This window comes from Patiria miniata, unplaced genomic scaffold (genome assembly GCF_015706575.1).
Source record: "Patiria miniata isolate m_02_andy unplaced genomic scaffold, ASM1570657v1 HiC_scaffold_14, whole genome shotgun sequence".
Lineage (NCBI taxonomy): Eukaryota > Metazoa > Echinodermata > Asteroidea > Valvatida > Asterinidae > Patiria > Patiria miniata.
The window spans coordinates 3,291,211-3,435,389 of NW_024037052.1; the positions used below are offsets into that span (position 1 = coordinate 3,291,211).

At 40.7% G+C, this 144,179-nt stretch overlaps 10 protein-coding genes and 1 long non-coding RNA gene across 14 annotated transcripts; 9 read left to right on the top strand and 2 right to left on the bottom strand.

Moving 5' to 3' along the window:
• Positions 1 to 3,045: 3,045 nt before the first annotated feature.
• On the top strand, positions 3,046 to 4,194 carry LOC119722217 (neuropeptides capa receptor-like). Its single transcript, XM_038192262.1, has one exon. It carries the CDS (start codon positions 3,046 to 3,048, stop codon positions 4,192 to 4,194), a length of 1,149 nt encoding a protein of 382 aa, XP_038048190.1.
• A 7,437-nt stretch (positions 4,195 to 11,631) lies between these two features.
• Positions 11,632 to 12,774, top strand: LOC119722218 (neuropeptides capa receptor-like). The gene has a single exon (XM_038192263.1). It carries the CDS (start codon positions 11,632 to 11,634, stop codon positions 12,772 to 12,774), a length of 1,143 nt encoding a protein of 380 aa, XP_038048191.1.
• Positions 12,775 to 33,241: 20,467 nt separating this feature from the next.
• On the top strand, positions 33,242 to 34,390 carry LOC119722176 (delta-type opioid receptor-like). The gene has a single exon (XM_038192222.1). It carries the CDS (start codon positions 33,242 to 33,244, stop codon positions 34,388 to 34,390), a length of 1,149 nt encoding a protein of 382 aa, XP_038048150.1.
• A 12,230-nt stretch (positions 34,391 to 46,620) lies between these two features.
• LOC119722177 (neuropeptides capa receptor-like) lies at positions 46,621 to 47,763 on the top strand. The gene has a single exon (XM_038192224.1). The coding sequence runs from the start codon at positions 46,621 to 46,623 to the stop codon at positions 47,761 to 47,763; it is 1,143 nt and encodes a 380-aa protein (XP_038048152.1).
• A 2,798-nt stretch (positions 47,764 to 50,561) lies between these two features.
• On the top strand, positions 50,562 to 51,686 carry LOC119722219 (neuropeptides capa receptor-like). Its single transcript, XM_038192264.1, has one exon. The coding sequence runs from the start codon at positions 50,562 to 50,564 to the stop codon at positions 51,684 to 51,686; it is 1,125 nt and encodes a 374-aa protein (XP_038048192.1).
• A 3,659-nt stretch (positions 51,687 to 55,345) lies between these two features.
• On the top strand, positions 55,346 to 56,488 carry LOC119722220 (neuropeptides capa receptor-like). Its single transcript, XM_038192266.1, has one exon. The coding sequence runs from the start codon at positions 55,346 to 55,348 to the stop codon at positions 56,486 to 56,488; it is 1,143 nt and encodes a 380-aa protein (XP_038048194.1).
• A 7,749-nt stretch (positions 56,489 to 64,237) lies between these two features.
• On the top strand, positions 64,238 to 65,380 carry LOC119721778 (neuropeptides capa receptor-like). Its single transcript, XM_038191737.1, has one exon. The coding sequence runs from the start codon at positions 64,238 to 64,240 to the stop codon at positions 65,378 to 65,380; it is 1,143 nt and encodes a 380-aa protein (XP_038047665.1).
• A 5,567-nt stretch (positions 65,381 to 70,947) lies between these two features.
• Positions 70,948 to 72,090, top strand: LOC119722221 (delta-type opioid receptor-like). Its single transcript, XM_038192267.1, has one exon. It carries the CDS (start codon positions 70,948 to 70,950, stop codon positions 72,088 to 72,090), a length of 1,143 nt encoding a protein of 380 aa, XP_038048195.1.
• Positions 72,091 to 78,839: 6,749 nt separating this feature from the next.
• Positions 78,840 to 87,269, bottom strand: LOC119721904. The gene is made up of 4 exons (XR_005270345.1): positions 87,124 to 87,269; positions 82,551 to 82,681; positions 82,078 to 82,159; positions 78,840 to 78,917 (listed from the first exon to the last, which is right to left on the bottom strand). It is a non-coding gene; the product is annotated as an uncharacterized LOC119721904 (long non-coding RNA).
• A 258-nt stretch (positions 87,270 to 87,527) lies between these two features.
• Positions 87,528 to 102,218, top strand: LOC119721903 (EF-hand calcium-binding domain-containing protein 12-like). 4 transcript variants are annotated; one of them, XM_038191844.1, is made up of 9 exons: positions 87,528 to 87,600; positions 89,434 to 89,975; positions 90,569 to 90,601; positions 92,595 to 92,804; positions 94,413 to 94,560; positions 95,691 to 95,950; positions 97,074 to 97,281; positions 100,238 to 100,547; positions 101,802 to 102,218. In XM_038191844.1, exons 2-9 carry the CDS (start codon positions 89,460 to 89,462, stop codon positions 102,070 to 102,072), a joined length of 1,956 nt encoding a protein of 651 aa, XP_038047772.1. In that variant the 5' UTR covers positions 87,528 to 87,600; positions 89,434 to 89,459; the 3' UTR covers positions 102,073 to 102,218. The 4 variants fall into 4 exon arrangements, with proteins under 4 accessions (XP_038047772.1, XP_038047773.1, XP_038047770.1 ...); XM_038191842.1 differs by having other exon boundaries at positions 87,549 to 87,673; positions 101,802 to 102,072; XM_038191843.1 differs by lacking the exon at positions 87,528 to 87,600 and adding an exon at positions 87,693 to 87,773 and having other exon boundaries at positions 101,802 to 102,072.
• A 4,820-nt stretch (positions 102,219 to 107,038) lies between these two features.
• LOC119721905 (N-alpha-acetyltransferase daf-31-like) lies at positions 107,039 to 113,947 on the bottom strand. Its single transcript, XM_038191847.1, has 6 exons — positions 113,789 to 113,947; positions 112,964 to 113,009; positions 112,488 to 112,603; positions 111,421 to 111,465; positions 109,592 to 109,679; positions 107,039 to 108,020 (listed from the first exon to the last, which is right to left on the bottom strand). The coding sequence occupies exons 1-6, from the start codon at positions 113,926 to 113,928 to the stop codon at positions 107,688 to 107,690; spliced, it is 768 nt and encodes a 255-aa protein (XP_038047775.1). The 5' UTR covers positions 113,929 to 113,947; the 3' UTR covers positions 107,039 to 107,687.
• Positions 113,948 to 144,179: the final 30,232 nt, after the last annotated feature.

Genomic DNA, 144,179 nt, shown 5'->3' on the forward strand with positions numbered 1-144,179 from the left:
TCATACCAGACATAGTCCTGTGAGGTTTTCATATATCTTTAGAAAAGGTCAAAGTGGGCAATAAAGACTACCTACACTACTAACCCCCGCCGTTGTATTACGAAAGAAATGCAGTCTACAGCTATGTCCATAATTGCGTCTGATCGAAATGACGTCGTAGTTCTAAAGTGCCAACTTTCACTTCAATTCTACAAACAAATGCTGGGTTGTTTATGAAACATAGGTCGAGAATACTTTTTCCACCGCAGATTGGGAGGAATCAAGGTGAAGTCAACCATAACTTTACTATGACCAGCGTATCTTCTGCCGGACAACATGCTGTTCGACTCCCAATCAGAATTTTGCATGATAATATGCCCCATAAAACAGTAAAGGCGTTCTTATAGATTTTCTCAATGGATTTTTCGAGTTGACACATATCAATAACCTGTCTTTTGAGAGCTGTAAAAGCTTCAATATAGACAGGCGATACCCTTTACACAAACACTGTACTTATCCATTCCAACTGACGATACGGCTATAAAGGGCGGACGAGATATGTGTGAAATATGGGGTTATTTGGATGGTTTGGTGGAAGGGTCACGGGGATTCGTTGTCTAAATTGCGAGCGAGAATCTCTCTCCCTAGTCCTTAATGCCAAGTTGTATCCCGAACAAATTGGTGGTGCAAATAGATTACAAAATGCCCTGACATAGCGCCGGTCCTTGTCTCGCCAAGTGCCTAATCAACGTAGGACTAATGGGTCATATTTCGAAAACTCCGAAAATGTTAAGTTAATCTACTGAGTGGCATAGGGCCTACTTCTGATTATTTAAATCTCTACCATTGTTAAATACTAATTGGATCAACTGACGACAATTATAAATAATAATGAAGGGGCAGCGGAACGCTTTTCAACCGGGGGGGGGGGGGCCAACACCAAAAAGGGCAACTTGCTCAGAAAAAGGGGCACCTTCCGTCCGTGTGAAAGCTGTGGAAAAGAATATGACGAGGAGAACAAATAATATGACCATGAACAAATGGTGAAAAGTTGTCCATGTTACTCTTTGTGTTTCTTTTACCTACTTTTTTGTTGAAATACTATTTTTTTTTTATTGCGAGAGGGGCACTGTTGCTTTCGATGGCCAATTCAGTGACCATTTCACTCGCGTGAGAGCATTATAATTATTAAGGGGACAGTTTTTCCAACTTTAGAGAAGGCGACATTTGAATGTTGTGAGTGAAGCAATAATTGCGCTTTCGAGGGGCAGTGTTTCATCTCGAGAAGATATCATGAGAGGAGCGCGTTTTTTTGAAGGACAATTTCCATCTCTAAGGGGCGCAATTTTATTAATGCGAGAGGAGTTTTGGTTTTTTCAAGGGGCAGGTTTCCATCTCGAGAAAGCTGCACAATCTTGTGATTTTGAGGGACTTTTTTGCGTAAAAGAGGAGACAATTTTATTTGTAACACGATCATATGATTCCATACGTTTGCGTTTGAGGGTCACTTTTGTTTTCATATAAGGGGGTACATTTATCTCTGCGTGGGGGGCAGATTTCATGTGTAGGGATATAAGTGTGCCGATGTTTCCCCCGTGAAGTGGAGGAGGCGGCGAATGTCTGTTGAGTGGATTATTGCCTCTATTTGCATTACTACGAATCATACATGGATGATCAACCAATGACAAATTTCGGTGAAGGCTACTGTCTTTCCTGATGTATTATATATTGTTAGTTTTTTTTCTGATAATATTGAGAAGTGCTGTATCAATCTTGCTGTCGAATTTCACTGGAGACAAATATGACCACTGCTGTTTGCATAATCTGATTAATTCCATATTCTTTCATATTTGCTCTTTCAACGTACTCCAGGTTGATGAATTCGTGTCATCACCCACAATATAGCTGGTGATTGATCATAATATTAATACACTTCCACGACTGAACAAACCGATCAAATCGTCACCGACACCACGAACTGACACCCGGTGGCCAGCGTTGCAGAAATACAAATCGGAGAAAAACGCTTTGAAAGGTTTGACACGAATTTACTCAGTAAAATAATCCATCTATCTTAAAGGTTTTAGTATCACTTAACGTGAAAATGCTTTACTTACTCAATTATAAACGTTAAATTGTGAAAATATGCTTAGTTAATTAGCAATTAAATGATTAAAATGGGTGTCAGTTCGTGAAAACCAAAATTGATGTGTTTTCGGAGAGTGCGCGCACACACGCACATGCGTCAAGAGCACGTCAATTTTCGTTTTCACGAACTGACACGCCCTAACGCTATTGCATGCGTGCACTCTCCGAAAACACATCAATTTTGGTTTTCACGAACTGACACCCTGTGCAGAGTCACTTCGTGGCAACAAAAAAACACAAGAATTGACCAATTTCTTGAAAATTCATTATTGAAATTTGCTTATTTTAGATGGTTTCAGCAATTTTAACTTCGTCATGTTAAACTTCATGATACAAACTGCTAATATCGGCAATAAAAAAAATTGAATTTTTATTTTTTTTTGTACACATGTGATGCAGAGGGTGTCAGTTCATGGTGTCGGTGACGAAATGTCTGGCTTATTATCTGCGCACTACGAGTCCATTGATTAAAGACACAATTTCAACCACCACTGAACAAGATCAACAATCCATATTAAACAAGAGCTTTCGTTGACATGGAAACCATTACGTTCACCGTTCCGCGACGGAAGATACGTCAAAGATGACAGTGACTGCAATTAGTTTCAATAGATACAAATAAGTACTGGACAAGCACTCCACATGACAGTCAATGAAAGGAGTGTATATTAACAACGCCATGAATTTAAATTTAAACGGAAAATAACGAGCAGACACACCGGGTAGCTGGAACCTCTATGCTCAACATGTAACTATTATTAAAGAAAGGATTCTTTTAATGTCTGGTACGTTAATGTCAAGACGTCTACGTACCAGGAGAATATCGTGAAGATGTTCATGTTCCGGGGTCTCTTTTGGTGAACCGATTTACTAAGAAGATAGAGGTATGAGCTTGCTAGTAACTGTGCCTGTATAAGCATGGGAGCAGGTATAACATCAGGTGAGTGCAGTGAACAGGATACTGTCAATATCAGTCAGGAGGCAGTTTCGTCGTGGCTACACACTCCCTTGGATGTCTGTTTTAAGGCCATCGTCGTTCCTATCATCTGGTGCCTTGGTATCGTCACTAACTTGACTTTTCTATTTGTAATTGTCCGCGTGCGCAAACTGAGATCAGATACCAACATATACTTGGCACATTTGTCACTTGCTGATCTTCTCTACTTGAGTCTGGGGTCCATATACGACATAAGGAGTTACACTGCATCTGTCGTGGCATTTCACTATCCCTTTGCGAATTCTGCCCAGTGTGTCAGTTTTTTTACCGTGATAAATACTGGCTACTTTGCATCCGTTGCTTTAGTTACCATGGTATCTTTCGAGAGATTCCTCGCCCTGTGCCATCCTATGAAACATCTCAAAATCCGCGGACGCAGACGCACCCATAGAATGATTGCAATCTGCTGGCTGGTGGGATTATTGTTTTCCGCTTCCACCGTTCCGAGAGTTCTAGTTCTCAACGTAGTCTGTCTCCAATGGCCCGATGTCGACGCCTTTCTGGACTACCCATCCAGCTATGCATACTGTGGTCCTGTGTCACCTTGGGTAAACTACTTCATTCCGCCCCTACTGAATCTTCCCTGGATTACGGCAATGGTAGCCAACGTTTTAATGTACGTAAGAATCTTACAAATGCTCAACAAACGTACCTCCAACAAAAACATTAGGCGTACAGTAAAGAAAGATCACAATGCAACTCATATCCGAAATCAAGTGGCAAAAATGCTGGTCGCAAACGGCACTGTGTTCTTCTTATGCCAGGCCCCATATCGCATCTTCAGCCTGTCTAGATGGATCTGTCTTCTTGCTCAGATTCCTGATCCATTTTTGGCTGCATTAGGATCAGGAACCATATGGATATCCATTGTTCCCCAGAACATCAATGCAATGATTAATCCGTTGATCTACGGAGCCGTGAACCCAGCGTACCGGTCTGCGATTAGAGTGGCGTTCAAGTGCAAAGGCCAAGCCAGAAGGCAAAATACATCTGTCTCTGTAGTGCGAGGACCAGAACAGAATAACACAACAGCTTTAGCCATTGACGAGGACATCGAAACTAGACTGTGATCAATGAGGTCAGTTGAAAAATCAATATGTGAATGCAAGCAAACTTTGTAAATACCATGATGTGCAAAACTAAATACCATAATGTACAAAACTAAAAAAAAAAAAATTGCCTTCAGAAGGATGGAATTAGCAGGACATTGCCACCGTCATCCTCAGCTACCCACGAGCCAGCTAATACTCTGGGAGCCGACACATGAACGAAGACACAGAGGTAGACCAAAGACAACATACATCAATGCACTGAAGAGGGACACAGGGGTGGAAGAGACAAATGAACTAGATGCATAGATGAGGAATCGTGACGAATGGAGGATCCGTGCCCGGGCTCGGCTGTGGCCGACTTAGTGAGTGAGTGAGTGTACAAAACTAAAGGATTTTCAACCACATGCCTACTAAACTGGGTAGCACGTGGTCGATTTGTGTATTAAAGAAGGAGGAATTATCATATTGAGATGTAGCCTACATATCAAAAGCTTTACTTGTAATTTCAATAGGCCTAAAGGTGAAAAAATGGTGCAATATTCGCGAAATATGTGCTTGGTCAGTTAAAAAGAAATACATGTACGTTTAAAACCGGATTGGGACCCGGACCTTGATAATGCCCCGAGCCGAAGGTGAGGGGCATTATCAGCGACCAGGCCCCAAGCTGGTTTTAAACGTATACTTGTTGCAAGTTTTCATGTACAAGCCATATGGGACCTATAACAAAGTAAAAAGAATACAAATATAGAAGGAAACATTGGCAAACGGAGGTAAAATATAAAATTATAGTATTATTTGTGTGTTCAACAGTTGTTCACCGGTTGTCTTTTATGCAAACCAGGCTAACCGGTTTGATGTGTGGGGCTATAAGTGTGCCGATTAAAGAGGTTTGCCCCGCCCCCAGCCCTCCGTGGAGCGGTCGATGCGGATAATTTATGTTGTTCATTGTTCATTTATTCATTGTTTATTTATTTCCACAGTGTAACATATTTTGATTATAGTAAAAATATATAGTAAAAGCTTAGTTCGGACAAGATTCTGATTGTCTTAAGTATTTAGTTTCTTTTAGTGGGGATTTACTGTCCAGTGTCTGTATTATGCAGCTTTATCCATACCAAATCATCTTAATCTCAGCTTAGCTGGTACACACCACTTACGGAGCCTACTGAGCGTGGCTGCGGTCATCTTGCGATCGATTCCCGACGATATATTTGTTCCGCCAAATGCCAGTGATATATCTGGCGGGCAAGAGAGCTTGGAAAGACGAGACGGTGCACGTGAGGTGAAAACAGGCCAGAACTATTATGGGAACGCAGCTTAAAGTTGAAGACCTAATTCAGCAAATATTACCGCTTTCAGGCAAACAAATGCATGGGAAATATCAACACAAGTGCGAGTGCACAAAAAGCTCTGGCCGTCTTGCATAAAAGTCTTGCATGAATCTATCAAAATGATCCGTGCAAGAGCTTAATGATGCTACGCCCAAAACTGCGACGCCGGGCTCCTTTCCGCACCAGTGCCAAGAAATAACCAAGTGCTTCTGGGTACCATCCACGACGGCACAAATGATTTCACCGTGCAACGGACGGTAACGTTTTCGGTCAGTTTTTGGGGACAGACGTGATGCAAAATAGACGCGCATGCGCATCGATCGAAACAAAGCCAGTGCGAGTTCCGAAAACTTTCGGCAAGAGTTTTTGGCATAAGTGTGGCGTGAAAAACGAGGAATTCAGCTGATCCGAGGACAAAGTACATGCCTGCGCTTAGGAGACACCCCGAAGTGGTGTATAATTTTGTACCTTTTCCACCTGTATGATGTGTGTTCAGAAGGTGACTGGTTAATTAAATACTAGCATACTCAAGAACGATGAACCACTGAATTAACATACAGCGTTACAGACATACGAAACTAAAATAATCAAAAACACTTGACCGTTTTCTGGCGTCCCCTGCGTATATATTTTCATGCATGCTACTGAGCTGTTTCCCAGTGATCACGAACATTCTCAATTTCTACGACAAGTTATCTCTCGTCATATCAACATGATAAAACATTCCAATCTGTCAGAAAGACGGGCCTTTTCCATATGAAAACATGACCTAGCGTAAAATCTAAAAAATGGTACATGGTACTAGCGGGCGATTTGTGCTAAGGGATTATAGTTAAAGTCAACCAGTACCCGTAGGTATTTATAGGTCCATCCATGTGTAGCAGCTTACTTGGTTGGTAATGTTCTATGAATGCAAGACACTGAAGTAAGCCTCTGCGTCCCGTACGGAAATTATTCGGATATGTTTGCAGCACCATTAATGCTGTCACAGGTGTGCATTACGAGATTATAATGATCTGGTGTACTGTGCACTTTTATTGCTGCACTGGAACTTGGCGTGTGTCGATGAGGCGACGTACGCACGCGCGCGTGATTACATGAGAAGAAATCTACGATAAACCAACTTGACCTGGATTAGATACAGCCGTCTTACAAAACCCCAGAATAATCTATTTCAAATATTCATGGTATTGTTCCTTACTATTTCAAACATACCCGCGTTTCTTCTTTTTTAATCATGTCAAATGAGGCAGCCCGTTTACAGCTTGAAATGTCTGTTGACAGACATAGCAAAGAACAGGGACGGGAGAACGTTAATAAAAGAAGGCCTTTGTTACCCGGAATTGCCGTTTTTGTAAAACTACATAAAAGAGTCAATTCCTACTTCTGGAGCAGAAGATGAGACAAGGACAATTTATTGAATTTCGGACAATTAGAGCAGCCTTGCAGAATATTGGGTCGTATGTATAAAAACAAGCATTTGCTTTTACTACCTATTTTCCTATGGCGGTGTGAAACACGCCGTGGGCTTGAGCTGCAATATGTTGGTTGGTTGGTGATTTGGTTGGTTGGGGAACTGGTTGGTTGGTTGGTTGGTGAGTTGGTTGGTTGGTTGGTTGGTGGACACTTTACTCGGCCCGTTATACTGTTTCCAAGCCAAGCGTATATCACAGGTTTTCGTCTAATTCGCATATTAGATCAATCCCCATTGTATTGCAAAATTTGCGGTTGGACGGTTGGTGGAACCGCCGTGGGTTGTACCACTTAGTACTTATTAAGCATTTACTTTGTATGAATACAAAATGAACCTAATGCTTTTAGTGGAAAGCATTCGCTAAAAACTAAAATGAATAAAAAGGAGTAAATGCTTCAGATTTCAAGTAATTACTGGTAGTTTTTCAAGGTTGGGTTGGGGCTACCTTGAGAATATACAGAAAATTGCTGCATTTATTAGTAGTAATCGCGCCAAAATTAAACAAAACGTTAATAAACTATACTTATAATACCATACAGTTTATTTTGAATAACATTTATGCAAAATTTACATATTTGTTATAATTAATTCCCTGCGTAGTGTAACCGTAAGTTCAATGCGGGATCGATGGAGAAAACTTATACAATGGCGTCACAGACGTGTTAAAGCGGGTAAAATCATACCAAAATTCAATGCACAAAGGTTTTTGTTTATTGAAATATTAAAAAAAAATAGTTTGCAAAGAGTGGGGACCTAATACGCTAAACAATGATTTCATTTTGTTTATTTGGTTCAGTTGGACAAAGTTTATCCTTAGTCATTCTATGCCGCACTGAATTTTACGCTCACACTTCGCATATCGTGAACAAAATGCAAACTTATCGTTTCTTCTAATAATTGAATTACTAATACAAAATAATTTAGAGTTAGCATAAATGTTATTCAAAAAAACTGTATGGTATTATATGTATTTTTTTTAACGTTTTGTGTTAATTTTGGCACGATTAATATTAATAAATGAAGCAATTCTTGCGCAGAAGTATTTGCTTTATATTCTCTAGGTAGCCCCAACCCAGCCTTGAAAAATGACCAGTAAATACTTGAAATCTGAAGCATGTACTCCTTTTTATTCATACGAAACGAAATGCAGCATCAACTTCTAGTCTAACAAAAGCTAAAAAGTCAAAAACTTTTAGCAAATGCTTTCCATTTTGCTTCATTTTTATTCATACAATTTTCAACTTTCACTCGGGAGGTAACACACTGAGTATACAGTGTTTAAACGTCGGTGAAGGGCAAAACCTAATTTGATTTATATCACCCGACGCAAAATTGCATCTAATAATAAGGTAGTAAAAGCAAATGCTAGCTTTTATCCACACGACCCATTACGGTAGGCAAATTGTGATCGTTGAGTCACGGGGCCTGATCAAGGCAGAGAGCGTGGCAAACTCGCATCGTCGGGTAAATTACAATCTCACGACCCATTTCGCGGCGATAATTCAGGGACAGGAGCCGAGCCGAGAGCGGCATTGTTTTCCAATTTACAGACATTGGCGTAGGGGGTTGGCATACAGACGGCCTTCACAAAACGGCTTCCCATTTGGTGAGATATTACCGCGTGGAAAATCGAGAAAAGAGCAATAATTCTGCAATTTCACAAATAATGAGAGCGAAGGCGTCATTTTACACCCGTTTTCACAATTCAATAATGTAACGCCCGAATTGGCACTACCGTTCCGTAAACATGGATTACAATAGATGGTGACACGTTTGTCGCAGGAGTTGATACTTGTACGACAGCTGAATTTCAATTATAAAGTAAACATGATAATGGAGTGATAACGATAATATTTTTGATATGTTTAATATTGGTACTTTTTCAGCTCGAATGTCTTCCAAACCTTTGTCAAAACTAACGTGTTCTCGAAAATTGGGACTGGATACGCGTTTGGAGAGGTTTTGGAAGGCTTCGTTCAATCTGAATCAAGTATACTTCTTGTTTTGATTCCAGTCATAACCCTGACCGGGTAGAGACCGTTCAGGGTGACAACGGACAATTTTAGTTCGAATTCAACCGGGCCGACTGTATATCGACACCGGTTTACAAAAGGCCAACTCCCATATTGACGTTGGCTTAACTCAGGGTCGGCAACGGGCCAACTGCAGGTCGACAGTGGGCCAATTTCGTGTCGACACTGCAGTCCCAGGTCAAATAGCATTAAAACTTAAGAGATGACGTTCGATAACATAGGCTTGTAAGTTAACCTTTGCGAAGTTGCATGATAATTATGAGACGCGATTCCGTCTTGCCCACAGGGCACCAGACTAATTGGCGTACAGTCATACATGGGTCGTATGTATAAAAACTAGCAAATGCTTGGACGTTTAAGCAAACAGTTTTACTATGGAGTAAAAGCATTAAGGAAAAGCAAATGCTTGAATCCGTATGAATAAAAGTTTCCTTTACTGTTCAGCATTTACTAGACAACGGGTAGCAAATTCTTCACTGTTGGATTGTTTTCATGGACGAATGGTTATCGACGATAATATTTCAAATCAAGGTGATGCATACAATACACGCAGTAGTTCATGTTTATTTGACCCTCAAATCCAGCCAAAATGATTAAGACATTTTTCGCCATTTGCAGAATACAGAAAGTATACTTTCATCATTCATGAAAATTGTAAAGGTCCACAGTGTCCTGTAGACGTCACAATTGCACAAAAAAATCACAGACGTATTGAAGAGACTAAAATGACACCAAAACTCAATACACAAAGTTTTTTGTTTATTGACATATTAAGAAAATAATAATTTGCAAAGATGGGTGACCTAATAAACTAAACAATGCTTTTCATTTCGTTTAGTCCCCAGCGTGCCGTTGGATACAATTTCTACTATTGGGACTATCCAATCGAGAGTGTTTTCCCAAAGAAAAAACGAACAAATACCTCTTCAAATAACTTGGGCCCTAGAGATTTCTGCCGTCTTTCCTCGTGTAGGAAAGTTCCTGTTTTGGCAGATCGCAAATCTAAATCATTATTCCATATTGGTCGAAAGTTGATTGCTTTACCTTAATCGTGTGAGATAAGACGCCGTTAAGGCCTTGTCCATCAGATTAGACCTTTTTTTGTCGGTGCAAGATGTGAGTGCGTTGAACGGGATATGGACACAAAGTCAGATCCCATTAGAACTTAAGGCGAGAGTGTTGTTACAACTGATAATGTTGTAACCCACGGATAATGTATCACTAACCGATAATGTAACAGAAATTGACCGATAGTGTAATAAATGTTACTACACTATCGGTCAATAATTGTTACATTATCGGTTAAGACCGATGATGTAACAACAATCTACCGACAGTGTAGTAAATTTTACTACACTATCGGTTAATTTCTGTTACATTATCGGTTAGTGATACAGTATCGGTCAATTTGTGTGACATTATCAGTTGGTGATACATTATCCGTTGGTTACTATTATCAGTTGTAACAAGTGTTTATAAGCAAATTGGTTCAGGCGCTAAGACACAGAAGGATGGTGAACAAAATGCTTTTTTTCTCTCTGGGTAGCTAAATAGGCTTATCGTACGGTGGGAGATGGACTTCTTTCCATTTGAAGTTGACTAGAAGTAGTGTAAATTATCGAACAAATTTAATGCAAAATCTTAATTCTAGAAGACAATGTTGTACCTAAACTGCGACCCTTTCTTTAATTTGAAATTTCGGAAATACCCCAATGTTGTAACCATGTGTTAAAGGTCAATGACCTGTAATACCTAACAACAAACAAACAACTTCAGTGGTACTCGGAAAGTACTCGACTAAAACTCTGCAAATGTCTGGCTTATATCTGCAAACTACAGCAATTAAGTGCCTCATGCATTTAAAAAAAAAAAATGAAAGGTCCATTGTATGGACACGTAGTTCAAAATCGACAATCCATATTGAACAAGAGCTTTCGCTGACATGGAAACCATTACTGTCACCGTTCCGCGATGGCAGATACGTCAAAGATGACAGTAACTGCAATCAGCTAAATGCAGACAAGGACTTTCCAGATAAGGCCAAGGAAAAAAGTCTCCAGCTTCTCGTCTGTGCGCGCATCATCGTGGCTATGCGCGTTGGCAAAATTGAAACAGAAAATCAATGTCAGATTGATTTGACTCACTGATTTGACTAGAATCCTGCTGCTGCATAATTTTAACGTGTTTGAAGAAAGGGTTACGATCGATTGTAAGCTGGATTTTAAGGGACCAAAGCGTCATCTGCAACATCAGCTGATATTTGGGGCAAGCTCCATACCACAACCGGAAACTTTTTTCGCCTGATAAATACTGCTGGCTTTTCCACATGACAGGCAATGCAAGGAGTGAATTAACAACGCCGTGAATTTAGACTCGAACAGAAAATAACGAGCACACACACTGGGTGGCTCGAACCTTCATGCTTAACATGCAACTACATGTACCCTTAAAGAAGGGATTCTTTTAGTGTCAACAGGTCTCTGTATCTCTATGTCAGTAGAATGTCGTAAAGATCTTCATTTCCCAGGATGTCTTTTGATGAACTGAATTACTGATAAGATAGATTAACGATCGTTCTGAATTGTGCCTGTATAAACTTCACGTACGTACAGCCATCATGGGAGCAGGAATAACATCAGGTGAGTGCAGTGAACAGGATACTGTTAATATCAGTCAAGAGGCAGTTTCTTCGTGGCTACACACTCCCTTGGATGTCTGTTTTAAGGCCGTCGTCGTACCTATCATCTGGGGCCTTGGTATCATCACTAACTTGACTTTTCTATTTGTCATTGTCCGCGTTCGCAAATTGAGATCAGATACCAACATATACTTGGCACACTTAGCAATTGCTGATCTTCTCTTTCTGAGTCTGGTGACCGCATACGATATAAGGAGATACACTGCATCCGTCGTGGCATTTCACCATACCTTTGTGAATTCTTCCCAGTGTGTCAGTTTTTTCACCGTGGTAAATACTGGCTACTTTGCATCCATTGCTTTAGTTACCATGGTATCTTTCGAGAGATTCCTCGCCCTATGCCATCCTATGAAACATCTCAAAGTCCGCGGACGAAGACGCACCAATAGAATGATTGCAATCTGCTGGCTGGTGGGATTACTGTTTTCCGCTTCAACAGTTCCGAGAGTTCTAGTTATCAACGTACTTTGTCTCCAATGGCCCGATGTGGACGCCTTTCTGGACTACCCATCCAGCTATGCATACTGTGGTCCTGTGTCACCTTGGGTAGACTACTTCATTCCGCCCCTACTGAATCTTCCCTGGATTACGGCAATAGTAGCCAACGTTTTCATGTATGTAAGAATCTTACAAATGCTCAACAAACGAACCTCCAACAAAAACATTACGGTAAGGAAAGATCATGATGCAACTCATATCCGAAATCAAGTTGCAAAAATGCTGGTCGCTAACGGCACTGTGTTCTTCTTATGTCAGGCCCCATACCGCATCTTCAGCCTGTCTAAATGGATCTGTCTTCTTGCTCAGATTCCTGATCCATTTTTGCTTGCATTAGGATCCGAAATCAGATGGATATCCTCTGTTCCCCAGTTCATCAATGCAATGATTAATCCATTGATCTACGGTGCCGTGAACCCAGCGTACCGTTCTGCGATCAGAGTGGCGTTCAAGTGCAAAGGCCATGTCAGAAGGCGAAAAACTTCTCTCTTTGTAGTGCGAGGACCAGAACAGAATAACGCAACAGCCTCAGCCATTGGCGAGGACATCGAAACTAGACTGTGATCAATGAGGTTAGTTGAAAAATCAATATGTGAATGCGAGCAAACTTTGTTAATACCACGATGTGCAAAACTAAATACCATGATGTACAAAACTTAAAAAAATGCCTTCAGAAGGATGGAATTAGCAGGACATTGCCGCCGTCATCCTTAATAGCTACCCACGAGCCAGCTAATTACGGTGGCCCACAACTGTCACGGCAAAAGCAAAAGCGCCACGGCAAGCGCAAAAGCGCCGCGGCAAGCGCAACAGCGCCGCGGCAAGCGCAACAGCGCCACGGCAAGCGCAACAGCGCCACGGCAAAAGAAAAAGCGCCACGGCAAAACAAAAAGCGCCGCGGCAAAAGAAAAAGCGCCACGGCAAAACAAAAAGCGCCACGGCAAGCGCAAAAGCGCCACGGCAAAACAAAAAGCGCCGCGGCAAGCGCAAAAGCGCCACGGCAAGCGCAAAAGCGCCACGGCAAGCGCAAAAGCGCCACGGCGAAAGCAAAAGCGCCACGGCGAAGGCAAAAGTGCCACGGGTTTATTGGGAAGGGGCGTAATCATACATGCCGCTACTACATCAAAAAATAAATTGGGAAGGAGAATGGCCGCCACCAGGAATTCTTATTAAGCACAGAATTTAATTCTTTGAGAAGTGATTTTATGGCTGAGAAAATAGCAAGGCCAAGGAAAACCGGTCAGGAAATAAATCGTCGATATTAATTTGTTGTAGGATAATTATTATTCCAAGAGAGTTGCTGCCGTGAATCAGAGTTTATCAAGGAGTGGGACTCGCTATCGGCACCATCAGGGCCGTTCCTCATTTCTTTACATTTCGTGGGATGCAAACAATTACAAGGACGGGAGGCTCTGTGAGCTGATGCATTTTTGAAAACATTTTTTTCCCCTTCCGACTAGCATGCAGAGAAGAGTTCCGTTAATTTGAGCCTTTTTTCACAGGTGTGTATACCAGTGTAGGCACGAAAGTGAGCTGCCCAGAGTGTATGAGTTAATTTTTTTTCTTCTTTTTCAGTATATCATACACATCTAAAGGAAGTCGATTAAGGCTCTCCTGCAGGGCTGCGGCAGTGGGTGGGTAAGGCTTGTCAACACGTAACTCGCCCGCGGGCCCATTAGGTTAGAAATTCCCAGAGAGCGGGAATTTCAAAACTCTTCGCTGAACGTTGCTTGCACTGACCGGTTTTCCTTGCTATTTTCTCAGCCATAAAATCACTTCTCAATTCATGGTGGCGGCCATACTCCTTTCCATTTAATTTTAGATGTAGTGGCGGCATGTATGATTACGCCCCTTCCCAATAAACACGACTGAGTTGAAGATAACTCACAAATCGAGAAATGGATCGTTCTATTAGACAGTTGCAACGCTTTCGACAGAGGAGGTTAGGTCGTGGATTTCATGTAAGGAACGTAACACAGGCGAAGACTTTGGATATAGAATAAGAAAGAAAGAAATTAACTTTAAAAAGGGGGGGGGGGTAAGGGAGAGACACTAAACAAAGGAGAAGTGTTATTGTTGAGATGCACAGTTCTAAGCTCTTCTATGAAAATTTGGTGGCTCTGAAAAGAGCCTTTTGCTTTGTTTCGAGTGAATACGGAACTATTTGATGCCGGAAACAAGCCCTCTTTCTGCCCTGCAGGCTGATTCTGCGATGATGTGGAAGACTGTCCACAGGGCAACTCATCATCGCTATCGCTAAGCATCATGAGGTCTTGTTCGGCTTGTTGGTTTCTTGAGCCGGGGGTGGGTGGGCCAATGAGTTCTAGGTTCTGAGTTAATTTCTTTCTTTCTTATTCTATATCCAAACTCTGGGCAGCTCAATTGTGTGCCTACACTGGTATACACACCGGTGAACTCATGGGCGTCGCCAGAATTTTTTCTAAAGGGGGCAAAACATATTTTTCCCAAAAAATTCTTGTATTTCTGAACAAATTCTCGATTTCTCAGTTTTAGACGGGGGCAGGGACATTTTGCCCCCCCCCCCAACTCATTCAATTTACACCACTATGACTTCGCGCCTCTTTTTCTTTTCTTTTTTTCTCTCAGTTTTTTCCCCTTCCTTTTTTGTGTGCTATTCCAGGGGGGGGGGGGAGCGCCCCCTTGCCCCCCTCGCGACGCCCATGGGTGAACTAAGTCTCAAATTAACGGAACTCTTCTCTGCATGCTAGTCGGAAGGAAAAAAACTCTTCAAAAAAATGCATCAGCTCACAGAGCCTCCCGTCCTCGTAATTGTTTGCATCCCAAGAAATGTAAAGAAATGAGGAACGGCCCTGATGGTGATGATAGCGAGTCCCACTCCTTGATAAACTCTGATTCACGGCAGCAACTCTCTTGGAATATTAATTATCCTACAACAAATTAATATCGACGATTTATTTCCTGACCGGTTTTCCTTGGCCTTGCTATTTTCTCAGCCATAAAATCACTTCTCAAAGAATTAAATTCTGTGCTTAATAAGAATTCCTGGTGGCGGCCATTCTCCTTCCCATTTTATTTTTTGATGTAGTAGCGGCATGTATGATTACGCCCCTTCCCAATAAACCCGTGGCACTTTTGCCTTCGCCGTGGCGCTTTTGCTTTCGCCGTGGCGCTTTTGCGCTTGCCGTGGCGCTTTTGCGCTTGCCGTGGCGCTTTTGCGCTTGCCGCGGCGCTTTTTGTTTTGCCGTGGCGCTTTTTGTTTTGCCGTGGCGCTTTTTCTTTTGCCGCGGCGCTTTTTGTTTTGCCGTGGCGCTTTTTCTTTTGCCGTGGCGCTGTTGCGCTTGCCGTGGCGCTGTTGCGCTTGCCGCGGCGCTGTTGCGCTTGCCGCGGCGCTTTTGCGCTTGCCGTGGCGCTTTTGCTTTTGCCGTGACAGTTGTGGGCCACCGTAGCTAATACTCTGGGAGTCTACACATGGACGAAGACACAGAGGTAGACCAAAGACAACATACATCAATGCTCTTAAGAGGGACACAGGGGTGGAAGAGACATGAGCTAGATGCATAGATGAGGAATCGTGACGAATGGAGGATCCGTGCCAGGGTAGCACTTGGTTGATTTGTGTAAGAAGGAGGAATTATCATATTGAGATGTAGCCTACATTTCAAAAGCTTTACTTGTAATTTCAATAGGCCTAAAGGTGAAAAAATGGTGCAATATTTACTAAATGTGTGCTTGGTCAGTTTAAAACAAGTACGTTTAAAACCGGATTGGGACCCGGACCTGGATAACTCCCCGAGCCGAAGGTGAGGGGCATTATCGGCGACCAGGCCCCAAGCTAGTTTTAAACGTACACTTGTTTAATACCGGCAATCACATATTTATTCCAACATTTGGGTCAAAAGTAAAAGCAAGTCCAAAATGATAAATTTCCAACGATCTTGTTCAACGATTTTACTTCCTGTTTCTTGAAAAACCCCTCTAGCTATAAAAAAATGGACTCATTGGTAGTATTGCACATGCCTAAGTGAAGATTGTGAACGTTCAACCAATATAGGGACCAGATTTCAGAGGAGTCAAAAATTCATGGAAACCGAAAAGGTGTTTAAAACTACACATCCGGTTTTTTATCAACCGTTTAAAACCACCCACATAACGGCTCTCGACAAATAAGAATGGGTAAACTGTCTGAGGCATTCATGAATGTATATTTAAACAGAGAATCTCGGTTTCCGTTATTTTACATAACATTTGATGTAACTATTTTAGTAACAGGAACGGAATGTAAGTACGATTTGAAGCTTGTCATAGTAGACATAATACAGGAATGCGGAGGATTGCACCATGTGCGTATCATCTTGCTGTCCCTTTGCGTAACTGAGGGTTCAATATGTGGGGTCGCTAATTGGGGTCATTGTGTGGAGGGAGCCGGCACTCATTTTTAACAACGAAAAGCTCTTTTTTATCTTCCCCTAAATTCTGATTCCTGACACAAGGAAGGGGACAAGCCTCGAGCGCCCCCAAGTTGACCCCGTGCCCCCAATAGTTATATGCTTATACTAGAAAGCAGGTCTGTTTTCCTTTACGACTGAGCGCTAGTCTGGACCACAGTGTTGCCTGTGATAACAATAACCCTAAGAACCACAGCGCAAGTTCTGCGCAGTTTTCATGTACAAGCCATATGGGACCTATAAGAAAGCAAAAAGGAACAAAAATAGGAACAAAAGAAGGGAACAGTATTGGCCCTCGAAAGTATATATTAAAGTGTTAGTATTTTTTGTGCGTTCACAAGTTGTTCGCCGGCCGTTTTTTTTTTTTAATGCAAACCAGGCTTACCGGTTTCATGTGTGGGGATATAAGTGTGCCGATTTAAGAGGTTTGTCCCCCGCCCCCCGTGGAGCGGACGATGCGGCGAATTGATGTTGTTCATTGTTCATTTATTCATTGTTCATTTATTTCCAGTGTCACATATTTTAGTTATAATAATCAATACAAACATGTACTTTATAGACAAATGGTGAAAGTGTAGAGGAACCTATACTAAGAAGCAAAGCTTGTAATCATAGGCCCCTTATGCAAATTTAAAGTTGCTTTTAATACACATATATGTTTTCCCCGCGGTATGCATAATTGCTACGAATCATTGCTGATCAACCATTGACAAATTTTGGTGAAGGGTACCGTCATTCCCGATGTATCTTTTTTTTCTCATCAGCATCAGTCAGATCGTTAGTAATCGTTAGGCCCAATGCATCAAATGATAAAGAGAAGTGCTGTATGACCCTTGCTGTCGAATTTCACGGGACAAAAATATGACCACACTCCTGTTTGAATAATCTTATTATTTTGAGGGATTCTTTCAGTTTGCTTTAACAAAGCACAGATTGATGAATTCGTGTCATCACCCACTTTTAATATAGCTGGGTGATTGACCAGTTTAATACACTCCCACGAACAAACAAACCGATCAAATGTCTGGCGTATATCTGCGCACTACAGTAATTAAGTGCATGCATTTTTTTGGTTTTATGATAAGTCCATTACGAGTTTAGACAAATAGCTCAATTTTAACCAAGCACTCCATATTAAAGAAGAGCTTTCGCTGACATGGACACCATTACGTTCACCGTTCCGCGATGGAAAACACGTCAAAGATGACAGTGACTGCAATTAGTTCAATGCAAACAAATACTTACAAGATAGTAAGTACTGCAGACTTTTCCACTTGACAGGCAATGCAAGGAGTGTATAATCAACGCCTTGAATTTAGACTCGAACAGAAAATAACGAGCAAAACACACTGGGTGGCTCGAACCTTCATGCTCAACATGCAACTACATGTACTGTTAAAGAAGGGATTCTTTTAATGTCAACAAGTCTCTGTATCTCTATATCAGTAGAATGTCGTAAAGATCTTCATTTCCCAAGATGTCTTTTGATGAACTGAATTACTGATAACACAGATTCATGATCTGTCTAGAAACTGTGCCTGTATATTAAATCTACAAGTACGTACAGTCATCATGGGAGCAGGAATAACATCAGGGGAGTGCAGTGAACAGGATACTGTCAATATCAGTCAGGAGGCAGTTTCTTCGTGGCTACAAACTCCCTTGGATGTGTCGATTTTGATTAAATGTCTGGCTTATATCTGCGCACTACAGTAATAAAGTGCATGCCGAGTCCAGACACTGTCACAAGTTGATTTTAAAAGGTCTTGTGAATATTTAATTTCCAGACTTATACTGTATAGCTTTTTCTTTTTGTGATTGTATTACAAAAAGCGACCCCAGCCTAATTGATATATATAGTGTGAAACTTTTGTGTGTGATGGTATTAAGGGAGAGACCCAACCTAAATTTGTTGATGTATTAGAAGTCCACGAAGTTGGAATTGGGGTAATCTTATTATGAGTTGACTCCAGTTGAACACTTTGGCATTACAATGTATAAGCTGTTAATCCTATAAGTATTTAACAATGGTGGGATTTAACTGACCAGTCCGTGCCTGTCAGTAGATTAATTTAACATGTTCTGAGGTTTTGAAATACTTTTAGACCATCAGGCTTGGGTATAAAATCCAGATTGGGGCGTTGGCTAGGCACTTGGAGGCGAGACCAGGACCGACACTACGTCAGGGCATGTTATGCTCATGTGTACCCACATTGGGGAGTTGTAGGTTCCTAGTGAACTGACTTTGCAATTATTTGCGCCGTTGGGAATGAGTCCCACAGAGTCGGTAGGCTGCGGCCGTCCTCGTCTCCTCGTCAAAGTCAATAAAATGTAGACCAGGTTATTCGCCATAACCTGTAAGTATTATTGCATTACAGTTTTCAATCTGAATATAAAAAGTGAAAATTTGTATTTGTATAACTGTTGTAAAACATTGGAAATGTGCCTTGGCAATAACACATTGTTTGAGTTTTGTGTATAAAATGTACATTGCATTTAATGTTATGTTAAATGAGCTTAAACTGCTATGGATGTTGCATGTAATAATTTTGTGTAAGAGCGATGCATGGTGACAACTTGTACTTAATTCTAAACCAGGGTTTTTGCGACGTAACGTCTGGTTTTGGGAAATTCGCACAGTGAGATGGACATCCTCTGCGGGTCGACCATACCAGCAGGATTGTCAGCAAGGTCACACGTGGGCAGAGGACTCTACGGACACGGACGGTACTACCAGGGCAGGCACCGCTGAACCACAACCACAACCACACCACTTCACACGAACCATTGATTCGGGCCCACTTTCGTTGATTGTTTTGTAATGTATTAATAATGATGTATTTATTTAGTTTCTTTGTAGGATGAAATTTAAGTGTATGTTAATATTGGTGATATTGTGAATTAAATTAATCTTGAAATTATATACAGATGTGTCCTTCTTTCATTTTGTCTGAGTTGAGTCTTTACCATCAGAGTTTGATCTAAAGTACCATTCCGGGGTCCTCCTGATTGAGGGGGATCTTGTGACATTGGGGGCTTATCCGGGAAATCTTTTCCTTAAAGATTTTGGTACTATTGGTCACGACTCTGTGGTTAGACAATCTCGGACAGGTGATGAAGGATTGCCTGTATGGTATTGAAAGCGTAGTACTTCACTCACCTACTTGATGCACTCTCATCATGGAACAATTTGAATTTTTTTTGAAAACTGGAAAGGACCTAGGGTTAGAGGGCTAAGACCTTCTCAAGTTTGCTCAAGAGCGCGAGGAAAAAGTAAACAAAAAGAATGAAGATATAGCAGTGCGCGCTGAGCGTCAGCAGGAACGCGAGCATGCTAGAGAGTTGAAAGAACTGGAACTCAGAATAGCAGAAGAGAACGCACACAACAACTCAAACGCAAATAATTCAAGAGCGTCGAGTCCCTTTAGCAATATTAAGTCACCAAAGTTACCTAGGTTTAGGGATAGGCAAGACGATTTAGATTCGTACATTAAACGTTTTGAGAGATACGCCACTTCAGTAGAATGGCCCCAAGCTGATTGGGCAATATCACTTAGTAACTACTAACAAGTAGAGCCTAAGATGTATATACTAGGTTACCTGATGATCAGGCCAATGATTACCAACAGTTGAAGTTAGCGCTTCTCAAAAGATATAGGCTAACTGAGGATGGGTTTCGAGAGAAGTTCAAAACAGCCAGGCCAGAAGTAGGCGAGACATATTCCCAATTCGCAGATAGGCTTAAGGACTACCATATAAGATGGGTTGAACTAGCCGAGGTAAAAAAGGATTATCAAGGTCTTGTTGACTTGACTGTTAGGGAACAGGTCATTGCAGGTGGCCCCAAGGACTTGGCAGTATTTCTAAGAGAGCGTAGGCCCCAAAGCAGTAAAAAACTCACGAAACTGGCAGACCAGTATATGCTTGCTCACATACCATTCTCTGATAAAATTAAACATGACAGAAAGGTATCAGATGGTTCAAGGAATAAAACAAGCGAGAGTAATGTAGCTAAGCAGGTTAGTCAGGACAATTCAATCGATAATCGTTCCCAGGATAGACCAAAGTGTTTCAACTGTGGCATGAGGGGACACATAGCTAAATATTGTAGGAAACACCCTCGGGAAAACACACATTAGTCGCCAAGGAATAAAGTAGCAAGTTTAGAGGTAGTCAAGGAAAGTAGAGATGTAGGAAGGAGGTAGGTCCTCCAGCATCTCAGCCCTTAGGTGCATGCTTGAAAATAGAGTCACCGTGTTCCTTGCTAGGTAAGATAGGAAAAACTGTTAAATTGGCGTGCGGGCATGAGCTGCCAATGGTTAGTGCGGCATGTACTGTAGGAAGTGGAATGCTGGTAGTGAAAGGAATTGTAGGCTCTCACGAAGAAGATGTGTTACGAGATACAGGTTGTAGCACAACAGTAATTAGGAAAAGTTTGCATAATGAGGATCAAATGTTAGGATCGCAGAGCCATTGTCTTCTATTGGATGGTACTGTGCGTAACTATCCAGTAGCTAGGATTGAAGTAGATTCACCTTATTTTAAGGGCACTGTTGAGGCTTTGTGTATGGAGAGTCCGTTGTATGGGTTAGTCCTAGGCAACATAGCAGGAGTAAGAGAACCGGACAATCCGGATCCAATGTGACAGTTACCAGTATTGAAGGATGAGTTAGCTCGTCAAGATACAGTAGGAGCAGTACAGACTCGTAGTCAGAAGGCTAAACAGGAAAAACCGTTTCCATGCCTTAAGGTCCCTACTAAGGAAAATGTTGCTAGTACAGATGAATTTGCTAAGGAGCAGATAACAGATGCAACTTTAGAGAAAGTAAGAAATCTTGCTGAGACAGGTTCTGTACGTATTACAGGTAGTGCAAACGAGACTAGATTTGTGAAGAATAGAAACCTGTATTACAGAGAGTTTAATTCACCAAAGGTAGAGAAGGGTCGATTGTTTAGACAGTTAGTGGTTCCTAAGATATTCAGAGACCAGGTACTTAAGTTAGCGCACGATTCGACTATGGCAGGGCACTTAGGGGTCAAAAAGACTTGTGATCGAATTCTTGCCGACTTTTACTGGCCAGGCCTTCAAGGCGATGTCAGGAGATACTGTGCTTCATGTAACATATGTCAGCGTACAGTCTCGAAGGGTAAAGTAGGAAAGGTTTCCTTAGACAAAAAGCCTCTCATAGATACTCCTTTTCGTAGGGTAGCAGAAGATATCGTAGGCCCCATCCATCCAGTTACAGATCAGGGAAATCGTTACATTTTGACAATTGTAGATTATGCGACCAGATGACCCGAAGCTGTAGCATGGCCTAGAATAGAATCAGAGAGGGTAGCTGAGGCACTTCTTACCGTTTTCACTAGGGTAGGTGTTCCACAGGAAATACTTACCGACTTAGGGACTCAGTTCACCTCTGAAGTAATGCCGGAAGTGGGGCGCTTGCTTTCAATCAATCAGTTGCATACTACCCCATATCATCCTATGTGCAATGGGCTCGTCGAGCGCTTTAACGGCACAATGAAAAGATTGCTTCGCAGAATGTGCGCAGAACGCCCCAAAGATTGGGACAGGTACCTGCCTGCGTTATTGTTTGCTTATCGTGAAGTGCCGCAGGAAAGCTTAGGTTTCTCGCCATTTGAGCTACTGTACGGGCGTACGGTCAGAGGCCCTTTGGTAATTTTGCGGGAATTATGGACAGACACTACCAGTGAAGAAGAAATCAAAACGACATACGAGTATGTCATTGATCTCAGAAATAGGCTTGAATCTACCTGTCAAATGGCACAGGAAGAATTGTCAAAAGCATCAGGGAGGTATAAGAAATACTATGATACCAGAACCAGAGATAGGAAATTTGTAGAGGGAGACCAAGTACTTGTACTATTACCCACAGACTCAAATAAATTGTTGTTACAGTGGAAAGGTCCTTTCGGAGTGACAAGTAAAGTAGGCAAACACGACTATCGAATAGACCAAAATGGCAAGACAAAAATATATCATGACAATTTGTTGCCAAGTATGTCAGAAGGAAAAATACAGAAGACAGGGCATTTGCAGGTTCATGTTTAAAACTGTTAGGTGCTGGAATTGTAGAGTTTGAAGATGATGATGATGACGTGTTAAATAGTGAGCTACCATCAGTCGAACAAACTGAAACTGTTCAAGATGTTCACATTGGTCAAACAGAGAGTGAAACTGAATCTGCCAAAATTCAAGAGCTGTTGAGTGAATTTGGGGATGTTTTGACTGATTTACCAGGTAAAACATAATTATTCAAGTTCAAGGTAAAACTGACCACTACATATCCAATAAAATCCAAAGCTTATCAAGTACCACATGCAGTTAGGGACACAGTTAAGCAAGAAATTGATGCCATGTTGAGAATGGGGGTCATAGAAAAGTCTGAATCGGCTTATGCGTCACCAATTGTTTTAGTTCATAAACCAGATGGCAAGGTGAGATTCTGTATCGATTACAGAAAATTGAATGCAATAACAGTTTTCGATCCAGAACCTATTCCGAATGTTGAGGATTTGCTTGTTCAAATTTCAGGTGGACAATTTTTCACTTAACTAGACCTATCTAAGGGCTATTGGCAGATCCCCGTCACAAAAGAAGATAGAGAGAAAACAGCCTTTGTTACTTCAGAAGGAGGATTATTTCAATTTACCGTATTACCATTCGGGTTAGTAAATGCACCAGCCGTATTCAGTCGTATGATGCGTAGATTGCTTGATGGTATAGATCATGTGGTTAACTATATCGGGCAACACATTGAGGTAGTTGGCAAAGTTCTAGAGAGGCTCCGTGGAGAGGGTCTCACTGCAAGACCAAGCAAATGTTATGTTGTATATAAGTCACTTGAGTTCTTGGGGCATGTTGTGAGTGAAGGGTTAATTAAACCAGTCCCGAGAAAGGTTGACGCAATTTTGGCCGCACAGAGACCCCGCACAAAAAAAAGGATTTTTGGATTTGGTAGGGTACTACTAAAAATTCATACCAAATTTCTCGGTTATTGCCGCACCTTTGTCAGATTTGACAAAGCACAGGAAGTCAAATAATGTTGAATGGGGAGAACCACAACAGTTGGCATTCAAAACTCTGAAGTCGCGTATGGCGACATCGCCGATTTTACACCTGCCAGATACAGATAAGACATATGTAGTTCGTACTGATGCATCCGACAAAGGTCTAGGTGCTGTACTCATGCAAGAAGTGGAAGGGGAAAAGTTCCCTATTTGTTTTGCAAGTAAGAAACTTCTAAAAAGAGAACAGGCGTATTCAGTAATTGAAAAAGAATGTCTGGCTTTGGTATGGGCAGTGAAGAAGTTTCATGTGGATTTGTATGGGAAACAGTTCGAAATTGAAACAGATCATCACCCATTTGCCTACATAGCTAAAACCAAGCTGAGTAATAGCAGAGTGATGCGTTGGGCGTTGAGCTTACAGCCATATCGATACGTAGTGAGAGTAATTAGGGGTAAAGACAATATTGGAGCAGAATTTTTGAGTCGTTGTCTACCTTGAATGTACGAAAAATCAAATTTGTGAATTATAAGAACGATGAAATTTAAAATCATTCCATCTTCTTCCAGTGGGGAGTAATTGTCACAAGTTGATTTTAAAAGGTCTTGTGAATATTTAATTTCCAGACTTATATTGTATAGCTTTTTCTTTTTGTGATTGTATTACGGGGAAGCGACCCCAACCTATTTGATATATATACTGTGAAACTTTTTGTGATTGTATTACGGGAGAGACGTCAACCTAATTCACATACTGTGAAACTTTTTTGTGTGATTGTATTAAGGGAGAGACCCAACCTAAATTCGTTGATGTATTAGAAGTCCACAAAGTTGGAATTGGGGTAATCTTATCATGAGTTGACTCCAGTTGAACACTTTGGCATTACAATATATAAGCTGTTAATCCTATAAGTATTGGAGGCGAGACCAGGACCGACACTTCGTCAGGGCATGTTATGCTCATGTGAACCCACATTGGGGAGTTGTAGGTTCCTAGTGAACTGAGTTTGCAATTATTTGCGCCGTTGGGAATGAGTCCCACAGAGTCGGTAGGCTGCGGCCGTCCTCGTCTCCTCGTCAAAGTCAATAAAATGTAGACCAGGTTATTCGCCATAACCTGTAAGTATTATTGCATTACAATTTTCAATCTGAATTTAAATAGTGAAAATTTGTATTTGTATAACTGTTGTAAAACATTGGAAATGTGCCTTGGCAATAACACATTGTTTGGGTTTTGTGTATAAAATGTACATTGCATTTTATGCTATGTTAAATGAGCTTAAACTGCTATGGATGTTGCATGTAATAATTTTGTGTAAGAGAGATACATGGTGACAACTTGTACTTAATTCTAAACCTGGGTTTTGGGGACGTAACGTCTGGTTTTGGGAACTCCGCACAGTGAGATAGACATCCTCGGCGGGCCGAGCTCAAGTCGACCATACCAGCAGGATTGTCAGCAAGGTCACACGTGGGCAGAGGACTCTACGGACACGGACGGTACTACCAGGGCAGGCACCGCTGAACCACAACCACACCACACCACTTCACACAAACCGTTGACTTGGGCCCACTTTCATTGATTGTTTTGTAATGTATTAATAATGATGTATTTATTTAGTTTCTTTGTAGGATGAAATGTAGGTGTATGTTAATATTGGTGATATTGTGAATTAAATTAATCTTGAAATTATATACAGATCTGTCCTTATTTCATTTTGTCTGAGTTGAGTCTTTACCATCAGAGTTTGATCTAAAGTATCATTCCGGGGTCCTCCTGGTTGAGGGGATCTTGTGATAGAAACATTTTAACCAACCACTGATCATGATCAACAATCCCATTCAAGCAAGAGTATTCGCTGACATGGGAACGATTATGTTTACCGTTCCGCGATGGAACATACGTCAATCACGACAGAGACTGCAATTTGATAAATGCAAACAAGCACTTTCCAGATAATAAATCCTGCTACAGGCTGTTTCATATGACACAATGCAAGGAGGGTACAACGCCTTGAATTTAGAAGCGAACATAAAATATTGAGCAAACACACTAGGTGGCTCGAACCTTCATGCTCAACATGCAATTACTGTTAAAGAAGGGAATTCTTTTTATAAATGTCAAGAAGTCCATATACCAGAAGAATGTCGTAAAGATGTTCATGTTTTGATGAACTGAATTACTAATAAGATAGATTGATGATCTGTTCTTGAAACTGTGCCTGTAGAGACTACACATATAGCCATGGGAGCAGGAATAACATCAGGTGAGTGCAGTGAACAGGATACTGTCAATATCAGTCAGGAGGCAGTTTCTTCGTGGCTACATACTCCCTTTGATGTCTCCATTACGACCATCGTCGTACCTATCATCTGGTGCCTTGGTATCGTCACTAACTTGACTTCTATTTGTCACTGTCCGCGTTCGCCAACTGAGATCAAATACACACATATACTTGGCACACTTGTCACTTGCTGATTTTCTCTACTTGAGTCTGGGGTCCATATACGACATAAGGAGGTACACTGCATCCGTCGTAGCATTTCACGATCCCTTCGTGAATTCTGCCCAGTGTGTCATTTTTTTCACCGTGATAAATACTGGCTACTATGCATCCATTGCTTTAGTTACCATGGTATCTTTTGAGAGATTCCTCGCCCTGTGCCATCCCATTAACATCTCAAAATCCGCGGACGAAGACGCACCCATAGAATGATTGCAATCTGCTGGCTGGCAGGAATTTTTGTTTTCCACTTCAACAGTTCCGAGAGTTTTTGATCTCAACGTACTCTGTCTCCAATGGCCCACGCTGCTTGATCACAGTCTTGATCACAGTCTAGTTTCGATGTCCTCGTCATTGGCTAAGGCTGTTGTCTTATTCTGTTCTGGTCCACGCACTACAGAGACAGATGCATTTTGCCTTCTGGCTTGGCCTTTGCATCTGTCTCTGTAGTGCTGGACCAGAACAGAATAAGACAATAGCCTTAGCCACTGACGAGGACATCGAAACTAGACTGTGATTTCTGAGGTCATTTATTGAAATATCAACATGTGCTATTGGGAACAAACTTTGTAATTACCTACCTAACTAGGTTCTTCAACTACACGCCTACTAAACTACAGTCGATTTGTGTATGAAGGAGGAATTTTCATTATTGACCTGTACAATATGCCTTAATATGGTGAAACGTTTTTTTTTTGTAGGATGGTGGTTATTATACGATAGGTGCATTTACAGTATATTTAAACGGAAAATCTCGGTTCAAGTCATTTGACATTAAGTTCTGGTGAAACAATTTTAGTATGTAATGGAATATATTAAGTATGATTTGAAGCTTTTCATAGAAGAAAAACACTGGAATTTTATCATTCCGATTCTCGAGGCCGTCAGGTAAATATTTATCCTGCTTGATTTCTGTTGCCTCGCGAGGCGAAAAAACTCACCGTGTGCGGTCAGCCTGAGCTATGTGCTGAGCGAAAAACATTAACATGCCAACTGTCGGTCGCGTGATTTAAATATGGGTACAAACGTCAGCGGGCTTTAGAAGATTTGCACAAAAATATCTTAAAATCAAGTGTACAGCGTACGTGATTACATTGGCTGGTTAATTCGTTTAGCTCAGTACGTAGTTTGGGTTGTCCAAACACGGTGAGTTCTTCGCCTCCCGATGCGAAAGCAATCAAACGGGGGAGATAATAATGCCTCACGGCCTCGCGAGGCAGAAAACTCAGCAAAAAATTCACCGCATACGTGCATATTTAGTGAGCTACGTGCTGAGCAAACGGCCTCGAATTAATTGTTGCTCGGCACGTAGATCTCGTGTGCGGCAGGCTTTATAAGGCTGAATAGAGTACCACCAAAAGTACCATTCTTGGGTCCTTTTTTATTCGGGCTCTTTCTAACTATAATAATTGTAAAACAGTATTAGGTTTTGCCCTACTATAGCACTGTATTTATACCTCCTGAATGAAATTTGAAAAAAAAACCACTCGGGTTGGACTCGTAACGATGACCTCCTGCTTCTCAGTGAAGACGACTACCACTTGACCACCGAGATCGGTTGGCTGGTTCGAATCTGATGTACATGTAGCAGCGCGTACCGCAATTAAACGACCCATAAGAATAGGGCAAAATTAATATTGATTTCCATCACTTCGACGCAAATCATTTTATGGATAGTATAATGATTGTGTCAAGCAGAACAAAGTATATAAATAATGGTTTAAGGGCATTGGAAAGTTTATGCAATGTACAGGAATAATATACTAATAATAATGATTTGGGAGGCTAATCATCCTTACTCGCAGCTGGTATGCTGAATTGCAAAGAACGCGGCGACAACGTGGTCGGGCCGCTGGCATGTAAAGGCGCCTATGGCTGCAGGCCACATTGACCCATATATGACCACGGAGCACAGCCTGAGATCGAAAGTGTTTGATTTTTACGGACAAAAACCTCGTGGCACACAGGAGAGATTCAACGCACAACCCTACTCACATGTGATCCGCAGGCCAGGATTCGAACCGTGGTCACCTTGGTGAGAGGCGAGCGCTTTACGCACAAGCCACCCATGCCACCCCTATTTTTTTTTTACGAAAAAAGTATGAGCAAGACACTCTACTGCAATAACTTCACGCTAATTTCCAGGGCAAGTGAGCAGAGTTTTGTATAAAGAAACTTCTTCCCCACGACGTCATTGAGTGAAAAATGTCTGGTCAAGTCGAGTCGAGTCACAGCGTGTGGTCGAGCGAGTCACAGCGTATAGTCGAGTCGAGTTGGGTCGAGTAAAATTTATGCTCAAGTCAATTCGAGTCACTGACTTTTGAATATCATCTAATACATTTCAGAAAAGAGAGAACCGTTCAAAGCCGATGATGAAACCACAAATGTGGAGATACTTTTAATTTGATAGATCTTATAGTAATGAATTATTGATAATGTATAATAATCTTCTTTTGTCTGACACATCTTTAGGGACAGTTTTATAAACTTTTATCTTGACCAGGACAATCTGTCTTTTTTAAAAAGATTTTTATTTTTTGTCCGAAGATATAAAAAAAATAATAAAGTTGGGTTCCTGGATATTCCTTTGTGCGCTACATTTTATAACCACGAGGTGGGACTCAAGAGTCTATGATACGGCGTATATTTGTATGCGATAAGCGGCCACAGCTTAACGGTAACGCCAAGTACGTGTGCCAACATTAAAAGCTTTGTACCGTAAGTCACAGTTTTGGGACTGTTGTTAGCCTTTGACTCGACTCCAGTCAAGTCATTGACTCTCAGTAGAGTCAAGTCTTGATTCGAGTCATTAACACTCTTAGCTTTTATTTTTAAAATGCTTGCCCGTCATTTAGTACGTGTATTGTTAATGTTTATATGTGCTTCAGAAACCGGATTGATATTATCTGGGGCTGGGATACACCAAACTAACCTCGCCCCCATAGCTTCAATTTCAAAATCATCGTCAATGTCATCCATTTTAGACTCCTCTTCATTATGTACATATTCTGCATGCCTCCATAGGTAATATCTCCGTCCAAAGCGGTTGTCACACTGGTGACAAGCATTGGGTATAACTGCGGAAATAACATTCATGTCGAATCTTTGATGCTTAATCTCTGAATGACAAGAAACGGAAGAAATCGTTTAATATATAACTACTCATTTACTCATTCGTAGCTCTTTGTGTTGCTCATTTGCTCATTTCGCTGGTCACAAGAAAACACGGATCGCTCCGGATATTAACGAACACACAAAGCTCCAGAAAGGAAATTCCATGTTTGTCCCTACCATGTGGAAAGCAAATTGGGTACCGTCCGTTACAAAAAATATCTTTGTACAAACCAATCAATGAATTATATAATCATTTACAGTATACGTACATTATACAGACAAAATACAGTGGAGTGATTGAAAGCATGCATGGTTTTGCCTAACCCCTTTGGTTCATCAATTTAAGGGCCTTTGGTATTGACGTTCATCAACATGATAATGACAACAACCTCGTACATAATCCCTTCACAATACATCCGGTAATCAACTTGTCTTCTGACTTTCCTCCACACGGATCCACATTTCTCCATATTTCTCCTCACACACCCCCAAAATGCTGGCTACTGATTGGTCGAGAGGGGTGAAAAAAAGGGCGGGGCACTACCTTTACCGCCGTGCTGCGCTGCCCTAATTTGTCCGAAGGATTATCGGCCCCTGATAACTTCCGGACCACACACGGACTCACGAGTGCGCTGCCAATTACAGCCCATTGTCCAAGGGATTATCGGACCTGCTACAAAACACAATAATCGCTTCCGGACCACATGCGCCAACAACAGTCCATTGTACCAAGGGTTATCTAATGCAACAGCTGGCCATTACCACAACCGATGGCAAAACAAGTACATTCATAACTATACAGTATTAACATTATACCATACATTATGCAATATTTTCATACATTAGGTCAAACTGTACTTAAACTGTCTTACCCTAACCTATTTTATATTCATTCTCATCCATACAAAAGGTGCTCGATTTTGAAACCCCATAGTTTAAAATTCATATCATACCAGACATAGTCCTGTGAGGTTTTCATATATCTTTAGAAAAGATCAAAGTGGGCAATAAAGACTACCTACACTACTATTTATTACGTTGTATAACGAAAGAAATGCAGTCTACAGCTAAGTCCATAATTGTGTCTGATCGAAATGACGTCGTAGTTCTAAAGTGCCTATTTTCACTTCAATTCTACAAACAAATGCTGGGTTGTTTAAGAAACATAGGTCGAGAATACTTTTTCGACCGTAGATTGGGAGGAATCAAGGTGAAGTCAACCATAACTTTACTATGACCAGCGTATCTTCCACCATGCAACATGCATGTTAATATGCCCCATAAAACAGTAAAGGCGTTCTTATAGATTTTCTCAATGGAGTTTTCGAGTTGACACATATAGATAACCTGTCTTTTGAGAGCTGTAATAGCATCAATATAGACAGGCGATACCCTTTACACCAACACTGTACTTATCCATTCCAACTGACGATACGGCTATAAAGGGCGGACGAGATATGGGTGAAATATGGGGTTATTTGGATGGTTTGGTGGAAGGGTCACGGGGATTCGTTGTCTAAATTGCGAGCGAGAATCTCTCTCCCCAGTCCTTAATGCCTAGGCTCTGCATCCCGAACAAATTGGTGGTGCAAATAGATTACAAAATGCCCCGACATAGCGTCGGTCCTTGTCTCGCCAAGTGCCTAATCAACGTATTTCGAAAACTCCGAAAATGTTTAAGCATAGGGCCTACTTCTGATTATTTAAATCTCTTGAATTGTTAAATACTAATTGGATCAACTGACGACAATTATAAATAATAATGCAGGGGCAGCGGAACGCTTTTCAACCGGGGGGGGGGGGGGCAACACCAAAAAGGGGAACTTGCTCACAAAAAGGGGCACGTTCCGTCCGTGTGAAAGGTGTGGAAAAGAATATGACGAGGAGAACAAATAATATGACGATGAACACATGGTGAAAAGTTGTCCATTTTACTCTTTGTGTTTCTTTTACCTATTTTTTTTTTGAAATACCATTTTTTTTATCGCGAGAGGGGCACTGTTGCTTTCGATGGCCAGTTCAGTGACCATTTCACTCGCGTGAGAGCATTATTATTATTAAGGGGACAGTTTGTCCAACTTTAGAGGAGGCGACATTTGAATGTTGTGAGTGAAGCAATAATTGCGCTTTTGAGGGGCAGTGTTTCATCTCGAGAAGATATCATGAGAGGAGCGCGTTTTTTTGAAGGACAATTTTCCATCTCTAAGCTGCGCAATTTTATTAATGCGAGAGGAGTTTTGGTTTTTTCAAGGGGCAGGTTTCCATCTCGAGAAAGCTGCACAATCTTGTTAATGCAAGAGGGGTACTTATGATTTTGAGGGGCAGTTTTGCATAAGAGAGGAGACAATTTTATTTGTAACACGATCATATGATTCCATACGTTTGCGTTTGAGGGTCACTTTTTTCAAATAAGGGGGTACATTATCTCCGCGTGAGGGGCAGATTTCATGTGTAGGGATAAAAGAGTGCCGATGTTTCCCCCGTGAAGCGGAAGAGGCGGCGAATGTCTGTTGAGTGGATTATTGCCTCTATTTGCATTACTACGAATCATACATGGATGATCAACCAATGACAAATTTCGGTGAAGGGTACCGTCTTTCCTGATGTATCGTTATATTGTTAGTTTTTTTTCTAAAATATTGAGAAGTGCCGTATCAATCTTGTTTCACTGGAGACAAATACGACCACTGCTGTTTGCAAAATCTGATTAATTCCATATTCTTTCATATTTGCTCTTTCAACGTATTCCAGGTTGATGAATTCGTGTCATCACCCACAATATAGCTGGTGATTGATTATAATATTAATACACTTCCACGACTGAACAAACCGATCAAATCGTCACCGACACCACGAACTGACACCCGGTGGCCAGCGTTGCAGAAATACAAATCGGAGAAAAACGCTTTGAAAGGTTTGACACGAATTTACTCAGTAAAATAATCCATCTATCTTAAAGGTTTTAGTATCACTTAACGTGAAAATGTTTTACCTACTCAATTATAAACGTTAAATTGTGAAAATATGCTTAGTTAATTAGCAATTAAATGATTAAAATGGGTGTCAGTTCGTGAAAACCAACATTTATGTGTTTTCGGAGAGTGCGCGCATGCAATAACGATAGAGAGTGTTAGTTCGTGAAAACGAAAATTGACGTGTTTTGGGAGAGTGCTGACACGAACTGACACGCCCTAAAGCTATTGCATGCGTGCACTCTCCGAAAACACATCAATTTTGGTTTTCACGAACTGACACCCTGTGCAGAGTCACTTCGTGGTAACAAAAAAACACAAGAATTGACCAATTTCTTGAAAATTCATTATTGAAATTTGCTTATTTTAGATGGTTTTAGCAATTTTAACTTCGTCATGTTAAACTTCATGATACAAACTGCTAAAATCGGCAATAAACAAAAAATGAATTTTTAATTTTTTTTGTACACATGTGATGCAGAGGGTGTCAGTTCATGGTGTCGGTGACGAAATGTCTGGCTTATTATCTGCGCACTACGAGTCCATTGATTAAAGACACAATTTCAACCACCACTGAACAAGATCAACAATCCATATTAAACAAGAGCTTTCGTTGACATGGAAACCATTACGTTCACCGTTCCGCGACGGAAGATACGTCAAAGATGACAGTGCCTGCAATTAGTTTCAATAGATACAAATAAGTACTTGACAAGCACTCCACATGACAGTCAATGAAAGGAGTGTATATTAACAACGCCATGAATTTAAATTTAAACGGAAAATAACGAACAGACACACCGGGTAGCTGGAACCTCTATGCTCAACATGTAACTATTATTAAAGAAAGGATTCTTTTAATGTCAAGACGTCTACGTACCAAGAGAATATTGTGAAGATGTTCATGTTCCGGGGTCTCTTTTGGTGAACCGATTTACTAAGAAGATAGAGGTATGAGCTTGCTAGTAACTGTACCTGTATAAGCATGGGAGCAGGTATAACATCAGGTGAGTGCAGTGAACAGGATACTGTCAATATCAGTCAGGAGGCAGTTTCGTCGTGGCTACATACTTCCTTGGATGTCTGTTTTAAGGCTATCGTCGTACCTATCATCTGGTGCCTTGGTATCGTCACTAACTTGACTTTTCTATTTGTAATTGTCCGCGTTCGCAAACTGAGATCAGATACCAACATATACTTGGCACACTTGTCACTTGCTGATTTTCTCTACTTGAGTCTGGGGTCCATATACGACATAAGGAGTTACACTGCATCTGTCGTGGCATTTCACGATCCCTTTGCGAATTCTGCCCAGTGTGTCGGTTTTTTTACCGTGATAAATACTGGCTACTTTGCATCCGTTGCTTTAGTTACCATGGTATCTTTCGAGAGATTCCTCGCCCTATGCCATCCTATGAAACATCTCAAAATCCGCGGACGAAGACGAACTCATAGAATGATTGCAATCTGCTGGTTGGTGGGATTATTGTTTTCCGCTTCAACAGTTCCGAGAGTTCTAGTTCTCAACGTAGTTTGTCTCCAATGGCCCGATGTCGACGCCTTTCTGGACTACCCATCCAGCCATGCATACTGTGGGCCTGTGTCACCTTGGGTAAACTACTTCATTCCGCCCCTACTGAATCTCCCCTGGATTACGGCAATGATGGCTAACGTTTTCATGTACGTAAGAATCTTACAAATGCTCAACAAACGTACCTCCGACCTAAACATTAGGCCTACAGTAAAGAAAGATCATAATGCAACTCATATCCGAAATCAAGTGGCAAAAATGCTGGTCGCAAACGGCACTGTGTTCTTCTTATGCCAGGCCCCATATCGTATCTTCAGCCTGTCTAGATGGATCTGTCTTCTGGCTCAGATCCCTGATCCATTTCGGGCTGCATTAGGATCAGGAACCATATGGATATCCGTTGTTCCCCAGAACATCAATGCAATGATTAATCCCTTGATCTACGGAGCCGTGAACCCAGCGTACCGTTCTGCAATCAGAGTGGCGTTCAAGTGCAAAAGCCAAGCCAGAAGGCAAAATACATCTGTCTCTGTAGTGCGTGGAACAGAACAGAATAACGCAACAGCCTTAGCCATTGACGAGGACATCGAAACTAGACTGTGATCAATGAGGTCAGTTGAAAAATCAATATGTGATTGCGAGCAAACTTTGTAAATACCATGATGTGCAAAACTAAATACCATGATGCACTAAACTAAAAAAAAATTCCTTCAGAAGGATGGAATTAGCAGGTAGCAGGACATTGCCACCGTCATCCTTAGCTACCCACGAGCCAGCTAATACTCTGGGAGTCTACACATGGACGAAGACACAGAGGTAGACCAAAGACAATATACATCAATGCACTTAAGAGGGACACAGGGGTGGAAGAGACATGAGCTATATGCATACATGAGGAATCGTGAGGAATGGAGGATCCGTGCCAGGGCTCGGCTTTGGCCGACTTTGTGAGTGAGTGAGTGTACAAAACTAAAGGATTTTCAACCACAGGCCTACTACACTGGGTAGCACTTGGTCGATTTGTGTACGAAGGAGGAATTATAATATTGAGATGTAGCCTACATATCAAAAGCTTTACTTGTAATTTTAATAGGTCTAAAGGTGAACAAATGGTGCAATATTGACTAAATGTGTGCTTGGTCAGTTTGAACAAGTACGTTTAAAACCGGATTGGGATCCGGACCTGGATAATTTTTCATTTTTAACAATGAAAAGCTCATTTTTATCTTTCCCTAAATTCAGATTCCCGACACAATGAAGGGGACAAGCCTCGAGCGCCCCCACGTCGACCCCGTGTCCCCAATAGTTAAATGCTAATACTATCAAGCATGGTTTGTTTTCCTTTACGACTGAGCGCTAATCTGGAACACAGTGTTACCTGTGATAACAATAACCCTAAAGCCCCTGTCACACTTGTCCGAATCTATAATTCCGTTCATAAACCGATCTGAAATATTATTAATTCGGACACGTTCGGAGAGAAATGTCAAAAAACCAGCCAGAAATGAAAATACACCGATCATAATCCGGTCTTATTCCGGATCTAATAAGTTGCTATTCCGATTGCAATCCGTCTGTATTCAGAACCTCTCCGATCATCACCGGATATGCCAAACTTTGAAAAATTCATTGATCTCAAGACCGACCGCTTTCCGAACGTTCCGTTTATATTCCGTTCGTCTCGGTTATATATATGGTATTACATCGTGGTAATGCGGTATACCATCGGATAAAGTGACATCAAAGTCTGTTTTTTGATCGGCATTACAATGTGGGTTCGGAATGAACTCTGAATACATACGGAGGCCTGTTCCGTACTTCTCCGTACCTTTTCTGCATTGCAACGAATGGCAACGAATGAGTACAGTGTGTATTCCGTGCATTCCGTGCATATTCCGTGTGTATACCGGATACCGTCCGTATTGAGGTTACCGCGACAATTCGGAGAAATTATTAAACAGGTTCAATAATTTCTCCGAGTTCCTCAGTGCATCACCGAACGTACACGAGTATATAGCGTTGGAAAACCGAGGAAAACCGAGGGAAATCCGTTTGAGTTGAGTTTAAACCAATTAAACACCGAATCCACAATGTTTTACTCGGAACATGAACGGAGTGACGATTCGGACAAGTGTGACAGGGGCTTGAGAACCACAGCGCAAGTTCTGCGCAGTTTTCATGTTCAAGCCACATGGGACTTATAACAAAGTAAAAAGGAACAAAAATAGGAACAAAAGAAGGGAACAGTATTGGCCCTCGAAAGTAAACATAAATTGTTAGTATTATTTGTGCGTTCACAAGTTGTTCGCCGGCCGTTTTTTTTTAATGCAAACCAGGCTTACCGGTTTCATGTGTGGGAATATAAGTGTGCCGATTTAAGAGGTTTGTCCCCGCCCCCCCCCCCTTGGAGCGGACGATGCGGCAAATTTATGTTTTTCATTGTTCATTTATTCATTGTTCATTTATTTCCAGTGTCACATATTTTCATTATAATAATCGATACAAATATGTACTTTATAGACAAATGGTGAAAGTGTAGAGGAACCTTTACTAAGAAGCAAAGCTTGTAATCGTAGGCCCCTTATACAATTTTAAAGTTGCTCTATTAATACACATATATGTTTTCTCCGCTGTATGCATTGCTACGAATCATTGCTGATCAACCATTGACAAATTTCGGTGAAGGGTACGGGTACCTGATGTATCTTTTTTTCTCATCAGCATCAGTCAGATCGTTAGTAATCGTTAGGCCCAATGCATCAAATGATAAAGAGAAGTGCAGTATCACCCTTGCTGTCGAATTTCACCGGACACAAATATGACCACACCCCTGTTTGCATAATCTTATTATTTTGAGGGATTCTTTCAGTTTGCTTTAACAACGCACAGATTGATGAACTTGTGTCATCACCCACTTTTAATATAGCTGGGTGATTGACCATTTTAATACACTCCCACGAAAAACAAACCGATCAAATGTCTGGCTTATATCTGCGCACTACAGTAATTAAGAGCATGCATTTTTTTTTGGTTTTATGATAAGTTCATTACGAGTTTAGACAAATAGCTCAATTTTAACCAAGCACTCCATATTAAAGAAGAGCTTTTGCTGACATGGAAAATTACGTTCACCGTTCCACGATGAAAAATACGTCAAAGATGACAGTGACTGCAATGAGTTAAATGCAAACAAACACATGAAGTCCATCTCCCACCGTACGATATGCCTATTTAGCTACCCAGAGAGAAAAAAAGCATTTTGTTCATCATCCTTCTGTATCCAAGCGCCTGAACCAATTTGCTAATAAACACTTGTTACAACTGATCATGTAGTAACCAACAAATAATGTATCACCAACCGATAATGTCACACAAATTGACCGATACTGTATCACTAACCTGTATTAGTGATTAGATACTGTATCGGTCTTAACCGATAATGTAACAAATATTGACCGATAGTGAAGTAACATTTACTACACTATCGGTCAATTTCTGTTACATTATCGGTTAGTGATACATTATCCGTGGGTTACTACATTATCAGTTGTAACAACACTCTCGCCTTAAGTTCAAATGGGATCTGACTTTGGTCCATATCCCGTTCAACGCACTCACATCTTGCACCGACAAAAAAAGGGTCTAATCTGATGGACAAGGCCTTAACGGCGTCTTATCTCACACGATTAAAGTAAAGCAATCAACTTTCGACCAATATGGAATAATGATTTAGATTTGCGATCTGCCAAAACAGGAACTTTCTTACACGAGGACAGACGGCAGAAAGCTCTAGGGGCCCCAGTTATTCGAAGAGGTATTTGTTCGTTTTTCTTTGGGAAAACCTCTCGATGGGATAGTCCCTTTAATGTTATGCGTAATTGGGTCGTTTGTATGAAAACTAGCATTTGCTTTTACTTCCTACTTTTAAGCATTTACTTGCATTTTTTTGGACTAAAATTGAAGCAAATGCTTTAACTGGAAGCATTTGCTAAAAGCCAAAAGTATTTACTTTTTACTTTTAAGCTTTTGCTAGACTTGAAGTGTTTACTTCATTTCGTATGAATAAAAAGGAGTTTAATGGTTCAGATTTCAGGCATTTACTGGTCATTTTTCAAGGCTGGGTAGGAGATACCTTGAAAATATCAAGCAAATACTTCTGCGCGAAAACTGCTGTATTTATTAATATAAATTGCGCCAACTTAACACAAAACGTAAATAGACTACATATAAAACTATACACTTTATTTTGAATAACATTTAAATATAATTGTTTTATTATTAATTCCATTACTAGAAGAAACGATAATTTCGCATTGTGCTTAGTGTTAGCGTAAAGATCAGTGCGGCATAGAATGATTAATGAGAAAATGTATCCAACGGCACCCTGGGGACTAAACAAAATGAAAAGCATTGTTTAGTTTACTAGGTCACCCATCTTTGCAAACTATTATTTTTTTGATATTTCAATAAACGAAAACCTTTGTGTATTGAATTTTGATATGATTTTACCCGCTTTAACACGTCTGTGATGTTTTTTTATGCAATTGTGACGTCTACAGGGCACTGACCTTTACAATGTTCATGAATGATGAAAGTATACTTTCTGTATTCTGCAACTGGCGTAAAATGTCTTAATCATTTTTGCTGGATTTGAGGGTCAAATGTACATGAACTTCTGCGTGTATTGTAAGCATCACCTTGATTTGGACTATTATTGTTGACAACCATTCGTCCATGAAAACAATCCAACAGTGAATCATTTGCTAAACGTTGTCTAGTAAATGCTGAACAGTAAAGGAAACTTTTATTCATACGGATTCAAGCATTTGCTTTTCCTTAATGCTTTTACTCCATAGTAAAACTGTTTGCTTAAACTTCCAAGCATTTGCTAGTTTTTATACATACGACCCATGTGTGACTTTACGCCAATTAGTCTGGTGCCTTGTGGGTAAAACGGAATCGCGTCTCATGATTTTGGTATCGTCGTTTAGTTTGGCTTAAGCCATGGAGATGGTACGTGTTTAAAGCCTCTATATAATGTGGGGTGCAATGACGACAGTAAACAGGACAGCCTTGTCGCAGCCAGATCAGGATTGTCCACATTTGACTTGATAGAAATGTTAAATCCGATCGGAAATGGTTGGCAATGCCGTGTAATTGGACGGGTCATTTTGCGCCATAATTATCATGCAACTTCGCAAAGGTTAACTTACCAGCATATGTTATCAAACGTCATCACTGTCGACCTGCAGTTGGCCCGTTGCCGACCTTTAGTTAAGCCAACGTCAAGATGGGAGATGGCCTTTTGTAAACCGGTGTCGATATACAATCGGCCCGATTGAATACGGGCGATTCCCAATAGTGCGCCTCCAAGAGTTTGCAACGCGTTGGCCAATCACAATGCGCGAAATCAGTCGACCTTTTCCAAACGCGCATTGGGTCGACAGATTTCGCGCATTGTGATTGGCCAACGCGTTGCAAACTCTTGGAGGCGCACTATTGGGAATCGCCCGTATTAGAACTAAAATTGTCCGTTGTCAGCCTGAACGGTCCCTGCCCGGTCAGGGTTATGACTGGAATCAAAACAAGAAGTTTTCTCGATTCCACTTGAACGAAACCCTCCAAAACCTCCCCCAAAAAACGTATCCAGTCCCAATTTTCGAGAACACGTTAGTTTTGACAGAGGTTTAGAAGACATTCGAGCTGAAAAAGTACCAATATTTAAAAATATTAAAAAAATATAATCGTTTTCACTCCATTATCATGTTTACTTTATATTTGAAATTCAGCTGTCGTACAAGTATCAACTCCTGCGACAAACGTGTCACCATCTATTGTAATCCATGTTTACGGAACGGTGGCGCCAATTCGGGCGTTATATTATTGAATTGTGAAGACAGGTGTAAAAAAATGACGCCTTCGCTCTCATTATTTGTGAAATTGCAGAATTATTGCTCTTTTCTCCATCCTCAACGCGGTAATATCTCGCGAAATGGGGCGCCGTTTTGTGAAGGCCGTCGGTATGTCAACCCCGTACGCCAATGTCTGTAAATTGGAAAACAACGCCGCTCTCGGCTCGGCTCCTGTCCCTGAATTATCGCCCCGAAATGGGTCGTGAGATTGTCATTTACCCGACGACGCACGTCTGCCTCGCTCTCTGCCTTGATCGGGCCCCGTGACTCGCCGTAATGGGTCGTGTGTATGAAAACTAGCATTTGACTTTACTACCTATTCTTAAGCATTTACTTGCATTTGTATGAATAAAAATGGAGCAAATGCTTTTACTGGAAAGCATTTTCTAAAAGCTTTTGACTTTTTAGAGCTTTTGCTAGACTTGAAGTGTTTACTTCATTTCGTATGAATAAAAAGGAGCAAATGCTTCAGATTTCAAGTATTTACTGGTCATTTTTCAAGGCTGGGTTGGGGCTACCTAGAGAACATAGAGCAAAGACTTCTGCGCAAGAATTGCTTCATTTATTGATTTTAATCGCGCCAAAATTAACACAAAACGTTAAAAAAAAACCTACATATAAAACCATACACTTTATTTTGAATAACATTCATGCGAAATCTAAATCTTTTTTTTTATTAGTAATTCAATTACCAAAAGAAACGATAATTTTGCATTTTGTCCACGATATGCGAAGTGTGAGCGTAAAACTCAGTGCGGCATAGAATGATTAAGGAGAAATTTTATCGAAATGAACAAAATGAACAAAATGAAATCATTGTTTAGTTTATTAGGTCACCAGTCTTTGCAAACTATTATTTTTAACATTTCAATAAACAAAAACCTTTGTGTGATGAATTTTGGTATGATTTTACCCGCTTTAACACGTGTCTGTGACGCCATTGGATAAGATTTTGCCTTTCGATCCCGCATTGAATTTTACGGTTACACTTTGCATATCATGAACAAAATGCGAAATTATCGTTTCTTCTAGTAAGGGAATTAATAATAAAAAATATGTAAATTTGGCATAAATGTTATTCAAAATAAACTGTATGGTATTATAAGTATAGTTTATTAACGTTTTGTGTTAATTTTGGCGCGATTAATACGAATAAATGCAGCAATTTTTGAGCAGAAGTAACGGCTGTATATTCTCAAGGTAGCCCCAACCAAGCCTTGAAAAATTACCAGTAATTACTTGAAATCTGAAGCATTTACTCCTTTTTGTTCATTTTAGTTTTTAGCAAATGCTTTCCAGTAAAAGCATTTTGGTTCATCTGTATTTATACAAGTACCAAGTGGTACAACCCACGGCGGTTCCACGAACCGTACAACCGTGAATTTTGCAATGCAATGGGGCGTGAACTAATATGCAAATTAGACGCATGCGCATCTGTGTAACAAACTGCAGGTATTGCATAGAAACTCACTGGCAAAGCTGTGATAAACGCGTGGCATGAAAACAGTATAACGGGCCGAGTAAAGTAACCACCAACCAACCCATCCACCCACTCAGCAATTACCAACCAACTACCAACCACCAACCAACCACCAACCAACTACCAACCAACCAGTTCACCAACCAACCAACATATTGCAGCTCAAGCCCACGGCGTGTTTCACACCGCCATAGGAAAAAAGGTAGTAAAAGCAAATGCTTGTTTTTATACATACGACCAAATATTCTGCAAGGCTGCTCTAATTGTCCGAAATTCAATAAATTGTCCTTGTCTCATCTTCTGCCCCAGAAATAGGAAATGACTATTCCATGTAGTTTTACAAAAACGGCAGTTCCGGGTAACAAAGGCCTTCTTTTATTAACGTCCCTGTTCTTTGCTATGTTGCATTTCAAGCTGTAAACGGGCTGCCTCATTTGACATGATTAAAAAAGAAGAAACGCGAGTATGTTTGAAATAGTAAGGAACAATACCATGAATATTTGAAATAGATTATTCTGGGTATTTGTAAGACGCTGTGTTACAACTGATAATGTAGTAACCAACGGATAACGTATCACCAGCCGATAATGTATCACAAATTGACCGATATTGTATCACTAACCGATAATGTACCAAAAATTGACTGATAGTGTAGTAAAATTTGTATCCGATAATGTATCACGTGTCGACGGATAATGTAACTACAAAATAACTGTATCCGATAATGTATCACCACGGAACGGATACTGTATCAACCAATAATGTATCAAAAATCAACCGATAATGTATCAGTATGGGGAAAAGGTGTACACAAAAATACCCCCTATCTAAGCTGCCTCCGTCCGTATTTTGAAAAGGCGGACATTATACCAGTAATTTTTTTTTTTTGGGGGGGGTGTCACAGCAGAGGGAGGGGGGGGGGTGCATTTTTTTAATTTTTTTTTTTAGGAATTTGTATGCAATTTGTTTTGGGACACAGCTGGGGGACCCCCCCCCCCCCCTGGATCCGCGCCTGTGTTGGCCTCAAGGAAGCGGCAGGCTTGTGACGTTTGGACTCCAAACTGTGTGGGTTGAACAAACTGAAGTCAGTGGGTAAATAACAAATGACGTCACATGCGAACGGTGCCCCCCCCCCTAAAAAAAGCCGGGGCATTATTTTGTACGGTACAGTAATATTGTGTACATGATTGTAGGATTTTATCAGCGCTCCCTGTTGAAAATATGGCACGATCCCCCCCCTCGCCCCTCATCGACCCCCTCCCCCTCATCCCCCCTCACCCCCCCCCCCTCATCCCCCCACTAAATGAGCAGTAATGCTGTGATTGTGCCCTTTTCAAATCTGTAAGAAAAAAAATCGTCTGGGGTCGACAAGGGACCCATGAAGCTTGATCGCATCTAGACTATCTTCGACGATTGCCGCCTAAATCCGGCAAACTTGTTACATTGTATCTTTTGTGACAGCTCAAGTTTCATGATCATTTCAGATGGTAGTTTTGCTATACACATGCCTCGCCACTCGTATGTGTTCCCGGTTCATGCACAGCGCGTATTTTGAATGTGCAAAGTTATTGGGGGAGGGAATAGTCTTGGAGACCATCGCAAGTTAAATTGAACGTATGCGCGCGCCGAAGTTGCCTGACGCTCATGCGAAGACGCTGTTGCTAATATCCACATTCTGGCACATTCTGGAAGTGGTGTGCAACTTTGCGCGCGAACCAGTACAGTACGCACATGCTGCGTCCCGTCCATTGATCTCCATACGGAGATCAATGGTCCCGTAGTGGTAAAACGCGCCCTCTTGTGTCGCAGCACGGAGCCCATATGGAGGCCAAGTGTCCGTAGAAAAGAACTTGTCCACATTTCGGTGCGGATGTGCGAGTGCGGTTACCCCCCCCCCCCCCCCCCCCCCCCCCCCTTGACATCAAAATCTGGATACGCCACTAGTTTAGGCCCATGTGGAAGTAGTGATATACTTTCTCGAGTGGGGACTTATCATAGTAAAGGCACTTATTAGGCTTTAATTAATTTGCAATATTTCCACCTTTTCACCATACTGATACATTATCGGTTGATTTTTGATACATTATTGGTTGATACAGTAACCGTTCCGTGGTGATACATTATCGGATACATTTATTTTGTAGTTACATTATCCGTCGACACGTGATACATTATCGGATACAAATTTTACTACACTATCAGTCAATTTTTGGTACATTATCGGTTAGTGATACAATATCGGTCAATTTGTGATACATTATCGGTTGGTGATACGTTATCCGTTTGTTACTACATTATCAGTTGTAACACGCTGTATCTAATCCAGTTCAAGTTGGTTTATCGCAGATTTCTTCTCATGTAATCACGCGCGCGTGCGTACGTCACCTCATCGACACACGCCAAGTTTCAGTGCAGCAATAAAAGTACACAGTACACCAGATCATTATAATCTCGTAATGCACACCTGTGAGAGTATTAATGGTGCTGCAAACTTTCCGGACGGGACGCAGAGGATGCAAAATTTCCGGACGGGACGCAGAGGCTTACTTCAGTGTCTTGTATTCATAGAACATTACCAACCGAGTAAGATGCTACACATGGATGGACCTATAAATACCTACGGGTACTGGTTGACTTATACTATAATCCCTTAGCACGAATCGCCCGCTGGTATCCATGTCAAAAATGCGATGTTATCTTTTTATTTATTTTTTTAGATTTTACACTGGGTCATGTTTTCATATGGAAAAGGCCCGTCTTTGACAGATTGGGATGTTTTATCATGTTTATATGACGAGAGATAACTTGCCGTAGAACAAGTTATCTTGGAAATGGGAAACAGCTCAGTAGCATGCATGAAAATATATACGCAGGGGGCGCCAGAAAACGGTCAAGTGTTTTTGATTATTTTAGTTCGGTATGTCTGTAGCGCTGTATGTTAATTCAGTGGTTCATCATTCTTTAGTATGCGAGTATTTAATAATAATAATAATAATAATAACCGTATTTATATAGCGCCTTTTCCAAAGGATACACAGCGCTGGGTGAGAATTCAACCAAAGACAGGTAAATGAAGTTTATGAACATATGAGACCCAATGGGCCGAATTCATTAAAACTAGCAATTCCTTTTTCTTGGCTTTTGCTTACATCTTCATACATAAAAATAAGCAGTTGCTAGCAAGTAAAAGTTTCTAGTTTTAAGCAAAAGCAAAAGCTTGTTTCTTGCAAGCAAATGCCACCTGGATTAGCAATTGCCTAAAAACGTATACATAACAGCCACCTTTTGCTTGTGTTATTCAGCAATTGCAAGATCACCTTTCACTTGTTAGTGATATACAGACATCAGAGACGATTTCATCATGTTTATACCCGTTATAATTAGTTTTGTTGCCTAAACTGACTTAAGAACTGTATAATAATGTAGATTGAGTACGGTATTGAAAATTCAAAATTGCATATTAGAGAATGGTTCAAAGATGTCTTTGTCTTATTTGTATGTTTCATCTTGGACAGATTTGTCATGATTAAAATAGTGTTCAGTGAACACAAGATGTTCATGTATAAAGTGATGCAACTGCTCTTTATTTCTGCGGAATACTGATTTAGCTACAAGTAAGATAGAATGGTAAAAGCAACAATACTTGATCAAATCATTTCTAACGAATGTAAAATTACAGTAAAAAAAAAGAAGAAGAACTTTAGAAAAAAATACAAACCCTAAAGCGGGCATCAGCAGAAGCGCAACTGGAGGAACAAACTCCCGCTGAAAATGCCGAAGCCATTTAGTTTATGGTAGTTTTTTTTGGCCCTTTCAGTGCGTTGAAGACAGGAACATAGATTGATCATACGATTTACCCTTTTCATTTGCGTCCGTTTTCTTCTTGACCTGTGCTTTCATGTTGGCAACCTTCTTCAATATTTGTTTGTAATCCAGTTTTTCCCAGTGTTTGTAGCAATTGTTGCTTTGGCATCCTGAAGTGCCCTCCATTTGTTTTCCTTGCGACTTGGTAGTTGTGATTTGTCTGATGGCACAGGGTGTTTTGGATGATTTTGACCAAAACTGCTCTCACTTGTTGATCACATTTGACAACAGTTTGATCATGCAGCCATTTTGGAAATTGTGTGGGGAAAGCAACCTGTTTCTATTAAAAAGCTGCACATTTACGCATGCCTCATCACACATTAATAAGAACCAATTGCTTGGCTAGCTTGAGAAGAAGCAATTAGTCAAAGCAAAAGGTTATTTATACGTTTTTAAGCAATTGCTTTTGCTTCAGCTTCTGCTTGATGAACTTTTACTTTTGCTTGGTGCCTCTGCTTATTAGCAATTACTAGATGGACTTCTTTCAATTTGAAGTTGACTAGAAGTAGTGTAAACTATCGAACAAATTTAAAACAAAATCTTAATTCCAGAAGACAATGTTGTACCTAAACTGCGACCCTCCCTTTACTTTGAAATTTCGGAAATACCCCCATGTGTTTAAGGTCAATGACCTGTAATACCTAACAACAAACAAACAACTTCAGTGGTACTCGGAAAGTACTCGACTAAAACTCTGCAAATGTCTGGCTTATATCTGCAAACTACAGCAATTAAGTGCCTCATGCATTTTTTTAAATGAAAGGTCCATTGTATGGACACGTAGTTCAAGATCAACAATCCATATTGAACGAGAGCTTTCGCTGACATAGAAACCATTACGTTCACCGTTCGGCGATGGAAGATACGTCAAAGATGAGAGTGACTGCAATTAGCTAAAGGTAAACAAGGACTTTCCAGATTAAGGCCAAGGAAAAAAATGTCTCCGGTTTCTGGTCTGTGCGCGCATCGTCGTAGCAATGCGCGTCGGCAAAAAAAATCAAAAAAAAAATCAATGATGTCTCAAAACCGCCAAACTCACTGATTTGACTGGAATCCTACTGCTGCACAATTTTAACGTGTTTTTAGATTGGGTTATTACGATCGAATGTAAGCTGGATTTTAAGAAGATCGAAGCGTCATCTGCAACATCAGCTGACATTTGAAGAAAAAAAGGGGAAAAAAAGCCGCGTCGCCCCACCACCTTTTATTTTGGGCAAGCTCCATACGAGAAACCGGAGACTTTTTTTTGGCCTGATCATTAATGCAGGCTTTTCCACATGACAGGCAATGCAAGGAGTGCATAAACAACGCCGTGAATTAAGACTCGAACACAAAATAACGAGCAAACACACTGGGTGGCTCGAATCGTCACGCTCAACATGCAACTACATGTACTGTTAAAGAAGGGATTCTTTTTAATGTCAACAAGTATCTGTAACTCTATATCAGTAGAATGTCGTTAAGATCTTCATTTCCCAGGATGTCTTTTGATAAACTGAATTACTGATAACATAGATTTATGATCTGTCTAGAAACTGTGCCTGTATATTAAAACTATACAAGTACGTACAGTCATCATGGGAGCAGGAATAACATCAGGTGAGTGCAGTGAACAGGATACTGTCAATATCAGTCAGGATGCAGTTTCTTCGTGGCTACACACTCCCTTGGATGTGTCTATTTCGACCATCGTCGTACCTATCATCTGGTGCCTTGGTATCATCACTAACTTGACTTTTCTATTTGTCATTGTCCGCGTTCGCAAACTGAGATCAGATACCAACATATACTTGGCACACTTGTCACTCGCTGATCTTCTCTATCTGAGTATGGGGTCCGCATACGGCATAAGGAGTTACACTGCATCGGTCGTGGCACGTCACGGTCCCTTCGTGAATTCTGCCCAGTGTGTCAGTTTTTTTACCGTGATAAATACTGGCTACTTTGCATCCGTTGCTTTAGTTACCATGGTATCTTTCGAGAGATTCCTCGCCCTGTGCCATCCCATTAAACATCTCAAAATCCGCGGACGCAGACGCACCCATAGAATGATTGCAATCTGCTGGCTGGTGGGATTATTGTTTTCCGCTTCCACCGTTCCGAGAGTTCTAGTTCTCAACGTACACTGTCTCCAATGGCCCGATGTCGACGCCTTTGTGGACTACCCATCCAGCTATGCATACTGTGGTCCTGTGTCACCTTGGGTAAACTACTTCATTCCGCCCCTACTGAATATTCCCTGGATCGTGGCAATGATAGCTAACGTTTTCATGTATGTAAGAATCTTACAGATGCTCAACAAACGCACCTCCAACAAAAACATTTCAGTACGGAAAGATCATAATGCAACTCATATCCGAAATCAAGTGACAAAAATGCTGGTCGCTAACGGCACTGTGTTCTTCTTATGCCAGGCCCCATATCGCATCTTCAGCCTGTCTGGATGGATCTGTCTTCTTGCTCAGATTCCTGATCCATTTGTGGTTGCATTAGGATCAGGAATCAGATGGATATCCTCTGTTCCCCAGTTCATCAATGCGATGATTAATCCCTTGATCTACGGTGCCGTGAACCCAGCGTACCGTTCTGCGATCAGAGTGGCGTTCAAGTGCAAAAGCCAAGCCAGAAGGCAAAATACATCTGTCTCTGTAGTGCGTGGAACAGAACAGAATAACACAACATCCTTAGCCATTGACGAGGACATCGAAACTAGACTGTGATCAATGAGGTCAGTTGAAAATCAAAATGCAAATGCAAGCAAACTTTGTAAATACCATGATGTGATTTTCAAGCACATGACTACTAAACTGGGTAGCACTTGGTCCATTTGTGTGAGGAGGAATTAACATATTTACCTGTAGCCTAAAATTTAATTAGGCCTAAAGGTGAAAAACAATAGTGCATTATTTACTAAGGGATTAAATAATGTGCTTGGCCAGTTTAAAACAAGTACGTTTTAAACCGGATTGGGACCGGGACCAGGATATTTGCTCAGGCTCCATTTTGAATTCACGAAGGGTCAAATTGCATATTATGCGACGCTCAAATAAGTATTGATTGATTGATTGATGTCCACATGGTCCGCAATGAAAAAAAATCACATCCGTAATGGAATGTATGCATTGCTATGAGACCGTTTTCGGATAGCATTTGCGCGCATTACCTGATTGCGGTCTTAAACAGCTGCAGCTGGATGTCTTTATACAGGGTCCTCATAAGTTACCCAGAATGCCATCCCCACTTCCTTAACAAGATTCTGTGAAGCTCATCAGCCTTTCACAGCGCCCTGTTTGCAGGGCGGGGGGGGGGGGGTACGAGCCCCGCTCCAGGCTGGTTTCAAACGTATACTTGTTAAATACCGGCCAATGACATATCTATTCCCACATTTGGGTCAAAAAGTCAGAGCAAGTCAAACATTTTAAATTTACAACGATTTTGCTCAACAATTTTACTTCATGTATTTTAAAACACCCCTCTTGCTATGAAAATATGGACTCTTTGGTAGTATTGCGCATGCCTAAGTGAAGATTGAGAACGTTTAACCAATAAAAGAGCAAAAGGGACCAGATTTTATAGGAGTCAAACATACTTTGACACCAGAAAGGTGTTTCAAAAAAGACAGCCGATGTTTTTTTATCAACCGTTTGTAACCACCCACATGACGGGCTCTCTTCCAATAAGAATGGGTAAACTGTCTGAGGCATTCATGAATGTATATTTTAACGGATAATCTCGGTTTCCGTCATTTTACATAACATTTGATGTATCTTTTTTAGTAATAGTAACAGAATGTATTGATTTGAAGCTAGTCATAGTAGACAGAATACAGGAATGCGGAGGATTGCACCATGTGCGTATCATCTTGCTGTCCCTTGGCGTAACTGAGGGTTCAATATGTGGGGTCGCTAATTGGGGTCATTGTGTGGAGGGGGCACACATTTTTAAAAATGAAAAGCTCATTTTTATCTTCCCCTAAATTCTGATCCCCGACACAGGGAAGGGGACAAGCCTCGAGCGCCCCCACGTCGACCCCGTGTCCCCAATAGTTATATACTTATACTAGAAAGCAGGTCTGTTTTCCTTTACGACTGAGCACTAGTCTGGACCACAGTGTTATCTGTGATAACAATAACCCTAAGAACCACAGCGCAAGTTCTGCGCAGTTTTCATGTACAAGCAATATTGGATCTATAACAAAGTAAAAAAGGACAAAAATAGGAACAAAAGTAGGGAACAGTATTGGCCCTCGAAAGTAAATATAAAATGTTAGTATTATTTGTGCGTTCACAAGTTGTTCGGCGGCCGTTTTTTTTTTTTTTTAATGCAAACCAGGCTTACCGGTTTCATGTGTGGGGATATAAGTGTGCCGATTTAAGAGGTTTGTCCCCGCCCCCCGTGGAGCGGACGATGCGGCGAATTTATGTTGTTCATTTATTCATTGTTCATTTATTTCCAGTGTCACATATTTTAATTATAATAGTCAATACAAACATGTACTTTATAGACAAATGGTGAAAGTGTAGAGGAACCTATACTAAGAAGCAAAGCTTGTAATCGTAGGCCCATTATACAAATTTAAAGTTGCTTTTAATACACATATATGTTTTCCCCGCTGTATGCATTGCTAAGAATCATTGCTGATCAACCATTGACAGATTTTTGTGAAGGGTTCCGTCATTCCTGATGTATCTTTTTTTTTCTCATCAGCATCAGTCAGATCGTTAGTAATCATTAGGCCCAACGCATCAAATGATAAAGAAAAGTGCTGTATAACCCTTGCTGTCGAATTTCACCGGACAAAAATATGACCACACGTTTTCCTGTTTGCATAACCTTTTAGTTTGAGGGATTCTTTCAGTTTGCTTTAACAACGCACAGATTGATGAATTCGTGTCATTACCCACCTTTAATATAGCTGGGTAATTGACCATTTTCATACACTCCCACGAAAAACAAACCGATCAAATGTCTGGCTTATATCTGCGCACTACAGTAATTAAGAGCATGGATTTTTTTTTGTTTTATGATAAGTCCATTACGAGTTTAGACAAATAGCTCAATTTTAACCAAGCACTCCATATTAAATAAGAGCTTTCGCTGACATGGAAACCATTACGTTCACCGTTCCGCGATGGAAGATACGTCAAAGATGACAGTGACTGCAATTAGTTCAAAGCAAACAAGTACTTACAAGATAGTAAGTACTGCAGACTTTTCCACTTGACAGGCAATGCAAGGAGTGTATAAACAACGCCGTGAATTTAGACTCGAACAGAAAATAACGAGCAAAACACACTGGGTGGCTCGAACCTTCATGCTCAACATGCAACTACATGTACTGTTAAAGAAGGCATTCTTTTAATGTCAACAAGTCTCTGTATCTCTATATCAGTAGAATGTCGTAAAGATCTTCATTTCCCAGGATGTCTTTTGATGAACTGAATTACTGATAACATAGATTTATGATTTGTCTAGAAACTGTGCCTGTATATTAAAACTACAAGTACGTACAGCCATTATGGGAGCAGGAATAACATCAGGTGAGTGCAGTGAACAGGATACCGTCAATATCAGTCAGGAGGCAGTTTCTTCGTGGCTACACACTCCCTTGGATGTGTCTATTTCGACCATCGTCGTACCTATCATCTGGTGCCTTGGTATCATCACTAACTTGACTTTTCTATTTGTCATTGTCCGCGTTCGCAAACTGAGATCAGATACCAACATATACTTGGCACACTTGTCACTTGCTGATCTTCTCTATCTGAGTCTGGGTTCCGCATACGACATAAGGAGATACACTGCATCCGTCGTGGCACGTCACCATCCCTTCGTGAATTCTGCCCAGTGTGTCAGCTTTTTCACCGTAATAAATACTGGCTACTTTGCATCCATTGCTTTAGTTACAATGGTATCGTTCGACAGATTCCTCGCCCTGTGTCATCCAATTAAACATCTCAAAATCCGCGGACGAAGACGCACCCATAGAATGATTGCAATCTGCTGGCTGGTGGGATTACTGTTTTCCGCTTCAACAGTTCCGAGAGTTTTAGTTCTCAACGTACTTTGTCTCCAATGGCCCGATGTCGACGCCTTTATGGACTACCCATCCAGCTATGCATACTGTGGTCCTGTGTCACCTTCTATAGACTACTTCATTCCGCCCCTACTGAATATTCCCTGGATTATGGCAATGGTGGCTAACGTTTTCATGTATGTAAGAATCTTGCAAATGCTCAACAAACGCACCTCCAACCAAAATATTACAGTAAACACAGATCATGATGCAACTCATATCCGAAATCATGTGGCGAAAATGCTGGTCGCTAACGGCACTGTGTTCTTCTTATGCCAGGCCCCATATCGCATCTTCAGCCTGTCTAAATGGATCTGTCTTCTGGCTCAGATTCCTGATCCATTTTTGGTTGCATTAGGATCGGGAATCATATGGATATCCTCTGTTCCCCAGAACATCAATGCAATAATTAATCCATTGATCTACGGTGCCGTGAACCCAGCGTACCGTTCTGCGATCAGAGTGGCGTTCAAGTGCAAAGGCCAAGCCAGAAGGCAAAACGCATCTCTCCCTGTAGTGCGAGGACCAGAAGTGAATAACGCAACAGCCATCGAAACAAGACTGTGATTTATGAGGCCTTTGAAGAATCAAAATGTTAATGCGATCGAGCAAACTTTGTAAATACCATGATGTGATTTTCAGCCAAATGCCTACTGAACTGGGTAGCACCTGGTCGATTTGTGTAATCAACATATTTACCTGTAGCCTACAGGGGGGGGGGGGGGGGGGGGGGGGGGGGGGGTAGGGGGTACGAGCACCGCTGCTGGCTTGTTTTAAACGTATACTTGTTAAATACCGGTCAATCACATATCTATTCCCACATTTGGGTCAAAAAGTCAGAGCAAGTCAAAACATTTGAATTTACAACGATTTTGCTCAACAATTTTTCTGCATGTTTTTTTAAAACACCCCTCTTGCTATTAAAATAGGGACTCATTGGTAGTATTGCGCATGCCTTAGTGAAGATTGAGAACGTTCAACCAATAAAAGGGCAAAAGGGACTAGATTTCATAGGAGTCTTAAGTACTTTGACACCAGAAAGGTGTTTCAAACTAGACAGCCGGTGTTTTTTTATCAACCGTTTGAAACCACCCACACGACAGGCTCTATTCCAATTAAAAATGGGTAAACTGTCTGAGGCATTCATGAATGTATATTTAAACAGATAATCTATGTTCCCGTCATTTTACATAACATTTGTGTAACTGTTTTAGTAATGTAGCGGTACGCCATTAAGGAGGTCCGCTCAAATGATTAGATTTAAGGACGCCAAGAACAACCCAAGACAAACAGACTAAATCAAAACACTAAGAGGAATCAAATTATGTTTGGTCTCATGAACTTGTTACAGATTACTTGTCTACAAAATCAATTACAATAGTTCTGAATCTGAATCTCAATCTAACTCACAAAACAAGTGTTACAAAAATCATATAACTTGGATTCAACTTCCAGCTCTATAAATTGTAATAACGTTGCTAATGATAAATTATAATCACAAAGTTTGTATTTTTAAAGTTGCCCCGGTTCCTTAGATTTCCAGGATCCTGATATTCTTGGTTCTAATATTTTAATCAGGTTCCCGGTTCACAGGTTCCTAATATTTTAATCAGGTTCCCCGAACGCCTGGCCAGTGTACGGCTGTGTAGTGAACTAGGCCTCCAAATTGCACCTGACATGAAACAGTCATATTGCAATAAATCAACATGTGACACACGGTGATTAAAACTTTGAGATTACGAAAACTAGTTCACCCCAAAATCACTCCTTTCGTCAACATGAAATAAACTAACACCTATCCCAGCGGTAGCAGGGAACTTGCATTGTGACATAAGAATGTAAAGAAAATACAAATTCCGCTCATTTGAAACTAAAATGTTGGTTTTCAAGCATAAATCTATGCACACGATACTCACACTTTGGTGTGCTGGCAGAAAAGGGCTGATATTCGCGCGTTCACGGCACTGGGTGCGCGTTTGTATACATTTTTCTGGGCTGTGTGCCAATTGTACGGTGCCTCGTAAAAGACGTCTCACTACAGTAATAGTAACAGAATGGAAGTATAATTTAAAGCTGTCATAGTAGACATTGTCAGCTGTCATAGTAGACATTGTCAGCTAGACAGCTGTCATTGTCATACTGTAGACAGAATACAGGAATGCGGAGGATTGCACCATGGGCGTATCGTCTTGCTGTCCCTTTGCGTAACTGAGGGTTCAATATGTGGGGTCGCTAATTGGGGTCATTGTGTGGAGGGGGCACAAATCTTTAACAATGAAAAGTTCATTTTTATCTTCTCCCAAATTCTGATTCCTGACAAAAGGAAGGGGACAAGCCTCCACTGTTATTTTGGTTGTGTACTATATGAACCTAGCAACAAGTGGTGTAAAAAAAAACTGAATAAGTTGTGTAATATTTTACACAAGTTGTGTAAACAACAGTTTACACAACAGGTTGCTAGGTTCATATAGTACACAACCGTTTGATTTTTACACAACCGAAATAACAGTGTCGAGCGCCCCCATGTCGACCCCGTGTCCCAAATAGTTATATGCTAATACTAGAAAGCAGGTTTGCTTTCCTTTTCGACTGCGCACTAGTCTGGAACACGGTGTTACCTGTGATAACAATAACCCTAAGAACCACAGCACAAGTCCTGGGCGGTTTTCATGTTCAAGCCATGTGGGACTTAATTTAACAAAGTAAACAGAAAACAAATAGGAACAAAAGAAAGGAACAGCATTGGCCCTCGGAAGTAAATGTAAAATCTTTTTTTTCTTTTTGCTTCCCATGTTGTAACAACCCCCTTAAACCTTTCACGCTGGCGTGAAGTGTCCCCCTTTCTGAACGCAATTTTGTTTTGTTTTGTTTTTTGTTTTGTACTTTGTTGTTTCATGTAAATTGTGAGTGTTTGTCGATCCTGCGGAATTACGGGAGGGCTATTGCCTCGTCCGTTCTCTTGTCTGGAGTTATTTCTGTAGCTTTTCAGTGTAATTTGCTAATTTTTAATGTTTAATATTAAATACTAAAATGAATAAATAAAATTATTTGAGTGTTCACCAGTTGTTTGTCGGCCGTTTTTTTTTTTTAAATGCAAACCAGGCTGACCGGTTTCATGTGTGGGGATATAAGTGTGCCGATTAGAGAGGTCTGCCCCCCCCCCCCCCCCCCGTTGAGCGGACGATGCGGCGAATTTAGGTTTTTCATTGTTTATTTGTTAATTTTTCAATTTTTCCACAGTATCATATATTTTAATTATAATAATCAATAGAAATATGTACTTTATAGACAAATGGTGAAACTGTAGATGAAACTGTATGGTGAAACTGTAATCCTAAGCCCCTTATACAAATTTAAAGTGGCCTAAAACACACATATATGTTGGGTATATTTTTTCTCCGCTGTATGCATTGCTACGAATCAATGCTGATCAACATTGACAAATTTTGGTGAAGAGTACCGTCATTCCTGATGTATCTTTTTTTTCTCATCAGCACAGGTCAGATCGTTAGTAATTGTTAGGCCCAATTTATCAAATGATAAAGAGAAGTGCGGGAACAACCTTGCTGTTGAATTTCACCGGACACAAAATATGACCCCTCATTTTTGGGATTCTTTCATTTTACTTTGATAACGTACATGTCGATGAATTCGTGTTATCACCCACTGACGATTGACCATTTTAATACACTCCCACGACCAAACAAACAGATCAAATGTCTGGCTTATATCTGCGCACTTCAGTAATAAAGTGCATGCCGAGTCCAGACACATAGTGCAATTTTAACCAACCACTGATCATGATCAACAATCCAATTTAAGCAAGAGTATTCGTTGACACGGGAACGATTATGTTCACCGTTCCGCGATGGAACATACGTCAATCACGACAGAGACTGCAATTAGATAAATGCAAACAAGCACTTTCCAGATAATAAACCTGCTGCAGGCTGCTCCATATGACACGATGCAAGGAGAGTACAACGCCTTGAATTTAGAATCGAACATAAAATATCGAGCAAACGCACAAGGTGGCTCGAACCTTCATGCTCAACATGCAATTACTGTTAAAGAAGGAATTCTTTTAATGTCAAGAAGTCTATATACCAGAAGAATGTCGTAAAGATGTTCATGTTCCAGGATCTCTTTTGATGAACTGGATTACTGATTAGATAGATTGATGATCTTTTCTTGAAACTGTGCCTGTATAAACTACACGTATAGCCATGGGAGCAGGAATAACATCAGGTGAGTGCAGTGAACAGGATGCCGTCAATATCAGTCAGGAGGCAGTTTCTTCGTGGCTACACACTCCCTTGGATGTGTCTATTTCGACCATCGTCGTTCCTATCATCTGGTGCCTTGGTATCATCACTAACTTGACTTTTTTATTTGTCATTGTCCGTGTTCGCAAACTGAGATCAGATACCAACATATACTTGGCACACTTGGCAATTGCTGATCTTCTCTACTTGAGTCTGGGGTCCGCATACGACATAAGGAGATACACTGCATCCGTCGTAGAATTTCACGATCCCTTCGCGAATTCTGCCCAGTGTGTCAGTTTTTTTACCGTGATAAATTCTGGCTACTTTGCATCCATTGCTTTAGTTACCATGGTATCTTTCGAGAGGTTCCTCGCCCTGTGCCATCCCATTAAACATCTCAAAATCCGCGGACGAAGACGCACCCATAGAATGATTGCAATCTGCTGGCTGGTGGGATTACTGTTTTCCGCTTCAACAGTTCCGAGAGTTCTAGTTCTCAACGTACTTTGTCTCCAATGGCCCGATGTTGACGCCTTTATGGACTACCCATCCAGCTATGCATACTGTGGTCCTGTGTCACCTTCTATAGACTACTTCATTCCGCCCCTACTGAATATTCCCTGGATTATGGCAATGGTGGCTAACGTTTTCATGTATGTAAGAATCTTACAAATGCTAAACAAACGCACCTCCAACCAAAATATTACAGTAAACACAGATCATGATGCAACTCATATCCGAAATCATGTGGCGAAAATGCTGGTCGCTAACGGCACTGTGTTCTTCTTATGCCAGGCCCCATACCGCATCTTCAGCCTGTCTAAATGGATCTGTCTTCTGGCTCAGATTCCTGATCCCTTTTGGGCTGCATTAGGATCGGGAACCAAATGGATATCCTCTGTTCCCCAGAACATCAATGCAATTATTAATCCATTGATCTACGGTGCCGTGAACCCAGCGTACCGTTCTGCGATCAGAGTGGCGTTCAAGTGCAAAGACCAAGCCAGAAAACAAAACGCATCTCTCCCTGTAGTGCGTGGACCAGAAGTGAATAACACAACAGCCTTAGCCATTGACGAGGACATCGAAACGAGACTGTGATTTCTAAGGTCATTTGAAGAATCAAAATGTTAATGCGATCGAGCAAACTTTGTAAATACCATGACGTGATTTTCAAGCACATGCCTACTAAACTGGGTAGCACTTGGTCGATTTGTGTAAGGAGGAAGAATTATCATGTTTACCTACGAATTAATTAGGCCTAAAGGTGAAAAGAAATAGTGCATTATTTACTAAGGGATTAAATATGTGCTTGGCCAGTTTAAAACAAGTACGTTTTTAAACCTGATTGGAACCTGGAACCGGATACGTGCTCAGGCTCCATTTCGAATACACGAAGGGTCAAATTGCATATTATGCGACGCTCAAATTTGTCCACATGGTCCGCAATGAAAAAGAAATCACATCCATAATGGAATGTACGCATTTCTATGAGACCATTTTCGGATAGCATTTGCGCGCATTACCTGACTGCGGTCTTAAACAGCTGCAGCTGGATGTCTTTGTATAGGGTCCTAATAAGTTACCCAGAACGCCATCTCCACTTCCTTAACAAGATTCTGTGAAGCTCATCAGCCCTTCAAAGCGCCCTGTTCGCAGGGGGGGGGGGGGCACGAGCTTTGCTCAGGGCTGGTTTTAAACGTATACTTGTTAAATACCGGCCAATCACATATCTATTCCCACATTTGGGTCAAAAAGTCAAAGCAAGTCAAAAAATTTAAATTTCCAACGATTTTGCTCAACAGTATTATTTCATGTTTTTTTTTAACACCCCTCTTGCTATGAAAATATGGAATCATTGGTAGTACTGCACATGCCTAAGTGAAGATTGTGAACGTTAAACCAATAAAAGGGTAAAAGGGACCAGATTTCAGATAGGAGTCAAAAACACCTTCAAACTAGGTGTTTTTATCAACCGTTTCAAACCACCCACATGACGGGCTCTCTACCAATAAGAATGGGTAAACTGTCTGAGGCATTCATGAAAGTATATTTAAACGGATAATCTCGGTTCCCGTCATTTTACATACCATTTTGATGTAACTATTTTAGTAATAGTAACAGAATGTAAGTATGATTTAAAGCTTGTCATAGTAGACAGAATACAGGAATGCGGAGGATTGCACCATGTGCGTATCATCTTGCTGTCCCTTTGTGTAGCCGAGGGTTCAATATGTGGGGTCGCTAATTAGGGTCATTGTGTGGAGGGGGCACTCATTTTTAACAATGAAAAGCTCATTTTTATCTTCCCCTAAATTCTGATTCCCGACACGAGGAAGGGGACAAGCCTCGAGCGCCCTCAAGTCTATCCCGTGTTCCCAATAGTAATATGCTAATACTATAAAGGTTTATTTTCCTTGACGACTGAGCATTAGTCTGGAACACAGTGTTACCAGCCAAATGGTTGCTATTGAACAGTGTTGTAGCCGAGGCCACAACCTCCGAGGCCGAGGCCAAGGCCGAGGCCACAACCTTCGAGGCCAAGGCCGAGGCCGAGGCCACAACCGCGAGGCCATGGCCAAGGCCGAGGCCACCACCTCCGAGGCCAAGGCCGAGGCCGAGGCCAGCTATCAAAACACGTAATAAAATATAATCACCAAAACAAGGCTAAGATTATGTTGGAGTTTTAACATCTTTTTAGTTGAATTCACTGAGTTTTGGAGTGCCTGGCTTACAAATTTACAGCTTGCAATGGGTTTCCTCTTGTAGGGAGTCCGGCGAATTTTGTTTTTTAAAGAAATAAATCTCAAGTTTTGTATCACTGAAAGCAAATTACACAACAAAATCAATGGCGTTTGAATCAGGCTCATAGGTGTTTGCCCTTTGGAGATACAACAATTTTAATGGCCAAATTTTGAGTTTCTATTCTGTAAAATTTACATTATTTACTTTTAGCATGTTTTATAAATCTTATTTTCAAAACCTATCAAAATGCTTAATATCATAGGAATCCCCATTAAATAAACAACAACTTGATTTTTCAATCAGGTTTTTACCACTCATAACCAAAAAGTTACGACCCCCCCCCCCCGACCTTCGCACTGTCCAGGCGCGCGCCGAGCAAACACCGCGATGCGACCAGACAATGCCAGACGGCCCGCCGTTACGCACGGGCAAATGTACATGTAGTTCCAATCCCGCTCCACACAACGGGATAAGTGTCCACGCATTATCACTGTTAATACCGCGGTACCAGACAAAGTCTGGCAATGGCCAATCCCGCTCCAAACAACACGGCAACACGGAACATGCGTGCATGATATCACTCAGTTCATCAAAATGACCATGAATTCTCGGATCATCCGATTTGAATCCAATGGCTTCGAAGAATTTTAAGATCATGGCAAGAGGTAGGGAGTCCAGAGGTTTTGGCCGTATATCTGTAACCACGCAAAATTAGTCAATTTCAAACCGTGCTTATACATGTAGTAAGTATCAACATGGCTCTAAAAATACAAAAAAGTATCCTGGTACCACGAGGAATACTGACTCCTATTATTAAAACATTCATTCAGAACTTTGCATTCATTTGGATGGAAAAACGAATTCTGAAATCGCGCTTTCCATATCGACCATTTGCGCCAAACATTACCGTGTGAGCCGGAACTTTCATTTACATCACCGTGTAAAAATAAAATCTACTTGATAAATCGTAACTGTTTTTATCATATCTTTATGGAAAAAAAAATGGTACGGACTAGTACACTCGATCGTACCCAGAAAGTTCAGACTTTTACTGAAACAGTGGCCTATAAAAGAAATGATTAAGCTTGCCGCACCTTGCCGCCAATCATCTTTAAAGGTCGGGGTGCAGAGGCGAAACGAGAACATTTTGTACAACACTGCAACCAGACTAGTCTACTACCACATGTTATTGTACGCAGATGGGATTGGTGCCAGACTTGTGTAGTCTGGCACGCGGTAACAGTTATAACGCTTGCACGCACGTGGAAAGCTGAAGCGCAGGCTAGGCGAAGATGCTACGTACGTGAAGACGTTCAATGCAACCATTTCCAGTTCATTCGTGCGTACATTGTATATGCGTTCGTTTCACGGAACCGGAAGGCTCCGAGGCCGAGGCCAAGGCCGAGGCCTTGCACCTCCGAGGCCAAGGCCGAGGCCAAGGCCATGAAAATCGGCCTCGAGGCCTCCAACACTGGTTGCTAACCGCAAAGCGTCGCCGTTGTTGGGCAAAGATAATCCGATTACGTACTTAGACGCGATAACGGAGCAGTGAAATTCATGCACCCCCAAAACCATGGCTTTTGGAACGTTGCGTTTCTCAGAAAATATGCTCAGTATGATTGAAATGTTACATTCTAACTGAAGAAGAAAATCTAAACTTCATGTTAGTGAACAAAATCGCTGACATCGATGCCGAAACCTCAATACTGTCAAAGCTGACCTTCAAGTCTGTAAGAAATCGTTCGAAAACTTCCCCAAATGTATGTATTTATCCCTATTTCTAGGAATGTATCCCAGTTGTTATTTCACGAGTAGTTGAACACATATCATCTAAGTATATTCCGAATTTCAGCTTATCTGTTGTTGCAGACGCTAGTGTTACAACGTGAAATATCTCCATGGAAATCTTTGAAGAGGATAACAAAAAATATTTGCCGCCCCAACCCATGTGCATTGTTCAGCAAAGCGCCGTAGGCGCTACGGCTCACCGATTTCGGCCCAGCACACAATCATGACGGGCGTATTAGCATATTCATTAGCGTCACTGGGCGCGACATGGCGTGGGTCTCGGTATCGACCGATGGAAGCGGGCAAAAAGGAGGATATTTGTTAATTAACAACTCGTGAAGGAGGCTTTTATCCAATTGCTTACTGCACATCGTAATGGATAGGCTTGACAAGATTGTTATATATTGCGCACGCCAGTGTCAATTTTCAAATGCACGTAGCGAGGCCTATTTTTTTCAATTTCAACGGAAAGAAATGAAGATATCACAACTTTTAGCACATACTTGGATCATTACAGGGGAAATAAATCCAGAAAGTTGCATGAAGAAACGGTCTTCCAAACTGGATCAATTGATTTTCAAAGATTTCACCCGCCAAAGTGACCATGTCTGTGTACATGTAGTTTCATTCAAAATAAAGTGTTACGTAACCTTTAGAAATCGCCTTCGCAACCATTATGGCTGTTACCTGTGATAACAATAACCCTAAGAACCACAATGCAAGTTCTGTGCAGTTTTCATGTACAAGCTATATGGGACATTCAACAAAGTAAAAAGAAAACAAATATAGAAGGGAACAGTTGGCCATCGGAAGTAAAATGTAAAATTATAGTATTATTTGTGCGTTCATCAGTTGATCGCCGGCCGTTTTTTTTTTTAATGCAAACCAGGCTGACCGGTTTCATGTTTGGGGATATGATATAAGTGTGCCGATTAGAGAGGTTTGCCCCACCCCCTCCCCCCTCCCCCACCCCCCGTTGAGCGGACGATGCGGCGATTTTATGTTGTTCATTGTTCATTTATTAATTGTTCATTTATTTCCACAGTGTCATAAATTTTAACTATAGTAATCGCTACAAACATGTACTTTATAGACAAATGGTGAAACTGAAACTGAAACTTGTAATCGTATAGTCCCCTTATTATGCTTATTTAAAGTTGCGTTTAATACACATATACTTGTATGTTGGGTATATTTTTAAGTAAGGGTTGAGGCTTTGCATAGTGGAGATACTCAATAATGAAAGGTTTGCGGAAACACCATGTGCGAATAATTTTTCAACTAAGAGAATGGTTCTGAAGAGAACCAGAGGTATTGACTCGACGTTCCGGTCAGTATGCTCTGACCGTCTTCCTGAGAGACGATCAGAGCATACTCTCCTGAAGACGGTCAGAGCATACTGACCGGAACGTCGAGTGAATACCTCTGGGGTTTTTTTCAGAACCATTCTCTTAGTTGAGAAATTATTCGCACATGGTGTTTCCGCAAACCTTTCATTATTTAATTGGGTATATTTTTCCCCGCGTTATGCATTGCTACGAATCATTGCTGATCAACCATTGACAAATTTCGGTGAAGGGTACCGTCATTCCTGATGTATTTTTTTTCTCATCAGCATCAGTCAAATCGTTAGTAATCGTTAGGCCCAATGCATTAAATGATAAAGAGAAGTGTTGTATCACCCTTGCTGTCGAATTTCACTAGACAAAAATATGACCACCACTGTTTGCATAATCTTATTATTTTGAGAGAATCTTTCATTTTGCTTTAACAACGCACAGGTTGATGAATTCATGTCATCACCCACTTGTATTATAGCTGGGTGATTGACCATTTTAATACACTCCCTCGAACAAACAAACAGATTATATGTCTGGCGTACATGCAGCAATTAAGTGCATGTATTGTGTGTTATGATAAGTCCAGTACGAGTTTAGACGCATAGCTCAATTTTAACCAATCACTGAAAAATATCAACAATCCATATTATACAAGAGCTTTCGTTGACATGGAAACCATTACGTTCGCCGTTCTGCGATGGAAGATACGTCAAAGATGACAGTGACTGCAATTAGTTTAACTGCAAGCCTTACTTACAAGATAATATTAAAGTACTGCAGGCTTTTCCACTTGACAGGCAATGCAAGGAGTGTATAATCAACGCCGTGAATATAGACTCTAACAGAAAATAACGAGCAAAACACACTGGGTGGCTCGAACCTTCATGCTCAACATGCAACTACATGTACTGTTAAAGAAGGGATTCTTTTAATGTCAACAAGTCTCTATATCAGAGGAATGTCGTAAAGATATTCATGTTCCAAAATGTCTTTTAATGAACTGGATTACTGATAAGATAGATTAACAATCGTTCTGAATTGTACCTGTATATACTACACGAACGTACAACCGTCATGGGTTAAATCAAGTTCAATCAATCAATTCAGTTCAATCAATTAAGTTATTGAGCAGCACCTTTCGTTTATGTCCATTCAGATTCGTTTACAAGACTTCTTTTTCGCTTTTAGAGGGCGATTTCAAACACCCAGCATTATATTTCACTTTTAGTTTAATGCCATCGGCACCAGATACAATTGGTGGTTTCTTGTTCATTAAACGTCAATCAAATTAGCTGTACCTGAAATCAATTTAGAAAAGGTATGCTTGCCGGTGATGAATGCACAGGTAACGTAATTGGCCGTCTGTTTCTCAAAACCGAATGCACGGACAATCAAAACGATTGAACTTTCGTTGCATTGAAATGGGATTGAAAGACTTGCATTCAAATACAGACGAAAACGAATGACCGATTTTCAGAAGTGCATGAACATTTCAGGAAATTGGCTGGGAAAACCTATATACACGGTTTGTGTTAATTTTGACGCGATTAACTAATACGACTAAATGCAGCAATTTTTGTGCAGAATTAATGGCTGTATATTCTGTATATTAGTTTTAATTTAATTTTGCTCAGTACCCAGGGTGCCGTTGGATAGAATTTCTCCTCAATAATTCTATGCCGAACTGAATGTTACGCTAACACTTCTCATATCGTGAACAAAATGTGAAATTTTCGTTTCTTCTAGTAATGAAATTAGTAATAAACAAACTAAAATTTTGCATAAATGTTATTCAAAATACAGTGTATTGTATTATATGTAGTTTATTAACGTTTTGTGTTAATTTTAGCGCGGTTAATACTAATAAATGCAGCAGTTTTCGCGCAGAAGTATTTGCTTTATATTTTCAAGGTTGTCCAAACACAGCCTTGAAAAATGACTAGTAAATCTGAAGCATTTACTCCTTGTTATTCATACAAAATGAAGTAAACACTTCTAGTCTAATAAAAGCTAACAAGTAAAAAGTAAATACTTTAAGCTTTCAGCAAATGCTTTCCAGTAAAAGTATTTGCTTCATTTTTATTCATACAAATGCAAGTAAATGCTTAAAAATAGGTAGTAAAACTGCTGGTATAAGTGTGTGCTCAGTATAAAGTCAATCGGATTGATTTTAGTGCCCAAAGTGCCGGTAACAAAAAAACGTGTACAAATGCTATGGGCAAAATGACTGGAAAAGAAAAAAGAAAAGAAAAAATCATCTGAACGAAAACAAGGGCTGTTTCGGCCGGTTGCCGAAACAGCCAAAGAAAGGCTTTTTCGCAAATTGCAAAAAAGCCAAATATCGGACACAAAGCAAGGAACAGGGGACGGGAAACCGTTAATGAAATCTCAGTAAAGAAGTCTTTGTGACCCGGAATTGCCGCTTTAAAAAAAAACTATACATAAAACAGCAATTCCCACATTTGGGCAGAAGATGACACAATGACATTTCATTTGATTTCGGATAATCAGAGAAGCCCTGCTTGCAGAATATTGTCCAGCCCACTCGATATAATTATACAAGAACCTTCTCTGACACGGAAACCATTATTACGCTCACCGTTCCGCGATGGAAGATACGTCAAGGATGACAATGACTGCAATTAGTTAAATGCAAACAAGTACTCACCCGACAACAAATGCTGCAGGCTTTTTCACATGACATGCGATGCGAGGAGTTTATTAACAACGCCGTGAATTTAGACTCGAACTCAAAAACAAAACACACTGGGTGGCTCCAATCTTCATGCTAAACATGCAACTACATGTACTGTCAAGGAAGGGATTCTTTTAAATGTGAACAAGTCTCTATATCACACGAATGTGTAAAGATGCTAATTTTCCAGGATGCCTTTTGATGAGCTGGATTTCTGATAAGATAGATTGACGATCTTTCTAGAAGCTGTTCCTGTATAAACTACACGTACGTACAGCCATCATGGGAGCAGGTATAACATCAGGTGGGTGCAGTGAACAGGATACTGTCAATATCAGTCAGGAGGCAGTTTCTTCGTGGCTACACACTCACTTGGATGTCTGTGTTAGGGCCATCGTCGTACCTATAACCTGGTGCCTTGGTATTATCACTAACTTGACTTTTCTATTTGTCATTGTCCGCGTTCGCAAACTGAGATCAGATACCAACATATACTTGGCACACTTGTCACTTGCTGATCTTCTCTACTTGAGTCTGGGGTCCATATACGACATAAGGAGTTACACTGCATCCGTCGTGGCATTTCACGATCCCTTCGTGAATTCAGCCCAGTGTTTTAGTGTTTTCACCGTGGTAAATACTGGTTACTTTGCATCCATTGCTATAGTTACCATGGTATCGTTCGAGAGATTCCTCGCCCTGTGCCATCCCATTAAACATCTCAAAATCCGCGGACGAAGACGCACCCATAGAATGATTGCAATCTGCTGGCTGGTGGGATTCTTGATTTCCACTTCAACATCTCCGGGTATTCTAGTTCTCAACGTAGTCTGTCTCCAATGGCCCGATGTCGACGCCTTTCTGGACTACCCATCCAGCTATGCATACTGTGGTCCTGTGTCACCTCGGGTAAAGTACTTCATTCCACCCCTACTGAATCTTCCCTGGATCATGGCAATGGTAGCTAACGTTTTCATGTATGTAAGAATCTTACAAATGCTCAACAAACGCACCTCCAACAAAAACATGACAGTAAGGAAAGTTCATAATGCAACTCATATCCGAAGTCACGTTGCCAAAATGCTGGTCGCTAACGGCACCGTGTTCTTCTTATGCCAGGCCCCGTATCGCATCTTCAGCCTGTCTGGATGGATCTGCCTTCTGGCTCAGATTCCTGATCCATTTCGGGCTGGATTAGGATCAGGAACCATATGGATATCCGTTGTTCCCCAGAACATCAATGCAATGATTAATCCGTTGATCTACGGTACCGTGAACCCGGCGTACCGTTCTGCGATCAGAGTGGCGTTCAAGTGCAAAGGCCATGTAAGAAGGCGAAAAACATCTCTCTCTGCAATGCGTGCACCAGAAGTGAATAACACAACATCCTTAGCCATAGACGAGAGCATGGAAACTAGACTGTGATTTCTGAGGTCATTCATTGAAACATGAACATGTGCTACTGCGAAAAAACTTGTAAATTTCTAGGCCTAAGTACAAAATTAGGATTTTGGACTGCATGCCTACTAGACCACATCATGTATGGAGGAATTATCGTTATTGACGTAAACATATGAAAGGCATGAACAACTCGTAATTAAAATACACTGTGGTCGTTATTTACTGTACGTTACGTGCATTCACTGTATATTTAAACGGAGAATCTCGGTTCCCATAATTTTACATACAATTTTGGTGCAAATATTTTAGTAAGTAACATTATGTTACAGATAACGCCAAGTAGGTGTGCCAACATTAATAACTTTGTCCGTAAGTCAGAGGTTTGGGACTCAATTATTATTAGCCTTTGACTCAAGCTGAGTCTTTTGATATCGAGTCGAGTCGAGTCATTTGCTTACAGTGACTCGAGTCAAGTCGAGTCAGTTACTCGTTTACAGCTGTATGGTTGCTTACACAAAGTGTCATGCCGTTGTTAGGCAAAGCTAAGACGCAATAACAGAGCAATGATCATGCATCCCCGAAAACATGGCATTTTGAGCGTTGTGTTTCTCAGAAAATATGCTCAGTATGATTGGAATGTTAAAATAATAACGGAAGAAGAAATTCTAAACTTCGTGTCAGTGAAAAATCGCCGTCATCGATGCCGAAACGTCAATACTGGTAACTGTCAAAGCTGACCTTCAAGTCTGGAAGAAATCGTTCGATGACTTCCACAAGTGTATGTATTTAATCCAATTTCTAGGAATTTACCCAAGTTGTTATTTCACGAGTAGTTGAACACATATCATCTAAGTATATTCCGAATTTCAGCTTAATCTGTTGTTGCGGACGCTAGTGTTACACATGGAACCATCTCCAAGGAAAATTTCGAAGAGGAAAAACAATCCAACCCATGTGCATTGTTCAGCAAAGCGCAGTAGATGCTACGGCTGACCGCGATTTCGGCCCAGCATAATGATGAAAAGGGCATATTAGCACATTCATTAGCGTCACTCGGCGTGACATGGCGTGGGTCTTGGCATCGACCTATTAATGGAAGCCGGCAAAACGGGTGATATTTGTTAATTAACAACTCGTGGAGGAGGCTTTTATGCAATTGATTACTGCGCACCGTAATGGATATGAACCTCATTAATATTCGTGAGGCTTGAAAAGATTGATAGATATTGCACGCAGTATGCCAGTGTTACAATTTTTTAAATTTCACGTAGCGAGGCCTGTTTTTCCAATTTCAACGAAAAGTTATGAACACATACTTGGATCATTATAAGGGAAATAAATTTGCATGAAGATACAATTTTCCAAACTGGAGAAATTAAGTTTCAAAGGTTTGGCGCCCGCCAACGTAAACATGTGTGTACATGTAGTTTCATTCAAAATAAAGTGTTACGAAACTTTAGAAATCGCCCTTCGCAACCACATGGCTGTTTGGTCCGGTCAATTTACGAAAAAAAAAACAGGCCTTGACCTAGAACAAATTGCAATAGATTATTTTAACACACTCACACGAAGAAAAAAAATAACTGATTAACATACTGAAAATCTCATTGATCCTAAGGAGTGGAAAGGTGGTGTTACTGGCCTTTTCTTGACTGATTGTTCGCAACTCGTCAACGCGTAAACAGTGTTTGGACGGTACCATGTTTTATGCCGTTAGCGTCTATTGCACGTTAAGACGCGTCCTTTCACAACACGCAGGAAACGTCGCGAAACACGACTGATTCACAACAAACGGGTTTTTTTCATGTCCATACTACTGAAATTTCGGGAATTTTACCTTACCGGGAAGTTGCCGCGCAAACCATAGGTATTATTACATTCTGATTAAGAACAGATAATATTCCCGTCAAAGGCCTAAATATTAACCAAATCTCACACATTACAGCTTTCAATATAACCCTTAATACTTTTAGACAGCAAAAATAAACTCAGCAACACGTGAAATGATACTTTTCCAAGTTACTGTGGGTGCGTCGTCTGCTGCAGTCGCATGTGGCGGTAAATCCTGAGGGGTGCAACAGTGCAAACAATTCCCATAGCCACTAGTGCTAAATGCCCATACATTCAAAATACTTTTAAAAATACTCCGAACTCTCACAGGTATTTAAGCTGCACAGAAAAATGATGATCGACATGTCGTCTTTCAATTTCTTTTCATTTTTGGTGGGTTGACCATTGACTTTTCGAGGAATCCTCGCCAAAGGAAGACGACCTTTTTTTTTTCTCCAAAGCGGAACGGTAGCCATCTTGAAAAACGATCCCTCCAACATGGCAAAAATAGCGCCACTTTCGAGCCCAAATGTATCCAAATTGCTCAGAATTGGAAGCCCCGAGTCCGGGCCAGAGGTTCATTGCCATATCTCATCAATTCCCCAATGTTATGGCTCTCAGAAGTTATAGAATATTTTGAAGGTACATGTATAACTTTTATTCATCTCGGCGGTCGGGTTTAGGCCTATTTACAGGTGTGTACCCTGAGCATTAGCTGTATTTACAAGGTAAACATCGAAGAGTCACAAAACGAAGTAAGAAAGGGCGCCCTCCACAGTTCAGGTACAAAAAAACTCAACTTTGAATCTACAAAAGTGCTTGAAAGAAACACCTTTCCACTCCATAGAAAAAAAAATGTTATTTGTGCAGGTTTATTTTAAGATGACTGACGCTTGAATGGTTAATTTGTTCTAGGTCAAACCGTAAAGTGACCGGACTAGTTGGGACTCGAGTCGAGTTGAGTCACCAGAATTGTGACTCGAGTCGTTCGAGTCATTACGATCGAGTCCTGCACACGTGCGTGTCTAATCCTCTTGCTTCGGCTAAATCTTCAGCCATTAATGTTTAACTTTTAAGTTATGAAAATTATTTTAAACACAACGTGGAATCTAACCGTAGTCCCCCATACAGGGGTAAAAAATCTGTATCCAATAGCCGATATTTCCAGGAAAAAAACGTATTATGTGCCAAGTCATCTGATGTCTTTGAGCGGTGATTTCTGTTTAGTGTCTGTCCATATAATCTTGGATAAAGGATTTCCCTTTGACGAGATGATTTTAGGTGCACAGTGACATCCATCCAACGCAGGGGCGGATCTAGCTTTCAGGAAACGGGGGTGGGGTGGGGTAGGGGTTTGATATGATGGGAGGTGGGGTGAGTGAGGTTGTGTCGAAAGTATGGCCTTCAATCGGGGGGGGGGAGGGTTTTCAGGGAATGCCCCTGGGAAATGTGTCCTGCACTGAAAGGCAATTGGACAATTACGTTAGGAACTTGAGCATTCCTTAATTGTTTGGCTCTTTTTACTAGTATCACAGTCGGCAGCTGAACGGGGTGGGGCGTTGCGATCCCCAAACCCCCTACATCCGTGGCACTGCAACCCCTAGAATTGCACAAAAAGTAAAGGTATTACCGGCATATAATAGGGGAAGTGTACCGACCCTGCTGTCATTATAGTAAAGATGTTGACTGTCAATGGCTGGATTTAAACCGGCTCATATTTGTCTCCAAGCATAGTGGTTCTTCTTATAATGACCAAGTTAGGCCAGTAGCATCAGTTCACTTTCAACAGCTATTGAACGCTACACCCGCAGCTATTGAACACCACAACTATTGAACACTACATTCCCTGTTATAAATGTAATATCAGATTTTTAACTTTTGATAGACACCTAGAAAACTGGTTCCATACAAGTTCTACAAATCATGCACTGTATTTATATCCGAGACTCAAGCCCACATGCGACTGTAATCCCATAGGTTTTATTTCCCATTTTAACCGATATATAATCACAACACATGTAGTAAAATTTGAACATGACAGGTGATAAACCTGCAATAAAATTTAAAATTATAGAATTTGGAATCGTATTTGCTACAGAATTCAAATACTTTTTATGTCAGACACACCCTCGAATCATTTCTTATTATAATATCTCTGAGCAGCATACATGTACACATAATTAACAATAGAATTTGGATGCTGCAGTAAATGCAGCAATTTTCGCGCAGAAGTAATGAGGGTATATTCTGTATTATTAGTTTTGTTTATTCAAATATTTTAAAAAAATATAGTTTGCAAAGATTGGTGACCTAATAAACTAAAAAACTGATTTAATTTTTACAGTCCCCAGGATGGCGTTGGATAAAATTTCTCCTTAATAATTCTATGCCGCACTGAATTTTTACGCTAACACTTCTCATATCGAGAACAAAATGCGAAATTTTCGTTTCTTCTAGTAATGAAAATGATAATAATCAAAAGTAAAAATTCGCATAAATGTTATTCAAAATACAGTGTATGGTATTATATGTAGTTTATTAACGTTTTGTGTTAATTTTAGCGCGATTAATACTAATAATTGCAGCAGTTTTTGCACGGAAGTATTTGCTTTATATTTTCATGGTTGCCCAAACACAGCCTTGAAAAATGACTAGCAAATACTTGAAATCTAGGCATTTACTCCTTTTTATTCATACAAAATGAACACTTCTAGTCTAATAAAAGCTAACAAGTAAAAAGTAAATACTTTTAGCTTACAGCAAATGCTTTCCAGTAAAAGTATTTGCTTCATTTTTATTCATACAAATGCAAGTAAATGCTTAAAAATAGGTAGTAAAAAATTCAAGCTGGTCTAATTGTGTGCGAAGTATAAAGTCAATCGGATTGATTTTAGTGCCCAAAGTGCCGGTAACAAAAAAACGTGTACAAATGCTATGGGCAAAATGACTGTAAAAGAAGAAGAAAAAGAAAAAAAATCTTAACGAAAACAAAGGCTGTTTCGGCTGGTTGCCGAAATAGCCAAAAACAATCTTAACGAAAACAAAGGCTGTTTCGGCCGGTTGCCGAAACAGCCAAAGAAAGGCTTTTTCGCAAATTGCAAAAAAGCCAAATATCTGTTGACACACAAAGCAAGGAGCAGGGGACGGGAAAACGTTAATGAAATTTAAAGAAGCCTTTGTGACCCAGAATTGCCGCTTTTTAAAAAACTATACATAAAACAGCAATTCCCACATTTGGGACAGAAGATGAGACAAGGACATTTTATTTGATTTCGGATAATCAGAGAAGCCCCGCTTGCAGAATATTGTCCAGCCCACTCGATATAATTATACAAGAACCTTCTCTGACATGGAAACCGTAATTACGCTCACTGTTCCGCGATGGAATATACGTCAAAGATGACAGTGACTGCAATTAGTTAAAAGCAAGCAAGTACTCACCAGACAACAAATACTGCAGACTTTTCCACATGACAGGCGATGCAAGGAGTTTATTAACAACGCCGTGAATTTAGACTCGAACACAAAATAACGAGCAAACACACTGGGTGGCTCGAATCTTCATGCTCAACATGCAACTACATGTACTGTCAAAGAAGGGATTCTTTTAATGTCAACAAGTCTCTATATCAGAAGAATGTCGTGAGATGTTCATGTTCATGGATGCCTTTTGATGAGCTGCAAGATTTAATACTGATAAGATAGATTGACGATCTTTCTAGAAACTGTGCCTGTATAAACTACACGTACATACAACTATCATGGGAGCAGGAATAACATCAGGTCAGTGTAATGAACAGGATACTGTCAATATCAGTCAGGAGGCAGTTTCTTCGTGGCTACATACTCGCTTGGATATCTGTATTAAGGCCATCGTCGTACCTATCATCTGGTGCCTTGGTATCATCACTAACTTGACTTTTCTATTTGTCACTGTCCGCGTTCGCAAACTGAGATCAGATACCAACATATACTTGGCACACTTGTCACTTGCTGATCTTCTCTACTTGAGTCTGGAGTCCATATACGACATAAGGAGTTACACTGCATCCGTCGTGGCATTTCACGATCCCTTCGTGAATTCTGCCTCGTGTGTCAGCTTTTTCACCGTGATAAATACTGGCTACTTTGCATCCATTGCTTTAGTTACCATGGTATCGTTCGAGAGATTCCTCGCCCTGTGCCATCCCATCAAACATCTCAAAATCCGCGGACGAAGACGCACCCATAGAATGATTGCAATCTGCTGGCTGGTGGGATTACTGTTTTCCGCTTCAACAGTTCCGAGAGTTCTAGTTCTCAACGTAGTCTGCCTCCAATGGCCCAATGTCGACGCCTTTGTGGACTACCCATCCAGCCATGCATACTGTGGTCCTGTGTCACCTTGGTTAAACTACTTCATTCCGCCCCTACTGAATATTCCATGGATTATGGCAGTGGTGGCTAACGTTTTCATGTATGTACGAATCTTACAAATGCTCAACAAACGTCACTCAAACAAAAACATTACAGTAAAGAAAGACCATAATGCAACTCATATCCGAAGTCACGTTGCGAAAATGCTGGTCGCTAACGGCACTGTGTTCTTCTTATGCCAGGCCCCATATCGTATCTTCAGCCTGTCTGGATGGATCTGTCTTCTGGCTCAGATTCCAGATCCATTTCGGGCAGCATTAGGATCAGGAACCATATGGATATCCGTTGTTCCCCAGAACATCAATGCAATGATTAATCCGTTGATCTACGGTGCCGTGAACCCAGCGTACCGTTCTGCAATCAAAGTGGCGTTCAAGTGCAAAGGCCAAGCCAGCAGGCAAAATGCATCTCCCTCTGTAATACGTGCACCAGAAGTGAATAACACAACATCCTTAGCCATAGACGAGAACATCGAAACTAGACTGTGATTTCTGACGTCATTTATTGAAACAGCAACATGTGCTACTGCATGTGAACAAACTTGTAAATATCTAGGCCTCAGTACAAAATTAGGATTTTGGACTGCATGCCTACTAAACCACAACATTTAGTCGATTTGTGTATGGAGATTATTTTCGTTATTAACGTCTACATATGAAAGGTATGAATAACTCGTGATTCCAATACATGTAGTCCCCAAAGGTGAAGAATTTTACTGTAGCGTACTGTGGTCGTTATATAGTGTACTGTGATCGTTATATAGTACGTGCATTAAATGTATATTTAAACGGAGAATCTCGGTTCCCATAATTTTACATGCAATTTTGGTACAAATATTTTAGTACGTAACATAATGTTACAGGTAACGCCAAGTAGGTATGACAACATTAATAACTTTGTACCGTAAGTCAGAGGTTTGGGACTCGAGTATTCTTAGCCTTTGACTCAAGTTGAGTCTTTTGATATCGAGTCGAGTCGAGTCATTTGCTCTCAGTGACTCGAGTCAATTCGAGTCAGTTACCCGTTTACAGCCATATGGTTGCTAACACAAAGCGTCATGCCGTTGTTAGGCAAAGCTAATCCGAATACGTACTTAGACGCAATAACAGAGCAGTGCAATCATACCCCCCCCCCCCATATGGCATTTTGAGCGTTGTGTTTCTCAGAAAATATGCTCAGTATGATTGGAATGTTAAAATATAACAGAAGAAGAAATTCTAAACTTCGTGTCAGTGAAAATCGCCGTCATCGATGCCGAAACGTCAATACTGGTAACTGTCAAAGCTGACCTTCAAGTCTGAAAGAAATCGTTCGAAAACTTCCACAAATGTATGTATTTATTCCAATTTCTAGGAATTTACCCAAGTTGTTATTTCACGAGTAGTTGAACACTTACATCATCTAAGTATATTCCGAATTTCAGCTTAATCTGTTGTTGCGGACGCTAGTGTTACACATGGAACCATCTCCAAGGAAAATTTCGAAGCGGATAAAAAAAATCCTTCCCATGTGCATTGTTCAGGAAAGCGCAGTAAGTGCTACGGCTGACCGATTTCGGCCTGGCACGATGATGAAAAGGGCATATTTATTAGCATATTCATTAGCGTCACTCGACGTGACATGGCGTGGGTCTCGGCATCGACCAATCAATGGAAGTCGGCAAAAAGGGTGATATTTGTTAATTAACAACTCGTGAAGGAGGCTTTGATGCAATTGATTACTGCGCACCGTAATGGATAGGAACCTCATTAATATTCGTGAGGCTTGAAAAGATTGATAGATATTGCACACACCATGCCAGTGTTACAAGTTTTAAAATTTCACGTAGCGAGGCCTATTTTTCCAATTTCAACGAAAAGTAATGAACATATCTGACACAGCGACTTTTAGTACATACTTGTATCATTATAAGGGAAATAAACCCTAAAAGTTGCATGAAGAAACAATCTTCCAAACTGGAGAAATTAAGTTTCAAAGATTTGGCGCCCGCCAACGTGAACATGTGTGTGTACATGTAGTTTCATTCAAAATAAAGTGTAACGAAACCTTTAGAAATCGCCCTTCGCAACCACATGGCTGTTTAATTAGGCCGGTCAATTTACGACAAAAAAGGCCTTGACGTAGAACAAATTGCAGAAGATTATTTTAACACACTCACACGAAGAAAAAAGCCACTGATTAACAGACTAAAAATCTCATTGAATCTAAGGAGTGAAAAGGTGGTGTTACTCGCCTTTTCCTGACTGTTTGCAACTCGTCAACGCGTAAACTGTCGTTTGGACGGTGCCATGTTTTATGCCGTGAGCGTCTGTTGCTCGTCAAACGTAAATTGACCGGACTAGCTAGTTGGGACTCAAGTCATTGCCATTGTAGTGACATGTATATAATTAATTGTTTGTACTTACATCTCCAGCAGGCGTTCCATACAAACAAGTATGTTAATAAGTTTCGGTTGCCATAGGCACCAGAGTTGTGACATGAATGTGACCTCTTACTTATCGTTTTCATTCTGCTTTGTTCAAGTTTTATTCCAACGTTGAAAGTTTCCTCAAAAATGTTATTCAGTCATTGTGTGTTTAAGCCTACTGACGTTCCAGAAGTTTGTTAATCATTGGATATAGCAGGTGCATGACGCACTTGTGAGTTTTGAGAGCATTAAAACTTGTGAACAACCAACATTTTGTGTGCCGTTTTTCACGATATTCAAGAACAGACACGAGGCTTCATAAACAGTGGTAGTAGAACTCATTTCGGGAGAAAACACACATCGCTACACCATCGAGTCATTACAAGTTTGCCTAAAGGATGATAACACCACACAAGTCATGCTTAATTCCTCGCGAAAAAATCCTTGGATGATAATAACAACGTTAAAAATACAAATTATTTTGAACAATGTGACACTAGATGGCACATAAGTCAAGAAAATGAAACCGTGGCGATTAGTTTTTCAATTCGCAGGCGATTCATAATAAATGCAGTGCGCCACCAAGAGTTTGCCATAGAGAGTCCATTTTTTTTTTTAAGTTTACGGTCGACACAACATTGCCCATTCGAATGAGTGTCGGAAGATAACTTGAGCTAATTTGTTACAGATTGGAGCATATCGTTCTGCCGGCTTACAAAAAACACCATATTGATGAAAAGAACAGAAAAGGGGAAACAGATACTCGAATCGTACGCTTACGAAACTACTGACCGAAAAAAACGAACAATTTCAAATGTCCCGCGCTGCGAATTTGTCGACTCTCTCCCACAATGCACTGAGAAAAATGAACTCTCCTTGGCAAACTCTTGGTGGCGCACTGCATTGTGAATCGCCCGAATTAGAATGTAAGTAATTCATTGGTCCTTATTAGCTTTTATCGTTCAAATGCCTGACAGACATTTACTGCGTGTACATGTATTGTGAGTTTTGAGAGCATTAAAACTTGTGAACAACCAACATTTACTGCGTGTACATATATTGTTAATGTATGAGTTTCAGAAACCGGATTTACAATATCTTGGGATGAAATACACCAAACTAACCTCGCCCCCATGACGTTCGAACAGTGCGCTACCATGCCCTCCCGCTATGCTAGCCAACAGTTTGTAAACCAGAAAAGAAAAAAAAAGCAATCTTGGGTCTATGATATGCCAACAGTGCATATTCGGCGATCATGCAAAACAAGACTGCGTCTTGACCTCGATATTCTGACCATTGAGCGGGCGCCTTCTAAATCAGGTTTTCAGTAAGCCGTTGTTGTATAAAAAAAACATGGCTTCCAAATTAACCAATCAACAGCTTATGTAGTCCATATATCTGATCGAAATGCCGTCAAAGTTTCTAAAGTGGAATCCGATGGGCTGGCGCGCAGGGTCGCATCATAATATGCACGTTAGATATATCATATACGCTCTACCGAGTCCTGCACACGTGCGTGTCTAATCCTCTTGCTTCGGCTAAATCTTTAGCCAGTAATGTTCAACTTTAAGTTATGGAAATTATTCTAAACACAACGTGGAATATAACCGTATTAGTCCCCCCATACGGGGGTAAAAAATCTCCTGCATCCAATAGCCGATATTTCCAGAAAAAAAACGTATTATGTGCCAAGTGGTCTGATGTCTTTGAGCGGTGATTTCTGTTTGGTGTCTATCCATATGATCTTGGAATAAAGGATTTCCCTTTGACGAGATGATTTTAGGTGCACAGTGTCATTCATCCAACGCAGGGGCGGATCTAGCTTTCAGGAAACGGGGGTGGGGTGGGGGTAGGGGTTGATATGATGGGAGGTGGGGGGGGGGTGAGTGAGGTTGTGTCGAAAGTACGACCTCCTATCGGAGGGGTTGGGGTGGGGGTTTCCAGGAATTCCCCTGGAAATGTGTCCTGCATTGAAAGGCAATTTGTGAATTAAGTAATTAACTTTATTGTTTGCCTCCTTTTACTAGTATCACAGTCGGCAGCTGAACGAGGTGGGGGCGTTGCGATCCCCAAACCCCCTACATCCGCGGCACTGCAACCCCCAGAATTGCACAAAAAGAAAAGGTAATCAGCATAGTAGAATAGGGGAAGTGTAAACGACCCTGCAGTCACTACATAGTAAAGATGTGGACGGTCAATGGCTGGATTTGAACCAGCTCACATCTGTCTCCAAGCAAAGTGGTTCTTCCTAATGACAAAGTTGGTCCGTAGCATCAATTCACTTTCAACAGCTATTGAACACTACACCCGCAGCTATTGACCACTACATTCCCTCTTATACATGTATTAACAGATTTGTTTTTCCTAATGATAAAAACCTAGAAACTGGGTCAATACAAATTCTACAAATCATGCACTGTTTTTATACCCGAGACTCAAGCACACATGCAACTGTAATTCCAGAGGTTTTATTTCCTATTTTAACCGATATATAATCACAACACATTTAGTAAAATTTGAACATGACAGGTGATAAACCTGTAATAAAATCTAAAATTATAGAATTTGCTAAAATTCAATTACTTTTCATTTCAGACACATCCTCGAATCATTTCTTACTAGTAACATTTCTCTGAGCAGCATACACATAACTAACAATAGAATTTGGATTAAAATGTAAACTCAGTTTAACTCCTCATACATGTTGGTACTGTGATGGGTTCGTCAAATTGGCAAACGAATTAAAACAGTTTAGGCCAATAACAAAAGAATGTCAACAAATACCAAAAACCCCGTAATATACACCATTTGCATTCGTCGTAATTTAATGAAACGGGCCTAGTACTTTATAACAGACATTGCTCCACTAATCTGCTCAATGGTTTGTCTCCATTGGTGAAGGAAACTAAAATAAATATCGTTTTCAAAACCGTCTCAGTGCCCGTATGCCGAGTCTGTCGGGCATGCCTGTGCCGGGGTCTACCCGATGTTCCCCAATACCTATGTTCTCGAATACCAAGGGTTCGACCTTAACTATTTTTCTCACTAGCCAGCCGGGCTACTGAAACAGACTCTTTACCAGCCCGCGGGCCTTTTCACTTGCCCACAAGTTTTTCTTTAACAGAGGTCTCATAAACAACAATGTGCATACATGTGAAACGTGTATCCTAAGGCAATCTTGTCAGTGTTTCTAATAAACAAATCTAATTTGATGCAGGTTTGCTTTCTGAATTTAATAATTTATTTCTTCCTGTCCTTTCATCTTTGCCGAAGCCCAATATTATTGACTTGCCAGCCGGGCTACTTAAAATGATAGTTTGACTAGCCCGCCGCTGTTTTGACTAGCATTTGCATAGCGGGCTACCGCTAATGTCGATATTACCCTGTGAATACCGATGTTCCCGAAATCCTTAGGATTAGGGTTTGGGCTAGGGTTAGGGAACATCGGTATTTGGAACAAAGGTATTGGTGAACATAGGCATGCACCCCCTGTGCCGGCTGTATCGTTGACAAATTCAAACATTAGGCCATCGGCTTCGGTCCAAAAAATAGGGCCACCGGTATCGGATGTTCCAAAGAAGCAAAGCTCGTAGAGATTTTTGGCAAAGTATGCACATTTAGAGTTGGAAAATGTGTGATAGCTTTGCAGTGTAAGCGGTGGCAACTTTGAATGTTATTCTTCACAATGGCCGCCAATATGCTTGTTGTTGCAACAAGCATGTTTTTGGCAACCACTTTTTTAAAGAAAAGCTGCCGCCGCTGCAATGTTATCACATTTTTTCCAAATACAGGGGTGAATACCTCGCCCAATATCACAATGAGCATTATTCCCCTCATTTGATATCGACCAAACCACCGAGCTACCCCTACATGTACCTCGCGTACCTGAAATTACACACTAGTCAGCCGGCTCGCGTTCGTTAACGGATTTAGTATATTTGAAAAACCTTATTACAACGGTATACGGTTCGAACCTTCGTTAGTACTGATACAAAAAGTCTTTTTTTCTTGACAATGACAGCATATAGGCGCTACATTTTGAGAATGGCAGCATAAACCAGGCGCAGGCAACAATTTCACACGATGCTTCATACTACAATTAATGTATAGCTGAGGATCCTGTATCGGTGCACAATATGATAGAATTGCTCATTTGATGATAAAAGCACGACAGTTGGTACACAGTAAGAACATGCACTAGAGAAACTTTTTATAGCTATAGGGTCATCACAAATTTGTACAAAAGGGTAGAATAACAAGCACTTTTCAAAATGGCTGCCATTGTTTGTTATCCTACCTATATTTTGTTCAAAGGACAAATCTGCGATGGCCCTACAGTCGATCTTTCTCATGCCATGCTCCGTCTGTGTGCCAAATTCCATGCTCTCATCAAATGAACAGTCCCATCATCAATCCCATCACCAAACTGCTGTACTAATAATCAGCACTAGGTACTCATGTTCCGCTAAGGATTCATGGATTAAGAGCAGTCTTTCTAGAAAGTTATACACTAATTTTACTCGTGTTGTGCAGAATTCTATACAAATTTAGATAATGCATGTACTATGAAACGGTTTTGTGAAATAATCCATACATTTTAAAGTGAGAGTTACTGCATTTTCTTTCATTGCAAAATGAGTACAGATATAGTCTAAGAGTTGAAATTCAACTTAAGACTGAAAGGTGAACCGTGAAACCCTTCTTTTCCTTTCCAATCATTAACCCAAATTACTTTTAACACCAAAGTTTCTGCTATTTAAAAGATTTATTGGAAGAATTAGATTTTCTGTTAGAAAAAAATAAATTATTGCACTCTTTGTAATTTGGCAACTTTAAGTTTGGCCCTGCAGAGTACACTCAATAATGCCAAATACTTCCGGTGCATGCATTTTGAAGCCATCCAATGATCTGTATACAAAAAAAAACCACACGAGCTGTTATTGGCTTTGTTGTTGAAGGGACATCAGTGCATTATGAACTGCATGAAAGTTGAGTCTAATTCTTGGGTTGGTCTTCAAGAGTTTTTACATTCCGAATGTAATTATGGAGTTTCAACATCAGCCACACTTTGACTCATAAAGCCTACATGAGGTGGTTTTGCCTTTTAACAGCCAGGGTCTCATTCATACCAAGTACTTGTTGTTGATCTGTTATAGTATCTGGTTAATCCTTTGAGGCAATTAGCCAAACCACAGGTGGGAAGTCAACCCTCTCTGGACACACATTCATTGCCCCATGTATGTGTACAAGTTCAGCCCCCCAAATCAGGCAATCCGTTATTTGTGCATCGATTTCAATGATCAAGTTCTATTTGTCTTTAAAGAGGGGTTCACAGATGGTTCGTAAAAGGTTTTGTTCTTCAACTTGGGCCCAATTTCATGGTTCTGCTTACCATTAGCGAAAAAAATCCTTGCTTACTGTAGCAGAAAATTATGTGCTTAAGGTAAGAGTGTTTCACGGTTTTTCGAGGAATGTTGGCTTCTGCACATGCGTACATCCCGCAAGGCTTCTGTGCTTACAGGGTAAGCATCGATTTTTTTTCTGCTAGTGCGGTTAGCACAGAATTAGCAGAGCCATGAAGTTGGGCCCTGCTTTGGTCTTCAACCTGGTTGGGTCCTAGCCTCAGGAGGTCAATCTTGGGAGATCTAGGTCAAGGCTAAGGGAGTAAATCCAACAGAAAATCAGGAGTTCTCTCTGTCACTCCAGAATCAAAACATCAGTTTAATGAGGACCTGCAAGAAGCAATATCCACGGTACTTAGCAATGAAGGTATCTGAGATGCAACAGCATCACCTTATTTTAGAACAAGGTTGAAGTTGGGGACTTACAAAACTAAATCACAGCATATTCCTACTCCGCATTGTGGACAGACTCTTTGTGGGTGTCACCTTAGCTTACCACAAGCATCTACCAAGTTTCACAGTGAGTGTGGTGTTACAGACCTGGTAGATCAACAATCTTCTCTCACCTGCAGGACAAGTACTGTCCAGAGCAGCCAGGATTTCACTTCATCTCATACATTGACCCGATGAGGGCCTTCGACCTGGTCAGCACAAGCATGAGCTTCAGGTTGTTGTAACCGAAAAGCTGTCCCCCAAAATTGCTGAACCTGATTGCTTCTTTCATTAATAAAGACATGCACAGCATATATCTGCTCTGGTGCAATATTTAAGTTTTCCTAGGGACTAGTAGGGGTTTAGCAGGGTTGAGTACTTTCACTAACACTTTTCTGGATCTTTTCCCCCATGCTTTTTCATTGTGTCAGCCTGTATTCTAAAGGGACAGAATGTTGTTTTGACGCTGTCCATTTTCTCTCCAAGACCAAAGCCCGGGTCCTCATCTTGGGGTTGTTGTTCGGTGATGATGTAGCATCAATATCCCACCCTCAAGTCCACTGGCAACAGCTGGTAGACTGCCTGTCTAACGCCTACATGGAGTTTTGGACATATGCCTCATGAAGATGAACATTATGGCTCAGGATGCTGATTCTCCCTATCTATCACGATCGGTGACCATGATCTTGAGGTCGTTGACTCCTTCACCTACCATTGGATTGACTACATGCATATTTCTAGTACACTTTCATTTGATGCTGAGGCAACCGGAGGTTTGCAGAGACTGCAGCTGTCATTCCAAGGCTGAACAAGGAAGTTTGGAACAACTAGAGCTCCTGATGGTGAACACCAAGCTGTGCATCTACATGTACCAGGCTGGCATCCTCAGCACACTCATGTACAGCAACAAATCTTGGACAACTTAGACAAGCCAGAAAATAAAGAGGCTGAACAGCTTCCATTGCTGTCGTCTATGGTGCATTCTACACCTCTTAGCAAGATATAAGAGTGTCCAACAGTGAGGTCTCGCAGCATGCAGGCACCTCAGCATTTCTGGACTTCTCAGTCAGGGGCACCTCAATTTGTTAAGCCATGTAAGACCGATGGTTTCTGGTGACATTCTAAAAAAAAACTGTAGGGAGACATTGATAAAACTAAAAGGTTCACAACCAGTTGGAAGGCCCTCTGTGCTTCATGGACACTTGTAAAAGAGATGCGAAGCTGTCCTTCACTGACATCAACAGCTGGTAAAGTTGAGCATCGAGTGTATAGCCTGAAGCTTTGCAGTGACCCCTTCATAAAAACAAGCTATCAGCAGCTGGCCTACTGGGCCAGGTGGAAGGAGAGGGCATCATCAGCTTGAGTAGCTGCCACTATTGACTGGACTGTCATTCAAGAATACAATTAATCTTTTCAGTCACTCAAAGAAGTGCCCTATACACAAAGCTGGCTCCATCATCTGTTTGCATGATGCGAAGGTGCCGACATCCTTTCGAGGGAACTTTTTTTGTCTTGAATTAAAAGTTGCCTTCTCATTACCATTAGCACATTCTACATGACAGGACAAGTTGTACAACCCTTCAGATTTCTCAACAAGTCCTGAAGATTCTGCAGGACTATAGAATGCAGAGCCCAGCCCCTATTATTACGCGCCTTGCATGAGGTTGTTTGTCCCAGGAAAGTTCAAATTAATAAAGATTGTTATACCGTGTGCTTGGATACTGTATTATTCATTGGTCTAGCACGACCACGTGTCTGGACAATAAAAATGCATGTCACACAACTGAGGGTTATATTGCACTGTGTTCACTGCGCCCTCATGTGGAATCTGCCGGCGCGCAAGCTTAATTTGCGCAATGAGAACAGCAAAGTCAAACGGTCAGTCTCACATCCGGCAGGAAACCCAAACACTCAGTTATCAAAGGTTACATCGCACAGATTTAATTAATAAAAGGCGATCTCACAATACGTTACAACCATTATCTTTTTGAGTTACTGGCACGATATAACAAAACAATTATCGACTACTGTGATGTGGAACATGCCCTTTTTTAACCCCTCGCTTCGCCTGGGGTGCTACATTGCTCCCTCGGGTGTTAACAAGTCATATACCACATCACAGCAGTCGACAATTGTTAAATGAACCACTGATGTCCAGCTCAGTGGAGGACTTTGGAGTATTGAGGAAATTTCTCAGCAAAAATGCCTGGCAGTTTGGGTTCAGTAATTCTTACCATGTAAATCAAGATCTGGGACACTGGCATCTCTCCTCCTGTGGTATATCCTTCATGACTTGTTCTGCATGACGGCCACATCCTAAGGACATTAGTTAGAATACAGGTGTACAAAATATTTCATGTGTGAGATGTTGGTTTTTTTTCCAATAGGGGAAAAGATATTATTTATACCATAAACCTACTTTTATTAAAGAGAATTCACATTTAGTACAGATTGTAGCAATAACCCAGAAATATACCAGACAACCCACAAACCAAAAGGCAAAACAAAGAAGGGCACAATGAGTCAGTTTGCCGAAGAACTTTGCCCTCTGTCAAATATACAATGTATATATATAGAGAGAACCAACATGACCATGGGCACTAGACTATATTAACAGAGAGACATGCAATATGAAACAGGAGCAGCAAAACATTCATTATGAACATGAGCTTTACCATTGTATAATTATTATTGTTATTCCTTTTACCTTTCCAGGTGAATTTCTGGCATTTGTCACACTTGACTTTATAGCACATCTTGAGCACAGAAATGGGTACAAGGCAACAGGGGCCTATAGCTGCAGGGAAATATGAAACTGCTGCAGTGCAATATCTTGAACTGTTAAGGGTGTGCAGAGGAAGAAATAATGAATGACATTAGTGATCAAACAAGTCAAATGCAAGGTTGGGCGTCAGTTATAATAATCTAAAGTGTGCAGTATATTACCCATACTGTGAAGTAACTGAAAACTGTAAACTGAAAAAAAAAAAAACATTTGTAGTTTATACTGTATACATGTACATACTTTTTAATAAAGCCCAAGCTACATTACTTTCAACTTCGGTTACTTCGCATCAGCTCATAATCAATTTGCATGATACAAATACAATGTACGTGTATGTGTTTTTTTCCACTTGAAATTTAAACATTTACCTCCTAAAATTTCAGTTTTGTCCACCATGATGTAAACTTCTGAACATGTTCTGATGGTTCTGAACATTATTGGCTCAATCAAAGCATGAACAATGCACCTACACGCAGTGGGTGAACAGGACCCTGGTAATAACGTTTTTGTTTTTTTAATTTCACAGTATTCAGGTATACATGTAGGCCTATTTGAGTTATGAGTTAAATACTAAAGTTTCTCTATAAAACAATGATGTATACATGTACACATTATGTGATACTATTAAAGAAAGTCCACATTCGGATAAATGCTGAATGGTTGAATTTGCAAAGCGCGAAAGTATTGCCCGAGTGTACGCACCAACGTGTACATTGCCCCCTACTGGAAGATGGTGCATAATAATGTTTATTCAGCCTTGGTGGTTGTACATGGAAACAGTATAATTCAGTGCTGCTAGGCGAGCTTGCTGAGCCTCAAGAAGCCGTTCATCGATCAAGTCTTCTTGCTCTGCTCTTGATTTTATCTCAATCTCCCGGCGGAGCTGGGCCAGTGCAAGTTTCTGCTGTCGCAGGTGAACTTTCGTCTGTTTGACCACTGCAATCAAGACACATGGCTGCTGCTTCTGCTCTTGGACGATCCTAATTGGGCACTGCGTTGATCATCATGCAGTGGTATATGGAAACATCCGGTTGGATTTCAGCAGGTGGTTCTGCTCCATGGGATCGCAGAACTCGGCGTGTGATATTTGGATCAGTTTCCATGGAAACCACCCAATAGTTGTCAAGCTGTTGGTTATCATGCTTGGTGAATGCTCAGAATATCACGTCTGGGTCACCAAAATGTTATTGAATGGCAAAGGGGTAAAGGAAATGATCGGTGGAGAGACTGGGCGTGGCCGAAAACAGTGTATTTATTATCAAGTTCTTGTTAGCTTGCAAAGTAAACAGTAGCTGCGAAAAGCCCTGGTATAAGCACAGTGGTAGGCCCTTCTTAAGCACTGTGGAGTGCCGATCATAAGTCCGTAAGCCCTTTCATCCTTATCCGGCCGTGGTAATTTCCCCCCAATCAAATTTACAATGGGTAAAACAAAAATAATAATATTACAGACAGTATAGACATAAAAAAGACATAAGTTAAAAAAATACACATTAAAACAGACTTACACTATAACACATAATCCCATGGGCAAAAAGAAAAACCCTTTAGAATAGCACAAATTCCTGAAAATAATTTTTTTATTTTATATATTGCACCATATTAACAACAAAAAGCAAGGAAAACACCAGACTGGGACCGTGATAAAACGTGCAAAAATACTACTAATGTTTATGCCCACACAACACATACATCAATATGCTTTAGTTGCAAGCATGTAACCTGCGAAATTTGAGACCTTAAATCCAATTTTAAGGCAAGTTTTTGGCAGTTCAAAACCATCCACGTCATTCTCCATGCTCTAGAAACGTGTGTGTGATTCCCAAAGTATTCTATGTAGGTGTAAGAAGTACATTGCAGCTTACTTGTTTTTTAATCGTTGGCCTCTGTTAAAAAATGAAACATTCTGCATTTACTCGGATCAACAAGAGGGCGCCGTTTTATCTACACGATGAAAATGTTAATAGATGAGAAGTCTTTTTGCACAATGCATTGCAGCACACATCACCGTGATGTCTCACGTTTGGATTTCGATAACTCTCTGCAAAATTAGAATTAAAAGCTGAATTTTTGGTGAAGCAATGCTCACAACAGCAACTTTGCGAGGCAGAAATTTCGGGGATTATCACGGTGATTATTGAAGAAACTGTAGTGAGTACGAAGCTTACAAATTTGATTCACACTGGTTTTTTTTATGCAGCACAAACTTTTGCACAATATGGATATCTTAAGTTTTAGGACTCTCATAGTCATACGCAGTATTAAGAGTCCCAAATTTTCGGACTAGGAAAACACCCCCTAGAAAACTTAAGATCTAAAAAAAAGAAAAAAAGAAAAAAGAAAAAAAAAGAGAGACCATGGAAGACAGACCAAAAAACCAAACGACCGACAATCAGATCCCCACCCGACAAACGTAAGATGTGCAACTTGACAAAAAACAGACTCAAAAGTGACAATCCAACAAGAAACAAATGACCCCACAGACAAAAATAGACAACCTCTGAAAGGAAACAGACAAGAAGCAAAAACAAAACAAAACAGACAAGATAAAAACAAAAAAAAAACAAAGGGAAAAACAACAAACCATCAAACGGGCCGACAAACAGTCCGCCCACCCAGCAGACAGACAGATGGAAGACAAACAACCCAACAGACAAACGTACTAATGAAGAAACGACCCAGAGCAACGACGGCACAAGCATACAAATGTTGAGCGCAATTTGAATCCCCCACGGAAGTTTAAACTTGCGCGAGGGACTCCCTAAGCACGCAAATTACACCGCGCCACCTTGATTTGCGTGCGCACGTTACAACTTGCGCAAAGGTGATCGCAATTTGAGAACCTTGCGGGCGGGATTTTCATTTAATGAAGAAAAAAAATGTTCAAAACACGAGTTCATGGAGAAATAAATTAACAAATAATGGAATAAATTAATGAACAAAAAAATAAATAAAAGGGGGATTGAAAAGAAACATTGAGATTTAGCAGAGCTTATCAGAGAAGTTTTCTGAGGGGGCGGGGCGGGGAGGGGACCAGGCAAGCAATCAATAAGCACGCCAATTGCTTGGAAAGTGTACTGAAGTTGTTCAATAATGGAGACCAGCTTCAAATTTTTTTGCCTTGTAAAATTAATTAGCGTTTTATTTATATTTTAATTTAAATGAATCATAATTTCTTAGGGGTAACCCGTTGTTAACGTAAGAAAAATGATTATGATCACTTCAATTGTTCAAGTTTTGACGTTATAGTAATCATTTACATAATTTTTTAAATAATGCTTTAATTTACATGTATTGTGACAGTTAAAAAAGTACTTATTCAAAAAAAAAATACTAATTTGATTAATTTAGCAATTAATTGGACGGTACAATAATTCATTTTGTTTTTAAAAATACTTTGCATAACATTTCGAGCACTGTGTACACTTAAAAAATGCATAATTTGAAGAAAAAAAATGAACTCATTACTAATTTAATTACTTAATTTAATTTATTACTTTAAAGGGAAGATACAATGTACAACATTTGCAAACATCAAAGAACGAAATGATCAAATTATCACGTATACCTTACTGAACTGTTAGGGAATGACAGTCTAAAGCATCCTTTAAAATCATGGCTCCTGGTGTGCTGACATTTTAGCTGGCTTTTTTTCAAAAACTGTTCCTATTTTTTCATATGAAGTTATTTTGACTTTTCTTTGCAATTGATTACACACCTGCGGGGTGCAAGCCTGCGCTAAACTTATGAAGTTCTCGACCTTACAATTCCTCAAAGAGTATTAATTGCTCCGTTTCATCTTAAGTGGGGTCAGGGAACCAGACTACAAGAATATGATAGGTTTTTATGGTTTTTCCAGCATCTACAAGCCCAAAACGTGAATTAAGTCAGTTTAACAATATTTTCTATAACATACTAATCCGCCGAATCCATTTATTTCTGAAAATTGCAGCAAAACTAGCGTGTGCAATTTGTAGCAAGGAAATTAATGCACGCGCAAGTTTAAACTTGCGCACGCACAGGTTTAAACTTGCTCGCACAAGTTTAAACTTGCGCGGGGACTCAAATTGCGCTCGACACAAACACAAGCCCAAAGCACGATAAACTAACAAACAAACAAGCTAAAACAAGAAAAAAAACCGGATAAAAACAATATAAAAAAGGGCCAACTGGATTGTGGATAACTGGATTGTGGATTTGTAGCAAGTCCCATCTGCACAAAACTTAGGGTGACATGTAGTTCACACCAGGAGTCAGCCAGTGTAACCTCAGTTAAGCAATGAAAGTGTTCAGACCAAAGATAATACAGGGCGGTGCCGCTTTTCTCAACAGTGATGACCATGCACTGATGCAGTTGTTATTTTATCATTAACCGGCATAAGTAACGTATGCCAGATCAGCCAGAATCGAAATCAGTAGTAGACAGAATATAGTTCTACTGTAAAATCTTGCAAAGAAGAAAGTAAAATCTTGCAAAGAAGAATTAAAATTGACGAACCAGCTACTTGGTACTGTTAGTTGGTGGTAATATTCTCTTCAATTCAGAACTCCTCGAGAAAGCTTGGAGCACTACTTCCGCGACCGAACTTTGCTTTGCACATACTGTATACATATCGTACGCCACGCGGTACACAGTACGCGTTTGGTACGTGTGTACACACGTACGAAACGAGCAGTTGAACTCCGTGAAATTTTCGAGCATACAAATGTTGGATGTATGGAATATTTCTAGACAATTATCAATTTAAACAAAAAATGATCAAATAGTACCCTTCAAATTATCATATTTTTTTTTATAATCCATGTGACTGGGAACTTGCAAACATTATATACAACATCATCTACTCGTATTTTTACTTAAAACTTTGACCCGAGAAAAGTTTGTTGACATCACAGGTTGACCTGCTGTTGTGGGGTCATAATTATGATTGTTTACTGTGGGTATAGCAACGTGCACTGCATGCAGCCTGCAAGCGTAAACGCAAGTATTATTCGGGGATTTGGCCTATTTTCAACATGTTTGTTGATGGGGGATAAAGTGTAACATCGTAAGAATGATTAATTAAGAACACGAAGCTTGATTTTGTAGATGATTTCTTTACTTTGCCTTTGGGTTGGCAAGTTAATTGTTGGTGTCCTTGATTTGTTGTACGTAGCCTAGTTCAATTTTTGTAAACCGTGCGTTTATATTTATAGTTACATGTAGATACGAGCCCGTGAACGTGGCGTTGTTGTTTCCTTGCTCTATGCCCCGACTTTCCTCATGCAAAATGTGTTGCCAAACCTCTCCGTAGAAAACCTCAAATTAATTCAGTTTATTAGTGTGCTGTTGAACCATTGTCGTGATTGTGAACAATTTGAGTGGCATGAAATTAAGTCCGAAATTCAAAGGGTGTGGGTATTTAAAAACAGTGCCAGTGGCGTCCAGAAATTGGGCACAAATTCTGCCGTGTGTTCCCTAACGTGGCGCACTTGAACAAATCTCGGAAAATCCCACTTTAATGTCTAAGAATTTCTGTAAATTTGATAAATTCTGATATAAATTATTTATCTCCACTCACATACGTAACTACAAGTTTGTCAGAAAATAGTTTTCTTATTTTTGGGCGAATTTGAAAAGGGTTCATTGTGCACTTCGAAAAAAAAATTCGGAAAATCACGCCAAATGGAATTTCCCATAGAACTTCGTAGCGGGTAGGTAAACTCAAGATTTATGAACGGGAATGTTTAGAGCTTGATGAAATTTCACATTTTGTGAAATTTGAGGTAACAATATTGCTCTAACAGTAACAAGGCACAAGAGGCGAAAAATCAAAGTGCGCCACGTTCGGGGCCGCGCCACGTTAGGGTACATCAACAATATACACACGCCACCTTCATCACGGGTCTATACGAGCATGACGAGTCCAGCCTCCACTCGTTTAAAGCATACTCCATGTTAAAATACTCGAGGTCCAAGCTCCTCAATGGCATTCCATGGGTTCAACTTCAAGACAGTCAATTGCAAGTTCTTGTGTACAACAAAGTTTAGCCCCATAAACATGATAAATGTGGCCAATTTACTGGACTACCTCCGTAAATAAAGGCCACATTTGGAACATGTACCTGATAATGATGAACTTTGTCAAGTTTTGATTTTCATATTTAGTCTTTGTTTGAAGTTTATTATTTATGCTTTAGAAGCACACTCACCCGCTTATACTAGTGAAAAGAAGTTCGGCATTTTTCAGATACGTGTCTAGTTTTTGTGTAATTCCCAGGTTCGTTTGCACACATTTGCAACACGAAATTACACAAAAAATAGACGTGTGAAAAATGCCGAACTTTTTTCCATCGCTAAGAAAATGAGTGTGCTTCCAAAGCATAAATAAACAACAACGTGTCAATATGAAAACAAAATCTTGACAAAGTTCTACATTTTTGGGTACATGTTATGTGGCCTTTATTTACGCAGGTTAGTCCAGTAAATCGGCCACATTTATGTGTTATGTTAGTCCAAGTAAGGAGAACTCTACAAATCGCCTTTTTTAGTAAACATTTGGACATGGTCTGGCAATGTAGCCTACATGTACCATTAATCAGTTACACTCGTACCCTCAATCAAAATGTTCAGATTTCACCACGAAAAAGGTCCTGAAACTGTCTTTTAAGGCCCTGTAGGCTTTTGTGGGAATTTAAAATTCTAATGGTAGGTTCACTTATATTTGGGAAGAAAAGAGAATTTTTTTTTAATTCGGAAACCCTCCTGTCGTCCTGCTGGAGACCGCAATCTTATTTTTTTAAGCGATCTTACTGATTTTTTTTTCAGATACAGTGGTAATAGAAGTGACAGCAATGTTAGAAACAGAATCAGACTTTGGCCTGCGGTGGCTGTTTAACCCAAACAGCTCTGAGTTCCTACCAATTCATGAGCAACTCAAACAGTACAAGACTCGTGATCTGGCCAAGACGAAAACGTATGCCACTGCCACGAAACTATGGGGACTCTCGCGCAGTCGAAAGAGGGTATTCATCGCCCCGCCCATGGGAGGTCACCCGGGGAAGGATGTCAATGTCCGACAGGCAAACACTAAACTGAAACCGTTGGACACACCCAAAACCCAAAATGTTAAAAACAAGGACTGGGCTTTGAGTGAGCTTGAAAAAATTGCCGCTCATGATAAAGAAATTGAGGAGACATCGAGCGAGTACAAGGCGTGGCTGGAAGACAGGATGAAACTGCGAGACGGTTTGGAGAACCTGGGCCTGAGCGAGGAATGGCTGAGGAATAAACCGGATCCCAGCCCTCTGGAACAGAGGGTGGTGGACCGCATGAGGGAAGAGCGATTGAGGAAACAGCTAGTCAGAAAGGTGAGGTTTTTTAACGTTGTGTGATTTTTTTGGCTCTTTTTCCATTTATTCTGCAAAAACAAATGCCTCAAAAAGTTTTGACTCTTCAATGACATTGTATTTCCACAAGAATGTTCCTCATTCATTACATGGATTTGTATTGTATAGTGACTTAAGCCCGGTTCATACTCGGCGCGAAAGCGAAAGGGAACAGAAATTTGTGACGTGATGGCAAGTATTTGCGCTGCGAATTCGTAAAAGGTGAACATATTTCAACTCGGGCGAATTTCGCAGTGAATCTTTCATGACGTCGAATTCGCTTCGCATTCGTGTGGAGTATGAACCGGGCTTTACTATGGATGAATAATTAGGCAAAGAAAAAAAATGAGACCAGTTGATAGAGGAGGATGAGGGTCACTGTATTTTTAATTTTTAATTGCTCATGAATATATGCTAATTTTCATTAGCGTGAAAAACAAAAGGCACCGAAGTTGCCCATAAAACTGTTCAAATGAAAATGGAAAATAAGGTTCCGGACACAGGTGCATTTACAAGGACTGCATATTTATTGCAATGGCCTTTAAAAATAATACTAATTATCTTTTGCTCAACAGGAACTATATCAAACAAGGGATTATGATCTGCAGGTACAAGTCATCCATAAAGATGACAATGCATGCTTTTGTGACATGTGTATTGCACCATGTAAATATTTCCACGCTTGGTGAATCACGTTGTTGCACTGTGCATGATCTGTTTTTTTTTTTACAAGAATTTCACTTGTTTTTAAGTATTTCAACAATTTTGATAATGTACAATGTACATGTGTCTAAATCATTCATTCTTGAGATGCAAGACATCTGCATGCATACATAAATTTCGGGTTGATGTCGTCTACATGTATGATCTGTGCTATTGTGTCTTATTACATGTACAGTAAATGTGAAGAAAAAAAACATGATTAAAAACCAGTTTTACTTCAGTTACTTTCATCGTCGAAATTGAAAACAAGTAACTACCTGGTGATTATTGTTAACCAGCGCCTGAGTTTATAAAAAAATTGTACGTTAAAATTTCATATTTTGGGAAAAAAACTATATATACCGGTATATCACAGCGATTGAAATGAGGAATACATGTACATGTATTTCATGTATCTAACTATTTGTCAGGTGAAGTAATGATGTGCCGCAGTTTATATGTTGTAAATGCAAGTTGCACGGTGGTGGTAATGGTTAATTGTGAGACAGTTTTCATTCTGCTTGCACTTGTTTGTTGTTACAATGATATCTATCCACAAGCTTTTGTCAATTTAGCATGTGCATTAATGCAGATAATTGTATATTGCTTGGGTGTTGGCTATGTCTATCTTAGTGTGTTTTAATGGATCTGTACAACTGTGTGCAAAGTTGCACAAGAATTTGTGTTCCTATCACAGCAAGAATCGTATGATAAACCAATTTGTATTCAAATATCACAGGATGTTACAAAAGTCTTTGCAATGCACTCTTCACAGTTCACACTTCTCCTTAGAGGTACCCATGGTGTTCCGACCAATTGCAGCCGTGATTAATATCTGACATGCATTCACTAAAGTCCAACATGTGTGCATGGCGTGTGACGCATGCGGCTGGAACATACATGTACATATATGCAGCATGGCATTGAAGAGAAAGAGAAGCATGCATGACTTTGCCAATGTGCGCAGTGGGCGGGGCCTGTTGGAAGAGCGCAAACATCAATAGGGTCGATGTTCAGATTGCACGAAACTTGTCTTATCTTACGACTCATCTTAGGACTTATTAAAGACAAGTCCGTGTTCTAAGATCGATCTTACATGTAGCTACATGTAAGACGCATCCTAAGACCGATTTCACTAAACCCGTCTTAAGCAATTAAGATGCATCAAACCTAGCTACCAATGTGATGGCTGTTTCATGTTTGTTTTTACCGCTTGATGAAACTGTCTTATGTTTGTTTTTACTGCTTGACGAAACAGTCGTTCAAAAGAAACGTGCAAAACGAACTTCCTGCGCGCGTGCGTAGAGCGCCAACTTTGCCAGAAAAATTACGAGACTCATTAAATTTCACACGCATTGTATCTACACAACATACGATAGAGTCATTCTTGCTCCCCGATTTATCATTATATTTTAAAAAGTTATAAGTGTTGGCGTATAAATATTTGAGCTATTTTTATTAAAACTAACCACATATCAGATATATTTTCAAATCTGTTTCTACAGCAGTTTTCTTCCTTGCAACTAGACCTCTAGGCTGACACTCGTCTTTAACGGCAATAAGTTCCAGACGATATACAAATTAATGCACATGTGCATTAATTTGTCTGTCAGTCTGAGGGTCGTCTTATCTCATAATGTGCACATTATGAGATAAGACGACCCTCAGACTGATCTTCAGTTAAGAAGAGTTCAGCCGCGTTGCTAAGGAAGTTAGGATGTGTTGATGAACGCGTTTCAAGTTGAATGAAATCGATCCTAGGATGAGTGGTGAGTTAAGACAAGTTAACCTTCTTAAGACTCATCTTAAGGTTTGGTGACATCGGTCCCAGGAGGGCCGGGTAGCTACATGTAGGTTCATATCCTCTTTGCTCAACCATATATTATACAATTTGAACAGAAAGGGCAAGATCCCACCACCATCAAGCTGGAAGTGCCAACTGGTGAACCGATCACTCCTGGCATCAGAAGGCCTCCGCCAGAAGCCATGGCCATCATCGCCAAGTACCTGACAGCCAGGAGACACAGACTGATTGACCTGTTTGCCCGGGCTGACAAGGACAAGAGCTGGACGCTGACAAGGATGGAGTTTCAGCGATGCATTAAGGAGGTACTGTATGTACAGAGGAAAGAGGGGTAGGTCTGTTCATATCTGGCACTCTTCGGTGAGTGTTAGATGTTAAGTTTTGCAAATATTATTGTCAAGATAATCTCCAAAAGTGGACTACAGATCAAGTGATACACAAGTCATCGCAAGTTGTCGCAAGTCATCACAAGTCATTATAAGTCGTCACAACTCATCACAAGAAGTCATATAAGTCATTACAAGATATCACAACTCATCACAAGTCATCAAAACTTATCCCAAGTCATCACAACTCATCAAAAGTCAACACAAGTCATTACAAAAATCATCAAAAGTCGGCACAAGTCGTCACAAGTCGTTACAAGTCGTCACAAGTCGTTACAAGTCGTCGCAAGTCAATCATAAGAATCCAGTCTTTTGTCAAGTCTCAAGCTTCAATTGAAGTTTAAATTGATCGCATTCTATTAAATGTAAATTTGTTACATTATGCATGTGCATGGAACAGTCAATTTGTCTTGCTAGTAGATGCCACTTGGTGTTTGGCCTTGTGGCATATGGCACAAAGATAACGAGAGTTTTAGTCAGCAGTTATTACAAGTCAATCACAATTAAGTCATCGAGTCTCAAGTCATGAAGTCTGACATTTATACACTCCTTTCATTGTCCACCCCCTGTTTAATACGTGTAACTTGAATTGAGAATTAATTGACTTCTAATTTGACATCTGACTGACTCAATTACAACTTTGTAGGTCATTGTATACAGGGTGTTTCAATAAAAAGGATACCCAACTTTGAAGAACCAGTATGGACAGACTAAATGCTTACTGGCTATAAAACTGGTATCATCTGAAAGTGTAGTCTCTATGCTTTCCAATGATACCTTGTTTACATTTCCAGGGTCATGCATCACTGAGCGCCACTGTCATGAGATTTTCATGCAAAATCGTGTCAAACACAATAGAATAAGTATTATAAGTATTTTAAGTGTCCAGTGTTTTTTTTTAAGAAAGTGAACCAACTGCATTTTTGCATCCAGTTTTCAAGACAATGATGCTACTGATGCATGACTCAGAAAACCTGAACATGGTACCATTGAAAAGCATAGAGATTACGCTTTCAGATGATACCAGTTTTATAGCCAGTAAACATATATCGTCTGTCCATACTCATTCTTTGAAGTACAAACTGGGTTTCCTTTTTTTTAAAACACCCTGTACATGTTCATGTATACCCTATTCAACTTGGAAGGACAGAATTACTCAAACTACAGGATAAACTCATGCAACATTTATGTACAATGAGCATGGACTCCTTGCATGAACAGAACATATAGATGGCATTTTGTGACAACCTTCAAAAGCCCCAGTGGGAGGTATAAGCGAGAAGTACTACTTCTTTTATTCGAATCTGAATGAGTACAAATCAGTGGCATCTTTACATGAGCGTCAGGCGCTGTTGGCAATGCGCTCGAATGTCTGTCCAGTGAGTGGTCTCCCTAAACTCTCCCGTTGTAACCGTTGAGGGGGTACTTGTGCACAGAGTCCATAGCTGTTTACACATTGATTTTTAAGTCATGTACATTGTCTTAATTTCTCTTGATACATTGTGTATAATGTTTGCTATTCCGCAGGCCGGCATTCCAATCTCCAGCCAGCTTCTCTCAGATCTACTAGAGAGCTTGGACCAGGATTCCAACGACGTGATTGACTACAGGGAGTTTGTACGCGGGATGAAAGATTTCAGGATTGATGAGAGGAAGAAGGTCTCCTTGGCTTTAAGTACGTTTCTTGGTTTGTCAGAGGCAGTGATTATAGTAATTACTGTCAATACTGTGGGCTCTGTTTCTGATCGTTAACTCAGAAATTCCTCTCTGCTTGATGTGACCACTTTGTATTATGTAATATGTTTTAAAGATATAGTCCATCATTTGCAGCCATCTGAAAAGTAACTGGCGTAATTATTGTTGAAAAACATACTTGGTTGAAAGATAGTACATGTAAGTGGACTAAACTCCCTGTGAAATTATTCTTTCTGGCAAGCTGTCATTTTGAAGAAATCAACAAAAGAAGGCCTTAACAACGGTGCTTCTTAAGACGCACCATAGGAAATTTAAATCAGTAGTTCGTTTTGTTATTCCGCAAGCATTGGCACGACGCACACGCGCGCGCGGTTGCTAAAATTCGGATCAGTGCGCGACATCGTGTATAGCTGCAATTCAAAACAATTCAAAACACGATTCAGCAACTTTTGATTTGAAATTGAGATCCTAGAATGCTGTTGCTTCAAACGAACAAAAGGCACAAATTACAAATGATGGACTATACCTTTAAATTTCAATATTGGGTTTTGCCCTTCCCCGACGTACTTTCAAGCAACACTGATCATACGGTGTTTATAAAATATGTCAGTGAAGGCAAAACCCAATATTGCATTTACATCATCCCGCGGCAAATTCCATTTTATGAATGTTTTAAAGTGTCTTTATAAACATGTTGCTTGAGTGGTAAGACGTGAGCAGGAGGATCAAGTCCCATCCAAGTACCTGTAGGCTTTTAAAAAAAATTCTGGCAAGCTAAAAATGGTTCTGAAAATTATGTCAGTGAAGGACAAGAGGCAGTATTCAATTGACTAGCAAACAGTCTTGTAGTGTTGAAGATTGTATGATGGTTGGCAGATGATACATAAATTGGCCAAAGATATAAGCTGCAATGTGTTAATCTTGAGTATGACTTCAGGATTTAGACACCTACATTGATCAGCACGACCCTGAGTTTATATTACATAATTCACCAAACACTATACTTTTAAAAAATACATGTATACAATAAAGAGACTCTAAGCACCAGCAACTAATAAAACAGCCTTGGATGATCACCAATCGCAAGTGAAATTGCCTGATTTGTTGCAGATAAAGGCAAAGAAACGGCAGGAGACCTGAAACCCTCCCCAAGCCCCACCTCTCCGTCCTCAGACCTGCGTCGTTCCGTCTCGCAACGCTCGGTGTCCGCAGTCTCTGGAGCATCCTCGTCGCAGTCCCCAACCGACTTCACGTCCAGGTCTTCATCCCCGTATCTGTTGCCCCCGGTAACCGATCTGACGGAGCGGCGCGAGCTGGAGCCGGACGATATGATCGAGAAGAGGAAACGAGAGAAGCATCTTGGGACTTTGGTGGGTAACTTCTCAGAGACTCGACACCCTCCCTCCAAAAAATTAAAAAATTGAAAACTTTGTAAACACCCGCGTTTGCAAAGGAGTTTTATGAGTCTCAGGAAAATGACCATCCTATCACAAGGTTGTTGATAGAGTGAAACAAAACAACTTCTAAAGAAGTTTGAATTGCTGGTAATAAAATAAATTCAACTTTCGGAATTTCATAACTATTTTTTCTTGCAGAATTCTTTAGATTTGTAGATTTTGCATATTTAATCCTAAATCAATTGGAGGTGATGGAAATCAAGTTCTGAACAGCTAAAAATATCTCAAATGAGGTAGCACGCGTAACTGCTGACATACATGTACACGTACCAGATAATTTAACAATTAAAGTGTATATGTGTTATGGGATATCAGTGTGACGTCATTTACAGCCTGTCTAAAAAAAAATGGTACAATCAGAAAAAAAATTGGTTAAATATGAAATTTCAAAATAAGTCATTCTTACTTGGCATAAAAGAACAAAGACTGGGCTTTCCAATAGTGTTTGTTTGATCTTATTTGCTTTTGTCAGTTCAGAGATATAATCAAAATAGTGTGATACACCAAAATCGATTTTGTGCCACTTTTATGCATGGGCAGAGATGTTTCGAGTACTGTGCCATGCTGTCTTGAAGCTCACAAAAGATTGCAACTGGGCAAAAGAAACAAACTCGATTTTTGTGTTCCGCAGTAAACTGAAGTTATCTCTGGATTGACAAAAGCAAATGAGATGAAACAAAAAGTATTGGAAAGCCTGGTCTTTTTTCTTTAATGTGATGCTCAAAACGACTTACTTATGTTGAGATTTAATATTGAAAGAAAAAATTGTTTTCGATTGTACCATTTTTTTTTGGAGACAGGCTGTAGATCCAGAAAGTGTAGTGCAAACCAATGCGTCAGCGGCACTAATGTCTTTTACACATGTTCTGTGCTCGTGATGTATTCACTTCGATACTAGACCACTGTATGTCAGTACAGACCACTTGACACAATTTGCCACTCAGATCAATTAAGCTATAGTCACGCGACTGCAGATCCTCAGAACTCAGCTTTCTTGATAAATTTGTGTAATTTCTTCTTTTGGGGGGAATTTCAGAGGAAGAAGAAAGGCAAGAGTAAGGGTGTTGGCAAGGTTCGGACCGGCAACCCGGCCATAGATAGTCACAGTATGCGGTCAACCATCGGAGGAGAGACAGGGTCTGGCATCAATCAGTACAGAGAGGCTAGACTCAAGGAGTACCATGATATCTGCAAGCTGTGTGAGAGACATGATATAGATCTGACGCCACAGCTACTAGAACGAGGTAATTATTTGTTAGTTATTCAGTACTTTTGAAATTGTTGCGTTAAAGTAAGTTTAGCCCTCAAATTATGTTTTGATTTTGAGAGGTGTTCATTGTACTTTTGCAAACTACATGCACTGTTTACCCTATCAGTGGAGTTGTCCCAAGCCTTGGATATCTTTAGTTTTCAGATCCTTCATTTGGGATATACTGTATGTGTTTTTTTGATGTTCTCTTTGAAGATGTATTTTTATTGGTTTACAACAGTTACGCCATGTAAGTCAGCATGAACATGCATGCTCCGTGTTATCTTGCATATCTTCCAAATTCTGTCTATACAGCCTGTCTAAAAAAAAATGGTACTGTCCAAAACGATTTTTTTTTTCAATATTAAATCTCAACATAAGTAGTCGTTTTGAGCATCACATTAAAGAAAAAAGACCAGGCTTTCCAATACTTTTTGTTTAATCTCATTTGCTTTTGTCAATCCAGAGATAACTCCAGTTTACTGCGGAACACAAAAATCGAGTTTGTTTCTTTTGCCAAGTTGCAATCTTTTGTGAGCTTCAAGACAGCATGGCACAGTACTCGAAACAACTCTGCCCATGCATAAAAGTGGCACAAAATCGATTGTGGTGTATCACACTAAATTGATTATATCTCTGAATTGACAAAAGCAAATAAGATCAAACAAACACTATTGGAAAGCCCAGTCTTTGTTCTTTAATATTATGCCAAGTAAGAATGACTTATTTTGAAATTTCATATTTAACCAATTTTTTTTCTGATTGTACCATTTTTTGGGGGGCAGGCTATAATGTAGCTTATCAATGCTGTCCAGTAGTTTTTTGTGTCACTAACTCCAAAGCTATATTCGCCACTGCTTCAGTCATTTTGAACCTGTCTACTTTAGCTCATAATTGATCGCTGCTACCTGAATGTCGTACAAAATGAACAACTCTTCTGATGAATTCTGCAAAGAATGGAAGACGCCAGCACATCTGTGCCTCACATATTTTAAGAATGCTATCAAAGCAGTTGGCAATTGTTTTGTCTCTGTACCACTCAAAACCCGGGCGATCCGACACTTATGGATTTATCATGGAATAAATACAATAACATTAAGTACCGTAATTTTCGGAATATAAGCCGCGGCTTATACGTTGAATTTGCCCATGAAAATGTTTACTGGGGCTTATACACAGGGCGGCTTATACGCCGAGCCTTGAAGAATAAAAATGATATTCAAATGTATATTTAATATACTGGCACAAGAAAACATCTGTTGCTGAAATGAATTATCAATTAAGAAAGTCATTAACAAAGCAAAAGCACGTCCCACAAAAATATACCGCACTGAGCGGTAAAAAGTACGGCAGGCTGGCCGGCCACGCGTGAGTGACAGCTGTCTTCGACAACTGGCTGTACGTGATACTGCTGCATGCCATGCTGTATGCATTCCCAATGGACCACACCATTTGTGGTTATAAAGGGGTGTATTTTCTTCGGAACAATAATAACCAATATTTTTAGCTGATTAAGAAAAGAAAAAAAGACAACTTATACTTTTTATGGAGTTCAAAACATTTCTTTATTCGATAATCAGTTGTTCAACGTCCCAATATTTTTTCCTTGAAATGTATTCAAGAAACAACATGAACAATGTAAAACTCAAAACAGGGGCTAAATCACCCCTTACGAAATTAATAGATTCGTCTATAAAAATGTCAGCATCGCGTTGACTGTTTTTGAACAAAGTTACGACCGAAACTTGAATTTTGACGTTACTACTCATTAGTAATCACAACTATTTGATCAGTTTTGTTGTAAAAACGGACCTTTTTATTCTTAGGACAGAGCAAGACTTGTAGCGCTCCAGTCAGATGACACATGGGTGGGTTGCATACTCTCTCATTGGCCGGCGCAGGCTGCCGGGCCATGCACTAACTTTTAGGCCGGGGACCCGAGGGGCCAGCCGGCAGCGATTCCCGGTGTTTATATTTCTCATCATCAATTTCCATATTGTTTATAGGAGTATCGACTGTAAATGATTTGATATAACTTTGTGGCCCTTTCTATAGCTTTCGTAGTGTAAATGGAACTGGTTCAGAGCATTTCCGACTAGAATTTGGAGGTCTTACAAAATTGAAACCGCTGCGGTCGAGCGGTGCAGCTTATACGCCTGTGCGGCTTATACGCCAACTTCAAATCTTAATTTGCAGATTTTTGCGTGCTGCGGCTTATACTCCATGCGGCTAATATTCCGAAAATTACAGTACAGATGCTAATAGGTTTACCAGTAATATCTACGGTCATGTGTTTATGTACCAGTGGGGGATGTTAGAAGCAGATTAGTTCATATCGTCGCGTCAGTGCAACAAGGTCGTAACTCCATTCTGCAACAAAGTCGCATCTCGCGTGAATACGCTCCGTGCAACGAGGTTGTATCTTGACGTCCATTGACTTTGCGTGTACATCCGTGTTATTTTAAGCGAGATACGACCTTTTGACATTCTAAAACTCGCGTTTTGCATTCATAACTCCATTCTGCATGTTCTGCAACAAAGTCGTATCTTGCACGAATACGTTCCGCGCAACAAGGTTGTATCTTGATGTCCATTGACTTTGCGTGTACATCCGTGTTATTTTAAGCGAGATACGACCTTTTGACATTCTAAAACTCGCGTTTTGCGTTCATAACTCCATTCTGCATGTTCTGCAACAAAGTCGTATCTTGCACGAATACGCTCTGCGCAACAAGGTCGTATCACGACGTCCATTGACTTTGCGTGTACATTCGGGTTATTTTAAGCGAGATACGACCTTTTGACATTCTAGAACTCGCGTTTTGCATTGTTCATGCCATTTTAAGAGATACGACCTTGTTGCACTGACGCGATGATATGTGTGGTGTTAATACTGAAAATTGTTACAGTTGGCAAATAACATTGGTATTAAACTGACCTTCTCCTCATAGCTCTACTCCACCCTGGCGACAAGCCAGTCCATCGCATCAGTTCCCACATCCGACAGCCCGGCACCTACACCCTCTCCCAGCACTTCGCTGACCCCCCTGCCCCCAGCGAGCCCCCTCCCAAGTACCACGACCCCGATAAGGTCGTGGTGACTCGCAGCGGTGAGTTGATGATGGAGGCTAAACATGCTTATCCCCAGGGACACGAGGTGCGAGCTGAGCCCGAGATGATGGCTCTGTCCAGCGGCAAGGCCTTCGTGAGTCGCAAGGTAGACTGCTGGATGACGTTTGAGGAGTACGATCGCCTCACCAGGTGAGTTTGGTACATTCAGTGGCGAGTCTTAGTGGATCATTTTGAGTGCTTACATTAGGAATGGAAGGACTGCAGCCCTACTTTTCTCTTTTCTGCCTGCATTTCTATCAATATGGATCTGCCACTAACAATGCTGGTGAGTTTTTAGTGAATGTGCAGAACTGAGCAGTTTTGAGGATAAGGGCTTATTTGTACATTATTGCAAACGCTAACTTTGACGTCTCCATGCTTTCGCAGTGACGTTCACGTTGAATTGTGTTAAACTGGCTATACAAATTTTCAGACTTGTAAAAGCAGCAAATTTGCAAGTGTGTTGGCATTTGTACCAAGTATAAAACTTTGAATCTTTCATTTGGAGCATTGTCTGAGCATGGTTGCATGTTACTCAATAGGACCATTCTAGTTGGGCAGATACTAGAAATGCACAGGGTTCCTCAAAGCATACAGCAAACATCTTGTTTAAGGTTTGGAAATACTACGAGTCCTATACAGGGCGAGTCAAAAAGAAGTTGACCGGGATTGGTGATGTTTTTCAAAACAAACAAATGACACTCAAAAGTTCAGTAAAGCATATATTTAACAAGCACTCTCTCCTGCTTATTAGAAAAAAAGAATGAAACAAATTGATCATTCCTAAGAGGAGTTATGTCTATTTTAATAAAGGTACTCATTTTGCAAGCTGTCCACAGAATACTTGAACAAACAAATGTAAAGTAAGCATTTTAGCTGTGTACATCAACATTCCATGGACAGCTACAAACATGAGTGCTTTCAGTAAAACAGGCATAACTTTTCTTAGGAATGATCAATTTGTTTCATTCTTTTTTCCAGACAAGCAAAAAAGAATGCTTGTTTAATATGTGCTTCACTGGGGTTTTGAGTGTCATCTGTTTGTTTTGAAAAACATCACCAATTCCGGTCAACTTCTTTTTGACTCACCCTGTACATTAGGGGCATGTTCCTCTAATTGGACTGCTGTACAGTGTACACAGTATCAACACACACAAAAGGACTTACGTGTGAAATGAGAATGTTCCTTTTGTAAAGTGAAAAAAACACCAGTGTCAAGTAAAATGAAGTATAATTTGGCATTCCCGGTTTGTTCCAAGTAGGAAAGTGTGATCCTACATGTAGTTCAAACAAGTACACATTCACAAAGGAATGTTGATGCTCCTATGAGCTGCTCCCTTGCTCAAGTTGGCTTGAGCAACTGATTTGATTGTCACTATTTGGTGGATGTTTTGTCTTATTCAGGCATCTTGGCAAGCGCTACGTGACTCTGGATGGGGCCGGAGTTGATCCCAATGCCTTCTGGCCAGGCCAGCTACTAGACAAGATATGCCTATGCATGCCAGGCATAGACAAGCCCAGTACGGATAGCATCTTCACGTCAAAGCGATCAACCACGCACAGGGCCTACCCAGGCTACAACAACGACCTGAAATGGTGGCCAATCAGTGAACAAGGCTACATGATGCCGGCGGATTATGAACAAAACAAAGTCTACAGTGTAGACTGGAAGTGAATAATATTGATCAAATTGTAATGTATTAACACTTGTGACTTCCTAGGTAACATTTCTAAGCTAATTATTCATCATATTAAGACGCTTTATCATCACATTAGGTTTGCCCTTCACCGACGTATAAAAACTGTATACTCAGTGTGTTACCTCCCGAGTGAAAGTTGAAAAAAAAAAATCACTCAAGTGGGATTTGAACCCACGACCTCCTGCTTTCTAGTGCAGATGTCTTACCACTCGAAACCGAGCTAACAGGATCGGTTGGCTGGTTCGAATCTGATGTACATAGCAGCCGGTACCGCATAAACTATTCATAAGATTACTTTCACTCAGGAGGTAACACACCGAGTATACAGCATTTATACGTCGGTGAAGGGCAAAACCTAATTTGATTTACATCACCCCGATGCAAAATTCTATCTTATGAACACTTTATCATGGTGGTTTTGATACGGTAGGAACTACAGATGATGTACCACGAAGTAGGGTAGGTCCTTTTTTAGCAAGTTTCTCAATGGATTGTCTCCTGTGCTAACCCATACTAGAACCCTCCATGGTACAGTAGAATGTGCTATGATGAACATTGTGGAGTCCAAGATGCATGTATGTCTGTATAATTGTATACAAAATTCGGGAGCCGGGGGGATATTTATAGCCAAACTTTCATTATGGACAAATCCGGCGGCAGGCTTGTGTGAGTAGTGCTCAGGTAGTAAACATGCACTCGGGGCTCCTTTGACCAATAGGAATATAAAAATGCGTGTGCGCCTCGTCTTTAAGAACGCATGCAGCATGGGCATGAGACCACCGCAGTAAAAACTTCTAATTCTGGTCGCCAGATTCCACTACAGCGGTGTTTTCATAGTATCACTAATGAACAATAGATATTAATTGCTAATGTGAGGACATTAAAAGGTGAAATTCCACTCATAAAACTGATCTATGTATAACAGTCATACTATCTACTACCATCAACTCCTTCAAAGCACAAGAGAGGCACAGCAAAATAGTTGTATAAGCCAGAAAAAGATTCCGGTTTGATAAAAAAAACTGCAGCTTGCTTTCTTTTTTCATAAAAATGGGTCTCTTAATCATATCCATGCAGCATGTGCAGTGGCAATATCATCAGCTATCTTGCCTCTGCAGGCAGTTTGAACTGTACTATTATGCTTAAGGGGTGATAAGATTATACAAACAGAGGGCGTACACTGTTTGTCATAATTTCATACCCTTCACACCCATACTTCAAAATGGTAAAGTCCAGACTCCGCGCAAGGGCAAGATGGCCACCAACTGCAATGCTGCCAAAAATATTTTTTTCCTGGGAAGAAAGGTCTGTTTTCATGAACAAATCCACAAGTTGTGTCAGTCAAAATTGTCTTTCTGCGTTAATAGTATGGTGCTGTGTCTATGTGTGTTTTTTAAGGAGTTGACGAGAAGTTGGCGGTAGTTGACAGCCGTTACTTGCAGTGTTGTAGTCTAGTCCATCACAAGTCCTTCAGTCTCAAGTCAAGTCACTAGCTATTCAAACGAACTGTTAAAAGCATTCCTTCATGCTGTTACTTGTGACTGGACTTGTGAAAGAACTTGTGATGGATTTGACAATTAGTATGACGGTTTTGAAGAGTCCGGATGTGAATCTCAGGGGATAGGAATTGGCTACTACAGGGAGTCGATCCTTCTTACAAGTTAGGAGTCGGCATTCCGAGTCTCAGTTCAGAAGCAGTTCTATCCATTCCTGCACAGAGGTGCAGTAGCCTTCCCTGAAGAGCACTCATGACTCTTTTGATTTCTCATTTTTGTGTAATTTTTCAGAAACAAGCAAATGGTTTCCAATCGAAGAGGACAGCATATGAAATGCTTTGTATGGGATACAAGACTTAAAGGGAAAATACAACATTTGCAAACATTAAGAAATAAAACTACCAAATTATTTTGAAATACCTTGCTGGACTGTTAGTGAATGAGTCTAAAGCATCCTGTAAAATCATGGCACCTGGTATACTGTCACTTTCAAGAAAAGTGCTAATTTTCGTATCAATTTCCAATGCTGGTCGGCCGACCAGTGTTGAAAAAAAAACTGGCTTTTTCAAATACTGGCCCCAGTTGACCATGTTTAGTTAGTCTGGTTTTGTTTGAACAGGTACAAGCCATCTAAACTGGTTCCATGACCTTACAATTCTCCAACGTCAATAAATTGCTCTGTTTCATCTTAAATGAAGTCAGGGAACCAGACTACAGGAAAATGATTGCTTTTCTTGTTTTTTATAGCATCTACGAACCCAACATGTAAAAAAAGTCAGTGCAACAATATTTGCCATATATTACCAACCCCCAAATCCATCCATTTCTGAAAATTACAGCATAAAGCAAATGATGTATATTCCCTTTAATAACAGAGCAAATAAAGATTGAAAATGTTGATATTGCCAAATGCCATTCAAGGAATTGCACAAAGGAACCCGTTGCGATTCTGAAAATGTCATCGTGGCAATAGTTATATTCTAGTAATTTTCAAACCATAAATTAACTTTTCGATGGTGCATTATTTATATGAATGAATAGTCCCTTTCATGATCAATCCGTCCATGGAAAATCAAACTATTTTTATGCATACTCTATCTTTTTGTAATATTTGTACAGTATTAAATATTTGTAAAGAAAGAGAATGAACAACTTCAAAAACTTTCACTGTCCATGTTTTCGTTTATTTTGTCCTGTGTGCTGTCCACAAGGAAGTAAACAAAGTGGTATACAATGTGCCTTCACTTTTTTCAGCACACTTAGGCCCCCCCAAAAAAGTCTCCGGTTTCTGGTATGCGCGCGCGTCGCCGTAGCCATGCGCGTCGGCAAAATGAAAAAGTTTTTTTTTTCAATGAAAGGTGATGTCTCAAAACCGCCAAACTCACTGGTTTGACTGGAATCCTGCTGCTGCACAATTTTAACGTGTTTTTAGATTGGGTTATGGTCGAGAATAAGCTTTATGAGGCCTCTCTGGACTCCCATATATTTGCACTAAGTTTAGTCGGGCACCATTTGCAGTCATCAGCCGACATTTGAAGCAAAAAAATCAGGTAAAAAAAAAAAAAAAAAAGCCGCGTCGCCGCACCACTTTTTGGGCAAGCTCCATACCAGAAACAGGACACTTTTTTTTTGGCCTTAAAAAGGGCAACTCAGTTTGGTTTTACCTTCAGAAATCTAAGTACTTTTGTATTAATAAGCTAGTGGTGTATTCCAATTGCATTTTCACACATACAATTTTGCAAAAAGATCTGCTTTTTCATGCAAATTACAAAAGGTATCTATGAAATCGAGAAACGGTCCAGTTTTGCATGGGGCCCAAAATCCCCCCCCCCCCCCAAAAAAAATCTTCAGACAGCACCATTTTATGGAGTACTTTTTCGAACAGTGGTCCAATCATCTTTTTTGATTGCATGAAAAACTTTATATGGTACAGTTGGTTACCATCACCCCACACACTGGTCTAAATTAATATTTTGCATTTATCCACACAACATTAAGCTTCAAGAAAACTTGACTCACAGTAAAGACGGATCACACTAGCTGTGGCCCGTTTTCAGTGGTTATCCTTAACCCTTTCATTACCACATTGTTTATTGACTTGGCTCTCCCCAGGACCAAATTGTTTGCTCAGTCATGCGGAAATCACTAGAGCGTGAAAAAAATGAGCACAAGTCAAAAACTCACTTTTTCCAACCCAGATTTTCACTGCCAAGGAGTGATTAAAATCATAGGTGTTGTGTGTAAAGTTTGTTCCTTGAACCTTACTCTTTTATGTGATGTAAAAATGAAGTCCATACGTGCAAATATAAGAAAGTTATGCCTTTTTGTTCATCTGGTCCCAATTATCAAACTGCAAGCCATTTCACCATATGACCCAATGGCACTCCATACCTCAAATTGTGCGTGGATACTTCTGAAGCACTTTTCTCATTTTTTTTGTAATGGTAACACTATGAATAAACCACACCAATAGAAAGATCCGAAAACACTCTTTCAGCTGGTATATAGTTGAGGTATGGGCGGCCAAACATATCAACATGCCGCCTTTCTGAAAAGTAGTGAATATATCTGTGCTGAGGGTGTTTTGTGTGTGGTTTCCTGGTCGACTAAAGTCGCCCATGGGAACCAGCAGGGGGGTACTTTTTGTCGACAAAAGTCGCCCATGGGAAGGAAAGGGTTAACATGCATGGAACAGGAAAATGAATGCATCTTATAGCGCGAGCTGCTCAACCGATGCTATTGATCGACCAATCGGAACACATGTATTATTAGTTATCCCACGAGTGCGCGTGGAACACAGAATAATGTGGCGCGTTTGTGTCCCATATGCCATGTGGCCCAGGGCCGAGTGGAGTCTGGAACGCATTGTTCAACGAGCGCGAGTGGGATGACAAATGTATCTTCCAGCAAACTTGATGCAAAGTAAAGATGGAACACACACGCAGGAGCTTTTCAGTGGTTATCCTATTACACACGCCACAGTAGGAATAGCGCACGCATCTCAGGAGAGCATGATACATGCGGGGTGCTGTGGTCCAATGGTTACGGTGTTCGACTCGTGTGCCGTGGTACATGGGTTCGAATCCTGACCGTGGGAACATGGTGCTTGTGCTCTTGAGCAAGGCACTTTACCATTATTGCTTCGTCCTTCGGATGGGACGTAAAGCCTTAGGTCCAGTGTGTTGTGTAATGCACGTTAAAGAACCCAGTAACACTTATCGCTAAGAGAAGGGGTTCGCCCCGGTGTTTCTGGCAGTGGCTGCAATATGCGCCGCAGCACCTTGTAAACCCTTATAAGTTGTTACATAAGGGGTCTCATATTTGTCATAAACTTTATTAACCTTTCTTTAATAATAGACATATCTCCAGCGCCTTGAGTACCTATTAGTTGGTAGATACGTGCGCTATATAAAACTCCGATATTATTATTATTATGCTGTGGTATATGGGACATCTTCAAGCAAACTTGTATCCTTGATCCTAATTAGTCGATCCATGATATTATACCGTAACGCACGGTCCATCGCACACTTTGTATTGCACTATTCCAAGACGCGAGCGCCATTCCAGCTGCATGCGCTAAACCGCTTAAAGGTCCATGTAAACGGGGTCAGTTCCAACTTTACTGTGCGTCAAGTTAGCTTGGAAATAAATTCATTTTCGCGCTCGCGGAAAAGAAAATGTAGTGCGTCTGTGCACACGTCAGACGCACTGCATTATTCCGTGTTCCACTCGGGCTTGTGGGATAACTGATAATATCCAACTGTTGTTGCCATGGATTGACCAATCGGCATAGAGGATTCAAATATTCTTAGTAAAGACCTTATTTTCATGAGGTCACAATGACCATGTGATTATCTCATATTGAGGTCATGTTGAAAGGCAGCGCAGTATACGATTATTAATATACATGTATGCATTTAGTGCTCGGCCGTGGGTTACATGCCATGCAAAAATTAGGCCTATTGATACACAACTTAGGGGAAGTGAAGGAAAAAATTGAATGACCACATTGGGCACAAACGAGAACTTAACATAAGAAACCCTACAACGAAATCAAACTAACTTCAGTTACGGACAAGGATGTGCAAGTGTTAGCTGACATCCTTGCCCTTCTCTTTCTTCTCTTTGGACTCGTTGGCCCGTTCTTCGGCCCTAGCGGCAGCATCCCTTGCCTTCTTCCTGCTTCTCTTGGATTTCTCCCCGGGCCGGTGCTCCGTACCACCCTTCCCCTTGCCGGCCGTGCCCGTGCCATTCTCGGTCTTGCCCTGCGCGCCTTTATCCTTGTCCTCCAGACGCGACGTGTCGCTGGGTTTCCCATCCTTGGCCCCTGCCATCACTGCTTTGGCATCTGGGCTTTCTTGCGAGCCGTCAGCTTTGTCGTCCTCCTTCTCAGGGCCCTTGATCTCTTTCATCCCGGCCTTTCTCTGTTTAAAGGGGAGACACAACATTTGCAAACATCAAAAAACGAAATGATCATTTTATCACAAAATATCTTACTGGATTGTTAGGGAATGACAGTCTAAAGTATCTTGTCAAATCGTGGCTCCTGGTGTGCTGACAGTTTCAAGAAAACTTGTATTTTTCCAACGCTGGATGGCCGACCAGCGTTGGAGAATACTGACTTTTTTTCAAAAAGTGCTCCTAATTTTTCATAATTAGTTATTCCGTATTTTTTTTGCAAGTGATTACACAGCTGTGAAGGGGTACAAGCCTTCTAGACTGATTCTCTGACCTTACAATTCCCCAAAGTCTGTAACTTGCTCAGTTTCATCTAACGCAGGGTCAGGGAACCAGACTACAAAAACATGGTTGGTTTTCTTGGATTTTCCAGCATCTCCGGACCCAATACGTGAAGCAAGTCAGTTTAACAATATTTGCCATAACATACTTATCCTTCAAATCTATTTATTTCTGAAAATTGCAGCAAAAGCAAGTGTTGTACATTCCCTTTAAGCACACCAATGACCGATAACATACTAATGAAAAAGTTGCATCAGTGGTTAAGTTTTTCATATTACGTTGTCCATCACTGACATCATTTTTCAATCCCTGTGTCCTCAGTGCTGCACAACTGCTTGTGAAAAAAATTCACAAGGTTGCTCTTGAAATATTCTAGTCTAAAGGCAAATGCGAAACTTAATAATAAATATGACAGAGCTTCATGTCTAGTATACTACAGACACCACATAGTTTTCTCAATGAATACAAATATTGTAACATTTTTGTAGCTGAACTGTCGGATAGGTTTTGCATATCTATCCCTGGTTTTTATAAAACCAGACTTTTCAATTTCAATTGAAGACAAATTCTAAAGTTCGGTTACGCTTCATGCTTATGCCAACCACATATCTATCATACAGTTTTTGTGGCAAATGTTGCCTGCAACTAAAAACAGCAGAGGTTTTGCAGACTACAGAGGTATGCCAATCTACAATAAAGATATTGACTAGCATATCTAGTTAACTTTGCAATTGTATGTAGAGTGATTGGGAAAGAGGGATATTTTTGTCTTTAACTGAGAGAGGATCAAATACACTTTTAGTAACAAATACTCAGGCCACAAAAAAATAGTTCTGCTTCCAATTACATGCCTTTCAAAAATAGGGTCAGTGGGTCGGAATTTTATTTTTGGGCCAATTTTTTTTGTGCTGATTGAATGGGGTATTCACTTGCGAATTTCAGTCTGAACTATTTCCATTGCACTACGAAAGCTATACAAAAAAATGGCCACAAAAAGTGATTTAAACTTACCTCTATTTATTGTCAACATATTGACGGTCGATTATTCTTAAAAATAATGGAAAATTCAGGTCGTGCACACCATAATTTTGCACAACGCTAATCAAGGTGGGAAACTAGGCCAACACTGTCCGTACATCGCGCGGTGTGGCAGTGGTTGTGGCAGTGGTTTTTAAACAACAGGTCACATTGGTGTCCTATGAGTGTGCCGAGGACTAAAAGTTTCATGGGGTAAACAATCTGGTGGATATAATACCTGCAAGCTTGGGATGTGACCGAGGTCTCTCTTCATAGCGTATGCATCCTCCCCATCAGCATAGTACTTGGGCTCAATTTCGCTGATTCTGAAAATTTGGTGCCAAAAGTGTCAACAGCCGTCAGCATTTTGTAGTAATTCATTTTGTGAAGCATTTTATTATATTTAATTCACATTAACTCTTTCGCTATGGCGAGCCGCTGACATCGGCGCACAAAAACTGTACATGTCGTACGGCAAGCCGCTGGCAGTGGCTCGGTGACGTCGCTGTAAATAAACAGGGTATCCCCATGATGTGTGCCTTATTGACATTTATATCGTATAACCTCTGACCCTAGTTTGAGCCGCTGCCAACAGCTCTCCGTCTGGCCGGGGTCTGCTGCAGGTTATTTTGAGCAGGTTGTTTACAGAGAGACATTTAAAGATGGTGGCGTCCACATCGACACACGGCGGAATTTCCAGCGATTTATAACGTACAAAGTCGGAAATTAAATTCAGTAGCGAAAGAGTTAAACCTCCAAAATCAACCAGGCATTTTTGAAACTTTTGGGGGAAGCTGTATGCCTGTTAACCAGTTCGCACCAGAGGACATGTATACCCGCAAAAGTTTTCTGAAAGTCAGATCAGATGACTGATTAACCCGCAACGAGTGTGGCTGCAAATATCAGGGTGTGCTAACCGCAGAGGGCGGCCTCGACCCATCTAGCATCGAGCTTCATGAAAAACAAATCCTGTTTCTGGTTCTGATCATGCCAAAATAATCCCAGCGCGAACTGGTTAAGTGCCTGTTGATTTTAGAGGATGTTTTGTGTCAAATTGTTCGGCTATAACTTGTGTTGTTTACAATCTACACAAATGTAGGCATAGCTTATACTGGGCATCATCATTACTGCTTCTGGACATCATTGGCACTGCCTCATAGTTGATTATTAAGGGAATAAATGTGTGCTCCGGAGGTTTTTATCACTCTGTTTAAGACCGCTTAGAGTCTGGGTGCTGATAATTACCCGAGCCGGAGGCGAGGGTAATTATCAGCACCCAGACTCTAAGCGGTCTTAAACAGAGTGATAAATACCGACCGAGCCCATATTTATTCCCATTCATAAATACCTTTTCGGTAAAAAAAATCATATAATTCGTTCAAAAAATCCCGATTTTGTTCAACAAGTTAACTTCATGCTTTTTGAAACATTCCTCTAGCAAAATAATGGAGTGTTCAGCTGGCGAGTAAGATGTAAACAACCCTTTTATGGAGATTGACGCGCGCGTAGCATGTTCTGCGCGATGTCGCGCAGAACGCACCTGGGGCGTTGCGTTTTGAACTTAGAACTATAAAATTCTGACTCGCTGGTAGTGTTGCGCATGCCTACGTGAGGATTGTGAACGTTCAACCAATGAAACGGTAAGAGGCACTGGATTTTTAGGAGTCCACATTTTATTGTGACACTGGAAAAGTGTTTAAGACCAGCTAGCCATGTCTTTATCATCCGTTTAAGACCGGCCACATGACAGGCTCTCGACCAATAGGAATAGCTAAACTGCCTGAGGTATTTATGAATGGAGGATTTTGAAGGATTGATGAGGCAGTGGTCTCCCCTACACTGAACAAGTTCCAGAAATAACAGATTATTTTTGGAGGATCGAGGCTGTATCAAATTTTACACAGAAGCAGTTGGAGGATTTAAAGGAATGACGATGCATCCTAGCAAAAAAACCTTTGGGGTAAGTTTATTAAGTGAGGGAATTTCAAGGCACTGCTACATCAACAAGAACTCTGGCTACACTGAAAAATCATGTGAATTACAGGAAAAAGACAGTTTTATACTTACGAGAATTTAAGCGTAGTCTGGTACAACTGCAGTGCAGCTCGGTTGCTGAAAACAAAAGAGAAACAGATAATTCAATAACCCTCTCATGTCTGTCAAAATCCATCAAGTTTAGAGGATTCTGAAGAAGTTCTATTCTATTCTTTTACATGGGGCTTGTTGCCGCTCAAAGTTACTCCTGGACAGTAGTGGATTTTGGAGGAATTAGGATGATTCCAGAAAATCCCAGAGTAATGGCTGAAGTTTAGTTCTAGTTATTGTTCTGAATAATCATCATGGGAGAAATTGTAGGTTTTTGGGAAAGGGGGGGGGGGGGGGGATCTTCCCAGACACAAGACCAAGGCCTCTCAAAGGTGTTGACTACAAACAAGAAAAAACAGAGAAAGAAAGCATTCATTGTGATGGAAGGTATTGACTCACATTTGGTTTGGATTGTGAAACATTGAATGTAGGGAGGAAGCAGGAGTCAAGTAGAGACTTTACTCAAAGAGAGGCAGTGCGAGCCCAAAAAAAAAAACCACCAAAAAAACAAACAAACAAACAAGAGGAATATTTTACAGTACTAGCCTTAGGAACTATGACAGCCAAAGGACGGTGTTGTCAGATGATATTCCGAGTGCTTTTTTCCAACTTTCACTCGGGAGGTAACACACTGAGTATACAGTGTTTAGACGTCGGTGAAGGGCAAAACCTAATTTGATTTATATCACCCAGACGCAAAATTCCATCTTATGCGGTACCCGCTGCTATGTACATCAGATTCGAACCAGCCAACCGATCCCGTTAGCTCGGTGGTCGAGTGGTAAGACATCTGCACTAGAAAGCAGGAGGTCGTGGGTTCGAGTCCCACCCGAGTGCTTTTTTCCAACTTTCACTCGGGAGGAAACACACTGAGTATACAGTGTTTAAACGTCGGTGAAGGGCAAAACCTAATTTGATTTGACAGATGATATCAGCTATTGTTGGAAATAGCTTATTTAATTCCGACAATAGCTGGCACTATGCATCCGCCATTACTGGGCCACTACTGACTGTGAAGTGATCGGATTGATCTCAATAAGTACACTGACCTCATCCGGACGTGGAGGGACACATATTTAGCATTGAAGCATTCCACCATGGCGCGTGAGGCTTGATCCATTAATTTCTGGGCGAGGCCGAGACGTCGATGTGATCGCTTCACTGCCTACAGAATTATAACAAAATGACAACCACAGGGTTAAATTAGAATATGTTAAATTCTGATCTTCATCATTACCCTAACAGATTGGCTTTATCTTGACTTTGGCATGAAGTACATGTATGAATCTGACCTTAACCCTAACAATCCCCATCCAGTCAAACTCCAACACCAGGGTTTGTTGGAATCTGTTGGAGTGAGTACTGCACTAGTAAACTGATCATGCTTTAAATGGAGTCAGGCATACCACCATTATTTGAGTCCAACAGTTTGGGTGTAGAGTTTGCCATATGGTGTTGGAATTTTTCAAGAGTGAGGAAGGTTCCTAGTAAATCACTCAAAGGGGTCAGGCTTAATAATGCTCACCAATGACGTAATGTGACCATGAGGCAACTCATCTGGGTCTTCTTCCCTGCGAGAAAAAAAATATCAAGACCAAAATGTTCCATTCAAAGTGAAAGACAAGACTGTGTTTTACATGTAATTACTTGGCAAAGGGTTGATACATTGTAATATTACACATGTCTATGGGATGAGGATTCTGATGTTTACATCTAGTGTTATTGTTATCCACAAGAAACTGACTCGACTTGAACACTGTCGTCAGCTTGATCCATGGCATGGTAAAGATTTGCCAATCAGTATTCTTTATTGTAAAGACGGCAACAGAATTCAAGAGAGCATTAGGCCAAAAAAAATAATAGTTCTGCTTCCAGTTTCCCTACCTACATGTACCCTATTCTGACAGCCCCTACCCTAATTTGGAAAGATTTCCATATACATGTACGAAGTTCACTCAACACCCTGTGTACAAACCCTATGAGATTGGACTCATAGGTTTTTCTAAGAAAATGCTTGTATTTTCTCACTGCTCAAATTGACTTTGATGACATGAAATTGCTATCCGGGGGCTTGTTAATCAATACAGAGGAAAATTAGTGAACTTCTTATATGGAAATCTTTCCCCTAATTTTTTTATTGGAAAAATGAGAAAAAAAAACACCTAAAACCATCACTTTACACCTTTTACCCTTGACTACACGCAGATGCCTCCATATGGTTGTACACAAACAAATTGGCAAAAAAAAAAAAAAATCCCCTACCTACCTACCCTATTTTCGAATGCCATGTTATCGGAAGCAGAACTAATTTTTTTTGGCCTTACCATCGACATTATCCACATGTACTTACATCTTAGCAAGGACATATCCAACAATCTTGCCATTCTCATCCTCAGCAACATAAGATAACTGAGGCCAGGACAGGCCATGGTAGAAGTAATATTTCATCTGATAGTTCTCGGGAAGACACAGCAGATTACAGTGCTGCATGTTCAGCAGGTCCTCGGGCTGACAATGAAAAAAACCAATCCTGTTATTTTAACACAGAGCTGTGATGTGCGCGATGTCAACATAGAAACTGTGATGTATTTCGTCTATCAAAGGGCATGTCCAAAAGCCATAGAGTGCTGACCCCCAAATTTGAAGGCTCTCAGAAGGCTGACGGAGAGAAGCCTTCTGATTTCAGAAGTAAGTGGCAAGTACATAAAAAAACCTTGCTCTCGCGTTGCCCTGCATTTCTATAGTTACTCCTAGCTGGAGTTACCCAGCCCTAAATTTTATCATTCGGTTGTCATCTAGGGCTGGAGATAATTTTTCACGTAACCCAGCAGCGTAGGCAGGTCCCAAAAAAAATTGCGATATATGAGGTTTACCACTCGCATCACAGCTGCGGTACTGGAACCGCAACCGATAGTGCATAAAACAGTCATCGGGTGTTGCGCTTCCGCGTGACGTCATGCGCCAACAGCCAGCGCAGCCAGCAAAAACGACTAGTATCAGCGCGCTGTGCATGGTAATCGGCCGCCATTCATTGTACACAATTTTGTTTGTGCACAAACCAATTGCGGTCCTGGCCATGCCTGCAAGGTTGTCAGGTTAGCGGTTATTCCTCCTTTTTTTCACTGCAATTGTAGGCTGAATCTTCATCGTGGATCGTTTTTTACTTCAAGGACCTGTGTAATGGTTATTCCAGGCAAGTTTGGGGTGAGTTACAGTTGCAATTAGTGTGTAACGGGGACAAAATTGAACATTTTTTTTGGGACCTGCCTACGCTGCTGGGTTACGTGAAAAATTATCTCCAGCCCTAGATGACAACCCAATGATAAAATTTAGGGCTGGGTAACTCCAGCTAAGTTACTCCCATGGAAGTGTGGCCTATAAAGTACGGAGGTAGTCCAGTACATTGGCCACATTTATGGGGCTACGTGTGTCCTATCCAGTCTTACTAATGGAGATCAATGGTCATCTTTAACTCAAATTTTAAACGCAGTGGCTATCGTTACGGCAGCCGTAACGCATTTCCCATTTTCTATCGTTACGGTAGACTGCAACTTTTATAAAAACATGAGAAGAAAATACAAAATTAGAAGGAAAAAAGTGAATCTGAACGTTATGAAATTCGGACTTTATTTCCCTTTTAAAAAAAATCCTCCAAAGCCTCAGGTTTGAAAAGGAAAACAATTCGAGTGCAAAACTGAGATGCGAACCCGCAACCTCGCGGTGCAAAATCCTACCCTCTATCGACTGAGCTGTCGCACTGCTCGCTAAAACGTGAGGAAAAAAAGGAGCAACTATAGAATGCAGGGCCACGCCGGAGCAAGGTTTTTTATTCTGCTTGGAGGCGTGGATCGAGGTCGGCGATGTGAGGATTGGAGTAATAGGTTGACAATATAATAATATGCAAACCTGCAAAAAGTGCTAAGTACAGCGAATGCACTTGTCTTCTATTCTTCTCATGAAGGATCGGAAGGGAGGGCGCGCTTGTAAATGTGTCGGGGCGCGGAGGCGAAGAGGCGCGGAGTCGTGGAGTCGCGGAGTCGCGGAGACACGGGGCACTGGAGTCGCGGAGGCGCGGAGTCGCAGAGACACGCGCTGATAGAGGGCGCAATTCTCGGCGGTATTTTTTTTGAGAACGAAGCATCCATATCCATTTTAAATGGGCTCGCAAAGGAAGGGAGGAGGGCGACGGGGCACTGGAGTCGCGGAGGCGCGGAGTCGTGGAGTCGCGGAGGCGCGGAGTCGTGGAGCCGCGGGGCACTGGAGTCGCGGAGGCGCGGAGTCGCAGAGACACGGGCAGATAGAGGGCGCAATTCTCGGCGGTATTTTTTTGAGAACGAAGCATCCATATCCATTTTAAATGGGCTCGCAAATTAGGAAGGGAGGAGGGCGACGGGGCACTGGAGTCGCGGAGGCGTGGAGTCATGGAGGCGCGGAGTCGTGGAGACGCGGGGCACTGGAGTCGCGGAGGCGCGGAGTCGCAGAGACGCGCACCGATAGAGGGCGCAATTCTCGGAGATATCGACTGCGGCTCCACGCCTCCACGATTTTCGGAGGTAGGTCGACTGCGGCTCCACAATCCCGGGACATACCGTTATTTCGTTTTACCGTTTTGGATTTCCTCAAAAACAAAAACAGTAAACGCACCGTTGACCGTTTTTTTTGTTTTACAGTTTTGTAAAACAGTCAAACGGTATTAGGTCACAAAAAACAGTGACGTTTTTGTTGTTTTTCTTGATTGTTGAAAGCGATAAACGGTTAGTTGCTTCATTTCAGAGTGTTGTTTTACAAGAACATGACAATGAAAAACGGTCAATAGTCCTGTCGACCATTTTTTGATTTAGGTTCGGCAATTAAGCAATGCACCTAGGAATGTTAATGCGTCCTCATGGGATCGAGTCATTGCCTGGGACCCAAATTACCCTCCTCACATTTCGTTCTCACGACATAGTTTTCGAACTGGCTATTGAAGAGCCGCGCCGAACTCCAATTTCCTTCAAATATCTGTAACTTCTTCAAACGTATTACCATCCTGTATCCATTGTAAAAAGTAATGTCCCCCCTTGAAGTTTTCCAGCGCCATTTTTGCTTGCAACTCTTAAACCCCACCAACTGAATCACGTGAGAAGGGGGTCAGGGTCACGCCAGGAATCACACCACGCATTATGCCGAGGTAACACTTTTTCATGTAAAGCATGGTCCCCCTCCAGCCCCCTTGCCCAGCACCACAAAATGCACCACAGACTGCTCACTATGACCATGATGACACTGAAATAAAAATAAAACAGTCTGTATTCAATACTGACCGTTTTGCTGTTTTTCAAAGTTATTTGTGTAAAACTGTAACACAAAAATCATTGATCGTTATGCTGTAATGAATTTTATTAAACTTATAAAACAGAGAAACCGTATTTATCTTAATAGGGCCCTACCGTGGCAGTTGGTATTTTGCGGAACTCGCAGAACGTGCAGAACTCTGCGGAACTCTGCAAAATTGTTAATAAAACACTAAATTAAGATGAAATACTGGCTTTCAAAGTACAGCAAGGGCCAAATCTCATTAAAAAGTCCCAAAATCGCCATAATCTGTCCTTAAATGAATTGAAAATAAAAGATTTCCCACCTGTTTGTGCCGTCGTATAATAATTGTGTGCAGTATTTGCAGAACAGTGCAGAACACATGCTGTACAGGGATACATGCCGTTTACAAACCAAGGGTGCAGCTTTGACTCAGTGCTCTGTGAAGCACGTGTTTTAAACAGTTGATAGGGGGATAATGTACCGCTGCAGAACGAATTCTGCCGAAGTAACATTATGGAATGATCGTAATGTTTTATTTGCAATGTCGACAAGTGTCTTATATCCTCCACATGTTCATGGGAAGGCCCTCTGTATTTAATAGTTCCATGTTTTACCCAGGCAACGCGATCAATGGGTGCGGGCCTCCAAGAGTTTCGCGTTTGACACAGGCAGAATCAAAATTAAAAATCATCACAATGTTTTAATTTTAATCTGGATAAGTGTATTATATTCTCAACAACTCCTCTGATTTTTTTCTTTCGGAAATTCACCCGGGAAGACCTTTTAAAATGAGAGTTCCGCGTTTTACCCACCTAGGTTTTTTGTGCAAATAGGCCCAATTGCACGGTATATGCAGTATACGCGATACTGGCTCCGATGCCGTAGGAGGGGGCATCTTTAGCGCTGCAGAACCAACATTAAAAATCGTCACAATGTTTTAATTTTAATCTGAATAAATGTATTATATTCTCAACAACTCCTCTGAATTTTTCTTTCAGAAATTCACCCGGGAAGACCTTTTAAAATGAGAGTTCCGCGTTTTACCCACCTCGGTTTTTTGTGCAAATAGGCCTATGCACGGTATGTGCAGTATACGCGTACTGGCTCCGATGCCGTAGGAGGGGGCATCTTTAGCGCTGCAGAACCAACATTACAAATCGTCACAATCTTTTAAATTTAATCTGGATGAATGTATTATATTCTCAACAACTCCTGTGATTTTTTTCTTTCGGAAATTCACCCGGGAAGACCTTTTAAAATGAGAGTTCCGCGTTTTACCCACCTAGGTTTTTTGTGTCCAAACAGGCCTATTGCACGGTATATGCAGTATACGCGTACTGGCTCCGATGCCGTAGGAGGGGGCATCTTTAGCGCTGCAGAACCAACATTAAAAATCGTCACAATCTTTTAATTTTAATCTGGATAAATGTATTATATTCTCAACAACTCCCCTGATTTTTTTCTTTCCGAAATTCACCCGGGAAGATCTTTTAAAATGAGAGTTCCGCGTTTTACCCACCTAGGTTTTTTGTGCAAATAGGCCTATGCACAGTATGTGCAGTATACGCGTACTGGCTCCGATGCCGTAGGAGGGGGTATCTTTAGCGCTGCAGAACCAACATTAAAAATCGTCACAATGTTTTAATTTTAATATGGATAAATGTATTATATTCTCAACAACTCCTGTGATTTTTTTCTTTCCGAAATTCACCCGGGAAGACCTTTTAAAATGAGAGTTCCGCGTTTTACCCACCTAGGATTTTTGTGCAAATAGGCCCAATTGCACGGTATATGCAGTATACGCGATACTGGCTCCGATGCCGTAGGAGGGGGCATCTTTAGCGCTGCAGAACCAACATTAAAAATCGTCACAATGTTTTAATTTTAATCTGAATAAATGTATTATATTCTCAACAACTCCTCTGAATTTGTTCTTTCAGAAATTCACCCGGGAAGACCTTTTAAAATGAGAGTTCCGCGTTTTACCCACCTAGGTTTTTTTGTCCAAGTAGGCCTATGCACGTTATGTGCAGTGTACACGTACTGGCTCCGGTGCCGTAGGAGGGGGCATGTTTATCGCTGCAGAACCAACATTAAAAATCGTCACAATCTTTTAATTTTAATCTGGATAAATGTATTATATTCTCAACAACTCCTGTGATTTTTTTCTTTCCGAAATTCACCCGGGAAGACCTTTGAAAATGAGAGTTCCGCGTTTTACCCACCTAGGTTTTTTTGTCCAAGTAGGCCTATGCACGTTATGTGCAGTGTACACGTACTGGCTCCGGTGCCGTAGGAGGGGGCATCTTTAGCGCTGCAGAACCAACATTAAAAATCGTCACAATCTTTTAATTTTAATCTGGATAAATGTATTATATTCTCAACAACTCCTCTGATTTTTTTCTTTCGGAAATTCACCCGGGAAGACCTTTTAAAATGAGAGTTCCGCGTTTTACCCACCTAGGTTTTTTTGTCCAAGTAGGCCTATGCACGTTATGTGCAGTGTACACGTACTGGCTCCGATGCCGTAGGAGGGGGCATCTTTAGCGCTGCAGAACCAACATTAAAAATCGTCACAATCTTTTAATTTTAATCTATATAAATGTATTATATTCTCAACAACTCCTGTGATTTTTTCTTTCCGAAATTCACCCGGGAAGACCTTTTAAAATGAGAGTTCCGCGTTTTACCCACCTAGGTTTTTTTGTCCAAATAGGCCTATTGCACGGTATGTGCAGTATACGCGTACTGGCTCCGATACAGTAGGAGGGGGCACCTTTAGCGCTGCAGAACCAACATTAAAAATCGTCACAATCTTTTAATTTTAATCTGGATGAATGTATTATATTCTCAACAACTCCTGTGATTTTTTTCTTTCGGAAATACACCCGGGAAGACCTTTTAAAATGAGAGTTCCGCGTTTTACCCACCTAGGTTTTTTGTGTCCAAACAGGCCTATTGCACGGTATATGCAGTATACGCGTACTGGCTCCGATGCCGTAGGAGGGGGCATATTTATCGCTGCAGAACCAACATTAAAAATCGTCACAATGTTCTAATTTTAATCTGGATAAATGTATTATATTCTCAACAACTCCTGTGATTTTTTTCTTTCCGAAATTCACCCGGGAAGACCTTTTAAAATGAGAGTTCCGCGTTTTACCCACCTAGGTTTTTTTGTCCAAATAGGCCTGTTGCACGGTATGTGCAGTATACGCGTACTGGCTCCGATGCCGTAGGAGGGGGCATATTTAGCGCTGCAGAACCAACATTAAAAATCGTCACAATATTTTAATTTTAATCTGGATAAGTGTATTATATTCTCAACAACTCCTGTGGTTTTTTTCTTTCCGAAATTCACCCGGGAAGACCTTTTAAAATGAGAGTTCCGCGTTTTACCCACCTAGGTTTTTTTGTCCAAGTAGGCCTATGCACGTTATGTGCAGTGCACACGTACTGGCTCCGGTGCCGTAGGAGGGGGCATCTTTATCGCTGCAGAACCAACATTAAAAATCGTCACAATCTTTTAATTTTAATCTGGATAAGTGTATTATATTCTCAACAACTCCTCTGATTTTTTTCTTTCGGAAATTCACCCGGGAAGACCTTTTAAAATGAGAGTTCCGCGTTTTACCCACCTAGGTTTTTTTGTCCAAACAGGCCTATTGCACGGTATATGCAGTATACGCGTACTGGCTCCGATGCCGTAGGAGGGGGCATATTTATCGCTGCAGAACCAACATTAAAAATCGTCACAATGTTCTAATTTTAATCTGGATAAATGTATTATATTCTCAACAACTCCTGTGATTTTTTCTTTCCGAAATTCACCCGGGAAGACCTTTTAAAATGAGAGTTCCGCGTTTTACCCACCTAGGTTTTTTTTGTCCAAATAGGCCTGTTGCACGGTATGTGCAGTATACGCGTACTGGCTCCGATGCCGTAGGAGGGGGCATCTTTAGCGCTGCAGAACCAACATTAAAAATCGTCACAATCTTTTAATTTTAATATGGATAAATGTATTATATTCTCAACAACTCCTGTGATTTTTTTCATTCAGAAATTCACCCGGGAAGACCTTTTAAAATGAGAGTTCCGCGTTTTACCCACCTAGGATTTTTGTGCAAATAGGCCCAATTGCACGGTATATGCAGTATACGCGATACTGGCTCCGATGCCGTAGGAGGGGGCATCTTTAGCGCTGCAGAACCAACATTAAAAATCGTCACAATGTTTTAATTTTAATCTGAATAAATGTATTATATTCTCAACAACTCCTCTGAATTTGTTCTTTCAGAAATTCACCCGGGAAGACCTTTTAAAATGAGAGTTCCGCGTTTTACCCACCTAGGTTTTTTTGTCCAAGTAGGCCTATGCACGTTATGTGCAGTGTACACGTACTGGCTCCGGTGCCGTAGGAGGGGGCATCTTTAGCGCTGCAGAACCAACATTAAAAATCGTCACAATCTTTTAATTTTAATCTGGATAAATGTATTATATTCTCAACAACTCCTCTGATTTTTTTCTTTCGGAAATTCACCCGGGAAAACCTTTTAAAATGAGAGTTCCGCGTTTTACCCACCTAGGTTTTTTTGTCCAAGTAGGCCTATGCACGTTATGTGCAGTGTACACGTACTGGCTCCGATGCCGTAGGAGGGGGCATCTTTAGCGCTGCAGAACCAACATTAAAAATCGTCACAATCTTTTAATTTTAATCTAGATAAATGTATTATATTCTCAACAACTCCTGTGATTTTTTCTTTCCGAAATTCACCCGGGAAGACCTTTTAAAATGAGAGTTCCGCGTTTTACCCACCTAGGTTTTTTTGTCCAAATAGGCCTATTGCACGGTATGTGCAGTATACGCGTACTGGCTCCGATGCCGTAGGAGGGGGCATATTTAGCGCTGCAGAACCAACATTAAAAATCGTCACAATATTTTAATTTTAATCTGGGTAAGTGTATTATATTCTCAACAACTCCTGTGATTTTTTTCTTTCCGAAATTCACCCGGGAAGACCTTTTAAAATGAGAGTTCCGCGTTTTACCCACCTAGGTTTTTTTGTCCAAGTAGGCCTATGCACGTTATGTGCAGTGTACACGTACTGGCTCCGATGCCGTAGGAGGGGGCATCTTTAGCGCTGCAGAACCAACATTAAAAATCGTCACAATCTTTTAATTTTAATCTAGATAAATGTATTATATTCTCAACAACTCCTGTGATTTTTTCTTTCCGAAATTCACCCGGGAAGACCTTTTAAAATGAGAGTTCCGCGTTTTACCCACCTAGGTTTTTTTGTCCAAATAGGCCTATTGCACGGTATGTGCAGTATACGCGTACTGGCTCCGATACAGTAGGAGGGGGCATCTTTAGCGCTGCAGAACCAACATTAAAAATCGTCACAATCTTTTAATTTTAATCTGGATGAATGTATTATATTCTCAACAACTCCTGTGATTTTTTTCTTTCGGAAATTCACCCGGGAAGACCTTTTAAAATGAGAGTTCCGCGTTTTACCCACCTAGGTTTTTTGTGTCCAAACAGGCCTATTGCACGGTATATGCAGTATACGCGTACTGGCTCCGATGCCGTAGGAGGGGGCATATTTATCGCTGCAGAACCAACATTAAAAATCGTCACAATGTTCTAATTTTAATCTGGATAAATGTATTATATTCTCAACAACTCCTGTGATTTTTTTCTTTCCGAAATTCACCCGGGAAGACCTTTTAAAATGAGAGTTCCGCGTTTTACCCACCTAGGTTTTTTTGTCCAAATAGGCCTGTTGCACGGTATGTGCAGTATACGCGTACTGGCTCCGATGCCGTAGGAGGGGGCATATTTAGCGCTGCAGAACCAACATTAAAAATCGTCACAATATTTTAATTTTAATCTGGATAAGTGTATTATATTCTCAACAACTCCTGTGGTTTTTTTCTTTCCGAAATTCACCCGGGAAGACCTTTTAAAATGAGAGTTCCGCGTTTTACCCACCTAGGTTTTTTTGTCCAAGTAGGCCTATGCACGTTATGTGCAGTGTACACGTACTGGCTCCGGTGCCGTAGGAGGGGGCATGTTTATCGCTGCAGAACCAACATTAAAAATCGTCACAATCTTTTAATTTTAATCTGGATAAATGTATTATATTCTCAACAACTCCTGTGATTTTTTTCTTTCCGAAATTCACCCGGGAAGACCTTTTAAAATGAGAGTTCCGCGTTTTACCCACCTAGGATTTTTGTGCAAATAGGCCCAATTGCACGGTATATGCAGTATACGCGATACTGGCTCCGATACAGTAGGAGGGGGCATCTTTAGCGCTGCAGAACCAACATTAAAAATCGTCACAATCTTTTAATTTTAATCTGGATGAATGTATTATATTCTCAACAACTCCTGTGATTTTTTTCTTTCGGAAATTCACCCGGGAAGACCTTTTAAAATGAGAGTTCCGCGTTTTACCCACCTAGGTTTTTTGTGTCCAAACAGGCCTATTGCACGGTATATGCAGTATACGCGTACTGGCTCCGATGCCGTAGGAGGGGGCATATTTATCGCTGCAGAACCAACATTAAAAATCGTCACAATGTTCTAATTTTAATCTGGATAAATGTATTATATTCTCAACAACTCCTGTGATTTTTTCTTTCCGAAATTCACCCGGGAAGACCTTTTAAAATGAGAGTTCCGCGTTTTACCCACCTAGGTTTTTTTGTCCAAATAGGCCTGTTGCACGGTATGTGCAGTATACGCGTACTGGCTCCGATGCCGTAGGAGGGGGCATATTTAGCGCTGCAGAACCAACATTAAAAATCGTCACAATATTTTAATTTTAATCTGGATAAGTGTATTATATTCTCAACAACTCCTGTGGTTTTTTTCTTTCCGAAATTCACCCGGGAAGACCTTTTAAAATGAGAGTTCCGCGTTTTACCCACCTAGGTTTTTTTGTCCAAGTAGGCCTATGCACGTTATGTGCAGTGTACACGTACTGGCTCCGGTGCCGTAGGAGGGGCATGTTTATCGCTGCAGAACCAACATTAAAAATCGTCACAATCTTTTAATTTTAATCTGGATAAATGTATTATATTCTCAACAACTCCTGTGATTTTTTTCTTTCCGAAATTCACCCGGGAAGACCTTTTAAAATGAGAGTTCCGCGTTTTACCCACCTAGGTTTTTGTGCAAATAGGCCTATTGCACGGTATATGCAGTATACGCGATACTGGCTCCGATGCCGTAGGAGGGGGCATCTTTAGCGCTGCAGAACCAACATTAAAAATCGTCACAATGTTTTAATTTTAATCTGGATAAATGTATTATATTCTCAACAACTCCTCTGATTTTTTCTTTCCGAAATTCACCCGGGAAGACCTTTTAAAATGAGAGTTCCGCGTTTTACCCACCTAGGTTTTTTGTCCAAGTAGGCCTATGCACGTTATGTGCAGTGTACACGTACTGGCTCCGGTGCCGTAGGAGGGGCATGTTTATCGCTGCAGAACCAACATTAAAAATCGTCACAATCTTTTAATTTTAATCTGGATAAATGTATTATATTCTCAACAACTCCTGTGATTTTTTTCTTTCCGAAATTCACCCGGGAAGACCTTTTAAAATGAGAGTTCCGCGTTTTACCCACCTAGGTTTTTTTGTCCAAATAGGCCTATGCACGTTATGTGCAGTATACACGTACTGGCTCCGATGCCGTAGGAGGGGCATCTTTAGCGCTGCAGAACCAACATTAAAAATCGTCACAATATTTTAATTTTAATCTGGATAAGTGTATTATATTCTCAACAACTCCTGTGATTTTTTTCTTTCGGAAATTCACCCGGGAAGACCTTTTAAAATGAGAGTTCCGCGTTTTACCCACCTAGGTTTTTTGTGCAAATTTGCCTATTGCACGGTATGTGCAGTAAACACGTACTGGCTCCGATGCCGTAGGAGGGGGCATCTTTAGCGCTGCAGAACCAACATTAAAAATCGTCACAATATTTTAATTTTAATCTGGATTAATGTATTATATTCTCAACAACTCCTGTGATTTTTTTCTTTCCGAAATTCACCCGGGAAGACCTTTTAAAATGAGAGTTCCGCGTTTTACCCACCTAGGTTTTTTGTGCAAATTTGCCTATTGCACGGTATGTGCAGTAAACACGTACTGGCTCCGATGCCGTAGGAGGGGGCATCTTTATCGCTGCAGAACCAACATTAAAAATCGTCACAATGTTTTAATTTTAATCTGGATTAATGTATTATATTCTCAACAACTCCTCTGATTTTTTTCTTCCGGAAATTCACCCGGGAAGACCTTTTAAAATGAGAGTTCCGCGTTTTACCCACCTACGTTTTTGTGTGTAAATAGGCCTGTTGCACGGTATGTGCAGTATACGCGTACTGGCTCCGATGCCGTAGGAGGGGGCATATTTATCGCTGCAGAACCAACATTAAAAATCGTCACAATGTTTTGCTTTTTATCTGGATAAGTGTATTATATTCTCAACAACTCCTCTGATTTTTTCTTTCGGAAATTCACCCGGGAAGACCTTTGAAGATGAGAGTTCCGCGTTTTACCCACCCAGGTTTTTTTTGTGCAAATAGGCCTGTTGCACGGTATGCGCAGTATACGCGTACTGGCTCCGATGCTGTAGGAGGGGGCATCTTTCATTTTCGTTCATTTTCCCGAGGCGAAAATAGAATGTCCATGGATCACCTGTAAAATAGCTGTTTACTATGTGTGTAAATATGTTAATTCTAAATTCATAAATTTGATTTTTAGCCAATATCTCGGTCAATATTGCAGCTAATGTTGACAGAAGGGTTTTTGATAAGCAGTAATGATCAAAGTTTATTTTATGCCATCATGTTCAAAATAAACTGTAATTTTGGCTGAAATTGAATATAATATTGGCTGAAAATCAAATTTTTGATAAACCGGCAATTTAGAATTTACATATTTTCATGCCAAAGACACACATGGTTACTTCGTGAATGGTCTTCTTATGATATCTGACCCTCAAAACACGGGTTTAGACACCTTACTTGTGTAGTTAAGTGCAATATTGGCCGAGATATTGGCTAAAAATCAAATATCTGATAAACCAACACTTTATAATTGACATATTTTCATGCCAAAGACACACATTATTACTTCGTGAATGGTCTTCTAATGATACTTGACCCTCAAAACATGGGTTTAGACATGTGCTATGTTTGCCGAGATATGCCAAAAACATGACTTTCCGGTATTAGCGGCTCTAATTTGCATTTTCCTATGCCACAGACATATGTGGTCACTTCCAGAATAGTTTTATTGTGATCTCTGACCTTGAAAACATGGGTTTAGACACCTAGTTCGTTCAGTTATCTGCAATATTGGCTGAGATATAATTAAAATAGATTTTTCGGTAATGGCGGCACTAATTTGCATTAAAACAATACGTGGGACATTTTTTTATTTTTTTTAACTTAGCAAATCGTTTTCTACGCATTTTTTCTGATCTAGAAACGTTGATTAAAAATTGATTTCTGAGGGTGCACGATACCCCCCTTTTCCGACTAAACTAATGTCTACATTTTCAACATTGATTTTCTGAGGACCCCCCCCCCCCCAAAAAAAAAACCCGACCTCAATTCGCCCCTGCGGGCATGTACATAAAATTATCGGTTTCGTACCGTTGTGAGTGACGTGTTTACCGCTGTAGAAGTAACCTTTACAGCGATCGCAAAGTTTTGTAACTGTACACTAATGTTGATAATTGTCTCATATTTGTCAGTATCATAATTATCTATGTCTATTTTCAGCGCGTCACCGCGTATTTTTAATGGGCGCAGCCCTAGAAAAATCTGTAGACTGATGCAGCCCAACATGTACATTAGTGCAAAGGTCATCGCTACTTTGTCAGTTTCCGACCTGACTTTTCCGCAAAAGATTCGAATAGAAAAAGCGCCTTTTTTTTGGAGGGTTACAGACGCCCAAAATATCACAAACAACGTCGACAGCTGCTTATCTGCAGCCAATGTGCTCACAACGTCAGGGGGCAACTCGCATATTCTTGTGGAAATGTATGTTCTTCTTTTTATCGCACCCATTATGACAAGTCGCTAAGCAAACAAATGCTAACCTTCATGCCGTTTGGGGGTTTCAGCTGCATTTTCATTATTAAAACGCTAATGTCAGATCTCTCTCTAACGTTTATATTAAGTGTTTTACCTGAAAGACAAAATCGCTCACTTTTAGGATTAATTGAAGGGGACCTGAAATTACGATTCTAGTCAACTGTCTTTACTTTCTTGGGGTCATTTTGCACGCTGTAGCAATACATCGTTTGCTACTTTTGTGGTGTGCATGTCATTTCATGCGGGTATAAGCTTCGCACTGTTATCTTAAACAGACCATGGACGTACATTTAGCTCCATATTGGACAGACTAAGGAGTGACTGTGCAGGGTCAAACCTGACAATAAAGCGCGTAATCGGACTTGTGTAACTTAATTATTAAGCTTGTCAGTTTGGAATAGTTGGATGACCATAAAACGGGGACAGAATGTCTGTGGCACTGCCTATAATTGGTCATTAAAGACAATGGAAAGAACGGTTTACATGCAGGAACTCATGTCAACCTGGGGGTGATTTATAACCCAGCTTGTTACAAGTGTCCATGAATTGTTTATTAACATGCATGCGATCAGACAGCGTTCCATGCTCCAGGGTCCGTTGATGTTGGTTGTGTGTGTCTTCACAGATTAACCCTCAATCTTCTTTTTCTTTAGAAACGAGTTCCTATTATCTACAATTTTTTGGAAATGAGATTTCGCCTAAATGCTTATGTAAAGAATGGTTTTCATCCACATGTCTGGCATAGGGGACACCAAGATTGTAAAGTGGTCGGTAAAGACGGTGATGGTAAAGGGTCATGAGGGAAAATGTTCGTTTAGATCGCGCAAGGCATGATGGGAAACAACATGGCGCAGCCCTTAGACAACCCTATTGAAATTGTGTACACTACGGTTTGTTTGTGTCTGATTCTGCGCGTTCTGCATACACTTATTCTCATCTTTTTGGGGGCTAATATTTCACAACCTGCGTTGGCGCGATTTTACCGCGATAGGTCAATTCTGAGTGCCGTAGATAGTTGGGACGGGAGATATAGTCTTTTCTTTTCTATATCTTTGGAGATAATTGACATATCGCGATAGAATCGCGATAGAATTGCGTGAACGCAGCTTGTGAAATATTGTCCAAGTACATAATATATATATGGACGCGGAACGCGCAAAATATGTGATCAACAAAAATCAAATAAGTGTTCAAAAACACCCTTAGGTTGAGTCTTAAGTGGCGTGGCTAACTCGCAAACGGTGATAGCTACTATAGGTGCAGGCCACTAAATCGGTCCGAAATTGCCAACGCCGGCCAAATCACGATTCGCATGCCCTCATTGAGCATATTGTGGGCCATGAACTTGAGTGTTTGTTGGTGGAAGCCGTGCAGAGGACTGCGAGCTTGTATTTTTGTAAAATGTGGATGATGATTATGCACTAAAATGGCTCTATTTTTCACTGGAGCGTAGGCGACCATTTTAAAAAAGGGCAATGGGCTTCAGCACTGCTTTTAGGGGTCATCAGCTTTGGATGGAATTTTCTCCCAAAAGTCATTGTTCCCCCCCCCCCAAACTTGAACCGAAAAGAGAGATGATGAAATAAGCTTTCATGTGAGGTACGTGTTGAACACCTCATACACTTAAGAGTATTTTTTATGAATTTCTGAAGTAGGTACTGGTGTGCAACCCTATGAACATGACGCAAGTACACCTTTTGGTCACGTGGTCAGTGTGGCAACTGCTTGGGATGTTTAGGGCAATACCTGGCGATCTTTTGATTTGTAATCAAAGTGTCACATAGATCTTCGGATTTTTTTTGTAGATTTTTGTTAACCACAAGCACTATTTCATACTTTGTAAATTTAACCCTAAAGGGGCCGGGTTATTTTAACCATCTCTCAGCCGGGGGATTCCGCCCCCCCCCCCCCCCAGATCTCGGCTATCGAGTGACGAACAGTTTTGAAACTCGGTTCATGCATACAGCAATTCTTCATGAACATACCCAAGAAATTTCATGACCAAATGTCAAAGTGTTTTGGAATCCTGGCTAATTACTTATTCATATGTATGAATGGTAATTCTGGTCTGTGTACACGAACGGTATATGGGAAAATTCAGTTTTTTTTTCTTATTTAAGGATCGAAATTGTTAGTTGTTTGTTGAAGATCTTGAGAGGAAATTACTTTTTTTGAGAAGTATATTTTTTGTTTACTTGGTTCCTTTTCTTCTTTGTACCAGCTTAAAAACTAAATCGCGACTTTATCATTTTGAACCGGGAAATTTGAAGTGAGCCATTTCTCGCCGTTACATTGATAGTTTTCATTGGTGCTGCTTGCGTTTAGTGTTGAGTTTGCCTTTGTCAAATGTTTTCCTCTTTCATTTATTATGTGAAATAATTTATTGAAAATGAAATCTATAGTTTCAGTTCTTTTGAATTTTTGGTTTTTAACGTGATTTTTTTGTCGTCTATAGTTTTGCAACATTTTGCTTTAACTTTCTTATTTTTTCTCTTGCTTTGCTATAGGCACATTTTTGTGCTTGTTTGGATCATGGTTCACCTTATCCCGCTTTTGATGAGCAATTTTTAGTGTTGTTTTAATGTAATTCTCTCTCTTTGATTGAATTCTTTTGAGAAGTTTCTTAGTCGTTTTCAACCTTGGTGTTGTGCAAGGATATACATTTGTTTGGCCTTGTTTTCTTAAGAAACTAGGTTGAAAGCTCATTTCAATGCTAGATTTGTAACGCTTTTTCTTGTACATTTTCATAGGAGTTAAAGATTTCCTTAATTATTTTACCTTGTGCTCCCATTTTTTTGGTTTCACACCGCTCAATGGCCTATGGCCTAGTGCAAATAGTTGGGAGCCTGTTCAGTTATTTTATGATGTGCTAATCCAAGAGTTGGGGGATTGTCTCCCGCTTCGTTTTTATCTTCGAAGTCGTTTATTGTCCCTGATAATTCATTACCTTTTTTTCTAATATGTTTCTCTTTTGTAACTTTACAGACTTCATTATATGCACCATTCTTAATTAATTTTTTTGGCCTTTACTTTTTGTTTGTTTTCTGGCTTAAGGTTGTACCTTTTTTTAGTCTTTACTTTTGATTGAAGAGTTTATTCTTTGGAGTTGGTTAATTGTCTTTGATTTTACGTTTATTGTATTATTATCAATTCTTTCGGTTCCTCTTTGTTGAAATATTTTTGTCGGTTTGGTCTCCTATCTCCATTAATTAAGTGTCCTCGAGACTTTTCCCTTCCAAGATCCTGAGTTTAGTTAAATTTGGATAGTTAATCCCCATAGAGTCTGTTTAGTGCGAGTTCGCAATACTGTGTCAGTTTGACAGGCTACACGTGCTAAATGCGACCGGAAAACGGCTGCTACCCCCATTCCGCCTTAAAGTAAAAAGAATACACATCATGCATGCATTACACAAAATAGTTTTGAAGGACATTTTGGTCAGTCGTCCTTCAAACATCTCACATTTATGGAACAAGTTTTAAAATGTTATAGGAAAATGCGTGTTATACTACTTTGAGATGACTTTGAAAAAAATAAACTTGGGGCTTGACTTGACTTTTTGAAAAAATGACTGGAGACTTTACTTGACTTGTAAAACAAATGAATTGAGACTTGATTTGACTTGCTAAAATTTGTATTGGGACTCGACTCGACTTGGACAGAAATGATTTGGTTAAAACTCTGTAATTATTGAAACAAAGGCTATCTACGATCGATTTAAAAAAAATACAACGTAATCTTTAATACCCGTAATATTTTTTTAATTAATGGAGAGACGCTGCAATCTGTCAGCAGACTACAAACATGGGCGAATGCACTTTCGTTCTCTTAATATGAAACGTTTCTTGTACACGTGATTGTGATTTCCCGTCTTCAAAATTACCAAACCTTGTTAGCAAACTGGTTGAACACGAAGCATTTACAACGGCGCAAGTGATCTGTAATCAAACTAATCCATTGTCCTGTAACTTCAGTCCATCTTGAAATAGTTTACAGAAAACAGAGGCAGCCGTAATCTGAAAAGAAAACAGAGAGTGACCACCTGCAGATAATCCATGACAAGCTACATCAAAAAGTGCGCATGCGCATGTTGCTGTATGGAATTGCACGCACAAGACTTTAAGAAGTTTTTTATCCATATTGCCATCATCATTGTGTATCGTGCCCTCATCTAAGTTCATCGGCTCCTACAAATGTCCTTTTTCTGCAAGTTTACATGTCTAAAATTTGCACCTTGACCAAACTGACAGGATTTCGGGTATGTTTTGTGCAGGAGTAATCACCTCCCCTGAGCCTATTTCTACTGTTTTTAGACATGTTGCAGTGTCTGTTCCTTCATGGTTGCTTGCTATATGACCATGGTATGACTGAGTGGATCGATAAGTGACGAACTTCTTCTGTGCGGTGTGTTCCTCCATGCTCCATCCATCATTGTGCATGTTCCATCATACCCATGTTCTCAAAGTACGTTTCGCCATATTCTCTCGGTAAGTACCGTTTCAGGCACAATTGCAGAATACCCCGCCACTCGATCTATCCACCTCGTAGCCGGGAGTTTCACATTCAACATACATTGATGACTTTTTGTTTTTCTCCCATCCCCCTCCCCCCACCGAGTTTTTATCCCGAATAGTTCAACACCACCTTTCATTTTTAGCTTGAAGTTTGCAGTCGTTGATCGGTCAATGAGATTGTGTTAACACATTCGATCGTATTGTGTTGCCTGTGTGTGATTTGAGGCATGTCAGGCAGTACATAAATAATGCATTTTCTGAAGTTATCTTATTTCATATTTTATGTTGCAGGGTTTGTAGCGCGTATTGATTTGTCAGGGTATATAATACGCATATAGTAAATATATGAAAAAGGTAATTGAATCGATTTCACAAGAAGGATGCGTATGTGATCATGATGTGATCAAGTTTCTTTTTGGCCACTGCTTTGTTATGGTTTGCATGCATATTGTATGCGAAGACGGGCGTTAAAAAGTGAAGTCCACTAGAACTACAAACTGGGAACCAGTTTGTATTCGGCGGTTGCTTGCTCATTGTTGAAAACATTTTTTTTATTATTGTGTATTCAATATCGGAATCTAAATCTTAAACTTCATTCACGCTTGCTTTCAATCTTCCCTGAAAAATATCGTGTCCACTATAAACCACAAAGTTGGACACGGATTATTCCATTCTGCCATAATCTTTTTGGTTGGTAATACGTTGAATGGTATACACTGAACGGGGGTCAGACAAGTCGACCGTTGAGATAACTCGACTCGGGACAAGTCGACCGTTGAGACAACTCGACCGTTGAGACAACTCGACCGTATGTGCGACAAGTCGACCGTTGAGACAAGTCGCCTCGCATGTTTTGGGCCTAGGTTTGGGGAAAGTACCGGGGATTTTGACGGCGGCTGGTCGCCGTTTGGGAGTAATGACATATGAAGGGTTTTTTTTTGCATTAAAAGAGCCGATATAGCGCAGCGTGATTGGCCGTGCACATCGTTCGTTTGTTCTGGGCCACGTGCGCGCATCCCCGATCAACGTGGCCGTACCGTGCACGGTGGCATCGTTTTTGCCGGGCCTGTGTGCCCACTTGCCGCACCGGTCGACGTGCCCGCGTGCCGAGCCCGGCCCGGTCCTCGCGGCCGGGCGGGGCGCACCGGCCCGACGCGACGGCCACCGGATCGGAGCGCCCTCTGTACATCGAGTATGCCCGCGCCGCGCCCGTGATCGGTCTTGCCACAGATTTGTGCAACTTTTTCTGATCCACGTGTATTCATTTCCATTTAGTCGAGCAGTCTCAACGGTCGAGTTGTCCCGAGTCCAGTTGTCTCAACGGTCGACCTGTCTAACGGTCGAGTTGTCTCAACGGTCGACTTGTCCCGAGTCGAGTTGTCTCAACGGTCGACTTGTCTGATATCCTACTGCACATACCGTGCAATAGGCCAATTTGCACAAAAAACCTAGGTGGGTAAAACGCGGAACTCTCATTTTAAAAGGTCTTCCCGGGTGAATTTCGGAAAGAAAAAAATCAGAGGAGTTGTTGAGAATATAATACATTATCCAGATTAAAATTAAAAGATTGTGACGATTTTTAATGTTGGTTCTGCAGCGCTAAAGATGCCCCCTCCTACGGCATCGGAGCCAGTACGCGTATACTGCACATACCGTGCAATAGGCCTATTTGGACAAAAAAAACCTAGGTGGGTAAAACGCGGAACTCTCATTTTAAAAGGTCTTCCCGGGTGAATTTCGGAAAGAAAAAAATCAGAGGAGTTGTTGAGAATATAATACATTTATCCAGATTAAAATTAAAACATTGTGACGATTTTTAATGTTGGTTCTGCAGCGCTAAAGATGCCCCCTCCTACGGCATCGGAGCCAGTACGCGTGTATACTGCACATACCGTGCAATAGGCCTTTGGACAAAAAAACCTAGGTGGGTAAAACGCGGAACTCTCATTTTAAAAGGTCTTCCCGGGTGAATTTCGGAAAGAAAAAAATCAGAGGAGTTGTTGAGAATATAATACATTAATCCAGATTAAAATTAAAAGATTGTGACGATTTTTAATGTTGGTTCTGCAGCGCTAAAGATGCCCCCTCCTACGGCATCGGAGCCAGTACGCGTATACTGCACATACCGTGCAATAGGCCAATTTGCACAAAAAACCTAGGTGGGTAAAACGCGGAACTCTCATTTTAAAAGGTCTTCCCGGGTGAATTTCGGAAAGAAAAAAATCAGGAGTTGTTGAGAATATAATACTAATCCAGATTAAAATTAAAAGATTGTGACGATTTTTAATGTTGGTTCTGCAGCGCTAAAGATGCCCCCTCCTACGGCATCGGAGCCAGTACGTGTATACTGCACATACCGTGCAATAGGCCTATTTGCACAAAAAAACCTAGGTGGGTAAAACGCGGAACTCTCATTTTAAAAGGTCTTCCCGGGTGAATTTCGGAAAGAAAAAAATCAGAGGAGTTGTTGAGAATATAATACATTATCCAGATTAAAATTAAAACATTGTGACGATTTTTAATGTTGGTTCTGCAGCGCTAAAGATGCCCCCTCCTACGGCATCGGAGCCAGTACGCGTATACTGCACATACCGTGCAATAGGCCTATTTGCACAAAAAACCTAGGTGGGTAAAACGCGGAACTCTCATTTTAAAAGGTCTTCCCGGGTGAATTTCGGAAAGAAAAAAAATCACAGGAGTTGTTGAGAATATAATACATTAATCCAGATTAAAATTAAAAGATTGTGACGATTTTTAATGTTGGTTCTGCAGCGCTAAAGATGCCCCCTCCTACGGCATCGGAGCCAGTACGCGTATACTGCACATACCGTGCAATAGGCCTATTTGGACAAAAAAACCTAGGTGGGTAAAACGCGGAACTCTCATTTTAAAAGGTCTTCCCGGGTGAATTTCGGAAAGAAAAAAATCAGAGGAGTTGTTGAGAATATAATACATTAATCCAGATTAAAATTAAAAGATTGTGACGATTTTTAATGTTGGTTCTGCAGCGCTAAAGATGCCCCCTCCTACGGCATCGGAGCCAGTACGCGTATACTGCACATACCGTGCAATAGGCCTGTTTGGACAAAAAAACCTAGGTGGGTAAAACGCGGAACTCTCATTTTAAAAGGTCTTCCCGGGTGAATTTCGGAAAGAAAAAAATCACAGGAGTTGTTGAGAATATAATACATTAATCCAGATTAAAATTAAAAGATTGTGACGATTTTTAATGTTGGTTCTGCAGCGCTAAAGATGCCCCCTCCTACGGCATCGGAGCCAGTACGCGTATACTGCACATACCGTGCATAGGCCTATTTGCACAAAAAAACCTAGGTGGGTAAAACGCGGAACTCTCATTTTAAAAGGTCTTCCCGGGTGAATTTCGGAAAGAAAAAAATCAGAGGAGTTGTTGAGAATATAATACATTAATCCAGATTAAAATTAAAAGATTGTGACGATTTTTAATGTTGGTTCTGCAGCGCTAAAGATGCCCCCTCCTACGGCATCGGAGCCAGTACGTGTATACTGCACATACCGTGCAATAGGCCTATTTGCACAAAAACCTAGGTGGGTAAAACGCGGAACTCTCATTTTAAAAGGTCTTTCCGGGTGAATTTCGGAAAGAAAAAAATCAGAGGAGTTGTTGAGAATATAATACATTTATCCAGATTAAAATTAAAAGATTGTGACGATTTTTAATGTTGGTTCTGCAGCGCTAAAGATGCCCCCTCCTACGGCATCGGAGCCAGTACGCGTATACTGCACATACCGTGCAATAGGCCTTTGGACAAAAAAAACTAGGTGGGTAAAACGCGGAACTCTCATTTTAAAAGGTCTTCCCGGGTGAATTTCGGAAAGAAAAAAATCACAGGAGTTGTTGAGAATATAATACATTTATCCAGATTAAAATTAAAACATTGTGACGATTTTTAATGTTGGTTCTGCAGCGCTAAAGATGCCCCCTCCTACGGCATCGGAGCCAGTACGCGTATACTGCACATACCGTGCAATAGGCCTGTTTGGACAAAAAAACCTAGGTGGGTAAAACGCGGAACTCTCATTTTAAAAGGTCTTCCCGGGTGAATTTCGGAAAGAAAAAAATCACAGGAGTTGTTGAGAATATAATACATTAATCCAGATTAAAATTAAAAGATTGTGACGATTTTTAATGTTGGTTCTGCAGCGCTAAAGATGCCCCCTCCTACGGCATCGGAGCCAGTACGCGTATACTGCACATACCGTGCATAGGCCTATTTGCACAAAAAAACCTAGGTGGGTAAAACGCGGAACTCTCATTTTAAAAGGTCTTCCCGGGTGAATTTCGGAAAGAAAAAAATCAGAGGAGTTGTTGAGAATATAATACATTAATCCAGATTAAAATTAAAAGATTGTGACGATTTTTAATGTTGGTTCTGCAGCGATAAAGATGCCCCCTCCTACGGCATCGGAGCCAGTACGTGTATACTGCACATACGTGCAATAGGCCTATTTGCACAAAAAACCTAGGTGGGTAAAACGCGGAACTCTCATTTTAAAAGGTCTTCCGGGTGAATTTCGAAAGAAAAAAATCAGAGGAGTTGTTGAGAATATAATACATTATCCAGATTAAAATTAAAACATTGTGACGATTTTTAATGTTGGTTCTGCAGCGCTAAAGATGCCCCCTCCTACGGCATCGGAGCCAGTACGCGTATACTGCACATACCGTGCAATAGGCCTGTTTGACAAAAAAACCTAGGTGGGTAAAACGCGGAACTCTCATTTTAAAAGGTCTTCCCGGGTGAATTTCGGAAAGAAAAAAATCAGAGGAGTTGTTGAGAATATAATACATTAATCCAGATTAAAATTAAAAGATTGTGACGATTTTTAATGTTGGTTCTGCAGCGCTAAAGATGCCCCCTCCTACGGCATCGGAGCCAGTACGCGTATACTGCACATACCGTGCAATAGGCCTATTTGGCAAAAAAAACCTAGGTGGGTAAAACGCGGAACTCTCATTTTAAAAGGTCTTCCCGGGTGAATTTCGGAAAGAAAAAAATCAGAGGAGTTGTTGAGAATATAATACATTATCCAGATTAAAATTAAAAGATTGTGACGATTTTTAATGTTGGTTCTGCAGCGCTAAAGATGCCCCCTCCTACGGCATCGGAGCCAGTACGCGTATACTGCACATACCGTGCAATAGGCCTGTTTGGACAAAAAAACCTAGGTGGGTAAAACGCGGAACTCTCATTTTAAAAGGTCTTCCCGGGTGAATTTCGGAAAGAAAAAAATCAGAGGAGTTGTTGAGAATATAATACATTCATCCAGATTAAAATTAAAACATTGTGACGATTTTTAATGTTGGTTCTGCAGCGCTAAAGATGCCCCCTCCTACGGCATCGGAGCCAGTACGCGTATACTGCACATACCGTGCAATAGGCCTATTTGGACAAAAAAAACCTAGGTGGGTAAAACGCGGAACTCTCATTTTAAAAGGTCTTCCCGGGTGAATTTCGGAAAGAAAAAAATCAGAGGAGTTGTTGAGAATATAATACATTTATCCAGATTAAAATTAAAAGATTGTGACGATTTTTAATGTTTTCTGCAGCGCTAAAGATGCCCCCTCCTACGGCATCGGAGCCAGTACGCGTATACTGCACATACCGTGCAATAGGCATTTGGACAAAAAACCTAGGTGGGTAAAACGCGGAACTCTCATTTTAAAAGGTCTTCCCGGGTGAATTTCGGAAAGAAAAAAATCAGAGGAGTTGTTGAGAATATAATACATTAATCCAGATTAAAATTAAAAGATTGTGACGATTTTTAATGTTGGTTCTGCAGCGCTAAAGATGCCCCCTCCTACGGCATCGGAGCCAGTACGCTTATACTGCACATACCGTGCAATAGGCCAATTTGCAAAAAAAACCTAGGTGGGTAAAACGCGGAACTCTCATTTTAAAAGGTCTTCCCGGGTGAATTTCGGAAAGAAAAAAATCACAGGAGTTGTTGAGAATATAATACATTTATCCAGATTAAAATTAAAAGATTGTGACGATTTTTAATGTTGGTTCTGCAGCGCTAAAGATGCCCCCTCCTACGGCATCGGAGCCAGTACGCGTATATACTGCACATACCGTGCAATAGGCCTATTTGGACAAAAAAAACTAGGTGGGTAAAACGCGGAACTCTCATTTTAAAAGGTCTTCCCGGGTGAATTTCGGAAAGAAAAAAATCACAGGAGTTGTTGAGAATATAATACATTAATCCAGATTAAAATTAAAAGATTGTGACGATTTTTAATGTTGGTTCTGCAGCGCTAAAGATGCCCCCTCCTACGGCATCGGAGCCAGTACGCGTATACTGCACATACCGTGCAATAGGCCTATTTGCACAAAAAACCTAGGTGGGTAAAACGCGGAACTCTCATTTTAAAAGGTCTTCCCGGGTGAATTTCGGAAAGAAAAAAATCAGAGGAGTTGTTGAGAATATAATACATTAATCCAGATTAAAATTAAAAGATTGTGACGATTTTTAATGTTGGTTCTGCAGCGCTAAAGATGCCCCCTCCTACGGCATCGGAGCCAGTACGCGTATACTGCACATACCGTGCAATAGGCCTATTTGCACAAAAAACCTAGGTGGGTAAAACGCGGAACTCTCATTTTAAAAGGTCTTCCGGGTGAATTTCGGAAAGAAAAAAATCAGAGGAGTTGTTGAGAATATAATACATTAATCCAGATTAAAATTAAAAGATTGTGACGATTTTTAATGTTGGTTCTGCAGCGCTAAAGATGCCCCCTCCTACGCGGTCGGAGCCAGTACGCGTATACTGCACATACCGTGCATAGGCCTATTTGCACAAAAAAACCTAGGTGGGTAAAACGCGGAACTCTCATTTTAAAAGGTCTTCCCGGGTGAATTTCGGAAAAGAAAAAATCAGAGGAGTTGTTGAGAATATAATACATTAATCCAGATTAAAATTAAAAGATTGTGACGATTTTTAATGTTGGTTCTGCAGCGCTAAAGATGCCCCCTCCTACAGCATCGGAGCCAGTACGTGTATACTGCACATACCGTGCAATAGGCCAATTTGCAAAAAAAACCTAGGTGGGTAAAACGCGGAACTCTCATTTTAAAAGGTCTTCCCGGGTGAATTTCGGAAAGAAAAAAATCAGAGGAGTTGTTGAGAATATAATACATTTATCCAGATTAAAATTAAAACATTGTGACGATTTTTAATGTTGGTTCTGCAGCGCTAAAGATGCCCCCTCCTACGGCATCGGAGCCAGTACGCGTATACTGCACATACCGTGCAATAGGCCTATTTGCAAAAAAAACCTAGGTGGGTAAAACGCGGAACTCTCATTTTAAAAGGTCTTCCCGGGTGAATTTCGGAAAGAAAAAAATCACAGGAGTTGTTGAGAATATAATACATTTATCCAGATTAAAATTAAAAGATTGTGACGATTTTTAATGTTGGTTCTGCAGCGCTAAAGATGCCCCCTCCTACGGCATCGGAGCCAGTACGCGTATACTGCACATACCGTGCAATAGGCCTATTTGGACAAAAAAAACCTAGGTGGGTAAAACGCGGAACTCTCATTTTAAAAGGTCTTCCCGGGTGAATTTCGGAAAGAAAAAAATCAGAGGAGTTGTTGAGAATATAATACATTAATCCAGATTAAAATTAAAAGATTGTGACGATTTTTAATGTTGGTTCTGCAGCGCTAAAGATGCCCCCTCCTACGGCATCGGAGCCAGTACGCGTTATACTGCACATACCGTGCATAGGCCAATTTGCACAAAAAACCTAGGTGGGTAAAACGCGGAACTCTCATTTTAAAAGGTCTTCCCGGGTGAATTCGGAAAGAAAAAAATCAGAGGAGTTGTTGAGAATATAATACATTTATCCAGATTAAAATTAAAACATTGTGACGATTTTTAATGTTGGTTCTGCAGCGCTAAAGATGCCCCCTCCTACGGCATCGGAGCCAGTACGCGTATACTGCACATACCGTGCAATAGGCCTGTTTGCACAAAAAAACCTAGGTGGGTAAAACGCGGAACTCTCATTTTAAAAGGTCTTCCCGGGTGAATTTCGGAAAGAAAAAAATCACAGGAGTTGTTGAGAATATAATACATTAATCCAGATTAAAATTAAAAGATTGTGACGATTTTTAATGTTGGTTCTGCAGCGCTAAAGATGCCCCCTCCTACGGCATCGGAGCCAGTACGTGTATACTGCACATACCGTGCAATAGGCCTATTTGGACAAAAAAAACCTAGGTGGGTAAAACGCGGAACTCTCATTTTAAAAGGTCTTCCCGGGTGAATTTCGGAAAGAAAAAAATCAGAGGAGTTGTTGAGAATATAATACATTAATCCAGATTAAAATTAAAAGATTGTGACGATTTTTAATGTTGGTTCTGCAGCGCTAAAGATGCCCCCTCCTACGGCATCGGAGCCAGTACGCGTATACTGCACATACCGTGCAATAGGCCATTTGCAAAAAAAACCTAGGTGGGTAAAACGCGGAACTCTCATTTTAAAAGGTCTTCCCGGGTGAATTTCGGAAAGAAAAAAAATCACAGGAGTTGTTGAGAATATAATACATTAATCCAGATTAAAATTAAAGATTGTGACGATTTTTAATGTTGGTTCTGCAGCGCTAAAGATGCCCCCTCCTACGGCATCGGAGCCAGTACGCGTATACTGCACATACCGTGCAATAGGCCAATTTGCACAAAAAACCTAGGTGGGTAAAACGCGGAACTCTCATTTTAAAAGGTCTTCCCGGTGAATTTCGGAAAGAAAAAAATCACAGGAGTTGTTGAGAATATAATACATTAATCCAGATTAAAATTAAAAGATTGTGACGATTTTTAATGTTGGTTCTGCAGCGCTAAAGATGCCCCCTCCTACGGCATCGGAGCCAGTACGTGTATACTGCACATACCGTGCAATAGCCAATTTGCACAAAAAAAACCTAGGTGGGTAAAACGCGGAACTCTCATTTTAAAAGGTCTTCCCGGGTGAATTTCGGAAAGAAAAAAATCACAGGAGTTGTTGAGAATATAATACATTTATCCAGATTAAAATTAAAGATTGTGACGATTTTTAATGTTGGTTCTGCAGCGATAAAGATGCCCCCTCCTACGGCATCGGAGCCAGTACGTGTATACTGCACATACCGTGCAATAGGCCAATTGGACAAAAAAAACCTAGGTGGGTAAAACGCGGAACTCTCATTTTAAAAGGTCTTCCCGGGTGAATTTCGGAAAGAAAAAAATCACAGGAGTTGTTGAGAATATAATACATTATCCAGATTAAAATTAAAAGATTGTGACGATTTTTAATGTTGGTTCTGCAGCGCTAAAGATGCCCCCTCCTACGGCATCGGAGCCAGTACGCGTATACTGCACATACCGTGCAATAGGCCTATTTGCACAAAAAAACCTAGGTGGGTAAAACGCGGAACTCTCATTTTAAAAGGTCTTCCCGTGTGAATTTCGGAAAGAAAAAATCACAGGAGTTGTTGAGAATATAATACATTATCCAGATTAAATTAAAACATTGTGACGATTTTTAATGTTGGTTCTGCAGCGCTAAAGATGCCCCCTCCTACGGCATCGGAGCCAGTACGCGTATACTGCACATACCGTGCAATAGGCCTATTTGCACAAAAAAAACCTAGGTGGGTAAAACGCGGAACTCTCATTTTAAAAGGTCTTCCCGGGTGAATTTCGGAAAGAAAAAATCAGAGGAGTTGTTGAGAATATAATACATTTATCCAGATTAAAATTAAAAGATTGTGACGATTTTTAATGTTGGTTCTGCAGCGCTAAAGATGCCCCCTCCTACGGCATCGGAGCCAGTACGCGTATACTGCACATACCGTGCATAGGCCTATTTGCACAAAAAACCTAGGTGGGTAAAACGCGGAACTCTCATTTAAAAAGGTCTTCCGGGTGAATTTCGGAAAGAAAAAAATCAGAGGATGTTGAGAATATAATACATTAATCCAGATTAAAATTAAAAGATTGTGACGATTTTTAATGTTGGTTCTGCAGCGCTAAAGATGCCCCCTCCTACGGCATCGGAGCCAGTACGTGTATACTGCACATAACGTGCATAGCCAATTTGCACAAAAAACCTAGGTGGGTAAAACGCGGAACTCTCATTTTAAAAGGTCTTCTCGGGTGAATTTCGGAAAGAAAAAAATCACAGGAGTTGTTGAGAATATAATACATTTATCCAGATTAAAATTAAAAGATTGTGACGATTTTTAATGTTGGTTCTGCAGCGATAAACTGCCCCCTCCTACGGCATCGGAGCCAGTACGTGTACACTGCACATAACGTGCATAGGCCTACTTGGCAAAAAAAACCTAGGTGGGTAAAACGCGGAACTCTCATTTTAAAAGGTCTTCCGGGTGAATTTCGGAAAGAAAAAAATCAGAGGAGTTGTTGAGAATATAATACATTTATCCAGATTAAAATTAAAAGATTGTGACGATTTTTAATGTTGGTTCTGCAGCGCTAAAGATGCCCCCTCCTACGGCATCGGAGCCAGTACGCGTATACTGCACATACCGTGCAATAGGCCAATTTGCACAAAAAAACTAGGTGGGTAAAACGCGGAACTCTCATTTTAAAAGGTCTTCCGGGTGAATTTCGGAAAGAAAAAAATCACAGGAGTTGTTGAGAATATAATACATTATCCAGATTAAATTCAAAAAATTGTGACGATTTTTAATGTTGGTTCTGCAGCGATAAAGATGCCCCCTCCTACGGCATCGGAGCCAGTACGCGTATACTGCACATACCGTGCAATAGGCAATTTGGACAAAAAAACCTAGGTGGGTAAAACGCGGAACTCTCATTTAAAAGGTCTTCCGGGTGAATTTCGGAAAGAAAAAAATCACAGGAGTTGTTGAGAATATAATACATTTATCCAGATTAAAATTAAAAGATTGTGACGATTTTTAATGTTCGTTCTGCAGCGCTAAAGATGCCCCCTCCTACGGCATCGGAGCCAGTACGCGTATACTGCACATACCGTGCAATAGGCCAATTTGGACAAAAAAACCTAGGTGGGTAAAACGCGGAACTCTCATTTTAAAAGGTCTTCCGGGTGAATTTCGGAAAGAAAAAATCACAGGAGTTGTTGAGAATATAATACATTAATCCAGATTAAAATTAAAAGATTGTGACGATTTTTAATGTTGGTTCTGCAGCGCTAAAGATGCCCCCTCCTACGGCATCGGAGCCAGTACGCGTATACTGCACATACCGTGCAATAGGCCTATTTGGACAAAAAAACCTAGGTGGGTAAAACGCGGAACTCTCATTTTAAAAGGTCTTCCCGGGTGAATTTCGGAAAGAAAAAAATCAGAGGAGTTGTTGAGAATATAATACATTAATCCAGATTAAAATTAAACATTGTGACGATTTTTAATGTTGGTTCTGCAGCGCTAAAGATGCCCCCTCTACGGCATCGGAGCCAGTACGGTATACTGCACATACCGTGCAATAGGCCTATTTGCACAAAAAAACCTAGGTGGGTAAAACGCGGAACTCTCATTTTAAAAGGTCTTCCCGGGTGAATTTCGGAAAGAAAAAAATCAGAGGAGTTGTTGAGAATATAATACATTTATCCAGATTAAAATTAAAACATTGTGACGATTTTTAATGTTGGTTCTGCAGCGCTAAAGATGCCCCCTCCTACGGCATCGGAGCCAGTACGTGTATACTGCACATACCGTGCAATAGGCCAATTTGCACAAAAAACCTAGGTGGGTAAAACGCGGAACTCTCATTTTAAAAGGTCTTCCGGGTGAATTTCGGAAAGAAAAAAATCAGAGGAGTTGTTGAGATATAATACATTAATCCAGATTAAAATTAAAGATTGTGACGATTTTTAATGTTGGTTCTGCAGCGCTAAAGATGCCCCCTCCTACGGCATCGGAGCCAGTACGCGTATACTGCACATACCGTGCAATAGGCCAATTTGCACAAAAAAAACCTAGGTGGGTAAAACGCGGAACTCTCATTTTAAAAGGTCTTCCCGGGTGAATTTCGGAAAGAAAAAAATCACAGGAGTTGTTGAGAATATAATACATTAATCCAGATTAAAATTAAAAGATTGTGACGATTTTTAATGTTGGTTCTGCAGCGCTAAAGATGCCCCCTCCTACGGCATCGGAGCCAGTACGTGTATACTGCACATACCGTGCAATAGGCCAATTTGCACAAAAAACCTAGGTGGGTAAAACGCGGAACTCTCATTTTAAAAGGTCTTCTCGGGTGAATTTCGGAAAGAAAAAAATCACAGGAGTTGTTGAGAATATAATACATTATCCAGATTAAAATTAAAAGATTGTGACGATTTTTAATGTTGGTTCTGCAGCGATAAAGATGCCCCTCCTACGGCATCGGAGCCAGTACGTGTATACTGCACATAACGTGCATAGGCCAATTGGACAAAAAAAACCTAGGTGGGTAAAACGCGGAACTCTCATTTTAAAAGGTCTTCCCGGGTGAATTTCGGAAAGAAAAAAATCACAGGAGTTGTTGAGAATATAATACATTAATCCAGATTAAAATTAAAAGATTGTGACGATTTTAATGTTGGTTCTGCAGCGCTAAAGATGCCCCCTCCTACGGCATCGGAGCCAGTACGTGTATACTGCACATACCGTGCATAGGCCTATTTGCACAAAAAACCTAGGTGGGTAAAACGCGGAACTCTCATTTTAAAAGGTCTTCCGGGGAATTTCGAAAGAAAAAAATCAGAGGAGTTGTTGAGAATATAATACATTATCCAGATT

Excerpts from the sequence above, each read along its gene's own strand:
- LOC119722177 (XM_038192224.1), top strand. The coding sequence starts at position 46,621 with ATGGGAGCAGGAATAACATCAGGTGAGTGCAGTGAACAGGATACTGTC.
- LOC119722218 (XM_038192263.1), top strand. The coding sequence starts at position 11,632 with ATGGGAGCAGGAATAACATCAGGTGAGTGCAGTGAACAGGATACTGTT.
- LOC119722219 (XM_038192264.1), top strand. The coding sequence starts at position 50,562 with ATGGGAGCAGGAATAACATCAGGTGAGTGCAGTGAACAGGATACCGTC.
- LOC119722176 (XM_038192222.1), top strand. The coding sequence starts at position 33,242 with ATGGGAGCAGGTATAACATCAGGTGAGTGCAGTGAACAGGATACTGTC.
- LOC119722221 (XM_038192267.1), top strand. The coding sequence starts at position 70,948 with ATGGGAGCAGGAATAACATCAGGTCAGTGTAATGAACAGGATACTGTC.
- LOC119721778 (XM_038191737.1), top strand. The coding sequence starts at position 64,238 with ATGGGAGCAGGTATAACATCAGGTGGGTGCAGTGAACAGGATACTGTC.
- LOC119721903 (XM_038191844.1), top strand. The coding sequence starts at position 89,460 with ATGTTAGAAACAGAATCAGACTTTGGCCTGCGGTGGCTGTTTAACCCA. Across the intron at positions 94,561-95,690 it reads GAAGGTCTCCTTGGCTTTAA|ATAAAGGCAAAGAAACGGCA; the intron begins GTACGTTTCTTG and ends GATTTGTTGCAG. Across the intron at positions 100,548-101,801 it reads GAGTACGATCGCCTCACCAG|GCATCTTGGCAAGCGCTACG; the intron begins GTGAGTTTGGTA and ends TGTCTTATTCAG.
- LOC119721905 (XM_038191847.1), bottom strand. The coding sequence starts at position 113,928 with ATGCAGCACTGTAATCTGCTGTGTCTTCCCGAGAACTATCAGATGAAA. Across the intron at positions 112,604-112,963 it reads ATGGTCACATTACGTCATTG|GCAGTGAAGCGATCACATCG; the intron begins GTGAGCATTATT and ends ATAATTCTGTAG. Across the intron at positions 111,466-112,487 it reads TCCCTCCACGTCCGGATGAG|CAACCGAGCTGCACTGCAGT; the intron begins GTCAGTGTACTT and ends TTTTGTTTTCAG.
- LOC119722220 (XM_038192266.1), top strand. The coding sequence starts at position 55,346 with ATGGGAGCAGGAATAACATCAGGTGAGTGCAGTGAACAGGATGCCGTC.
- LOC119722217 (XM_038192262.1), top strand. The coding sequence starts at position 3,046 with ATGGGAGCAGGTATAACATCAGGTGAGTGCAGTGAACAGGATACTGTC.